This window comes from Liolophura sinensis, unplaced genomic scaffold, assembly GCF_032854445.1.
Source record: "Liolophura sinensis isolate JHLJ2023 unplaced genomic scaffold, CUHK_Ljap_v2 scaffold_25, whole genome shotgun sequence".
NCBI lineage: Eukaryota > Metazoa > Mollusca > Polyplacophora > Chitonida > Chitonidae > Liolophura > Liolophura sinensis.
Window position 1 is genome coordinate 29532 of NW_027017964.1, and position 144179 is coordinate 173710.

The 144179-nt window shown below is 42.8% G+C and overlaps 11 protein-coding genes across 13 annotated transcripts; 2 read left to right on the plus strand and 9 right to left on the minus strand.

Moving 5' to 3' along the window:
* Nucleotides 1–6074: 6074 nt before the first annotated feature.
* LOC135481360 (retinitis pigmentosa 1-like 1 protein) lies at nt 6075–18624 on the minus strand. The gene is made up of 7 exons (XM_064761185.1): nt 18621–18624; nt 15744–15884; nt 13502–13654; nt 11414–11557; nt 8070–8222; nt 6205–7539; nt 6075–6079 (listed from the first exon to the last, which is right to left on the minus strand). Exons 1-7 carry the CDS (start codon nt 18622–18624, stop codon nt 6075–6077), a joined length of 1935 nt encoding a protein of 644 aa, XP_064617255.1.
* Nucleotides 18625–29160: 10536 nt separating this feature from the next.
* On the minus strand, nt 29161–31188 carry LOC135481361 (uncharacterized). Its single transcript, XM_064761186.1, has one exon. The coding sequence runs from the start codon at nt 31186–31188 to the stop codon at nt 29161–29163; it is 2028 nt and encodes a 675-aa protein (XP_064617256.1).
* Nucleotides 31189–45256: 14068 nt separating this feature from the next.
* On the minus strand, nt 45257–46678 carry LOC135481362 (uncharacterized). Its single transcript, XM_064761187.1, has one exon. It carries the CDS (start codon nt 46676–46678, stop codon nt 45257–45259), a length of 1422 nt encoding a protein of 473 aa, XP_064617257.1.
* A 30-nt stretch (nt 46679–46708) lies between these two features.
* LOC135481363 (uncharacterized) lies at nt 46709–47182 on the minus strand. Its single transcript, XM_064761188.1, has one exon. The coding sequence runs from the start codon at nt 47180–47182 to the stop codon at nt 46709–46711; it is 474 nt and encodes a 157-aa protein (XP_064617258.1).
* Nucleotides 47183–47345: 163 nt separating this feature from the next.
* Nucleotides 47346–48683, minus strand: LOC135481364 (uncharacterized). Its single transcript, XM_064761190.1, has one exon. The coding sequence runs from the start codon at nt 48681–48683 to the stop codon at nt 47346–47348; it is 1338 nt and encodes a 445-aa protein (XP_064617260.1).
* Nucleotides 48684–50057: 1374 nt separating this feature from the next.
* Nucleotides 50058–54721, minus strand: LOC135481359 (uncharacterized). Its single transcript, XM_064761184.1, has 4 exons — nt 54594–54721; nt 53295–53688; nt 52471–52599; nt 50058–50524 (listed from the first exon to the last, which is right to left on the minus strand). The coding sequence occupies exons 2-4, from the start codon at nt 53686–53688 to the stop codon at nt 50301–50303; spliced, it is 747 nt and encodes a 248-aa protein (XP_064617254.1). The 5' UTR covers nt 54594–54721; the 3' UTR covers nt 50058–50300.
* Nucleotides 54722–57369: 2648 nt separating this feature from the next.
* Nucleotides 57370–75996, minus strand: LOC135481358 (probable serine carboxypeptidase CPVL). Of its 3 annotated transcripts, none has more exons than XM_064761180.1 (13): nt 75934–75996; nt 75162–75343; nt 74673–74791; nt 74263–74377; nt 73409–73467; nt 70661–70740; nt 68926–68992; nt 66110–66232; nt 63996–64127; nt 61952–62050; nt 60915–61088; nt 59879–60061; nt 57370–59221 (listed from the first exon to the last, which is right to left on the minus strand). In XM_064761180.1, exons 2-13 carry the CDS (start codon nt 75334–75336, stop codon nt 59120–59122), a joined length of 1428 nt encoding a protein of 475 aa, XP_064617250.1. In that variant the 5' UTR covers nt 75337–75343; nt 75934–75996; the 3' UTR covers nt 57370–59119. The 3 variants fall into 3 exon arrangements, with proteins under 3 accessions (XP_064617250.1, XP_064617253.1, XP_064617252.1); XM_064761183.1 differs by lacking the exon at nt 61952–62050 and adding an exon at nt 62114–62200; XM_064761182.1 differs by having other exon boundaries at nt 75938–75950.
* Nucleotides 75997–87531: 11535 nt separating this feature from the next.
* On the plus strand, nt 87532–108392 carry LOC135481366 (tRNA-dihydrouridine(47) synthase [NAD(P)(+)]-like). Its single transcript, XM_064761191.1, is given in 16 exon segments — nt 87532–87573; nt 95845–96079; nt 96082–96326; nt 96328–96492; nt 96798–96840; nt 97383–97426; nt 97428–97535; nt 100975–101044; nt 101047–101090; nt 101306–101422; nt 101424–101483; nt 102536–102632; nt 104520–104598; nt 105127–105315; nt 106895–107023; nt 108291–108392. Coding segments are annotated over 16 exon segments (1740 nt in total). The 3' UTR covers nt 108364–108392.
* Nucleotides 108393–109113: 721 nt separating this feature from the next.
* On the minus strand, nt 109114–111964 carry LOC135481367 (uncharacterized). Its single transcript, XM_064761192.1, has 2 exons — nt 111952–111964; nt 109114–110747 (listed from the first exon to the last, which is right to left on the minus strand). Exons 1-2 carry the CDS (start codon nt 111962–111964, stop codon nt 109114–109116), a joined length of 1647 nt encoding a protein of 548 aa, XP_064617262.1.
* Nucleotides 111965–112637: 673 nt separating this feature from the next.
* LOC135481357 (ras-related protein Rab-18A-like) lies at nt 112638–121638 on the minus strand. The gene is made up of 7 exons (XM_064761179.1): nt 121488–121638; nt 120363–120418; nt 120132–120193; nt 118430–118502; nt 117675–117793; nt 116580–116705; nt 112638–116230 (listed from the first exon to the last, which is right to left on the minus strand). The coding sequence occupies exons 1-7, from the start codon at nt 121556–121558 to the stop codon at nt 116126–116128; spliced, it is 612 nt and encodes a 203-aa protein (XP_064617249.1). The 5' UTR covers nt 121559–121638; the 3' UTR covers nt 112638–116125.
* Nucleotides 121639–132560: 10922 nt separating this feature from the next.
* LOC135481368 (uncharacterized) lies at nt 132561–133308 on the plus strand. Its single transcript, XM_064761193.1, has 2 exons — nt 132561–133250; nt 133291–133308. Exons 1-2 carry the CDS (start codon nt 132561–132563, stop codon nt 133306–133308), a joined length of 708 nt encoding a protein of 235 aa, XP_064617263.1.
* Nucleotides 133309–144179: the final 10871 nt, after the last annotated feature.

Sequence of the window (144179 nt, forward strand, 5' to 3'; positions counted from 1 at the left end):
TAAAATAACCTTTTTAAAAATTCATATTTAAGTACAGTAATATAAATGAAAATATATGACGAAGTAAGTATAAAGGCCTTCATGTATACAGCGGCGTATGTCGGGTGTACATGTACATGTGTGTGGGCCCTACACTTTAAAAAGGATGATGGAGCATCCGTGCAGGCCAAGGTGATTAGCGTGCCAGCGCGGCGCAATTACCCATGTAGAACCAATGTGTTCGCTGTGAATTCAAGTTCAGCTCATACTGGGATCCTCTCCCACCATATATAGGAAGGTCTCTCAGTAACCTGTTTACGGTCGTGAGTTTCTCCCAGGCTTTGGCCCGTTTCCTCCCAACATATAATGCTGGCTGCCGTAGTATAAGTAAAATATTCATGAGTACTGCGTAAAACACCATCCAAATAAATAAATAAATAAATAAAGTATGAACAAAAATAAGTAGGGCTATTTACTCCATAAAATAAACATTGTGATGAATTCAAGCTTATTTCTTATGTCACTAAGTAAAATATTGTATTTCCATTCCATATATTATTCATTAAAGTAACAACCTAAAGAGTGATGCGAATTACCTCAATCAGATTATATGATAGGCCTACACATGCACTCAGCCGATATTTCAGTGCTTTAGATATGCCGCTTTTACGTTGGCTTTAATTTTCGTAATTACTGTATGTCTACCTTTCAACAGGATTAAGGTAAGTTTCTTTTTCCCAAGCATAGGATTATTTATTGATTTAATTGTGATTTTAACATTATGTGTATAAATTATTGGATGTAGGCGATGAGCCTGAATATATTATAGAGAGCTGTGTGAATGTAAAGATTACTGAAATAACGCTTTGCGTAAACACCTGATGACAGAGTACATAAAAGAACTGTGAGAAGGTACCGTAGTCATTTTGTAAATACCTGGTGACCGAGTACATAAAAGAACTGTGAGAAGGTACCGTAGTCATTTCGTAAACGCCTGATGACAGAGTGCATAAAAGAACTGTGAGAAGGTACCGTAGTCATTTCGTAAAGGCCTGATGACAGAGTACATAAAAGAACTGTGAGAAGGTACCGTAGTCATTTCGTAAACGCCTGATGACAGAGTCCATAAAAGAACTGTGAGAAGATACCGTAGTCATTTCGTAAACGCCTGATGACAGAGTGCATAAAAGAACTGTGAGAAGGTACCGTAGTCATTTCGTAAACGCCTGATGACAGAGTACATAAAAGAACTGTGAGAAGGTACCGTAGTCATTTCGTAAACGCCTGATGACAGAGTACATAAAAGAACTGTGAGAAGGTACCGTAGTCATTTCGTAAACGCCTGATGACAGAGTACATAAAAGAACTGTGAGAAGGTACCGTAGTCATTTCGTAAACGCCTGATGACAGAGTACATAAAAGAACTGTGAGAAGGTACCGTAGTCATTTCGTAAACGCCTGATGACAGAGTACATAAAAGAACTGTGAGAAGGTACCGTAGTCATTTCGTAAACGCCTGATGACAGAGTACATAAAAGAACTGTGAGAAGGTACCGTAGTCATTTCGTAAACGCCTGATGACAGAGTGCATAAAAGAACTGTGAGAAGGTACCGTAGTCATTTCGTAAACGCCGGATGACAGAGTACATAAAAGAACTGTGAGAAGGTACCGTAGTCATTCAATAACCGAATAATATTTACCGTACCTTAAGCACCATATGACAAAATAGTGTATATTACCTCAGCGCTCCTATATTATTAAACGATCTGTTCATTCTTTAGCGGCTTGTAACAGATAGAAACTTCTTGGGAATATATGTAGTCCTTAGTAATTGGACACGTCATTATAAAATGAAGCTTTTTTTTCAGAAACACCGCAGTGTTCGATTCTCCCAAGGGATCTTCTTAAATCTCCCTGAGTGAACGGTTAATCTAGCTGTAGCAACTCGTACCCTTGATATGTCTCGTACATACTAACTTTAACTTAAACACAAAATAGGTAAAGTGTAATTCAGTTCGCAAATCGGTTTTCTAAATCTCAGTAATCTTTATATCGAATACTTTCATTCAAATATCCTATAAGTTTCTGAGTGCAAGTGTCCTTGATTCATCCAAAGAGGACTCAGACTCAAGCTATAAAACTTTGACAAACGGTTAATTGTGATTAACATCAGCAGAATTTTGAACGATGTTGAGGTTATCAAAGCTCTATCCAATTATTTCTCAGCAAAAACACAGAAAGGTAAAAAAAGCATCCGCCAGCTAAGGCGAAAACCTCTTCCGCAGTTTAAACCAGTCGTGAGAAATTCAGCAGTACAAGATGCCCTTGAAGATCTTCGTCATAAATATGTTATCGTCCCACCTGACAAAGTACCAAATAATATAATTTCTTGAAAGATATATTAAATTTCATTACAAATCGTTTGTATTTTCAAAGAATATTTTAGCTACACAAGGCCGTCGGAGTTAATGGGTAGAGAATTATTTGGAAAAGCACCAAAATTCTAAGTGTGGTTTATGTTGTACACAAGACACGTTCTTACCAAGAATTGGCACAAAAGCAGTTATTTTCTTAGGTGGGTTTTTAAAATTATTTTTAGCCCTTTATAACTTTATCTGGAATAATTCTACGATAGTTCATCACAGTTCATGATTTCACAGGAAACCGGAAAGAGACCAAAGACACCCATGGCACCAGGGACAAGAAAAACCTCCTGTATGGTGGGGGAAACATGATAGAGGTCAGAGACAACCATGGCACCAAGAACATGACAAACTTCCTGTCAACCATGGCACCAGGGACGTGACAAACCTCCTGTATGGTAAGGGGAAACCGGACAGAGATCACAGACACCCATGGCACCAGGGACATGACAAACCTCCTGTATGGTGGGGGGAAACCGGACAAAGGTCATGACCATGACACAAGGGACATGACAAACCTCCTGTAGGGTAAGAGAAACTGGACAGAGGTCACAGACACCCATGGCCCTGGGGGCTGTTAACCCTTGTGTAGGGTAACAGAAGCCAGACAGAGGTCACAGACACCCATGGCACCAGGGACGTGACAAACCTCCTGTATGGTGGGGAGCCCGAACATAAAGAAAACTGAGATGATATAAACTTGTGGGCAAAAATCAAAGCTTTGAGAACAGAATGTTCTCCAAAGGCTGATTATGAGAGAGTAATTTTCATTTATTGAGCCAGCATATACAACATCAAAAGCAAGAAGAAATAAAACACAAAATTTTATAAAGATATCGGCTATATTAAAAATATATGAGTAAAGTATCTATTAACACTATTTATCATGTTTATTGTAGAAAACAGCTAAATAGAGAAAAATTAACTGTCCCACATTGATTTTAAACAAAAGCTTAATGTGAAGATCAGATAATGACGTGAAGACCACTTCTATTTATTTATGTGCTTGCCTTGAAATGGAAATCACATCCATCATTCTACTGTCTTGTCCACAGATGACAACCATCTTCTCTGGTATAAAACCAGATGTTGTATGTGAATAAGGCTACTTTTCACCACTTAGTCTTGGTCAAGGTTTTCAACACATTTGAAACTGAACACAGTTTCCAGCACCAGAGGCTATAGGCTCGATTTGTTTTCATAGTCATTTATAGATGGCCGTAAGTGGGAAGGTCAGTCACCAACCTGCAGGTCGTGGGTTTCCCCCGGGCTCTGCCCAGTTTCCTCCCACCATAATGCTGACCGCCGTCATATAAGTGAAATATTCTTGAGTACGGCATAAAATACCAATCAAATAAATAAATAAATAAATCATTTACAGAAATAGTCATATAAGAATAAAAAAAAAAATCAAACATTTGGACCAATATAATACAGTATAGCAGCCTTTATATTCACAACTCCATGCATAATATCCCTGTTTTAGCAGGCTCTAGTATGAGATAAATCAAGGATGATAGAAAGGAAAGTTTGGTGACAATTTTACTGAAAAAGCTTCTCTTTGCAATACCACTTACAGGAGTGTGCAATTCTAATTTGATTACACTAAGCTGCCGATTCGATATTCATCTTCATAAAGGCTGTTTGCACATACACACAAAGAAACAAAATGGGTGTCTTAAATGTTAGGAACAAACGTATCAAGTGTAAAGCAAAATGGTACATCTATCTAACCTGATGATGAGGATCAAGAGTGCATTATTTTCAAAGTTTCTATTCCAATAATTCCTGCCAAAATCAACCTCTTTTATCTACATTAGCACTAGCACACAATACAGAGCAAAACACCATTTATTTTTTAGGATAATTGCTTCCAAATTTCAACATGGCATCTGTCAGTCTTCATTTTCATATTAAAGCCTGACTATTAAAACACAAATCCCCAACTAATTAGCCAATAAACTCATACCTTGAGTATAGTCCCATACCACAGTATAGTCCCGGATAAACAATTCTTCCCAATTATATATTCACCGCTTGCTATGGCAGTGCATCCATGATGGGATTTGATGAGACCATGCTGTGACAATGTCCAAAAATAAAATGTAATTTAAAAAAAAAATTTTAAAAATAAAAATAAATGTAATTTACAGTGAGAAATTGATTAACTGTTCTCTTTTTCCATTTCATCAAAATCCCAACAACTGACTAATTTTGATTGTTTATAACATTGTGTGACTGCCTTTGTTGTCACCTCACACCTTGAGCATCTTTGATTGTACTCTCATATTTGAATTTACCTACTCAACTGCAATAGTTTTTAGTCTTGCCACAACCATGACAAGAAAGGATTTATGTGGGTGGCATCTAAAACCCTCATCTGGGTACAACCCTGATCTTCTACTCTGATAACATCTGCAGTTTATCCACAATGAGCACCATCAACAGAATCATTACAGCTTTCAGCATCACCATCATCAACTTCACCATTATCACAGCCTGTCCCAGCATCAACCATAGCACCGTCATTAGCAGTTACATCATCATTATAACTTGCATCTTAATGAATGCTGGCACCATCATGAACCCTGGCACCTTAATCACCCTGGGCACCATCATTATCCCAGGCAGCATCATCACCCTGGGCACCATCATCATCCCAGGCAGCATCATCACCATGGGCACCATCATGAACCCTGGCACCTTAATCACCCTGGGCACCATCATCATCCCAGGCAGCATCATCACCCTGGGCACCATCATGAACCCTGGCACCTTAATCACCCTGGGCACCATCATTATCCCAGGCAGCATCATCACCCTGGGCACCATCATTATCCCAGGCAGCATCATCACCCTGGGCACCATCATCATCCCAGGCAGCATCATCACCCTGGGCACCATCATGAACCCTGGCACCTTAATCACCCTGGGCACCATCATTATCCCAGGCAGCATCATCACCCTGGGCACCATCATTATCCCAGACAGCATCATCACCCTGGGCACCATCATCATCCCAGGCAGCATCATCACCCTTGGCACCATCATAATCCCAGGCAGCATCATCACCCTGGGCACCATCATGAACCCTGGCACCTTAATCACCCTGGGCACCATCATCATCCCAGGCAGCATCATCACCCTGGGCACTATCATGAACCCTGGCACCTTAATCACCCTGGGCACCACCATGAGCCCTGGCACCTTAATCACCCTGGGCACCATCATTATCCCAGGCAGCATCATCACCCTTGGCACCATCATTATCCCAGGCGCCATCCTCACCATGGGCACCATCCTCACCCTGGGCACCAGGCTCACCCTGGGAACGATCCTCACCCTGGGCATCATCATCACCCTGGGAACGATCCTCACCCTGGGCACCATCATGAACCCTGGCACCTTCATCATCTCTGGCACGATCCTCACCGTGGGCACCATCATCACCCTGGGCACCATCATCACCCTGGGCACCTTCATTACCACTGCTATCCTCGTCATCAGCACTACAATCAGCAGCACTGTCTTCATCCTCACTACATGCACCGTCATCATTGCCACTGTACCTGCCGGTAACCCTTGTGCCTCCCACTACATCTTCACTCTGAATGACTCCTGTCTCATCTGTGGTGTCCACTGACTCTGAACATGAGTCATATAGTCCTATTTTAGGCTGATACACATACAGTTCACGCCTTACCCCAAACCCACGACTATCCTGGCTCTTATCTTCTGAGGACAAAGATTCCGCACTTGAAGTCAGATTTCCTGAAGCCTCTTTAGGTAAGTTTCCATTACCTTTGTGATCTTGACTGGACAAATTGTTAAGTATGGTAGATCTAGACGCAGAACTGTGTGTGGATTGGAAATTGAAAGCAGTGGTAGCTTCACAGTCTGCAGTGGTGGAAGTTTGTGCATCTCTTGGTGATAAACCTGAGGCAGCGGTATTTGTAACTTCAGAGCTGGCATTAGTAGAAGTTTGTGCATCTCCTGGTGGTAAACTGGAAGCAGTAGTCTCTACAAGGTCACCACTGGGAGGCAAAGGTAGGGCAGTACCTACAAGTCCATTTCTGCTGGCATTAGAACTGTGCCCAGTGGCTGTACACATCCCAATTCTTTCAGACTCTTCTTGTATGTTCCTGAAACCTAATTCCTCTTCAGCACGTCGGTCCTCCTGGAGTCTTTGGGCCTCCACATCAGGACACTTCTCTGCCTGAAATCCTTCTGGATCCTCCACAGAGGGAATTGGTAATGCTTTTGTCTCACTGTGACACGATGCTGATATGTCTTCTTGCAGCCTTTCTGCTTCCAGGCCAGGACCTTTCTCAGCTTGATGACCATGAGTGTCGCTTTCTGCTTGGACACTGCTCTTCTCTGCCCTTACAGATGCCCCTCCTGAGGGCAATGGGTTGGATTCCTGACCACTGATAGGACTTTGTGCAGAGATATCCTCCCTAAAGTATTCAGCATCAATCCCTGGACTTTTCTCAGCTTGATGACCATGAGTGTCGCTTTCTGCTTGGACACTGCTCTTCTCTGCCCTTACAGATGCCCCTCCTGAGGGCAATGGCTTGGATTCCTGACCACTGATAGGACTTTGTGCAGAGATATCCTCCCTAATGTATTCAGCATCAATCCCTGGACTTTTCTCAGCCTGTTGTCCATCAGTGTCACTCTGTGCTTGGACACCTCTAGGTAAGCTGCCTTGGCCTTCACTAGATTGACTGTGGTCACCACGACTGCTCAACTCAGGGTTCGTGCAAACTACTCTGTGAAGAGGAAAACTCTCAATTTGACTACTCGGCCGCTGGTCTCGTGCAGCAGATCCAGTGGGTCTACTAGCTCTGCTCCCCCTTTGCCATGTTTGCTCTGAACTGCTAGGAGTATCCTCTGTTTTCAAACAACTAGCCATTGCATTATTTGGTCGTAATGGAGGCTGCAAAACATTGATGATTCGATCTGGCGTCTGACTGCATGGTGTTTCATCTTGGTCACTGCCAGGCTGCTGAGAACTTCCATCTGTTTCCAGTGATTGGCCTGGATTTACCTGAAATTCTTCAGGTGGCTGATCGAATACTGGAGTTTCTGGCTTGTTTATAATTTTGGGCTCCTCATCAATTCCACCAACAGCCCCTGTAAAATAATTTAAACAAATTTACATAGTTATTTATTTATTTGATTGATATTTAACACTGCAGCCTAGAATATTTCATTTATATGATGGCAGCCAGCATTATGGGGGGGGGGAGGGCAAGAAGCCACGCTGAGCCTAGGCAAAACCCATGACCATTTGCAAGTTGCCGCAGACCTTGCCCTGTATGGTTGCAGTAAGATTGCCAGCTCTTCACTAGGCACAAAAGGTCCCAGAATTATCAACATAAACACAAAATTTGTATGCACTGAAAGTAAATGTGAAAAGACACTCCTTAAGGTTATGGCTAAGTGTAAAGAAATCTGTGAAAACATGCTTACAAATATGGATTTCTTTCAGAGACATAGATAATGATTTGATTTGATTTGTATTTTAAAAATTGAGATTATAACAAAGTTATGCACTGTTACAACATTTACTATTTACATTTGAATCTGGAACATACATATCTGACATACATATATTCAGTTTTATTTGCACAAACATTTTGAACAGGTGTAACATAACCTACCCGGTGAGCTAGGAGGATTCCATCCCACAACACTGCAAACTTCACCGTACACCTCGTCACTAGCGATGTCCTTAACCATTTCCATAAAACTCCCCAAGGTCCATCCATAACTTACCAGCAGGTTAAAAAATTCTCTGAAGGGATTCTTGCTTGCTGAAATAACATGAAAAGTAACACTGACCAATCAAAGCACTGTGCACTATACACTCAATACAAAATGGAATTTAAAAGGCATGTAATAAATAGATGCAGTTTTCATACAGGGAAGGGTAGATCTCGAATTTAGAGTATTTACAAGTTGGAAAACATTAAACATGGAAATATACTTTCATCTTGGCTTATTGCATGGATGGATGGACAGGAAACAACTCCACAAGGTTGCTGATAATTGGTAGGGTTCTTCCTCGATCATGACAAAGTGTGAGTGAGCAGGTATAGGTTTGGAGGACTGTTCAACTATTAAACGTATAGAAGCAGGCTTTCCTTTTATAAATGACCAAGAGTCTGTACTTTGGTAGAAAAAGGACATAAACCTGACAGCTGACTTTCCACGAACAGGGAGGCATCATCCTCTTTAAATAAATTTAGGTAAATTTAAATTGGGAAATGATGAATTTTGATGGAAAATACTGTATATGTAAACACAGTTTGAGCAGTGAACCTCAACTACAAAAATGATCAAATCCTGATTAATCTGGGTTCCTAAACATCTCTGGGACATGTGAAGCTTTGCAATGTCACCTTCATTTCCAGATGTAGGACCATTATACACGTATGTTCTGTGTCCTAAAAATGTATGAAGTATAACAGTGACATGCCCAGAACTCACACATTCCCATCTGTATCACATTGACATGACCAGATGTGCCACATTCCCATCTGTATAACAGTGACGTGCCCAAAACTGCCACATTCCCATCTGTATAACAGTGACGTTCGCAGAACTGCCACATTCCCATCTGTATAACAGTGACATGACCAGAACTGCCACATTTCCATCTGTAAAACAGTGACATGACAAGAACTGCTACATTCCCATCTGCACAACAGTGACATGCGCAGAATTGCCACATTCCCATCTGTATCACAGTGACGTGCCCAGAACTGCTACATTCCCATTTGTATAACAGTGACATGCCCAGAATTGTCACATTCCCATCTCTATAACAGTTACGTGCCCAAAACTGCCACATTTCCATCTGTACAACAGTAACATGACCAGAACTGCCACATTCCCATCTGTATAACAGTGACGTGCAGAACTGCCACATTCCCATCTGTATAACAGTGACGTGTCCAGAACTGCCACATTTCCATTTGTATAACAGTGACATGCAGAATTGCCACATTTCCATTTGTATAACAGTGACATGCCCAGAACTGCCACATTCCCATCTGTATAACAGTGACATGACCAGAACTGCTACATTTCCATCTGTATAACAGTGACGTGCAGAACTGCCACATTTCCATTTGTATAACAGTGACATGCCCAGAACTGCCACATTCCCATCTGTATAACAGTGACATGACCAGAACTGCCACATTTCCATCTGTATAACAGTGACGTGCAGAACTGCCACATTTCCATTTGTATAACAGTGACATGCCCAGAATTGCCACATTCCCATCTGTATAACAGTGACATGACCAGAACTGCTACATTCCCATCCGTGTAACAGTGACGTGACCAGAACTGCCACATTCCCATCTGTATAACAGTGACATGCGAAGAACTGCCACATTTCCATCTGCATAACAGTGACATGACCAGAACTGCCACATTCCCATCTGTATAACAGTGACGTGCCCAGAACTGCCACATTCCTATCTGCATAACAGTGATGTGCCCAGAACTGCCACATTCCCATCTGTATAACAGTGACGTACCCAGAACTGCCACATTCCCATCTGTATAACAGCTATGTACCCAGAACTGCCACATTCCTATCTGTATAACAGTGATGTGCCCAGGACTGCCACAATCCAATCTGTATAGCAGTGACGTGCCCAGAACTGCCACATTCCCATCTGTATAACAGTGACGTACCCAGAACTGCCACATTCCCATCCGCATAACAGTGACATGCCCAGAACTGCCACATTCCCATCCGTATAACAGTGACATGCACAGAACTGCCACATTCCCATCTGTATAACAGTGACATGCCCAGAACTGCCACATTCCCATCTGTAGAACAGTGACGTGACCAGAAGTGCCACATTCCCATCTGTATAACAGTGACATGACCAGAACTGCCACATTCCCATCTGTATAACAGTGACATGCCCAGAAGTGCCACATTCCCATCTGTATAACAGTGACGTGCAGAACTCCCACATTCCCATCTGTACAACAGTAACATGCACAGAACTGTCACATTCCCATCTGCATAACAGTGACATGCCCAGAACTGTCACATTCCCATCTGCATAACAGTGACATGTCCAGAACTGTCACATTCCCATCTGTATAACAGTGACATGAGCAGAACTGCCACATTCCCATCTGTATAACAGGGACATGCCCAGAACTGTCACATTCCCATCTGTATAACAGTGACATGCGCAGAATTGCCACTTCCCATCCGTATAACAGCTACGTGCCCAGAACTGCCACAATCCCACCTGTATAACAGTGATGTGCCCAGAGCTGCCACATTCCCATCTGTATAACATTGATGTACCCAGAACTGCCACATTCCCATCTGTATAACAGTGACGTGTCCAGAACTGCCACATTCCCATCTGTATAACAGTGATGTGCCCAGAACTGCCACATTCCCATCTGTATAACAGCTACGTGCCCAGAACTGCCACAATCTCATCTGTATAACAGTGATGTGCCCAGAACTGCCACATTCCCATCTGTATAACAGTGACGTACCCAGAACTGCCACATTCCCATCTGTATAACAGCTACGTGCCCAGAACTGCCACATTCCCATCTGTATAACAGTGATGTGCCCAGAACTGCCACATTCCCATCTGTATAATAGTGACGTGCCCAGAACTGCCACATTCCCATCTGTAAAACAGTGATGTGCCCAGAACTGCCACATTTCCATCTGTATAACACTGATGTGTGCAGAACCGCCACATTCCCATCTGTTTTTATGTACTAATCATCTTAACAGTATTCTGAAAAGTTTCGCATGATGCAATATCATGATGTGGCATGTCATTTTCAGTAAATACATGAACGTTGCCTCAACATTTCCATGGATGCCTTACACACAGCGCTCGGAAAGTCTCAGGGTGTATAGTTACCAAAAAAAGTGTTTTGAATTACAGATTGCACGGTACATACACATCACAAGGTTAGAAGTGGCCGGGTTATTTACCATTTATCTTTACACTATCATCGTAGGTAATGTCATCAGGCAAAACATCATCCCACTCTTTGCCCTTCATCATTATGCGCTCTTCCCAGATCTTTTGAAGACGTCTAATCTGTCCCATGCGCAAGTCTTTTAACCTCGTCATTCCTATTTGATCACAAAAAGGTAATAATTGAAAGTGACCAGCTTGAAACAGAACTGAGCTGAATTTTATCTATATTTCACTTATTTATCGGATTCGAATTTTGTGCCATACTCAAGAATATTTCACTTATACGACAAAAGCCAGCATTATTGTGGGAGGAAACTGGGCAGAGGTGGCGAGAAAGCCAGGCCATCTGCATGTTGCTGCCAGGCCTTTCCATGTTTGACCGGAGAGGAAGCCAGCACGAGCTAGCCTTGAACTCAACAACCATATTGGTGGGAAGCTCCTGGGTCATCGTGCTGTGCCTCGGCCACAGAGGCCCAAATCTATAGTTTATGTCATGTATGTAAGCCTTTACATATTTATGTAAGTTATTCTACTGAATCGGATGAAAATAGTTAGTTGATGTGCCTGTACAAACAAGTCTTTCTAAAAATGACTTAATCAGACATTTTACATACATTAAATAGTGGCTGACACTAAAAATGTACGTCCCTACATCTTAACGAAGTACACACATACCTGTATAGGAGTAAGTCATTGTAATGCGTGTGTGTACTTGAGGTGTAAGTTATTGTAAATTGTGTGTACTTGAGGTGTAAGTCATTGTAATGTGGGTGCATTTGAGGTGTAAGTCATTGTAATGTGTGTGTACTTGAGGTGTAAGACACTGTAATGTGTGTGTACTTGAGGTGTAAGTCACTGTAATGTGTGTGTATTTGAGGTGTAAGTCATTGTAATGTGGGTGTACTTGAGGTGTAAATCACTGTAATGTGTTTGTACTTGAGGTGTAAGTCATTCTACTGTGTGTGTACTTGAGGTGTAAGTCACTGTACTGTGGGTGCACTTGAGGTGTAAGTCACTGTAATGGGTGTGTAATTGAGGTGTAAGTCATTGCAATGTGGGTATGCATGAGGTGCAAGTCATTGTAAGGTGTGTGAGGTGTAAGTCATTGTAATGTTGGTATATGCAAGGTCTACGTCATTGTAATGTGGGTACTTGAGGTGTAAGTCATTGAAATGTGGTGTACTTGACATGTAAGGCATTGTAATGTGTGTGTGTACTTAAGGTGCAAGTCTTTGGAATGTGTGTACTTGAGGTGTAAGTAATTGCAATGTGGGTGTACAGGAGGTGTAAGGCATTCTAATGTGTGTGTACTTGAAGTGTAAGTCATTACAATGTGGGTATACTTGAGGTGCTGGTTATTGTAATGTGGTGTAGTTGAGGTGCGAGTCATCGCACTGTGGGTGTACTTGAGGTGTAAGCCATTGCAAAGTAGGTGCACTTGAGGTGTAGGTCAATGTAATATGGGTGTGTGTACTTCAGATGTAGGTCATTGCCAAGTAGGTGTACTTGAGGTGTAGGTCAATGTAATGTGGGTGTGTGCCTTTGAGGTGTAGGTTACTGCAAAGTAAGTGTACTTGGGGTGTAGTTTATTGCAAAGTAAGTGATCTAGAGGTGTATGATATCTGTATAATGTACTATGTCCATGAGATACAACATGCCTACACCTCAAGTACAACTACATTACAATGACCAGCACCTCAATTGCACCTACATTACAATACCCTACAGCTCATGTACACCTACATTACAAAGACCAGCACCTCAACTGCACCTGCATTACAATACCCTACACCTCATGTAGATCTGCATTACAATGCCCTATGCCTCAAGTGTGCCTACATTACAACAACATAACCCCCTGTACATCTGCATAACAATCACCTACACCTCAAGCACACCTACACCTCAAGCACACCTACACCTCAAGCACACCTACACCTCAACTACCATGGCAATCGCAATCAACTTTCAGTACTCTTCAAGTACACTTACAATACCACGACCTGCACCTCATACTAGCTCCTGCAAAACTCCATCACAGTGATCTACAAGTAATTAGACAAGCATAAACACTGTATATAATCTGTATAGAGACTAACCTGAAGCACTGTTGTCTACTAAGGACACATCTTGTGAAGAGGTTATATCTGGAGCACTCATGCGACTCTGTGACACCTTCATGGGGTTAACATTTGAGGTCATCTGTGGTGTACTATGTGGCCTCTTCCTGTAGTTATCTTTCCCTACATCCCCTGTAACCATGGCAACACACAACATATGACACTAATAACTACAATATTTCATTTATAAGAGGTTTATAAAACACTGCCGATTCACATTTAGTCAAAATCGTTGAAGAATAAATACGGACACTGGAATCAATTCCACAAAGTCATTTCTAAAGTCAAAATTGAAAATGCGATCTTACAGCTTATTTTTTGGCTTTAGAAATTAAAATTTTGTCCACTTTATCTATGTTTCCTTAGATGCGAGGCAAATGCGTCTATATTTCAACTTCCAGTACCCAAAACTGAGCATTGTGAAGAGGTTTTTAAATTTTGACTAAAGTCACAAACAACTTTGCAGAATCAGCCCTAGAGAAGTGCTCAAAGGGACGCTCTGTGCAGACTGAAAACATAAATTTTCTGATTTAGTAACACCTAAGCACACCTATCTTAAAATGACATGCACCTCAAGTACAATGACATTTACCTATAGTGCATTTACACTGCAATGGCCTACACCTCAATTCCCCTGCATCACCAAGTACATTACAATAGCAACACCTCAAGTACACATACATTACAATGGCCTACACCTCAACCATGCCTGCTTAACAATAGTCTACACCTGAAGTACATCTACAAGCCAATGACCTACACATCAAGTACACCTACATTACAATACACCTTTCAATTACAATGACATATATGCCTCCTCTACACTATAATCACCTACATCTCAAGTAAACCTACATTACAATAACCTACATCTCAAGCACACCTACATTACAATACACCTTTAAAATACAATGACATACACCACACCTACACTACAATCACCTACATCTCAAGTAAACCTACATTACAATGGCCTACATCTCAAGAAAACATTCAATGCAATGACCTACACCTCAAGTGCACCTACATTATGATCACCTACACCTCAAGTGCACCTACATTACAATCACCTACACCTCAAGTGCACCTATATTACAATGACCTACACCTCATGTTTGTTGTCATATGACTGAAAAATTGTTCAGTACAATGTTAAACTATAAGCACACTTATATTACACTGACATACACGTCAAGTACACCTAAATTACAATGACCTACACCTCAAGCACACCTACATTATAATGACCTACACCTCAAGTACACTTATATTACAATGACCTATATTCAACTACATCTGTATTACAATAACCTACATTCAACTACACCTATATTGCAATGACTTACAGTTCAAGTACACTTGCATTACACTACACCTCAAGTACACATACATTACAATGACCTACATCTCAAGTACACCTACATTACAATGACCTACATCTCAAGCACACCTACATTACAATGACCTACATCTCAAGTGCACCCACATTACAATGAGGGGCCTCCGTGGCTCAGTCGGTTAGCGCGCTAGCGCAGCGTAGTGACCCAGAAGCCTCTCACCAATGCGGTCGCTGTGAGTTCAAGACCAGCTCATGCTGGCTTCCTCTCCGGCCGTACGTGGAAAGGTCTGCCAGCAACCTGCGGATGGTCGTGGGTTTCCGCCGGGCTCTGCCCGGTTTCCACCCACCATAATAATCGTATAAGTGAAATATTCTTGAGTACGGCGTAAAACACCAATCAAAAAAAAAAAAAACATTACAATGACCTCCACCTCAAGTATACTTACATTACAATTAATGACCTACACCTTAAGTGCACCTGCACTAGAATGACCTACATCTCAAGTACTATTGCAATCCCAATCAACTCTGAGTACTCCTCAAGTACACTTACAATACCATGGCCTGCACCTCACACTGGCTCCTACAAAACTCCATCAGTGACCTACAAGTAATTATACATTACACTCGTGCTACACCTCAGCTACACACCCTTCTGGAAAGATACTTCAAAATTATCAGTCTGACAGTGTTATTAATCTGTGATCAAAGGATCAGTCACTTGAAGAAATTGTTACATTGTAACTATGCAGTACTGTAACTGTAACTATGGGGAATCATAACTACCGGTATGCAAACAGTTATGTCACTGTAACTACACTGTACAAGCAAAACTGTCACAGACAAGCATAAACACTGTATGTAATCTGTATACAGACTAACCTGAAGCACTGTTGTCTACTAAGGACACATCTTGTGAGGAGGTTATATTTGGAGCACTCATGGAGTGACTTTGTGACGACTTCATGGGGTTAACATTTGGGGTCATCTGTGGTGCAATCTTGCTGTAGATCCCTACATCCCCTGTAACCATGGCAACACACAACATATGACACTGATCACTACAATATTCAGTTTATAAGAGGTTTATAAAACACTGCTGATTCACATTTAGTCAAAATCATTGGACACTGAAACCAATTCCACAAAGCCATTTCTAAAGTCAAAATTTAAAACGCGATCTTACAGCTTATTTTTCGGCTTTAGAAATTAAAATTTTGTTCACTTCATCTATGTTTTCTTAAGGCAAATGTGTCTATACTTCAACTTCCAGTGCCCAAAACTGGGCACTGTGAAGAGGTTTTTAAATTTTGATTTAAGTCAAAAACAGGTTTGCAGAATCAGACGTAGTGAAGTGCTCAAAGGGAAGCTCTGTGCACATTGAAAACTTAAATTTTCTGATTTAGTATTTCATCATTTGTTTTCACATGGACGTGGCATTGTTACACCTTTTTGTTGCCTATGTACATTTTCTGTAATTAGAGGAAGTCATTCATTTTGATTATGTTTAGTTTTACATAGTAGTTCCCCTTGTTTCTGCCAGAAGTAAAATCTCAATGGCATTCATGGTCATCAATCCTTTGTGTTGACTAAATGGTACAGTTCGATAGATAAATTAATGACATTAACTGAAATTATGCACAGATGTTTTTTACGCAGTGGTGCAAAGAATATTTGGGCCAAGAGGTAAGCTATGATAACATTATTTGAATGTGGTATTCAGTAACTGAACCCTTACTAGACACCGAATATCTAACTCGCTAGACGTTCTTGTTTAAAATAAGTTGTCTGTAAGGTCGCCCAGCGTGTGGCTATCAATGGAAGTTGCCAATGATGTGATGTTTGTTCTAGACATATACATAACGTTTTATTTATTGGCGGAGCTTTCAGGTTTCTTGTTGTATACTGATTTGAGTGCTGTAACACCATACCACCACTTCTTGTATTGGAAATGACGTTGGTTATAGCCACTTTATCGCAGCCGTTCACTGCGTGCTGTGAACAGTGTCCAGACGGTGTGAGAAGCCACATTACACATATTAGCCAGCAATTTAGCAATATGTAATATGACGTTGGCGTCTTTTACTGGTACAGGTTTTATCCTATAGTTTGAATTAGGTTATTGTCAGAAATAGGGACACCGTGTAATGCGAAACTATAGTAGCTGTTAGCTAAGTTACAAGCTGTATGTCGATAGTAACAATGGTTTTGTTAGGATAACTGTTTACATACAAGAAGAGGTATTTTGTGGTATGTTTTTGTGTTATCTCAGTTATCAGTAATCACTGCTCATGCATTTCTTTGTACTGTTAAATGTATTACTTTGTGTTCTATGTACCAGTAGTTAGTAGTATGTTGTGCTAACATGTATAATTTCACCCAATTTGAATGTGTTATAACTCGCTTAAGATAATAGCTGGTAAACCGCACTGTTTAACCGCCTTGGTACGACATACATGTCTTACGTAAATTGAACGCAGAATTCATCCAACTATTTGGTGGCACTAGTTCTGCTGTGGTTGTTTAATTGCGCATTCATATACTTGTTACACACCCAATGACAGTGAAACAATGACAGAATTGCTACGGTACGGTACTATATGAAGTCTTTGTTTCTGTTGTCAGGGGTGCTACTGTGTTTAATAACACATACCTCTGGCTAATCATCATTGTACGGTAAAATACAGCTGCATGAAACAAACTTTACAAGTGTTCGTGAATTCCATCCTCAAGTTAGTGATCACATCCTACATGTACCTTCTGGCAGTTTTTATAAAGAGCTTCTCCAGTTCAAATATGTGTACGTTTTAAAGGCAGGATTGATTAATAAGGATCCACAGTAGTATGAATGACTTCATAAATTGTAAAAAAAGAACTGCACTGTATTCATTAAAACAGTTGTTGTAAGTCTGGGATGATAGTATGGAAACAAAAGTCTTCTGTCGTTTCCAATTTGCCAGGTACGTGTGACGTCAAAAGAGAACACCTGACGTCACCCATTGCTGATGTTTCAACTTTATCCACAAATGACGCCATACTTTTAAACACAGATGACTGCTTTTAAATACAATTGTATCTGTCTGATTCGTTGTCAGAAGAATTTTACAGTAAATGAAGATGATTTCATATAGCATCACTCTTCCTGATATGGGTTAAATCGTGTTATTCTTTATTAATCCTATTGAGCCCTGGTGTTAGCTCTGCTCTGTAGGACATCCTTCATGTCATTTTAATATTTCCCCCTCATTTATCTTGGGATTGAAGTGGCACTTCATAAACAACTTGTCACGATATTTTGTCCTTGTTCACCTATCTGACTAGCAGTATTCAATGTCAGTTCAATATGCATGGACACCTAGGCCAGTACGTGACACGTATTACACCAGCACACCTTAATGGAGGAAGACATATCTAGGCTATTTATTTATTTACCTGTATTTATTTGATTGGAGTATTTCCCTCATACAGTGGCAACCAGCATTATGGTGGGAGGAAACCGAGCAGAGTGCTTGGTAACAAAAACCTAGCACACTAATCACTATGCCATGGAGGTCCCCTGATGAGTTTTATTTTAAAGGTTTATGTGTAGGCCTACCTACATACAGACTAGAACCAGGCTTATTTACATGTGCAAAATATCATCTGAACAGAGAGAGAAATCTTAATAGTTTCTGCTGAAGAAATGCTTGGTGACTCTGGTCACTATAACCAGCCTGATTAACCATAAGTTACACAAATGTAAATATATAAAGTACTTACCCATAGAGGTATTTTGGCCAGGTGAGAAGTGTTGGGGAATAGCAGAGCACTGTGTGTTGTCAATGCAAGAATTCGAGTGCCTTAATGAAGATCCAGTATGAAAAGCTTCGGCAGAGTTATTTGCCCCTGATCCTGCAACTCCTGCAACAATGTATTGACACATCTACATTTGACTGGAGTTTTACACCATCTCAGGAATGTTTCACTTTAATATACGACAGTGGTCAGCATTATGGTGGGAGAAAACGATGGGCAGAGCCCGAGGGAAACCCACAACCATCCGCAGGTTGCTGGCAAAACCTCCCAATAAAACTCACAAAAGAGATGATATAATAATATGTAGATATATACTTGTGTTTCCATGGTGATGTATGTGTATGCAATTAAATGTAGGTCTACTGAGATTTCAGTCATACAGGATGATGGTTTTCATATAAAAACTTAGATACTCTATCCAGTTAGTTTACTGGGTAAAACTGTTCCTTGAAAAATACATCACGTGTCCCTACAGAAAACTCTTTCAATATATGTAGATAACAGTAGAATCATCATTAGGAATTACACTTTCTGAATATAGCAGAGAATTCTAGTGCTGAAAATTGGCTGAGACATACACTGTATGCTGCATGGTTTTGAACCGTTGACCTCAGAGTCAGGCACAAAATTGTCAACCATACATGTCAACTGTTTAGACCACTTGACCAACAGGCTGCCCAGAAAAATAGAAGGAAGTAGATGTATGTAGACTTTACGGCTAACATGCATTACCCCCCTGATGATCAGAAATGAGACAGCTCCCTCAGTTCAATTCAAATGACATCAAAACCAGTCTGATATATTCACCTGAGAGAAATGTGTCATTTCTGATCATCAGAGAGTTAATTAATGCAGCTTCGTCATCAAGTCTACCTGTCAACTACTATTTTTCACATAGTTGAAAAACCAGCTGTAAATTTCAGTGTCACTTAACTGGTTATTCACAGGCATTGCTTGTGGCTACTTGTTTACCTGACCATGACTCATGATCTGACTCAAGAACTTTTCACTTAAACAATATTGGCCAGTTCAAAGAGGAAACTGAAACGTCTGGAATAAACCACCAACCTTTGGCAAGTTTAAACTGGTGAACTTTCTCATGTGTCACTCAAGTCGTTTAATTATATTGGTGAAAGGCTAGCAGTTTATGGCACAACTTCATGTATGACCACACAAGAGAGTGCTGTTCATTGCACTCATTTCTCTGGTCACATAGTGACCGAAAAAGAGTGACCCACCATACTGCTTTTAAAGATGTCATTTAAGTAGAAAGGCTCTACGATATTTATTTCTTTCTTTGGTTTCTGTTTCACATCATACTCAGGAATTTTTCATTTACAATGTACACAATGGTGGTTGTGTTTCATGATAGAGAAAACCACAGACCTTTGGCAAGTAACTGAGAAACTTTCCCACAGATTGTGATGATTGCAGATATGCACACCATACTGATGGAAGACAAGTGGCCATTCATGAGCCTTAGATTGCCCAAACTTGTGTTGATCACGTTCACGCACGTCCTTGTTAATTATTACCTTGCTGTGAAAGCTGGTTCAAATGTGACTGTGGTTTTGGTGGGTCATCCAGCTCTTGCTGCTCTCTGTGGTTACCCTGGTTACCAGGATTGTCACTGTTATTAAAAATATTCTCATAGTCCTTCTTAAATCTTTGAGGAACACGATCATAAATTTGTTTTGCTAAAATTTGTCCATCGCAATCATACACCGCTTTCACGAACTTTATAAAGGCATCCGGGTACAATCGTAACAGCACGTTCACCAGTTCTCGTGCCCCTTCAATGTCACCTTCTTGTTTACATCTTCGTTCAATACGCTGGCTATCCTCAATAGGAATTGCGTCCCTCATCTGAGATAGAATTTGCATGGGCGCAATTTTGCGCTGAATTTCAGCCTGCATGTCACGCAGTATACGTTCATGATAATGTAGCCCATCACGAGCCATCTTCATCTGAAAAATGACAAAATAATTTTATCAACTGACTCCTGATCCAATGATGACTAATGAACCTAGTGACGACAGCGATGACTGAGCTACAAATTGATGGCTGAACTACATAGTGATGGCTGAACTACGTAGTGACGACAGCGATGAATGAGCTACAAATTAATGGCTGAACTACATAGTGATGGCTGAACTACGTAGTGACAACAGCGATGAATGAGCTACAAATTAATGGCTGAACTACATAGTGATGGCTGAACTATGTAGTCATGACAGCGATGACTGAGCTACAAATTAATAGCTGAACTATATAGTGATGGCTGAACTACATAGTGATGACAGCGATGACTGACCTACAAATTAATGGCTGAACTACATAGTGATGACTGAACTACATAGTGATGACAAAACTACATGTGATGACTGAAGTACAGAGTGATGTCTGAATTACAGTAATGACTGAACTACATAGTGATGACATTGATGACTAAGCTACAAATTATTGGCTAAACTACATAGTGATGTCTGAACTACACAGTGATGACAAAACTACATGTAGTTGTGACTGAAGTAAAGAGTGATGACTGAATTACAGAGTGATGACTGAGCTTCATAGAACTGTAAAATGACTGCATGGACTATAAACTGATGACTGAACTAAATAATCATTGGCGGTTGAAATATGTAAAATGAGGGCTGAAAAACACCGTGATTACTGGCCTATATAATGGTACTTGGACTACATAGTCATGACTGGCCTATATAATGGTAATTGGACTACATGGTTATGACTGGCCTATATAATAGTAACTGGACTACATAGTGATGACTGGCCTATATAATGATAATTGGATGATTGAACAACATAATGATGACAAACCTACAATGTGACTGTAAGGACAGGCCTGCATAAAGAAGACTGAACTACACACATGTAGTTATGACTTAGGCCTGTATGTAACCACATAATGCTGATGTCTACACTATATACTTTTGTGAAATACACACATGTAGTTATGAATTAGGTCTGTAACCACATATTGCTGATGTCTACACTACATACAGTGATGACTGAACTACAAATGTAGTTATGACTCAGGCCTATATATAACAACATAATGCTGATGTCTACACTACATACAATGATGACTAAACTACACACAAGTAGTTACGACGTAGGCCTGTATGTAACCACATAATGCTGATGTCTACACTACATACAGTAATGACTAAACTACACACATGTAGTTATGACTTAAGCCTATATGTAACCACATAATGCTGATGCCTACACTACATACAGTGATGACTAAACTACACACATGTAGTTATGACTTAAGCCTATATGTAACCACATAATGCTGATGTCTACACTACATACAGTGATGACTGAACTACAAATGTAGTTATGACTTAGGCCTATATGTAACCATATAAGGCTGATGTCTACACTACATACAGTGATGACTGAACTACAGACATGTAGTTATGACTTAGGCCTGTATGTAATCACATAATGCTGATGTCTACACTACATACAGTGATGACTGAACTACACACATGTAGTTATGACTTAAGCCTATATGTAACCACATAATGCTGATGTCTACACTACATACAGTGATGACTGAACTACACACATGTAGTTATGACTTAGGCCTGTATGTAACCACATAATGCTGATGTCTACACTACATACAGTGATGACTGAACTACACACATGTAGTTATGACTTAGGCCTGTATGTAACCACATAATGCTGATGTCTACTCTACATACAGTGATGACTGAACTACACACATGTAGTTATGACTTAAGCCTATATGTAACCACATAATGCTGATGTCTACACTACATACAGTGATGACTGAACTACACACATGTAGTTATGACTTAGGCCTGTATGTAACCACATAATGCTGATGTCTACACTACATACAGTGAGACTGAACTACACACATGTAGTTATGACTTAGGCCTGTATGTAACCATATAATGCTGATGTCTACACTACATACAGTGATGACTGAACTACACACATGTAGTTATGACTTAGGCCTGTATGTAATCACATAATGCTGATGTCTACTCTACATACAGTGATGACTGAACTACACACATGTAGTTATGACTTAAGCCTATATGTAACCACATAATGCTGATGTCTACACTACATACAGTGATGACTGAACTACACACATGTAGTTATGACTTAGGCCTGTATGTAACCACATAATGCTGATGTCTACACTACATACAGTGATGACTGAACTACACACATGTAGTTATGACTTAGGCCTGTATGTAACCACATAATGCTGATGTCTACTCTACATACAGTGATGACTGAACTACACACATGTAGTTATGACTTAAGCCTATATGTAACCACATAATGCTGATGTCTACACTACATACAGTGATGACTGAACTACACACATGGAGTTATGACTTAGGCCTGTACGTAACCACATAATGCTGATGTCTACACTACATACAGTGAGACTGAACTACACACATGTAGTTATGACTTAGGCCTGTATGTAACCATATAATGCTGATGTCTACACTACATACAGTACATGTAGCTGGTACATGTAGCTGGTACATGTAGCTGGTACATGTAGCTGGTACAAGTAGCTGGTACATGTAGCTGGTACATGTAGCTGGTACAAGTAGCTGGTACATGTAGCTGGTACATGTAGCTGGTACAAGTAGCTGGTACATGTAGCTGGTACATGTAGCTGGTACATGTAGCTGGAAACCACCTTCTAATGAACCTTGCTGTGGTTCTCGTCTAGTCTATATATTTCATTTTTCTGGTGCTTTATATTTAATAAGAATACATGTAGTCTACAAACCACTAAAACCTTAAAATATTTCCAACATCCGCCATGTTTTGAATTCTGCCTTCCGCCAGTCCCCGCAAGGTATGTGCTAAGTTCAACTTGCTCGATTCAGATGTTTAAAAGACTGGTATTACTGTGAAAAAATGACTTGCTGGGTTCGAGATGTGATGTTTAGTGGAAATGTCTGTGTGGTGCTAAATAAGACAGATGCTGGGTGTAGTCCTACTTGATACCTCCTTTGCTCTGATATTTTGACGTCACTATACAATATTTGGGTGCGTACATTTACTGTTTATGGAATAGTGCCAGAATTCCGCCACCTCGCACCTCTTGCACCTATCGTTTGTCTTCTACAAAAGCACAAATCTCCACAAATATAAGTTCTAACCTTTCGGCAGCCACGCATTTATTCCTCAGCAGCCAATCGGTCTTGAGGGTTATCGCTGATTCCCCCCACATTACATGTGGGTGACTATCATCGCGTCACAGCTATATCATTGCACCCGTTTTCACAGTTTTACCTTCTCGTGGTAGGGTGATTCGTTCATCTGCCTGATTAGAATTCTGACAAATACATGTTCAGTGCTCAATTTACGCAGCCTTCTGGTAGGTTATACCGTGACTATATAAGAATCTGGTGGTTCCAACAATTATTGTGACAGTTTACCAGTAACTTACGTATTTTACTTATTGTTATACTTACTCACTAGGAAAAAGATGGCGAATACGATCGCGAGAGTCTCACATGTAAATGATGTAGATGTCTGGGTAGACGTACATCGTGTGCTAATCAGTTAGTATAGAGTACATCGCAGATTACATTTCCAGAAACAAACCTCATACTTTCCAAGCGGCGCTCGCGTATCTTTGACAGAAGTCACCAGTTGTGAAAAATGTCTTTACTTCCGATGAGTTGCGCAAGTCAGCTGTCAAAACATGGTGACGTAAATCCTCGGCCCAAGTTACTTTCGTTTTCGATCACGTTAATATGTGTGGAAGAGTTGTCTCCCCTGATCTCCATCTGATAATAAATTTGACTTTTTGGGATTATTTTTATTATTTTTTTTTTTCTTTTATTATTTTTTTTAGGTCAGTTCTACATTTCAACAAATCCTGTGCGTCAAGACTCTATAAATGTACAAGAACTACATTATAAGACATCATATCGGAAGTGTTGTCACTTCTGTGCGCAGTCTTACACCAGCTCAGTAGCTACCGGTATGTAGGCCTATACGGTGTCTGGCCGACCTCACCGTGTTTTCTCAATCTAAACACCCATTAACTGTCGGCTTTTACATGTAAAAAAACACTAGGACTATGTAGGGCTGTAGTGTGCACATACATGCTGGGGTATAACAACTTTGTGGGTCGGGTCGTGGCCGAGTGGTTACAAGGTGCTTCATTTTCAAGATTAAAAAAGCTAAAATATGAAATAAAATCCATCAGACATCAACTGAAACGTAGATTGTTTAAAGAGTGTTAAAGACTTTCAGTTTCGTGAATTAAGGGCATGCAGTGTTCGTACATGTGAGTCCAGCTCATGCTGGCTTCCTCTCCGGCCGTAAGTGGGAAGGTCTTCCAGCAACCTGCGGATGGTCGTTGGTTTCCCCTCGGTTCTGCCCGGTTTCCTCCCACCAATCAAATATATATAAAAAGAATATAAACAAATTATGTAAGTCTACTCACAAATATGTGTTTATGTTGCATTGTTTCAAGTTTAACCCTTAAGGTACGTATCTGCCTGCTACCCGTGAATTATCCTGCCGCCCATCTTGACGAAAGACGACCAATAAATATAATCATACTTACTATAACAACAATTATTTACCTATTACTGAATGATGAATCCAAAAGTCCATACAGCATTAAACATTAAATTATTTCAAATTATATACCTCCAATCTTTCATTACCTCATGCGAATGTTTCCATTGTCTTACATATTCACACTTCTACAACCTAACTTGAGTATTGTATATCTTCTTTTTCTATATATTTTTGTCATATATCCACCAGAACATGTCGGTATAGTTGTATGGTAAATTTTTCACTAATATTTTTTTTTCAAGAATATTTCACTAATACGACGTCGGCCAGCATTATGATGGAAGGAACCCGGAAGTACCTGAGGGAAACCCACGACTATCCGCAGGTCGCTGGAAGACCTTCCCCACGAACGACTGGAGAGGAAGCCAGAATGAGCTCGGCCACCTACACCTTATAAGCCATTGCCTTACTGTGTTTTTTTTCTTCAATAAATGTACGTCTAAAGCAATTCTATGGCAGGCATACTGATGGGAGAACAATATTTCAGTAAAAAAAAAGCTATTCCAACATTTATTGTCGTGTTTAGAGTTGGAAAAACGTTGGTGGGACGTTGGTTCAAACCCATTCTGAGAGAGGGTATATTTTCTTCATTCCCTAATTGATTCCATAGTTCTCGGCGTCTTGATGAGAAGACGTCACTTTCTTGTGCGAAGTTCTTATAAATGTAATTCGCAGCCTTCCACAACAGTCAAATAAACAACAGTCAAATAAATAAACAGATGAGCAAATATATAAACAAAATAAATAAATGAGCAAATAAACAAAAGGAACAAATAAACAAACAAACAAAATGAAATATCAATGCACTTGTATGCTTCTGTATTTTCCCATGCAGCCTAGTTGTCTATATAGAAAGTTGAGCAGCAACGCTTACTGTCCACGAAGCTCTGTCTTCTTCAGACAGACAGCCAGAGGCAAGTTTTAAGCAATTTCCGGTAACTAAAATTATTTTGATTTTTAAGAACCTTTTTTCTCAGTGAAGCAGATCCCCCTTCCCTCTCCCCCTATGCAGTTTCTCCCCGTACGTATACAAAACTGGACATTGATGAGTATGGGAGCTTCAAACCTAACCGTTTTTGCATATAGTTTATTTAGCTGTGTGCATAGAATATGAAAAATACAGAATACATGTACATAAACCACCAAAATACAGAGTACATGTACATAAACCACCAAAATACAGAATACATGCACATAAACCACTAAAATACAGAATACATGTACATAAACCACCAAAATACAGAATACATGTACATAAACCACCAAAATACAGAATACCTGTACATAAACCACCAAAATACAGAGTACATGTACATAAACCACTAAAATACAGAATACATGTACATAAACCACTAAAATACAGAGTACATGTACATAAACCACCAAAATACAGAATACATGTACATAAACCACTAAAATACAGAATACATGTACATAAACCACTAAAATACAGAATACATGTACATAAACCACCAAAATACAGAATGCATGCACATAAACCACTAAAATACAGAATACATGTACATAAACCACCAAAATACAGAATACATGTACATAAACCACTAAAATACAGAATACATGTACATAAACCACTAAAATACAGAGTACATGTACATAAACCACCAAAATACAGAATACATGTACATAAACCACCAAAATACAGAATACATGTACATAAACCACTAAAATACAGAATACATGTACATAAACCACCAAAATACAGAATGCATGCACATAAACCACTAAAATACAGAATACATGTACATAAACCACCAAAATACAGAATACATGTACATAAACCACTAAAATACAGAATACATGTACATAAACCACTAAAATACAGAATACCTGTACATAAACCACCAAAATACAGAGTACATATACATAAACCACTAAAATACAGAATACATGTACATAAACCACCAAAATACAGAATACATGTACATAAACCACTAAAATACAGAATACCTGTACATAAACCACCAAAATGCAGAGTACATGTACATAAACCACTAAAATACAGAATACATGTACATAAACCACTAAAATACAGAATACATGTACATAAACCACTAAAATACAGAGTACATGTACATAACCACTAAAATACAGAATACATGTACATAAACCACTAAAATACAGAATACCTGTACATAAACCACCAAAATACAGAATACATATACATAAACCACCAAAATGCAGAATACATGTACATAAACCACTAAAATAAGAAAAAATGGTAATATTCGTGGGAGGCGATCATGTATTAACGAACTACGCCTTGCAATGACTGACTGATTGATTGGTTGATTTATTACATTGGTGTCTCGTGGTGCACTCAACAATATTTCATTTATACGACGGCAGCCAACATTATATGATGGGAGGAAACCAAGGAGAGGCCAGGCGAAGCCGACGATCATCCGTGGTGAGGCCGGGGGAAGAGTAAACTGCAAGACCGTAGCTATAGCTTGGAGAAATATGTGAATCCAGATATTCAGTGTGTTGCAACTTACGCATCGGTATACTTACCTCTATGTAACTGTGAGTAATTGATGACTTTTGCTTCTTTTGTTTATTGGAAGAACTCCTGGCACCGTCTAGTCATATATAGTCTGACAGGTGCGCTCTTTGTATCACAAAAAGGGGGACTGGTTTGTTGTCTCTCTCCTCGTGTGGACGCGTGTATAGAATGCTATCTAGAAGTCAAACGTGGGTTAAATGTCGGCTGCGTATTAAGTTGAGGCAACTTGTTACATCGCACATTTGTATATACAGGTATGTATGCTAGGAGGTTAACGTCGTACTTAACAATTTTTCAGTCATATGACGACGAGACGTCATTATTTATTTATTTGATTGGTGTTTTACGACGTAATCAAGAATATTTCATACCGGTACGACAACGCCCAGCATTTTGGCGAGAGAAAATCTATCCAGGGGAAACCCACGACCATCAGCAGGTAGCTGAAAGACTTTCCCAGGAACGATCGGAAAGGAAGCCAGCATGAACTGGACTTGAACTCACAGCCAGTCATTACGGCTCGCTGGCAAGCTAACCGCCTCTGCCATGGAGGCCCCCGAAGAGTCAGTGGGTATGTGTACATATACTGTGCCTCCTTGTTGCAGGGTGAGTCCATGCCCATCAGTGCTGGGCGCCAAGCGAAGCAACAAGAAGTACCATTTTTAAAGTTTTTGGTATGACCCGACCCGAGTTTGATCCGGGACTCTCCCGACTTTGAGTCGGACGCTCTACTCATTTGTATAAGATTGAATAATCAAGTAAATGCAGTCATGCATGGGTTTCCCCGGGCTCTATCCGGTTTCCTCCCACCATAATGCTGGCCGACGTCGTATGTGTGAAATATTCCTGATTGCAGCATTTATTTAAGATGTAATTAAATATAACATCATAATGATGCCAAATTTTCCCCTGATACGATGGTTGTCTCTTTTGGGCATTGTTGCCTCAGTTACGGTATTATTCTAAATGTTCAATAAATGGTTAAATAGTAGCAAATTACATAAATTAATTAATTTATTTGATTAGTGTTTAAAGCCGTACCCCTCGAATCCCCTCGAATAAAGCCGATCGGAAAACTAAATATTTTGAATGGATTTACCTCCATTCATAATCAATAAAAATATATTAAAGCTGTTTTGTCGGATAAACCTTATATGCCGGTACCTCATTTATTAACTTTCACTCACTTTAGAGTCTTACAACCCCCGTGTTATATAGGTACAATTTACATCTTACATCAGGCGAGTAGCAGATCAAGAGGCATCAAGGTGATGAAATATTTACTTGTGGCTTAGCGTGCTATTGACGTCAGCTAAAAATACCGACCCCGGACCTCACGTGGGTCACATTATGACACATGATTCCTCATCCCAATCATCATTCTGACCACCACTGTCATCATACATGTAATTATCCTCATCATCATCATACATGTAATTATCCTCATCATCATAATACATGTAATGATCATCCTCACTATGCCAATAATCATCCTCACCATCACCATCTTCATAATCATTCACATTCTCACCAACATCACTGTCATCATAATTATCCTCATCATCATCATACATGTAATGATCATCCTCACTATGCCAATAATCATCCTCACTATCACTATCTTCATAATCATTCACATTCTCACCAACATCACTGTCATCATAATAATAGAAGCGGATGTCATCAGCGTGATCATAATTTCCTTTATAATGATCATAATCACCGTTCTGCGCATCATAACTTTCATTGCCACGACCATAATGACAATGTTCGCCATACCTCCCGTCATCGTCTTCAGCATCAACATCATAATAGCCATAAACATCATAATGATTAATATCACCATCATCATCATCATCATCGCTATTACCAACATTATCTTCACAAACAAAGTAATAGTGATAATAATAATCATCATCATCGATAATGATATCACTATCCTTATCAATATCGCCATCATCTAAATAATTTACTGCACCATAATAATGATCATTATCGCCATCATCATCAGGAGCAGCACAATTATAGTCATCATTCAGAACAGCATTATGGTTATTGTCGACGGTATCACGTTCTATATTAGCTCGAGGGGATGTTGAGACAGGCAGGTGACTGTCTGTAACAGACAGACATGATCCATTGATATCAACAGCTTCCTCGGCAGAACTCTTTGTGTTTGTAAGCCGCACACTGGTGTCGATTTTGGGAATATTCCTGAATACAGTGCTAGGATCGTCTGTATTTGGTAACCTCAAATTAATGACTCCTGTTCTAACATGTCCTCGATTTCTGTGAAAAATGGATGAGTTTTCGTCAGCGTTCTTAATTCCACCATTTTCTACTCTTCCCCAGTCTACACGAAATCTCTGGAGCTCAACAGCAGGACCTTTCTCTGTCTGAAATTTCTTCTCATCCTCCACTGGTGGAGTTGCTGATTGTGCTGTTTCGCGGCTTGTACTTCCACGCGAGGCTGCCTCGCGGCTTGTACTTCCACACGGGGCTGCCTCGTGGCTTGTATTTCCACACGAGGCTGTTTGGCGGCTTGTACTTCCAAACGGGGCTTTTTCGCGGCTTGTACTTCCACACGAAGCCCTCTCGCAGCTTGTACTTTCACACCAGGCTGTCTCGGGGCTTATACTTCCACACGAGGCTGCCTCGCGGATTGTATTTCCACACGAGGCTGTTTGGCGGCTTGTACTTCCAAACGGGGCTGCCTCGCAGCTTGTACTTTCACACCTGGATGCCTCGAGGCTTGTACCTTCACATAACGCTGCCTCGCGGTTTGTACTTCTACGCGAGGCTGTTTCGCGGCTTGTACTTCCACACGAGGCTGTCTCGGAGCTTGTACTTCCACGCGAGGCTGTCTCGGGACTTGTACTTCCACACGAGGCTGTTTCGCGGCCTGTACTTCCACACGGGGCTGTCTCGCGGCTTGTACTTCCACGCGAGGCTGCCTCGCGGCTTGTACTTCCACACAAGGCTGCCTCGCGGCTTGTACTTCCACACGAGGCTGCCTTGCGGCTTGTATTTCCACACGAGGCTGCCTCGCGGCTTGCACTTCCACACGAGGCTGTTTCACGGCTTGTACTTCCAAACGGGGCTCTTTCGCGGCTTGTACTTCCACACGAGGCTGTCTCGCAGCTTATGCTTCCATACGAGGCTGTCTCGCAGCTTATATTTCCATATGAGACTGCCTCACGGTTTGTACTTGCACACGAGGCTGAAAGGTCTTCTCTGAACATTCCTGCTTCCAAGGAGGGGTCTTTCACTTCGTGACCTTGAGTCTCAGTTTCTGGTTGGACACCGGGCCGCTCTGCCGACAGATGTCCATCAACAGCTCGCGCTGAAAGGTGAATCCTGGCATGTTCCATGACCGTGATCTGCAAATGATTTGTGATGGAGAATTTCTTAACAATTTTTTCACCATGTTTTTAATTTTGCAATTTCTTGCAGTTATGTTAGCTTAAAGAAAGTGTTTATTTACTGATGATTTGGCCGACTTTTTTAAATTTTGAAAAGTAATACCTGTGACTTTTCTTTCTATTTAAATTCTGTTTCTTGGGAAGCTATTCGAGCAGCCATTTGTGTCAGTGAAGACTCGTTTTCAACAAACATCGAGCAATATATTCTTTTCTTTCTTAAAATTATATCCACATGGAACTATCTGTTCCATTAATGCAGAAAGTCGTTATTTTTGGGCAATGTCTTGTGTCAAGGAGATGAAAATGTGATCGAGGCTAGAGAAGGTGGAAATGGAAAATATTCCCGGGATTGTAGCTGAGAGTCAAAGTCAATCGTATTCTAGGTCTCCTTTGGAATGAATGAATGAATGATTATAGCTTAACATTTAAGCCGCAATATTTCAGCCATAATGTGGCAAGAATATGTTCAAATCAGGGGGCAGTGAGTGGATTTTGATCTTACGCTGAAAACATCCGAAAAGAAACAAAAAGACAGACATGTTCAAAACCAGTTAAAGAGAACTAACTTTAGTTAACACTCATCTCATCTGGATAAAGCTTCAGTTACTACATGGTACATATCGCTAGTACTACATCTCTTAGAATGTACATATAAAACAGGAGTATTTTTGTCTGCTTACAAAAAGAGTTGAATTTCTGGAAAGTATTAAATGTCAGCCTACAAATCTGGTCATTTGTATAAGAGATACATGTAGTTGTACCTCAAACACCCAACCGAGCTTATATTACCGTCCGCGCTGGCGCAGCGTAATGACCCAGGAACCTCTCACCAATGTGGCTGCTGTGAGTTCAGGTCATTCTGCTACTAACTTAAGCAATTGACGGCATATCGGAAGTGTTGTCACCAAATTACCAAGCCAAGCTTAAATTCCTGCCAGATATCTAATTTAGTGTGTAATGTAGATATGACACTGCTACACGTTCTGCTTGAAACAATTTGAAAATACGTAGGCGATATGTTAAAGATAACTCTTATAATCTGATCAGAATTAAGAACCGCCTTTACCAAAACGTGCTCACAGCGTATGGAACTCCTTGTCAACGGCAGTAATCACGGATCCTCGCACAAAATTGCAGTATGGATCTCCTAGCCAGAGATGGTATTCACGCATCCATGCACTAAACTGCTGTTTGGAACTCCTTGTCAGAGGTTGTTATCACGGATGCACGCACTAAACTGTTTGAATCTCCTTGTCAGCGGCGGTAATCACTGATCCACCCACTAAACTGTTGAATGGAACTACTTGTCAGAAGCGGTAATCGCGGATCCACGCGCTAAACAGCTGTATGGAACTCCTTGTCAGAGGTCGTAATCACGGATCCACGCACTACACTGTATGGAACTCCTTGTCAGAGGTCGTAATCACGGATCCACGCACTAAACTGTTGTATAGAACTTCTTGTCAGAAGCGGTAATCGCGGATCACTAAACTGCTGAATGAAACTCCTTGTCAGAGGTCGTAATCACGGATCCACGCACTGCACTGTATGGAATTCCTTGCCAGAGGTCGTACTCCTGGATCCACGCACTAAACTGCTGTACACAACTCCTTGTCCGACGCGGTAATCGCGGATCCGCGCTCTAAACTGTTGTATAGAACTCCTTGCCAGAGATCGTAAATCACAGATCCACGCACTAAACTGCTGTAAAACAAGGTTAGACAAGCATTTATCATTGTATAGATTTTCACCGGTACAAGTCCACAACATGTTCAATACCATCTCTCAAATGAAGTGTAATTTTGTCTGCATCGCCCTGCAATAGGCCATAAGTCTATAAAACAGTATGCACCTGTATATTTGTAGCCTACATATGTGTGTTTGAGTGAGTATACTATGTATGGAAGTATTTATTTATTTATTTCACTGACGTTTTACGCAGTACTCAAGAATATTTCACATGTACCACAGCGGCCAGAATTATTGTGGGAGGAGCCGGGCAGAGAACAGGGGAAACAGACGACCATCCACAGGTTAGTATAGAATGGATGAATGAATGATTATTATGAATTGCCACATTGGCTATATTTCAGTCATATCATGCCAAGAACATGTTAAAAAAACAGGAGGCAGTAAATAGGTTTCGATATAATGAACATCAAAAATAAAAATAAAAACTAACATGTTTAAAACCTACTGAAAAGAACTAAACCTTAGTTAATACTCGAAAACCAAAACATGCATTATAATCTATAATATAGACAATCGTGAATGTGTATTTATAATTTGTATCTGTGTCTGATATAAAAGAACTATATTTTAGGACATAATCGGGAGCAATGGTGTCAGATAAATCAAATATAGTGTTAACTAGTACTCAGTGCAGCATCAAACATATCTTAGTTGACTGTGTAGGCTTTGCTCATAGATTCGGCAAAGATTCTACACAGTCCAGTCAACCAGGATATGTTTGGTACTGTATTGAGCATCACACCCAACATACTCGGGGGCACTGCTCCCGTCAAGTCTAATCAGGTTAGTACGGCTGCATATATGTTCATATATGTGCGTGTGAGTAAACCTAGAGATGTGGGTAGGTAAAGAGGAGCACGTCAACAACATCATCATGACGGGCACTCCACCATTATAGAGGTATTGTTATAGACACCGTTACGGACCAGTAGATATAAAATCACATAGCTAGGTATAAAATTTCACATATGTGATATTCGACGACGTTTCGTTTACTATAAACACAGCTGTCTTATTTATAGGCAAAATTAGAGACCAGACTCTTGCGAAATAAACTGCATAGCTCCACTATTTTATGCCTTTCTTTAAACCTATATGTTTACACACACCGTGTAAACATACTACGAAGACATGCATAAACCTGTAGCCGAATGGGCCTTTAATGCTTCTCAACAGTAGGGAAAGTAAATAAGCTTATAAAATAAAACCTTTCTAGGGGAGCAGATTCAGCTAAGGCTGAGACCAGATACCAGAGCCCAGTCTCACGAAACTCCCAAAGCCTTTGCTTAAGCAACATAGTACTATAATTATGTAGTGTTTGGCTTACGTTCTTTCGAGAATAACTCCTTGTAGGACTATAGCAAAAAAACTACTCACCTAAGCAATTTACGGATATTAAGTATGTTCAACCCTCATGTTATCAATGCAGTATAAATTCACATCAAAAAAGTACAAACTTACCGATCACTTCGAAGTCAGCTCCTCCACTACATATAAGGACTACCAATAGCATAGCGGCACACCATTTCTGATGTTGGTTCTAAAAACCCTACTGTTAATCCAAAAGGGTAACCTTGTAGAAGTCACAAACCCTGCTACATTCGTCACTGCCTGAAATAACATGCGGCCCTTTATGAAGAGTCGATGCATGCACAAGCTATTTTCACTTTCACTATCACAAAATAGTGGTTTTCCTTTGATCTGTGTCAGCAAATTCACAAGATCTTAACTGATAGATTTGGAACACAGGCTATCGTATCAGGCAGAGGCCACTTTGACAAAACGTCTTAAATCATATTTCTCGTAACTTTTTTCAAAAAGACGTTGTCATAGTGGCATAAGGTGGTGTTGATTCAGATGTCACAGACCCGAGGCTCTTGTCACGTGTGACTTTCTGTACTGGGACAGGAACAGACAAAGACAAGTTAATGGAATGGCAGAACTTTATTTATCAGCTGTTCAGGATAGAACGACCATCGACTGAAATGCGAATAGAGGTTTCTAAGTATCCACCATCTTATTCATCAGTAAAAACACCAATGTTAGAAAAACGGGAACAAATAGGTTAGTATTAACTGTGCCCTACATCCCTCAGACAGTTGCTTTTATATCTGACGAAATCTATACGTCGAAACTGACACTAGTATACCAGCCGTCAATCAAAATTGACGTTCCGGGTCAATAATCTCATGGTCAGTTTCCAAAACGACGGTTGACATAAAGGAAGAAAGTATATCAGGTACGAGAGTAACCCAGAGGTTCGACACTTGGTAGGAAATGCCTGAACTTACCTGAAATGATCGGTTATTACAAGTATACTGTAGTAAACTCGCTTAAAAGTTTACAAAGACAAATACTAAAGACAAATCAATTTCATGGGTTTCACAAGGAAAGTAATTGTATTTTCTGCAGTATGTAATTACGTGATACACTCCTTCTTGATTTTGGTATAAGTTAACTCCGAGGCCTTCGCCGCTGGCGTCGAGATGGAGAGGTCTATAACTGGCGTAAAGCATGGTGGCCGGGGATGCCAGCCGCAAGATCAAAGCATCTAAAACAGACCTATGTCCTGGATCCCGGAACGACTTTGAGCTCCTTCCGGATTTTCCAGGCTTTCCTGCAAGTAGATCATTAAGAGGTAATAACCAGAGAATCCAAGGAAATGAGTTTTCTCAGATTTTTGGGCTTCAGCTACCGCTTTAAGATTTTTGTTATGGTCACATTAAATATCCCGCTCCGACAAAATGGGTTCCAAATACCCGACTTCAATTTGGACTGAATCACTCTTAGAAGGCTTTAGCTTCGAATCAGGCTGATGCAAGAGGACCAAAGCGTTTTCCAGTGTTTCTAAATGTCCTTCACATGCCTTTGAGAAAACAATGGTATTGCCACAAAAAAAAAAACAATGATATTGTCAATATATACCAAAACAATGGTATTGTCAATATATACCAAAACAATGATATTGTCAATATATACCAAACAATGATATTGTCAGTATATACCAAAGAAATGTTATTGTCAATATATACCAGAACAATGATATTGTCAATATGTAGCAAGGCAATGATATTGTCAATATATACCACACACCCATGCACAACACATTTTCCAAAAAGCCCCTGAAAGATACCCAGGGGTTAATTAGTGAACCTTTTAGAGCCTCCAACAGGCAGTCCACGGTCATCTCGATGTAAGGTAATAGTAAACTCAGTTCAGGCCTTGAGATGTTAAACCAATATCCAAAGTTAAATTTCCAAAGACACATTTTATTGATAAAATTAGCAAGATAATCTGTAAACAATATACTAGTGTATCGTTTTAACGGAAGGTAGTTGCCCAAAAGTGGAAGTAGTCAGCAGTTTTCAGTTTTGCTAGGAGGGCATAAGGCTTAGGAGCCTCAAATTATTCTGGAGTGCAGTTTGTGATAGTCGGTACAGAACCTCTAAGTATGCTTTTTTGACCAAGAATACCTCCAAGGAGAATGGGGTCTTCGACTCTATTATGGTAGCTATGTCTAGCATTTCTTGTTGGTGTTGTCTTACCTGTTTAACACCTACGGGGAATAGGGGTACTCCTATGCGCTTTTTGTAAGGCGTCTCATCACGCAAGTTAGACCGCTTATTGGCCTAATGGTTAGAGCGTCCGCCTCGAAGTCGGGAGAGCCGGGATCAAACCCGGATCGGGTCATACCAAAGACTTCAAAATGCTACTCGTTGATGCCTCTCTTGGCGCCAGCACTGAGGGGTTAGAACAAGTAAACAGTACTGGTTGGCCCGGTGTCAGTGTGATGTGACTGGACTGGGTGTCTACTTCATGCCCGCCATCTTTGGCATCATACTTCAGTGACGGCAGCACTGAGACAGCATGGTTTCGCCCTGTCATGCAAAAGAAGACGCAGTATGTACACACGTCTAATGACTCCTGGTCGTCATATGACTGAAAAATTGTTAAGTCATATGACTTTGTGTCTTTGGAAAACCCAAAGCATTCATTCATCGCGCAAGTCGACATCGTAGGTCACTGTTGGTGTGCGGCCTGAATCTTAATGCACTCCTGGGAAAAGACACCAGTGATTAACATTACTGCAATTGTTTTCTAATTCTCGTTAAGCCCTTCTCTTACTCTGCTTAAGCCATGGTGCAAGGGGGACATAAACTGCGACTATTCATGCATTTACATGAATAACTATAGCCCGAAGGTTAAAAGAGAATACCATGCTGCCTTCCTCTATGGTCGTACGTAGGAAGGTCTGCCTGCAACCTGCATATGCTTGTGTGTTTCCCGCGAATGCTTCCCAGTTTCTTCTAACCATAATGCTGGCTGCCGTGGTTTAAGTGAAGTATTATTCAATATAGCGTAAACACCAATCTTATAGATAAACAAATTAAAACAGAATAAAGCCCCAAATGAGGTACACTGACAACAGGCCAGATTTCATCGGTTAAGTGTGACCATATGCCAAACTACCACGCTGTTGTCCGTGCTCTGGTTTTACTCATCATGCTCTTGTTTTATTCTTGGAAAGTGAAGAAAACGAAGATGGTACCGGTCTAATACGGTGTGTATTATGTAAGTGTCCGCTCCGATCTACACCCACCTTGCTAGAAAATTGTGAACATACAACGTTCGACCTGGAGGCCTGGTGGTATTTATATAAGGAAATGACGCTAAAACATAACGATGTTTCCAGTTCTAGTTCGACTTTCTTCGAAGGTTTACATATGGCCATGTATGTCGAATGGGTAAGAATGTCCACTTGTCAACCTTCGCTGATGGTGGTTGTCTCCCATGATAGTTTATGAAAGGTGAATCTATGCGTCGAAACAGATATTCATATACCAGCCGTCAACCAAGATGAACATTCCAGATACAGATCTGCGTTCATACATCCTCTACCCAGGTATGAGAACTGGAATGCATTCCAGATACCGATCTGCGTTCATACATCCTCTACACAGGTATGAGAACTGGAATGCATTCCAGATACCGATCTGCGTTCATACATCCTCTACACAGGTATGAGAACTGGAATGCATTCCAGATACCGATCTGCGTTCATACATCCTCTACACAGGTATGAGAACTGGAATGCATTCCAGATACCGATCTGCGTTCATACATCCTCTACACAGGTATGAGAACTGGAATGCATTCCAGATACCGATCTGCGTTCATACATCCTCTACACAGGTATGAGAACTGGAATGCATTCCAGATACAGATCTGCGTTCATACATCCTCTACACAGGTATGAGAACTGGAATGCATTCCAGATACCGATCTGCGTTCATACATCCTCTACACAGGTATGAGAACTGGAATGCATTCCAGATACCGATCTGCGTTCATACATCCTCTACACAGGTATGAGAACTGGAATACACCAGTCCCTTGGTCTGGCTGGGATAGTTCCCCCTGGAGGAAGCGTATCATCTCTTCAATAGCATTAATAAGCAAAGTTTTGGCCAAGGGTGGTTGATACGGTAGCGTATTCTTCGCCATATATGGGATTCTGGCGTCACTTTCACAAAGCGGCGTACAACATTTTGATCGCACATTTGTCGTACGATATTTCGTACGTCACTGTTAAAGTATTGTCTCCTATGTGCGATATCGTATAAGTACGACGTCTTTGTGAAAGTGTCCCCTGTATCCGGATTTGCTAAGGAAATTCTCTCTTAGCTAATGGCACTCACGTGCCATTTTCTTGTACTGCTTTTAAAACAGACTGCAAACCGCGGTTACATGATCACTTGCTTACCTGCAAAACCTGACCCCGACGGGTACTGGTGTGGTGGTGAAACGTTGTATGCCGACAGTTACAGACGCATCTTTCTCCAGGGATGGAACTTGCTATCGCTGACCAGGGGAATGTATGCCGAATGTACTAATTATAATAATGGTTTTCAACACACACGGCACTTCTATTTAGCAATGGCCTCATTCATCAGAACATAGATATGTATGTATATGTTTGGGGTTTAACGTCGTACTTAACAGTTTCTTTTCCCAGGAGCCTCTCACCAATGCGGTCGCTATGAATTCAAATCTAGCTTATGCTGGCTTCCTCTCCGGCTGTCCGCGGAAAGGTCTGCCAGCAAGCCGCAGATGGTCGTGCGTTTCCCCCGGCCTCTGCTCGGTTTCCTCCAACCATAATGCTGGTCGTCGTCGTACCAGTGAAATATTCTTAAGAACGGCGTAAAACACCAATCAAATAAATAAATAAATAAATGAATAAATAAATAACAACTTTTCAGTCATATGACGACGAGGAGTCATGGGGTGTGTGGAGGAGGGCTGTGATCTTCGAGATTTCCGTTTCGTGCACGGGCGTGAACTCCAAAATTTGGCAGAGAGATGGTCGAGATCCCGCAAACTATGAATTCAGACCTTGAACTTGATTTACAACAATCTTAGCTCTTGTAACAGGGCCACTCAGCACCGTCAGCCCTATCGGAGCGCTTCCACTCCAGCATTTCCTCGCCACATGTCGGACACGGGACTGTGCAGGCTAGCAGCTCATGCAGTCGGCGCTATGAAAGATACCTGACCAGACGAATAGCTACTTATTGCGTCATGCTTTTTATACTGTGGGTGTACGCCGACAGATCTCTTGTACCCTCGGTCGCAATAAACACATGTTGTTCGTCGCCGTGCAACTTGTTCCCAGTGTTCTAATAAACAATTCCATCTTTGGTGCAAGTCCCATGTTTCATGTCAACTCTGTACCACCATTTGGACTAAATTTGACTCTAAGTCAATGACAAACTGTTTCACATACAGTGTATGATCACAATTTCCACCACAGTTCAATCTTTCAGAAAGAACGTATTCCATTGTCAAGCAGGAATAGTGGAAGGAAACATTGAAAAGAGGAGGAATAATGCGAGGAAATATTCAGAAGAGGAGGGGTAATGCGGGGAAACATTCAGAAATAGAGGAGTAATGTGAGGAAACATTCAGAAGAGGAGGAATAATGCGGGGAAACATTCAGAAGAGGAGGAATAATGCAGGGAAACATTCGGAAATAGAGGAATAATGTGAGGAAACATTCAGAAGAAAGACTGATGCATCATAACTTCTGTAGTTCCCCCGAACGTTGCAAAGGAACTGTGAGAGAGTGACAGATATCCTTGTGTATAAGAAGCCTAGGTCATGGGCTATACATCTGTGCTGTCTTTACGCACGTGTGACATTTCAGTACAACTCCCGGCAATAATTCACAGGCTAAGCTCTTTTTCTTTCGGGTGGCGAGGACGGAGTTTTATTTAATTCATACACATACATTGCCGAAAGCTTTCCAGTAATTACAGAAATACAAGTATAAAAAATATTGCTGTTCCACTTGTGTCGTTATTATCATTATTATTACGTGAATAAGACAGACGTCAGGCAATGCATTCTGATTCGATATACGGCTTTATTTTTAGTTCACTATCATAAATAAAGGGAGATTTACATTTATACATATATACAATATCTGATATTATAGGTTGTTAGTCGTTAGGACTATGAGAAGAAAAACACCCTTTCTCTATCTTAGTTTGCCGTGCTGCTTTAGTTGTCCATTACATGTGCCCAAATTATCATCCCCCGGGCTCTGCCCGGTTTCCTCCCACCATAATGCTGACCGCCGTCATATAAGTGAAATATTCTTGAGTACGGCGTAAAACACCAATCAAATAAATAAATAACCAAATTATCATCTGGTCATGGTGCTCTGATTGTCCATTACAGGGCACCAAATCATCATCTGGTCATGGTGCTCTGATTTCCCATTACAGGGCACCAAATCATCATCTGGCCATGGTGCTCTGATTGTCCATTACAGGACACCAAATCATCATTTGGCCATGGTGCTCTGATTGTCCATTACAGGGCCCCAAATCATCATCTGGTCATGGTGCTCTAATTGTTCATTACAGGGCACCAAATCATCATCTGGTCATGGTCCCGGTTTTCACCCACCATAATGCTGGCCGCCGTCGTATAAGTGAAATATTCTTGAGTATGGCGTAAAACACCAATCCCCCAAAAAAATCATCTGGTCATGGTGCTCTAATGTCCATTACAGGACCCCAAATTATCATCTGGTCATGGTGCTCTAATTGTCCATTACAGGGCACCAAATCATCATCTGGTCATGGTGCTCTAATTGTCCATCACAGGGCACCAAATCATCATCTGGTCATGGTGCTCTAATTGTCCATTACAGGACACCAAATCATCATCTGGTCATGGTGCTCTAATTGTCCATTACAGGACCCCAAATCATCATCCAGTCATGGTGCTCTAATTGTCCATTACAGGACACCAAATTATCTTCTGGCTATGGTGCTCTAATTGTCCATTACAGGACACCAAATTATCTTCTGGCTATGGTGCTCCAATTGTCCATTACAGGACACCAAATTATCTTCTGGCTATGTTGTTTTCGCTGTCACCAAATCACAGTCAGTTCTTGCAATAAGATATGTACAGACATGTGTAAATAATAAAAGGTTTGTAATATAGATATGCATATGCATGTATATGAAAATAAAGAAATCTTTTATAAATGAAATACATCTTGGAGAATAGCAAAGTATGTCAGATCATACATTTTTATAGGTATTACAAATGGAGTAGGCCTACAGATCACAGGATAATATACTGGGTAATAATATACACTTGGAATAATTTGTCAAAATACTAAAACAGCATGTCCGGAGAATGTCCACACTCTGAGACAGTTTGGGGATACAATAGCTATCAGACAATTCTGAACATTGTAAGCCATCGTAAAAGTACCGTTACGATATGTCAACCATGACACGTGGACAGATGGACAACTGAAAATGATGCTAACCCCAACCTCTCCCTCGGATGGCGAGAGAACAAGAAGGAACAGCCAACGTTAATACCAAAATGATAATCATTTCTAGTCATGATCACCATTACTATTATCAACACCATCATTATTATCATTACCATCAACATTATCATGACTGCTATCATTATCATCATAACCATCATCAGTCTTTATAGCCATCGTAATAACGATGATCACTGCCATAAAGTGTTCCATGTCCTAAGGATTTTTTCATCAATAATCAAAATTCCAGGCCATCATTATCAGCAGTCATCAGAACTTTCATAGTGATCGCACTCGTCATAATCATCAATATCAAGAGTATCCTCGAGATGATCATGTTCGTCATAATTGTCATCATCAACAGTATCCTCGAGATGATTATGTTCGTCAAAAATTTCATTATCAACAGTATCCTCGTCATGATCATGTTCGTCATAATTGTCATCATCAACAGTATCCTCATCATGATCATGTTCGTCATAATTGTCATCATCAACAGTATCCTCGTCATGATCATGTTCGTCATAATTGTCATCATCAACAGTATCCTCGTCATGATCATGTTCGTCATAATTGTCATCATCAACAGTATCCTCATCATGATCATGTTCGTCATAATTGTCATCATCAACAGTATCCTCGTCATGATCATGTTCGTCATAATTGTCATCACCAACAGTATCCTCATCATGATCATGTTCGTCATAATTGTCATCATCAACAGTATCCTCGTCATGATCATGTTCGTCATAATTGTCATCATCTACAGTATCCTCGTCATGATCATGTTCGTTATAGCCATCATTATCAAGAGTGTCCTCGACATGATCATGCTCGCGGCTTGTACTTCCACACGACGCTGCATCACTGCTTCCACACGGGGCGGAGATGCCTTCTCGATTCCATTCTGCTTCCTTGCCGGGACATTTCTTAGCTTGATCACCATGGATTTGACTTCTTGGGTGGACTCTGTTCTCCTCTGTCCTTCCAAAACGGCCTCGTTTCAAGACACAGCCGTTCAATGGGCAATGAAGTGACCTCACTGTCCGTGCTTTGTGTGGAAATATCAGACTTACTCCCAGCTCGATGACCTGTGCAGCCACTTTCCATCAGGATATTTTTATTTTTCAAGACTTTGCTCGTCACTGGTTTTATTGTTCTCGAACTGAAGCACACAGAAGGAAGGCAGACATTTTACCTGATCCGTTTCTTGTACATGAGGTTTGCAAAGCTCTAAAGTTTCGGGTTTGTTCTTGTAGATATCATCTCTACCAACAGCCCCTGTAAAATAGTTTAAAAAGAAATTCATACATTTTGTGATTTGATCGAAAGGCCTAAATTTTATGTTGTGAAATTGAGAATATTTTATAAATACATGTACAAACACGACACCAAAATACCTCATAAGTTAAGTCACCTCAAGACACTGCTGTGTCAAGAAAAATCGTGTCCAAAACAAACATTTTTCTGACTGATTCCAAATTCTGATTAGAAAAATCATTTGTTTTTCTTCCTTTAATAAGCTTTCACCATAAAGGACTAGGGCTCTGGAACAGAACTTAATTCCAGCGTTAATTGGCTCGGTGTCCACTGACATAGTTCACCGTTACCTTAACGTTGATAACAAAACCAAAACCATGCTTTCTTTAGTTTTGCTTACAAATGTTACCATTCATGGTCCGATTGCTTGAACAGTGGGAAAAAAACCCTAGATGAAGTCAGTTCACAAGAGGTTGGATTTCACCGGTAATACGTATGACCATCTGCCAACTGTCACATTGTCTTCACTTCTCTGGCCATGATGTTCTAACTGTCCATTACATGACACCAAATCATCATATGGCCATGGTGCTCTAATTGTCCGTTACATGACACCAGATCATCATCTGGCCATGGTGTTCTATTTGTCCATTATAGGGCACCAATTCATCATCTGACCATGGTGCTCTAATTGTCCATTACAGGGCATCAAATCATCTTCTAGCCATGGTGCTCTAATTGTCAATTACAGGGCATCAAATCATCATATGGACATGGTGCTTTAATTGTCCATTTAAGGGCACCAAATCATCATCTATCCATCATCATCTGGCCATGGTGCTCTAACTTTCCATTACAGGGCATCAAATCATCATATGGCCATGGTGTTTTAATTAGACATTACAGAACATCAAATCATCATCTGGCCATGGTGCTCTAATTGTCCATTACAGGACACCAAATCATCATCTGGCCATGGTGCTCTAATTGTCCATTACAGGACATCAAATCATCCTCTGGCCATGGTGCTCTAATTGTCCATTACAGGACATCAAATCATCCTCTGGCCATGGTGCTCTAATTGTCCATTACAGGACACCAAATCATCATCTGGCCATGGTGCTCTAATTGTCCATTACAGGACACCAAATCACCATCTGGCCTTGATGCTCTAATTGTCCATTACAGAACATCAAATCATCATCTGGCCATGGTGCGCTAATTGTCCATTACAGGGCATCAAATCATCATCTGGCCATGGTGCTCTAATCGTCCATTACAGGACACCAAACCATCATCTGACCATGGTGATCTAATTGTCCATTACAGGGCATCAAATCATCATCTGGTCATGGTGCTCTAATTGCCCATTACAGAACACCAAATCATAAAACTTTAAATAAACTACATTCACAAGAGGTCGGATTTCACGGGTGACATGTATGGCCATTTGCTGTCATACTGTCACACTGTCGTAACTTCTCTGACTTTACCCCCTTAGCTGTAGTTTTTTTATGGCATCATTGTTCACTGAATTGCTGGAATTTCTCATGACATCTATATGAAATTGGGGATAGCGTTTACCAATTGCTGGAATTTCTCATCACATCTAAATGAAATTGTTGATTACCCACTGCGCACCACTTTTTGCAGACCTGAAGACCTATTTGTTGTCATATGAATACAATTTGGAAACCAGGGGCCAGAAGTTTGTAAGCATCTTTTCAGAACGATGGGCTTGGGGCTGTTAAACATCAATGTTTATTACCTCATTCCTTCGGGAACCAGGGGCTAGGAGCTGGTATGAATGTTTGTGGAACCATGGGCTACTGGCTGGTACTCATCAATGTTTATTACCTCATTACTTCGGGAACCTGGTGCCAGGGGCTCACTGGTCTATCTAGTGTCAGCATATAGTGGCTAGATGGGGCGTCATACAGAGATTGGCCATGGAGCAGGCTGACTGGTTGGTCCAGTGTCAGCATATAGTGGCTCGGTGGGGCATCACACAGAGATCGGGCATGGAGCAGGCTGACTGGTCGGTCCAGTGTCAGCATACAGTGGCTGGGTGGGGTGTCATACAGAGAAGGGGCATGGAGCAGGCTGACTGGTCAGTCCAGTGTCAGGATACAGTGGCTGGGTGGGGCATCATACAGAGATCGGGCATGGAGCAGGTTTGACTGGTGGGTCCAGTGTCAGCATACAGTGGCTGGGTGGGGCGTCATACAGAGATTGGCCATGGAACAGGCTGTCTGGTGGGTCCAGTGTCAGCATACAGTGGATGGGTGGGGCGTCATACAGAGACTGGCAATGGAGCAGGCTGACTGGTGGGTCCAGTGTCAGCATACAGTGGCTGGGTGGGGCGTCATACAGAGATTGGCCATGGAGTAGGCTGTCTGGTGGGTCCAGTGTCAGCATACAGTGGCTGGGTGTGGCGTCATACAGAGACTGCCCATGGAGCAGGCTGACTGGTCGGTCCAGTGTCAGCATACAGTGGCTGGGTGGGGCGTCACACAGAGACTGGCAATGGAGCAGGCTGACTGGTGGGTCCAGTGTCAGCATACAGTGGCTGGGTGTGGCTTCATACAGAAATGGGCCATGGAGCAAGCTGACTGGTGGGTCCAGTGTCAGCATACAGTGGCTGGGTGGGGCGTCATACAGAGACTGGCAATGGAGCAGGCTGACTGGTCGGTCCAGTGCCAGCATACAGTGGCTGGGTGGGGCGTCATACAGAGATTGGCCATGGAGTAGGCTGTCTGGTGGGTCCAGTGTCAGCATACAGTGGCTGGGTGTGGCGTCATACAGAGACTGCCCATGGAGCAGGCTGACTGGTGGGTCCAGTGTCGGCATACAGTGGCTGGGTGGGGCATCATACAGAGATTGGGCATGGAGCAGGCTGACTGGTCGATCCAGTGTCAGCATACAGTGGCTGGGTGGGGTGTCATACAGAGATTGGCCATGGAACAGGCTGACTGGTCGGTCCAGTGTCAGGATACAGTGACTTGGGGGGGCGTCATACAGAGACTGCCCATGGAGCAGGCTGACTGGTCGGTCCAGTGTCAGCATACAGTGGCTGGGTGGGGCGTCATACAGAGATCGGGCATGGAGTAGGCTGACTCGTGGGTCCAGTGTCAGCATACAGTGGCTGGGTTGGGCGTCATACAGAGATTGGCCATGGAGCAGGCTGACTGGTCGGTCCAGTGTCAAGATACAGTGGCTGGGTGGGGTGTCATACAGAGATGGACCATGGAACAGGCTGACTGGTGGGTCCAGTGTCAGCATACAGTGGCTGGGTGGGGCGTCATACAGAGATTGGCCATGGAGCAGGCTGACTGGTGGGTCCAGTGTCAGCATACAGTGGCTGGGTGGGGCGTCATACAGAGATCGGGCATGGAGCAGGTTGACTGGTGGCTCCAGTGTCAGCATACAGTGGCTGGGTGGGGCATCATACAGAGATTGGCAATGGAGCAGGCTGACTGGTGGGTCCAGTGTCAGCACACAGTGGCTGGGTGGGGCTTCATACAGAGATCGGGCATGGAGCAGGCTGACTGGTCGGTCCAGTGTCAGCATACAGTGGCCGGGTTGAGCATCAGACAGAGATTAGCAATGGAGCAGGCTGACTGGTGGGTCCACTGTCAGCATACAGTGGCTGGGTGAGGTGTGATACAGAGATGGGCCATGGAGCAGGTTGACTGGTCGGTCCAGTCTCAGCATACAGTGGCTGGGTGGGGTGTCATACAGAGATCGGGCATGGAGCAGGCTGACTGGTCTGTCCAGTCTCAACATATAGTGGCTCGGTGGCGCGTTATACAGAGATGGACCATGGAACAGGCTGACTGGTGGGTCCAGTGTCAGCATACAATGGCTGGGTGAGGCGTCATACAGAGATTGGCCATGGAGTAGGCAGTCTGGTGGGTCCAGTGTCAGCATACAGTGGCTGGGTGGGGCGTCATACAGAGATGGACCATGGAACAGGCTGACTGGTGGGTCCAGTGTCAGCATACAGTGACCAGGTGAGGCGTTATACAGAGATGGACCATGGAACAGGCTGACTGGTGGGTCCAGTGTCGGCATACAGTGGCTGGGTGGGGCGTCATACAGAGACTGGCCATGGAGCAGGCTGACTGGTCAGTCCGGTGGCAGCATACAGTGGCTGGGTGGGGCGTCATACAGAGATGGACCATGGAACAGGTTGACTGGTGGGTCAAGTGTCAGCATACAGTGGCTGGGTGGGGTGTCATACAGATGGGCCATGGAGCAGGCTGACTGGTCGGTCCAGTGTCAGCATACAGTGGCTGGGTGGGGTGTCATACAGAGATCGGGCATGGAGCAGGCTGACTGGTGGGTCCAGTGTCAGCATACAGTGGCTGGGTGGGGTGTCATACAGAGATTGGCCATGGAGCAGGCTGACTGGTGGGTTCAGTGTCAGCATACAGTGGCTGGGTGGGGCGTCATACAGAGATTGGCCATGGAGCAGGCTGACTGGTGGGTTCAGTGTCAGGATACAGTGGCTGGGTGGGGCGTCATACAGAGATTGGCCATGGAGCAGGCTGACTGGTTGGTCCAGTGTCAGGATACAGTGGTCAGGTGGGGCATCATACAGAGATGGACCATGGAGCAGGCTGACTGGTGGGTTCAGTGTCAGCATACAGTGGCTGGGTGGGGCGTCATACAGAGATTGGCCATGGAGCAGGCTGACTGGTGGGTCTAGTGTCAGCATACAGTGGTCAGGTGGGGCATCATACAGAGATGGACCATGGAGCAGGCTGACTGGTGGGTCCAGTGTCAGCATACAGTGGCTGGGTGGGGCGTTATACAGAGATTGGCCATGGAGCAGGCTGACTGGTGGGTTCAGTGTCAGCATACAGTGGTCAGGTGGGGCGTCATACAGAGACTGGCCATGGAGCAGGCTGACTGGTTGGGCCAGTGTCAGGATACAGTGGTCAGGTGGGGCATCATACAGAGATGGACCATGGAGCAGGCTGACTGGTGGGTCCAGTGTCAGCATACAGTGGCTGGGTGGGGCGTCATACAGAGATTGGCCATGGAGCAGGCTGACTGGTGGGTTCAGTGTCAGGATACAGTGGCTGGGTGGGGCGTCATACAGAGACTGGCCATGGAGCAGGCTGACTGGTTGGTCCAGTGTCAGGATACAGTGGTCAGGTGGGGCATCATACAGAGATGGACCATGGAGCAGGCTGACTGGTGGGTCCAGTGTCAGCATACAGTGGCTGGGTGGGGCGTCATACAGAGATTGGCCATGGAGCAGGCTGACTGGTGGGTTCAGTGTCAGGATACAGTGGCTGGGTGGGGGGTAATACAGAGACTGGCCATGGAGCAGGCTGACTGGTTGGGCCAGTGTCAGGATACAGTGGTCAGGTGGGGCATCATACAGAGATGGACCATGGAGCAGGCTGACTGGTGGGTCCAGTGTCAGCATACAGTGGCTGGGTGGGGCATCATACAGAGACTGGCCATGGAGCAGGCTGACTGGTGGGTCTAGTGTCAGCATACAGTGGTCAGGTGGGGCATCATACAGAGATGGACCATGGAGCAGGGTGACTGGTTGGTCCATTGTCAGCATACAGTGGCTGGGTGGGGTGTCATACAGAGATCGGCCATGGAGCAGGCTGACTGGTGGGTCCAGTGTCAGGATACAGTGGTCAGGTGGGGCGTCATACAGAGATCGGCCATGGAGTCGGCTTACTGGTCAGTCCAGTGTCAGGATACAGTGGTCAGGTGGGGCGTCATACAGAGATCGGCCATGGAGTCGGCTTACTGGTCAGTCCAGTGTCAGCATGGCCGGGTGGGGCGTCACACAGAGATTGGCCATGGAGCAGGCTGACTGGTTGGTCCAGTGTCAGCATATAGTGGCTCGGTGGGGCATCACACAGAGATCGGGCATGGAGCAGGCTGACTGGTCGGTCCAGTGTCAGCATACAGTGGCTGGGTGGGGTGTCATACAGAGAAGGGGCATGGAGCAGGCTGACTGGTCAGTCCAGTGTCAGGATACAGTGGCTGGGTGGGGCGTCATACAGAGATTGGCCATGGAGCAGGCTGACTGGTTGGTCCAGTGTCAGGATACAGTGGTCAGGTGAGGCGTCATACAGAGACTGGCCATGGAGCAGGCTGACTGGTGGGTCCAGTGTCAGGATACAGTGGTCAGGTGGGGCATCATACAGAGACTGGCCATGGAGCAGGGTGACTGGTTGGTCCAGTGTCAGGATACAGTGGTCAGGTGGGGCATCATACAGAGACTGGCCATGGAGCAGGCTGACTGGTTGGTCCATTGTCAGGATACAGTGGTCAGGTGGGGCATCATACAGAGATTGGCCATGGAGCAGGCTGACTGGTTGGTCCAGTGTCAGCATACGGTGGTCAGGTGGGGCGTCATACAGAGATGGACCATGGAACAGGCTGACTGGTTGGTCCATTGTCAGGATACAGTGGTCAGGTGGGGCATCATACAGAGATTGGCCATGGAGCAGGCTGACTGGTGGGTCCAGTGTCAGGATACAGTGGCTGGGTGGGGCGCCATGGAGCAGGCTGACTGGTCAGTCCATTGTCAGCATACAGTGGTCAGGTGGGGCGTCATACAGAGACTGGCCATGGAGCAGGCTGACTGGTTGGGCCAGTGTCAGGATACAGTGGTCAGGTGGGGCGTCATACAGAGATGGACCATGGAGCAGGCTGACTGGTCAGTCCATTGTCAGGATACAGTGGTCAGGTGGGGCATCATACAGAGATGGACCATGGAGCAGGCTGACTGGTTGGTCCAGTGTCAGGATACAGTGGTCAGGTGGGGCGTCACACAGAGACTGGCCATGGAGCAGGCTGACTGGTTGGGCCAGTGTCAGCATACAGTGGTTGGGTGGGGCATCATACAGAGACTGGCCATGGAGCAGGGTGACTGGTTGGTCCAGTGTCAGGATACAGTGGTCAGGTGGGGCGTCATACAGAGACTGGCCATGGAGCAGGCTGACTGGTGGGTCCATTGTCAGGATACAGTGGTCATTTGGGGCAACTTTAGAAGGAGTTACGTTGATAATATCTCACTTCATTAAATTCCAAACCTCATATTTAAATGAGGATACCCCACGGACGGATGTACTGACAGAGAGACATTCTGAAAAACTTTATAAGCCCGTATTACATACGGTGGGGGATAAGAAATCAGCATCTGGCCAGTTGTTTACCAGCTACACAGATAGTACAGGGTCTTGTGAGAACAAAATAATGCTGAGACAATCCATCTGGGATTACCTTTGCAAGGGAGATAACTCCAGTCGGCTGTGTGGCAAACTTTACTGTAGACCTCATCACTCAGCTTATTCTTCATGTGTTCCACAAACCTTTGTTCAGTCCAACCGTCTCTCACAAGCATGCTTAACAACTCTCTGGACGGACTCCTGCTCTCTGAAAAACATGGTACATGTATTTGATGAATTTCAGAACGCCGAAAGACATGTCATTCATACTTTGTAAATACTTGTAAGGTATGCATGTATTGGTACAAATGTACTACATTACAACAGTATTGAAAATTGCTTTCCCTTCACTCAAAAAATTAATCTGTTAATTTCAACAGAATGTCTGTTGTCTGAGTGATGCTAGAATGCATTCTGTTATTATAACACAATATTCTGTCATATTCAACATAATATCCTGTTAGTCTATTTGAATCTTAATGTTGAATTAACAGAATATGTCTATGTTATATTTAGTAGAACAATCTGCTGCCACAACAAATTACATTCTTGCATCACTCAAACAACAGACATTCTGTTAAATTTAACAAATTAATTTAACGAGCGTCCGGTGTGTAAGACGACATGTATTTGTTACAGGATGTCACTGCTATAGCAAATTTGTGACTGTTTAGCAACACCGCACTGTTAGTACCACCAGAGTGTTAGCACCACCACATTGTTAGTACCACCGCACTGTTAGTACCACCACACTTTTAGTACCACCGCACTGTTGGTACCACCGCACTGTTAGTACCACTTCACTGCTACCACCACACTGTTAGTACCACCGCACTGTTAGTACCACTGCACTGTTAGTACCACTGCACTGTTAGTACCACTGCACTGTTAATACCACTGCACTGTTAGTACCACCGCACTGTTAGTACCACCGCACTGTTGGTACTACTGCACTGTTAGTACCACTTCACTGCTACCACCACACTGTTAGTACCACCGCACTGTTAGTACCACCGTACTGTTAGTACCACCGCACTGTTAGTACCACTTTACTGCTACCACCACACTGTTAGTACCACCGCACTGTTAGTACCACTGCACTGTTAGTAGCACTGCACTGTTAATACCACTGCACCGTTAGTACCACTGCATTGTTAGTACCACCGCACTGTTAGTACCACTGCACTTTTAGTACCACCGCACTGTTGGTACCACCGCACTGTTAGTACCACTTCACTGCTACCACCACACTGTTAGTACCACCGCACTGTTAGTACCACCGCACTGTTAGTACCACCCCACTGTTAGTACCACTGCACTGTTAATACCACTGCACTGTTAGTACCACCGCACTGTTAGTACCACCACACTGTTAATACCACTGCACTGTTAGTACCAAATTTACATGTGACTCACTAGCAAACCGCGCACTCCCTAGGTCTTCCACACATTACGAGTGAAAAAACAGGGCCTACATATCGACTGGTTTGTTAGGTACCATACTTGATGAAGATGTCAGTAGGAAATAGGTCATATAATAAATTAACATTGCTTAGTGGCAACATTAATTAAGGTGTTTTTAGCTTTTGTCGGGATTTATCCGCCGCCGCCGTCATGTCCACCGCGTTTTGTTTTGAGAAATACTCCAGTACCTCGATCAAGGCCCTCTGTGACCTATACACATGAATGGGAATTGGTTTCATGCAGGTCACTCTGAGGTCAAAGATCAAGGTCACTAACAGGTCAGGCACGTGTTCTGCACCAAGATACCGAGTAAACCATTATTTCCAGTTATCATCTAGACTACATAAGGATATGAACTGAATGATTTTGAGCGATGGTCTGATTGGTTTGATGTTTTCTCTCCTTCCCCTCATGCCTAGTGAATATCCTCATTCCATGTGTGTGACATAGACCTGGGGAAATTGTTTCATGCATGCCATACTGAGGTGACCGATTCAACTGACCAACTTTTGTAACATACGAATAATAGTTAAACAACATGCCTATGCGAATAAAAAGCTGCTTTACTATAAATAATAATTTACAAACACACTTGCTAGCTGTATCAAAACTTATAGGAAAAAACAGACCACTAAAGTTTATGAAAATGGCGCTCTGTAAACAAATCCCAGCCTCAGGAGAGTACGATACCTTTCATTCTGTTGACTTCACTCAGGGGTTTTTCATCAGGTACAAGTTCTTCCCATTCTCCATTTTCATCCAAGATTTTGCTCAGCGTTTTAACCTTTCCGCTGGGTAGTTCTTCTAACATTTTCATTCCTGATTTATAAAACAAGCTCAAATGTGAATAAAGCTTCACCACTAATATTCCAGTGTTCCAATGCAAACATACTCAACAAACAAATATAGACAATGTCTAGGATAGAGTACATGTATGGATTAGAGAGACAATCAAACAGATCCTGTTATACACAATATCTATTAGGAGTTGACTTGTTAAAATGGGAAAACGAAATTGAGGATCAACAATTAAAGACTCAATTATTTTAATATTTGATTTTTTTAACTGGTGTTTTGAGCCGTACTCAAGAATATTTCACTTGTGACAGTGACGAGCTGAGCATGATGGTGGGAGGGAACCAGGTCAAAGTTGCTGACAGACCATCAAATTGTAACAAAATTAAGAAGTGCTTGAAATGAAAGACATTAATTACAACAATTTTACAACAGCTGCAAGAACACACAGGCGCTTTGAACAAACTCAACGCAGTACCACGGCCTATACTAATGTCTCCGCATTTTTCTTTCCCAAGTAAATGACCTAACATCCTTCTCAAAAAGCATTCTGTCGCTCTCCGTCCATTATCCGGCATGACAATGGTTTCTGAATAACTATGACGTTACCCAAGCTTAACAAGACCTGGATTCGAATACGCGGCCCCGCAGGTCGAGGGCCTTATAATTGAATTGAGTGAACAATTATGTTTTTCCTGTGAATTTAAATTCTATCTCACCAGAACTGCTATATTGATGGCTCCCACAGTTGTTGCCATCCCCTTCCTCTTGGAAAATGTGATCAAATTTCTTCTTATACTCGTCTGGAACACGGCGGTACAATTCTCCTGCCAATAATTTACCACTGTCTCCAGCTCCCGTCAATTTCACTGCTTCTACAAACTTCACAAACGCATCCGAGAACAATCTATGCAGGACATCCATTAACTCTCGAGCACCTTCGATTTCACACCCTGTGTTGCACTTTTGTGTGATTCTCTGTTTATCCTCCACTGATATTAGACTCCCCATGTGATCTAGAATTGACTTGGGCGCAATCTTCGGCAGAATCTCTGCTTTCACCTCCTCTATTATCCTCTCGTGAAAACGACTGTCGGTGAGTGTCACTGCCATCTGCAAATGTATGTACAAATTAAGGTAGGCCTAATTCAAATTTATTTCTCAAGAGGGAAAAATTTACCAATACCACTCACTTTATACAATACTGATTTTCTGTTACTTGATTGTCCACCTGAATAGCTGCCCAGTGGATCGTACATTACCAAAGTGCCATGTCTGGATTAAAGGGATTCCCTTGACCATATATGTAGAAGTCTCCGAATAAGGAGGAAACCGGGCAGAGCCCGGAGGAAACCCACGACCATCCACAGGTTGCTGCCAGACCTCACGTACGGTAGGAGAGGAAGCCAGCATGTGCTGGACTTGAACTCACTGCGAGCGAGAGGCTCCTGGATCATTGCGCCGTCACCACGTTAATGCCCATAGCATACAACATTTACATAAAATAGAAAATGAACCTGGTTATTAAATGGGTTTCTGCCGGGCTCTGCCCAGTTTCCTTCCACCATAATGTTGTCCGCTGTCATATAAGTAAAATATTCTTGCGTATGACGTAAAACACCAATCAAGTAAATAAATATCAGAACTCTAAATTTTAAACCTAATGGCACTGACTAGGACACAAAACAAGTTCCCCTTGCAGATGTACATCCCTCTGGGGCACCCTACCCATATCTTTGAAAACTTCTGACAACTGCAGTGTCAAATCAATCATACAGCGTTTACGTCTCATGTCAGTTATATTTCTTCAGCTGTTTCATTGAAAAGCACACGTGGGGCGCTGTACATAAACACATGGGTGTTAAGTAAAAGTACTTCAGTAAAGTGTATTTACTGGAAAGAAATATGAAACTCATCTATCGTCGGTAGTTCACACAACAGTAAACAGCGCTGATAGTAAGGTAGGCCTATTACTGTCACAAAAGTGTTTTAGTAGATGTTGATGTTGTAATTCTTACTTATGGTTTGTAGAATAACGATCCATGTAAATGTACCGCATACACACACGCGCACACCTTCAGGCTAACAGCAAAATGATGTGATGTTGTTGATAATGCCAAAAAATTGATCACTTCCTTGATTCAAGTCAGGGTTACGTCACAGGCACCAGTTAGTTTCACTTTCAATGTGGGGAATTCCCAGCAAGTTGTTGACCCCGATCTGCTTCAAAGAAATATACATGTATTCGGTATGCGGAAAAAAGAAAAGAAAAGAAAAAAAAATTGGTGCATGTTTTCTCTGTTGTGTTATGCTACACTTGTTGAATCATTTCTACACAACTGCAGAACACACACCTACATCTAAATCTTCCGGTTTTTTTCAACCACTCAATGCTCGTTGAGGTACGTGTACATGATATCGGTTTACCAGCTCTTCATCTTAACAACAGTTAATATGTGAAACATTTTAAAGCTCTGAATATCATTTTTTCTTCGATCCTGGAAGTAAATTCCATAACCATTTCTTAAAATCATAACAAAATATTTACTTTTTACCGCTTAAAAGCCTGCTTGAATAAAATTTTAAAAGTTTAAAAATATAGTGTAAATAGCACAACTTACTGCCTACCCCATATGTATCAGCCTATAGCTAATATAACTTCTGATACTGATACATAATTTGGTAACATTACAATGGTGTCTCCTTGTAACAGACTGTTAACAATACCCACATATTTAACAATAATGCTGCCTCACTGGAATACTATTCTAAAGGCACCAGGCTACATGTTCACCGTTAACTGAAATATTGTCTTGGGGGCATCTTCTTTTTTCAATTTTCCAAAAATTTCCTTACAGATCAAAAAATGATAAAATATTATAAAATGGTATAATAACAAGTGATTGGAGTTGGTTTGGGAAGAGCTAGCCTATACGTCACACTGCTACAGTGAGTGAGTGCTTGGGGTTTAACGTAGTTCCACACAGCTACAGTGTTGCTGTTAAAACTCGACTGTAATATTATAGGTTACATAGATATCATAACATGACACTTGCTCTGTTGGTTTTAAGTCGTGCTCACCGATTTTTTGTTCAAGGAGTCTGTCGGTGTGCTTGAAATGTACTGTGTTTTCTTGTGGCAGGGCAAGTTCATGCCGCCAAAGTGCTGCCGTCACTGAAGTATCATCCAGTAGACACCAACACGACAGTCCTTCCCAGTCACATTATCCTGACACCGGGCCAACCAATCATTTTTCCTGCTTCTAACCTCTCATGTCCACAAGCACCAAGCAAAGCTGCAATGAGTACCATCTTTAAAACCATACCCTGCATTAACCATTAGGCCATTGAGCGAGTGAGTGCTTGGGGTTTAACGTCGTACTTAACAATTTTTCAGCCATGTGACGACAAAGGACTCCTAAGGGTGCATGTACCTGTAATCTGCCTCCTTGTTGCAGGAAGGATTTAGACTGCTCTTTTATCTAGTGCTATTTCACTGAGACGCCTTACCGATGACAAATAAGCCGGCCCGTCTAGGCCATTATACTGATGTGGGTCAACCAGTCGTTGCACTATCCCCTTCATGCTGAACACCAAGCGAGGTAGTTACAACTTCCTCTTTTAAAGTCTTAGGTGTGATTGACCCTGGATCTACCGCTCCCGAAGCTGACGCTCGACCAACTGTGCTATCAGGTCATTAGGCCATCAAAGTTTTGTACATATATTAAGCTATCCTAGAATTTGAAGGTTGCGTTATATTTCTCATCTTTAAACAATTATCTGGATAATGGATCACTTCCATAGAATCTGAACGACACTAGGACCAAGGTATGTGTAAGTCAGAGCAATAAATGTAGAAGTCATCCAGAGTTAAAAGCAGACCTACAACTACTGATGACATCAAAAATTGAAGACAAATTTTCCATTTGTGGTCTTGACATTTCATCACAAAACTCCAACCAGCCAAAAAAAAAAAAAAGAAAACAAGGAACAAACAGGACAATTAAAAACAATCTGTGAAAGTGAAATTTATTTCCGCATATGTTCAAGAGAGACTGTTTGATCAGCCAACATGTACACTATGGAAACAAAAAAACAACACCTTGATTTTGCACAAACTGGGTGATAATTTGTGTGCATGAGGGATCTAGCCTACATGTATACATACGTTTTGAAATCCATGAATTCAGTTGTGCAAAGTTAATTTTTTTTGTTTCCAGATTTATTTTTTCAGGACAATAACATGTAAGTACCATCTTGTCTGAAACTGAATGGTAGCTGTGGAATAAACATCACAGTTTTCATGCTGATCAATTGGTGCTATGCTGCTACAAGCAGTGGAGGCCGTGACCCAAAAACACAGCACAAAAAGCAAAAATGCTTCAAAAAATCAGGTGGGGAAGAAAGAAAATAATTCATAAAGGTTGTGGACATAAAGGACATAAAGACCGTGGACATATAGGTTGTGGACTTAAAGGTTGTGGACATATAGGCTGTGGACATATAGGCTGTGGACATATAGGCTGTGGACTTAAAGGTTGTGGACATAAAGGTTGTGGACATATAGGCTGTGGGCATATAGGCTGTGGACTTAAAGGTTGTGGACATAAAGGTTGTGGACATATAGGCTGTGGACATAAAGGTTGTGGACATATAGGCTGTGGACATAAAGGTTGTGGACTTAAAGGTTGTGGACATATAGGCTGTGGACATATAGGCTGTGGACATAAAGGTTGTGGACTTAAAGGTTGTGGACATATAGGCTGTGGGCATATAGGCTGTGGACTTAAAGGTTGTGGACATAAAGGTTGTGGACATAAAGACCGTGGACATATAGGCTGTGGACATAAAGGTTGTGGACTTAAAGGTTGTGGACATATAGGCTGTGGGCATATAGGCTGTGGACTTAAAGGTTGTGGACATAAAGGTTGTGGACATATAGGCTGTGGACATAAAGGTTGTGGACATATAGGCTGTGGACATAAAGGTTGTGGACTTAAAGGTTGTGGACATATAGGCTGTGGATATATAGGCTGTGGACATAAAGGTTGTGGACTTAAAGGTTGTGGACACATAGGCTGTGGGCATATAGGCTGTGGACTTAAAGGTTGTGGACATAAAGGTTGTGGACATATAGGCTGTGGACATAAAGGTTGTGGACATATAGGCTGTGGACATAAAGGTTGTGGACATAAAGGTTGTGGACATATAGGCTGTGGACATAAAGGTTGTGGACATATAGGCTGTGGACATATAGGCTGTGGACATATAGGCTGTGGACTTAAAGGTTGTGGACATATAGGCTGTGGACATATAGGCTGTGGACTTAAAGGTTGTGGACATATAGGCTGTGGACATATAGGCTGTGGACTTAAAGGTTGTGGACATATAGGCTGTGGACATATAGGTTGTGGACATATAGGCTGTGGACATAAAGGTTGTGGACATATAGACAGTGGACATAAAGTGTAAGTAGTACTGATAAAATGTTAAAAAACACTAGCGGAAATGGAAATGTTGCAGAGGCAATATCAGGAGTTGTAGCACAGGGAAATGATTTAGTGGAGAAATAAGGTGGGATGAAAGGAATGTGGTGCAGGGAAATGGTTTGGTGGAGAAATAAGGTAGGATGAAAGGAATGTGGTGCAGGGAAATGGTTTGGTGGAGAAATAAGGTAGGATGAAAGGAATGTGGTGCAGGGAAATGGCTTGGTGGAGAAATAAGGTGGGATTAAAGGAATGTGGTGCAGGGAAATGGCTTGGTGGAGAAATAAGGTGGGATTAAAGGAATGTGGTGCAGGGAAATGGCTTGGTGGAGAAATAAGGTGGGATGAAAGGAATGTGGTGCATGTAAGCTAGAGACACCTAAAATAATTTTTTTGAATAATATTTGATTTTGTGTGGAGAGTTCAGTGAGTTGAAATGCACGAAATATTTCTCTGTGTTTTTTTTTACTTTAATTTGATAGAGCAATTCCACTCTTGATGTTGTGCATCCCCCAAAAAACAACGGAGCACCGTACATCACCTTGCACTTAACAGTCATCAAATATCATGAAATATCAAAATACAATGTATGTCTCCAGGTTTCTCACCACATGAAAAACATTTTTACAGCTTAAATGCAGTATTTGAACAAACTTTTACACTTTCTATGAGCAAAAGTTCATGTAACATGAATAACAATTATTTTGGTTCTTGAAATCCTGCTGTTTTTCTTGATCTATCTATATTTACCCATACAGTTTTCAAACAGAGCATTGGTAAATTTATGTGCACTCCTGTTTTGTACTGAACATTTTGAATACTTACTGATTACCATTTACAAACATAAATGTAAATGTACATCACTGTTTGTTTACTTTTTAAAAACTATCTTTCTTTTAAAATAACTGATATTTACTCAATAAACATTTACAAAAAATATTCCAATATACAACATAACCACTGTTATTAAAAATATCAAAATCTGTGACAATATTCTTTTAAGCTCTAAAATTAATTCATTATTGAATTCATGGTATGATAATTAAAACACAACAACAAATTATCCTGTGAATGGTTTTCCAGAAATAAACCTGTCAATCATATCAAAGCCGCGTTCTGGTTGGTCGTGAGGAAGGATATGTCCTGCACCCCGGACGATCACCTGTGGGGATGAAAGAGGGAGTCTTATGTCAGACACTTAATATATGTTTAGTTATCTATTTTCTTGCTTGGTGTTTCATGCCATATTCAAGAATATCTCAGTTATACCATGGCCATCAGCATTATGTTGGGAGGAAACTCGGCAGAAATCCCGCTGGTAACTCAGAACCAACTGCAGGTTGGTGACAGATCTTCCCACGTACGGCTGGAGAGGAAGCCAACATGAGCTGGACTTGAACTCACAGCGACTGCATAGGCTCCTGTGTCATTGCGCTGCACTGGGGTGCTAACCACTGGGGCCCCACTTAATATATGCCCACGCGTTCTAATATAATACAAGTATACAAAAACACATGTCTGTTCTTGTGAAGTTCACTCTTGACAATTATTTATGCTAAACTCAACCAGAAGTCCATACCTTAAACTGTCCTGGATTGGCTGATTACAAAGGTACGAAATGATGGACAACATGGTGCAATTTTCAAACTGTATATGAAGTTGAATGAAGTGGCACTTTTTTGTGCTATTTTCATTCCACCGATTCAATGGCTCGCTTTGTATATGAAGTTGCAGCTTTTCCACATTTAGACGTTCATACAACACTGATTAGTTACAACGAATGTTACCTTATCTCATGTAAACAAAGTTTTCACTTTACCTGGTAGAAATCCCCGACTTGTCTCACGAAGCCCGCCACTTCAGTATCAGACTTGTTGATCTTCCACACAGTCTTCTTGGCCTTCAGGTACTGCTGCTGACCACTCCACTGGACAGTGGGCAGGAAGGCCTCGGTCAGTGGAATGGCAATGATGATGTCTAACTGACCGTTGTAGATCATCACCTAAAAACATCCATAAGTAAAAGGCGAAATGGTTTCCTGATATTCATAAAAAGTCTCTGGTTAGTTTGAATTTTGGTGTACAATTTCTGTCCTTTTCTGTCTATTAAATCCCTTTTTTTAAAAGTGCTTTTGTTTTCAGCTCCTTGGCAGAATTTGAAAACTTCAGTTAATTTTCTGCTAAATGCTTTACATGTACATTACTTTTTCTGTCGTATATCTTTAGGCTGCAAATATTAAACTGTCAGACTAACACTTAAATTTCATTCAATATTTAATCCTTAGGTTCTTGAAAGTGTCGAAGGCCAAAACTAAACAAGGAACCAATTTGGTAAAACCAGGTGCAGGTACACCGAACTGATCCATGTACATTTATTTGATTTCCTCCCACCAAAATGCTGGCCCTGGTCAAATAAGGGAAATACTCTTTAACAGTACGGTTTAAAACACCAATGAAATAAATATAAGTAAGACATCAAACCCCAAGCATTCATTCATTCATTCAAATAAATAAACAATTAGAAAAATGTATACATATATTTCTTTCATTCACAGCAAGGTTGAGAACATTGAGAACAGTACATGTAGCCTGGGCAGACCCAAAATTACCCCGTCAGAATTTGGCCAAAAATTTAGTTCATGACGAACTCTCTAATTCTGCCTGATTCTGTCATTTATTATAAGGAGGTTAACATACTACCTGAAAAATGGGAGACTCAGCACTAGGAATGACATTTCATGACCTTTTTGTTAGCCTCTAAAATTACACTTTTTTGGTAAACACTGTGTTTATTTATTTCAATCACAAAGAAAGGTTGGGAAAACAGAGTAGCCTGGCCTGGCCTGAATTACCCACTTTGTAATTGTCCATCAAAACAGCCAGCCAGGGTTTGGTGGACTGAAGGAAATCCGTCAGCAGATGCATTTCCACTTTATCTCCGGCGTTGTAAGGAAGATCACCCACATGGATCGCTTTTCTCACCTCTGGCTTAGCCAAAAGGTTGCCATAGTAACCGTAGTCTGCTGGTTCCTGGTGGTGACAAAGATGTTTGTTTTATTGTTTTGACGAGTGGTTTACAAATTGTTTTCTTCACCCATGCATATGATAGCCAACTGGATCAACCCTCCCAAACACTAAATCCATTTCCTTGTAAAACCATTATTTTTATACAAGGAAATGATGCTCTCTGGGTAAAAGAAGGCTACCTGACTTACCAACAAATAAATGATTACATTATTACACCTTGTCACCAATATTATAGCCATGTTGTGGCGACCTGATTTATAAAAAAAGTTATGAAAATCTGATTTCTGATGTTTTGTGCAAATGTTACAGGTGGAGGAGAGCATAGTGCCCAGGGAAACCTAGACCTTTGTTGTTAAAGTTGCATGACAAACTGACCTGCACATCACATCTGGTGGGAGACAAGTGTCTTTCAACCAAGAAAATGTCCACACAAACATCACTGACTATCAACACAGACCCACAAGCACAAAAACTGATTGAATGGAGCCAGGCAGGGTGGGGGGGGGGGGGGGGAGATGGGAATCGGGGAACAGTATACAGGCAGATAAGCGGGTGAACAGACAGGGTGATTCCAATATACCCCACCCTATCTTTTTTGAGGGCGTATAATGAAGGAGAAAGAAAACAAAAAAGGCGGGGATGTCACAAAAGAATCCTGCTTAGCTAATAATACTCACAAGTATAAAGAAAGCCAAATCTAGGTGTTAATTAGAAAGTATTATGTTAATTAAAAAGTAATATCTGAATGTTAAGAAAGGAAAATCTACGTGATAATTAGAAAGTACATGTAGTGTGATAAATTTAAAGTAATATCTGACTGTTAAGAAAGCAATATCTAGGTGTTAATTAGAAAGAATGTGTAATACCTGAGTGCGAAGGAAGTTATAATAATCAGTGCACCCTGTGACATTGACGAAAAAAGCTGGGCCTTTAGTGACATCCCCATTGAGCAAGGCATCAAAAATCTGTAAAACATGCGAGTGAGTAAATCAGATTAATGAGTTTGTTGCTAATTACATAAAACATACCTGGCTCCTGAGGAAGTTGTACCTATCTCTATATCCAGAGTGTAGGTAAAAGAAATCATTATCCGAAAATATCAGACTTTGTAACACCTGTGATTAGAAATATACATTTATTTTTATTTACCAACTTGATCACTGTCACAAGAAGCTAACTCTAATTCTAATCTGGTATACAGCGCTGATACTGATGGAGAACATGAGCTAAAGCTTTGAAGGGGTAGATTACAACATAGATACATCACTGGTTATTTTTATTTCTACTGATTTACCTGTATTTGATTAGAATAAAAGAATGCTGGATTTATACACCAACTAAGGTGGCCAGGTTTTGTGGGTGAAGAAAACCAGGGTGCCTGGAGTATACCACCAACCAGTCTAACACACCTGTTGATCTAAAGCTCAAGCCAAACCAGCAACAAGTTGTCAAAATATGGACCAAGCAAAATACTGTTCATTTAAAATACTGTTCATTAGAGGTCCACGCTGGTAGTGCTTCTCGACATCTATTGTTTTTGTTTGAATTATTATTATTATTCCACTGATTTTGTAATCGCACTACAGTCTAGACCGTTTGACAGACTGACTTGAAACTTTGCAGAAAACTTGCCCTATACCTGAAGTTATCAGTCCTGCCATTCCTTTTCATTTCTATGTCACATGGTTTGGCGGCCATATTGGTTTTTGTACCAAATTGTTTAAGCATCTTCTTCTCAATAACCACTCAACGGGTTGTTATGAAATCTGATATTCATGTAGACTCATCCTAACATCAAAAAGTTTCAGAAAATCGATGACTTCTCTCCTCTGGAAGCTCACCATTGGTCGAACTTGAGACATCACGACTAATTTTGAAATCCAACAAAGTTTTTTACATAATTTGGTGTATTTTCGGCCACTGAATCCAAATCTGCTTTTAGTATAAATTTGTAAATTTGTAACTATTTGAGACATAGTCAAAAACTAAATTTAGTTACATAATTTCAATGACCTGTACCTCAAGAACGATGAGAGCTAGAAATATGAAACTTGCACCAAATTGTCGCCCAAGACATTTCCACAGCATGGATTTGAGCTATATTCAATAGTTTTCCTTTTTAAATGGTGCCAAAGTGTCTTCATTAATACATGTTAACCCTAGCGCTTTAACATTGAGTAAGACAACACCTGGACATATACATGATCTGTTTCTGCTACACTGTCCATGATCATCTCCCAAAGGGGTTGTACACTTAGATACAGCTATAATGTCACCTGTGTGAAATTGTACAATGAGAACAGTGACAGCAAACGGCCTGCTCCACAGCCGAAACTGCTTTGCAGTTCTAGTTTAACACTGAAATTCTTCGACTTTTTTGCATGTGTGCAAGGTGTATATACAAGTATATTCTGAAGGCATTATTTTGTGTAAACTGTGTAGATAAAATTACACTTTTTGTGAAGCCCTAAAACTGGCCAATCAAACCAATGTACTTTTGTCTCCACGATCAACTTAAAAACGTGCATACTGTAACTTGCACACAAAGTTGTTCTTTCATATGCTAAAAGATTGAGGAATTTTTGTAACATCTCTCCAACAAATGCAGGTTTCTGAAAAGTCGTGCGTTCTGACTCTTCATTTCGTGAATGGCCAATGTTATAAAACAGCAGGTCAAAACTTTGATCAACCTGACACGACACACTCTTGTCGAATAAAAAAAAATATCAGACACATGTAATTCTTTCCGCTCACACGTGGGAAAGTCTGTCAACACCCGTGAATAGTTGTGTGTTTCCCCGTCTTACATGTAATGTTAGCTGCAGTAATATAAGTGAAATATTCTTGAGTACAGCTCAAAAAACCAATCAAATCAATCAATAAATAAATGATAAACAAGCATGCAATTACCTTGAATGCATCAAGCCATTTCCCCTGGTTGATGAGAGCGACAGTTTGATCCGTGCCGTTTTGGAAGTAATCCCTCTCACTCTCGTCAAGGACCCCGATGTTGTACATAAAATCTGCATATTTGGGGATCATCTGCCAATAGAAATTCGCATGATTAGAACTTTACAGAATACACGAATCACATGATTAGAACTTTACAGAATACACGTACTGTTAGCATGCTTGCACGAGGTTTACTCATGCAGACTTGGAGAGCATTTATTCTCTCTATAGACTAACAAGATTCTTTTTGTGAAGCCTTAAAATTTACAAAACGAACCAAGGGAGTTCTGTCATGCGTTAAAATTTTATTTATTAAATTACGAACTTCAGCATTTTTTCAGAACAAATTACTTACATAACAGTATATTTTGGTTAGATCAACAGAGCCAGGCTGTTAGGAGATCAGACACCTAGACCTAGCTCCAGACAGAACGTATGTATCAACTACTCTATGTTAGACCTAGCTCCAGACAGAACCTGTGTATCAACTACTCTATGTTAGAACTAGCTCCAGACAGAACCTGTGGATCAACTACTCTATGCTAGACCTAGCTCCAGACAGAACCTGTGGATCAACTACTCTATGCTAGAACTAGCTCCAGACAGAACCTGTGGATCAACTACTCCATGCTAGACCTAGCTCCAGACAGAATCCTAGGATCAACTACTCCATGCTAGACCTAGCTCCAGACAGAACCTGTGGATCAACTACTCTATGCTAGACCTAGCTCCAGACAGAACGTGTATATCAACTACTCTATGCTAGACCTAGCTCCAGACAGAACGTGTATATCAACTACTCTATGCTAGACCTAGCTCCAGACAGAACCTGTATATCAACTACTCCATGCTAGACCTAGCTCCAGACAGAACGTGTATATCAACTACTCCATGCTATACCTAGCTCCAGACAGACCTGTGTATCAACTACTCTATGCTAGACCTAGTTCCAGACAGAACCTGTTTATCAACTACTCTATGCTAGAACTAGCTCCAGACAGAACCTGTGTATCAACTACTCTATGCTAGACCTAGCTCCAGACAGAAACTGTGTATCAACTACTCCATACTAGAACTAGCTCCAGATCAACTACTCTATGCTAGAACTAGCTCCAGACAGAACCTGTGTATCAACTACTCTATGCTAGACCTAGCTCCAGACAGAAACTGTGTATCAACTACTCCATACTAGAACTAGCTCCAGACACAACCTGTGGATCAACTACTCTATGCTAGACCTAGCTCCAGACAGAACCTGTGTATCAACTACTCTATGACTATCCATTCAATCACTGCTCTTGGCCATCACTGTGTAACAGCTTGATCATCACTGTAACAGCTTGATCATCACTGTAACAGCTTGATCATCATTGTAAGAAGTCAGTAATCACTCTAACAACTTGGTTATTGCTCTAACAACTTGGTCATCGCTCTAACAACTTTGTCATCACTCCAACATCTTAGTCATCGCTCTAACACCTTGGTCTTCACTCTAACAACTTGGTCATCGCTGTAACAACTTGGTAATTGCTCTGACAACAATTCATCTCTCTAACAACTTGGTCATCGCTGTAACAACTTTGTCATCACTTCAACAACTTAGTCATTGCTCTAACAACTTGGTCATCACTCTAACAACTTGGTCATCGCTGTAACAACTTGGTAATTGCTCTGACAACAATTCATCTCTCTAACAACTTGGTCATCGCTGTAACAACTTTGTCATCACTCCAACAACTTAGTCATCTCTCTAACAACTTGGTCATCACTCAAACAACTTGGTCATCAGTCTAACAACTTGGTAATTGCTCTAACAACAATTCATCTCTCTAACAGCTTGATCATCATTGTAACAACTTGGTCATCACTCCAACAACTTGGTCATCGCTCTAACAACTTAGTCATCGCTCTAACAACTTGGTCATCGCTCTAACAACTTGGTCATCACTCTAACAACCTGGTTATCACTCTAACACCTTGATCATCATTGTAACACCTTGGTCATCGCTCTAACAACTTGGTCATCCTTTAACAACATGGACATCATGCCAACAACTGCGATGTGTACTCACAGTAACTGGGTCGATCAATCCGTCCCCAATGGCCAGCCCCTTCAGGTTTATCTTGACCTTAGCTCCAGGGTTGTTCATGTGGATTGTGTAAGAGATGGCAGGTACGTATTTCCCAGCATAGGACTGAAACATATCATCACTGCAAACTTGTATATACTTCACTTATCTGATACGATTGGACTTGATTTATTCAACAGAATATCAGATTTATTTATTTTTTTGATCAGTGTTTTACGCCATACTCAAGAATAACATACAACGCCAGCCAGCATTATGGTGGGAGGAAACCGGGCACTGCCCAGGTGCAACCCACGACCATCTCCAGGCTGCTGACAGACCTTCCCACTTATGGCCGGAGAGGAAGCCAACGTGAGCTGGACTTGAACTCACAGCAACTGCATTGGTGAGAGGCTCCTGTGTCAGTATGTTACGCTAGCGCGCTAACCAACTGAGCCACGGAGTTTTTTTTAAGTGCGAGATATTAGTTTTGCAGCATTTATATGTGGGTATATAATAAGACATTTCATTTTTAAAATATCTAAACAGAGTTTATTACACGTGAGCCAGTGATGTAATTTGCATAGTTCGTTAGTCGTGATGCAGATTAGGTTTTGAGGGTGTTTATCAGATAATGTGGGGCTGGTATCGTCAGCAAATAATATTATGTCAAGAAGACTATGTTATGTTATGTTATGTTATGTTATGTTTCCGATGTTATTAATGTACAGCAAAAACAACAATGGTCCCAAAATGGATCCTTGCGGAATGCCGCAATTCACATAGCTTGGGGTAGAGAGAGAGTCCTTGTATCTGACATAAGGTTTTCTCCAGGATAAGTAACGGCTAAACCACTTGTTGATAGTTCCTCAAAACCCATAATGATCTAACTTAAGTAATGTATGATGACGAACATTTCCAATGCTTCTGTGAGAACCCAAAAATATCACGATGCTAAATCTATGTGTTTCCCTAACAGTTATTAATTTTTCATAGAGAACTGCTAAGACGGTCAAATGATTTTGTCTTAAACCACATGGGTTATTGTATAATATATTATTATTAGATAAAAAATTACTCATTCTGATGCTACTGATCATTCTGTAAGTTAATTACATGTCATAAGGGTTCACTAATCAATTCGACAACCTGTTTAATTACAGATATTCTAACAACTTCATAACTGGCCATGCTATTTTTTTAATTTGGAGACAATGGACTTTATTTCCTCTATACTGCAGTCGGTTAGAATAAATTCTGATTGACAATTGGATTTTAAAAATCTAATAAAACTTCACTGGGCACCTTCGAGGTAGACTTAATGTTGTTGTTGAATGAGTTAAATTTATTTTCAGAGTATTTCCTTTTCACTAACCATAAGGTATGGCGTCCTTTATCACTGTATATTCGATATTGATGAGATATTAACGAATCATTAGCATTATAGTGTTTAGGGTTTGTTCTTCTGTCCAATGAAATGAAGGATTGCTGAAAATACCATGGTTTAATAATACTTAGTTTTTTCGAAGTCTTGGTCATGATTGAGAAACATTTTTTAAAAATAGTATTAAATTCAGATGAAAAAATATCTGAAGCTATATTAGTATCATAACCATTTAATAGATGGTCCTAATTTTTATTCAATAATTTGTGCTCAGTCACTCTTTTGCACGTTAATGTATTTGCAAAAACTGAACTGAGCTTGTTTTGCACTGCTAAAACATATGGTTTTATTTATGTGAAAAATCGGGAAATGATCACTTATGCCCGATAAAAGTACACTGGACATAAAATTGTCTTAATGCAAGTTTTGAAAAATACTGTCGATAAGGGGAGGTGGTTTTAGGTGATGTGACACTTGTCAGTTTTGTGAGCTTTTGGGAAAAAATAATTGGTTTCAAGTATGTTTAAGAAATTTTGAGATGAGAGATACCAATCAATATTGAACAGGTTGATATTAAAATCACCCAAAATGATACATTTTTTCCTCTCGGGTTTCAGGATTTGAAACATATTTGATAATTTTTCATTAAATAAATTGGCGCTTTTACCGGGTGGCCTGTATATTGCCCCTATTATACAACTAGCTCTTGTATTAGTTTGTAAATCAATGAACACAGACTCAATAGTTCCATCATCCTCCAAATGGGATAGGTCATCGCCTACTGAGCTCTCAAATTTGTTACAAGCATTCATAACATGACCACCACTGTGATCTCATGATATGATAGCCAGCTATGTCATCGAGGTTTTCAGTGCTAACATTTAGCCAGCTCTCAGAGACTGCTACGACAGAGAAGTGGAATCGTAAGTTGTTCAGAGTTCTGACAATCTCTGTAAAATGTTGAGGCAAACTTCTGGTACTGAAATGAATAAATAGTAGTAATTCTGTGTCTGAGATATGATTGTCCTCAGTTTCAGAGTTAAATGAGTTTTCAATGTAATAAGTGTTGCTCCTGACGTGAATTGTCGGGAAGGTATGCAGATGAGTCAATGTCATTTGGATTAAACGGGCATGTGTATCTTGTGAAATGTTAAAAGATTTGTTTATTTATTTATTTATTTGATTGTTGCTTTACGCCATAATCAAGAATATTTCACTTATATGATGGCGGCCAGCATTATGGTGGGCAGGCCATGTCGGACTGAACTTTATCATCACTGTGAAGTTATACATTTATTTCTAGGATTTAATAGTTATTTAACGACATACTCAAGAATTTCTACACACAAGAAGTGGTAGGTTCACTTCTGCAGATACATTACACCTAAGAGATTGTACATCATATGTTATAACACTGGTTCATGTCAATACTTACCTCCCCAGTGACATAAAAATCATTTGCCTGGTACTCATTGTAAATTTGAAAAAACTGAGTCAGGGCACTGAAATAAGAGAAACGATACAGTAATCTTCACACCAAATGGGTACATCAATTTCAACATCCCTAGCAAGAGAGAGTTAAGCAAATTTTCTTCCGTATTTCCACACCATATCAGTAGACATCAGATTATTTAAATGAATCATCAGTGTACATGTACGTGTCAATATTCCCAGAAATTGGGTAGAGGAATATTTAATGCCTTAAACCTCATCCCCTGCTCCACATGACAGTGTCACACCCAGCAGTGGATAACAAATCACACCCACCAGTCACACCCAGCAGTGGAAAACAAGTCATACCCACCAGTCACACCCAGCAGTGGATAACAAGTCACACCCACCAGACACACCCAGCAATGGATAACAAGTCGCACCCACCAGTCACACCCAGCAATGGATAACAAGTCACACCCACCAGTCACACCCAGCAGTGGATAACAAATCACACCCACCAGTCACACCCAGCAGTGGATAACAAGTCACATCCACCAGTCACACCCAGCAGTGGATAACAAATCACACCCACCAGTCACACCCAGCAGTGGATAACAAGTCACACCCACCAGTCACACCCAGCAGTGGATAATAAGTCACACCCACCAGTCACACCCAGCAGTGGATAACAAGTCACACCCAGCAGTGGATAACAAGTCACACCCACCAGTCACACCCAGCAGTGGATAACAAGTCACAGCGTGTCAATATTCCCAGAAATTGGGTAGAGGAATATTTAATGCCTTAAATCTCATCCCCTGCTCCACATGACAGTGTCACACCCAGCAATGGATAACAAGTCACACCCACCAGTCACACCCAGCAGTGGATAACAAGTCACACCCACCAGTCACACCCAGCAGTGGATAACAAGTCACACCCACCAGTCACACCCAGCAGTGGATAACAAGTCACAGCCACCAGTCACACCCAGCAGTGGATAACAAGTCACACCCAGCAGTGGATAACAAGTCACACCCACCAGTCACACCCAGCAGTGGATAACAAGTCACAGCCACCAGTCACACCCAGCAGTGGATAACAAGTCACACCCAGCAGTGGATAACAAGTCACACCCAGCAGTGGATAACAAGTCACACCCAGCAATGGATAACAAGTCATACCCACCAGTCACATCCAGCAGTGGATAACAAGTCACACCCAGCAGTGGATAACAAGTCACACCCACCAGTGGATAACAAGTCACACCCACCAGTGGATAACAAGTCACAGCCACCAGTCACACCCAGCAGTGGATAACAAGTCACAGCCACCAGTCACACCCAGCAGTGGATAACAAATCAAACCCAGCAGTGGATAACAAGTCACACCCACCAGTGGATAACAAGTCACACCCACCAGTCACACCCAGCAGTGGATAACAAGTCACACCCAGCAGTGGATAACAAGTCACACCCAGCAGTGGATAACAAGTCACACCCAGCAGTGGATAACAAGTCACACCCAGCAGTGGATAACAAGTCACACCCACCAGTCACACCCAGCAGTGGATAACAAGTCACACCCACCAGACACACCCATCAGTGGGTGACCCGTCACACCCACCAGACACACCCAGCAGTGGGTGACCAGTCACACCCAGCAGTGGATAACAAGTCACACCCACCAGACACGCCCATCAGTGGGTGACCAGTCACACCCTCTATCACACTCACCTGTACAGGTCTCTGCCCACCTCCTCCTCATTTGTGGCGTAACCCGCATCATTGTCAGTAAAACTGAATCCTGTGCCAGCCTGGAAAGGGAAATAACTCTATATTATAAAAGAACCTATGCAATGTACTGATATATTGCTCGACTATATTCACTATTGTAAGAGACAAACCCATTGATCTTAAAAAAACATGTCAAGAACTATGAAAAACAAGAGGTTTCTGCAGCATGGGTAGATGCACATGAGGTACAAGTCTGGTGAAAACTGGTCAAGAGATATTAAGTTTTCAAGCCTCTTACACAATTTTATTTCACTGAATTTAATCACTTTGAAATCAGGGGCCAAAGTCAATGAAAACAATTCTCCCATGGCCTATTGTGGTATAAGTTGTTTAAATCTGGTGAAAAACGATAAAGTATTTACAAGAATATGGACAGATGGACATGCAGGTTTATAGCTAATAGCCACACAAACTAACCATACAGGGACTACAGAATGAGAAGTTTGTAATACAATACGGTGTAATTACAGGGTTATCTATACAGGGACTACAGAATGAGAAGTTTGTAATACAATACGGTGTACTTACACAGTTATCTATACAGGGACTACAGAATGAGATGTTTGTAATACAATATGGTGTACTTACAGGGTTATCTATACAGGGACTACAGAATGAGATGTTTGTAATACAATATGGTGTACTTACAGGGTTATCTATACAGGGACTACAGAATGAGAAGTTTGTAATACAATACGGTGTACTTACAGGGTTATCTATACAGGGACTACAGAATGAGAAGTTTGTAATACAATACGGTGTACTTACACAGTTATCTATACAGGGACTACAGAATGAGATGTTTGTAATACAATATGGTGTACTTACAGGGTTATCTATACAGGGACTACAGAATGAGATGTTTGTAATACAATATGGTGTACTTACAGGGTTATCTATACAGGGACTACAGAATGAGAAGTTTGTAATACAATACTGTGTACTTACAGGGTTATCTATACAGGGACTACAGAATGAGAAGTTTGTAATACAATACGGTATACTTACAGGGTTATCTATACAGGGACTACAGAATGAGATGTTTGTAATACAATACGGTATACTTACAGGGTTATCTATACAGGGACTACAGAATGGGAAGTTTGTAATACAATACAGTGTACTCACAGGGTTATCTACACAGGGACTACAGAATGAGAAGTTTGTAATACAACAGGGTGTACTTACACAGTTATCTATACAGGGACTACAGAATGAGAAGTTTGTAATACAATACAGTGTACTTACACAGTTATCTATACAGGGACTACAGAATGAGAAGTTTGTAATACAATACAGTGTACTTACACAGTTATCTATACAGGGACTACAGAATGAGAAGTTTGTAATACAATATGGTGTACTTACAAGGTTATCTATACAGGGACTACAGAATGAGAAGTTTGTAATACAATACGGTGTACTTACAGGGTTATCTATACAGGGACTACAGAATGAGAAGTTTGTAATACAATACAGTGTACTTACAGGGTTATCTATACAGGGACTACAGAATGAGAAGTTTGTAATACAATATGGTGTACTCACAGGGTTATCTATACAGGGACTACAGAATGAGAAGTTTGTAATACAATACGGTGTACTTACACAGCTATCTATACAGGGACTACAGAATGAGAAGTTTGTAATACAATACGGTATACTTACAGGGTTATCTATACAGGGACTACAGAATGAGAAGTTTGTAATACAATACGGTGTACTTACAGGGTTATCTATACAGGGACTACAGAATGAGAAGTTTGTAATACAATACGGTGTACTCACAGGGTTATCTATACAGGGACTACAGAATGAGATGTTTGTAATACAATATGGTGTACTTACAGGGTTATCTATACAGGGACTACAGAATGAGAAGTTTGTAATACAATACGGTGTACTTACAGGGTTATCTATACAGGGACTACAGAATGAGAGGTTTGTAATACAATACGGTGTACTTACAGGGTTATCTATACAGGGACTACAGAATGAGAAGTTTGTAATACAATACGGTGTACTCACAGGGTTATCTATACAGGGACTACAGAATGAGAAGTTTGTAATACAATACGGTGTACTTACACAGTTATCTATACAGGGACTACAGAATGAGAAGTTTGTAATACAATATGGTGTACTCACAGGGTTATCTATACAGGGACTACAGAATGAGAAGTTTGTAATACAATATGGTGTACTTACAGGGTTATCTATACAGGGACTACAGAATGAGAAGTTTGTAATACAACAGGGTGTACTTACAGGGTTATCTATACAGGGACTACAGAATGAGAAGTTTGTAATACAATACGGTGTACTTACAGGGTTATCTATACAGGGACTACAGAATGAGAAGCTTGTAATACAATATGGTGTACTTACACAGTTATCTATACAGGGACTACAGAATGAGAAGTTTGTAATACAATACGGTGTACTTACAGGGTTATCTATACAGGGACTACAGAATGAGAAGTTTGTAATACAATACGGTGTACTTACAGGGTTATCTATACAGGGACTACAGAATGAGAAGTTTGTAATACAATACGGTGTACTTACAGGGTTATCTATACAGGGACTACAGAATGAGAAGTTTGTAATACAATACGGTGTACTTACACAGTTATCTATACAGGGACTACAGAATGAGAAGTTTGTAATACAACAGGGTGTACTTACAGGGTTATCTATATACAGCATGGAGTACTTGCTGTTCCAGGTTATATTTCTTGGATGTACTGAAATCAAAAACAACCTGAATTCAAGTCATTGTCATTTACTTTGCAAACATATATTCTGCATTGCTTTCAGGTGAACATCAAATGATATTTTCCCATTTATTTAAGGGGAAACAATACTCTGTTATGGTCTATGACAAAGATAAACATAGTGTAACATAAACATAACATCCAGAAGGCTCTACGCCTGTATTGGTCATGGGCCATACTTAAGTATATTGCTTTCCATTACATTTTCTTTTTTCTACAAACTTTTTCACAATGTAGTGTGTGTGGCTGCAGCCTGTTTTTACAGAAAAAGCAAGCGTCTTACAAAGAGTGACAAACAATCTGAGCACTTCATACAACCAAGGGCTGTGAGTTCAAGTCCACTCATGGTATGGCAACAACCTGCGAATGGTCATGTGTTTCTCCCTTGCTCTGCCCAGTTTCCTCCCACCATAATGCTGGCCGTTGTCGTATAAGTGAAATATTCTTGAGTATGGTGTAAAACACCAGTCAAATAAATAAATAAATAAATAAATAAACAACCAAGGACTGGATATCTCAATGTATCAGTAAAGAGTAATAAAAACCCTCACAATACACCAATGTGTACATGTGTCTGTAAGTCATACCTTACTACATGCCCACTTTAAACTAAACAAACTGGAAGCAATTTCACTTCTGGCAAGCCTATACTATGAACCCATTAACAATCTTTTTTTTTCATAAGAATTATGGTAAAATTAATTCTTTAAGCTCAAGTTCAAAAACTCCTGGCATTGTTAAGCGCCCCAGTCAACACGTGCTCACAATTTGTATCTGCATCAACGAAAAAAGGTCCATGTTCCACAAACAGTCCAAATAGTGAGGATCCACCGGGTCCACCTTGTAACCATAGCAACACTGGGGCATTCATGGGGTCCTTCTAGAAAAGAAAAGTTTTGAAAATTTCTGTAAGTCACTTCACAAAAGGCTAAGCAAAATAGTTTCAGTTTTTATTTCAGTAATATGCAGCATATTTTGTAAACTTTTGCAAAATTTTCAACACAAAGAAGTACAATCATATGCATGTAATTAATTGTTAGCTGGCACAGCCCACACCCACCCCACACACCCCTTCCCACTGCCTATACAAAATTAAAAAACTCCCAACTCCCCCAAAACTTGAACATGTTAATTCTGACTATTACAAATTCATACAGTATGAAAATAATACTTACCTGGGCAGGAAAAAACCAGAAGAAAAGGTTACTGTTGTAGGTTTTGTTGACAGTCAAGTAACCAGAGTAACTTTTGACATTGGTACCATTCAGTGGTCCGACCAGACTAAGCTGGCGAGCTGTGATAGAAAAAGTATTTTATCACAGAAGATATAAATACAGGATTTTTCATAGTGACTAGATGTCCGATTTCTTACTTCTGAAAAAAAATTTAATTTCGTGAAAAGAACAAAAACATTTAGGAAAAAGATATGAAAGTTGAAATGCTCTTTTTCCCGAACAGGGAGGTCATCTACAGAAACAATTTTCCCCATGAGGGATTAAAATGACGGTACCATAACCGGGTTCTGGGAGAAAACCATGTTAATGTGGAAAGGCCAGTAGCTGTTCTTCATATGTTAAAACTTATTTTTGTTTCTTTCTGTTTGATCCAGCTTCACATTTTAGTAAAAATTCTCAGCACTAAAGGACTTTGTTTTCTTTTCATACCCAAATCAATCTGGCCTTTTTCCAGATACGGAGTCAAGAACAGCGGCTTCCCGGGGTCAACTCCGTTTTTCAACATTGGAGGGAATTTCTCAGGGAACATTGCCCGGAAAGCATTTCTTCCTTCTGTAATCATTCCCAAACATAGGCAGAGTGCAATTGTACTGTACAGCCCCATCTTTGTGCTGAAAAGAAAGAAAAAGTAAACTTACTTAACAACACATACATTTTACTCATGCTAGCCGGACTGTATGGTTTAAATTCACATATAACCATTAGGTTTTCTTTGATCAATCGTTAATCAGTGAAATTCTCCGTTGACATGATGGTTACATTGTAACTTCTGTTTCTGAGAGGTGTGGCTGGAAGACTGACAAGTCATAATGGTTACACTGTAACTTCGGTTTCTGAGAAATGTGGCTGGATGACTAATGAGCCGTAGGCCTACGTAAGCCTTTATACACGCTACTTTTACCATCTAGACGTAAATTAATCCACATTCTGGTAAATTTTCATGAATCAAGAAGAACGATAAGACAGATATTGGGATGAAAGAAAGAAAACTCTCTCACTTTTGAGCAACATGTACATGTAAATGTGCCACCGCACCTTTAGTTTCTACCGGTAAAATTTTGAAAACGAAAGGAAGAAATTCCTTTAACGAAAAAAAAAATATCATGCATGCAAGATTTTGCACATGGGTATTCTGTCAAATTAAATGACTTGACTTTTTTGTCAATGATAAGAGAGAAAATCAAAGTATCACACAACTTACATACGTTTTCAGGATTTCCGAACTGTTTCTCTGCAGGTAAAACACCTACCTCGAGGGTAGTCACATGACAGTCACGTGCAAATGTGGACTCATACCGAGTAGCACTGGGCAGCCGCCATCCATGAGGAGAACGTGGACGAGGAGAACGGACATCCATGAGCAGAACGGAACAAGTAACTTGTTCGTTTACGAATAATTGGGCAAGGTACGAGACTATAGGCCTGTATATTTATATAGGCCTATAGCCGAGCAGATAAATTCTCAACACTTTAAACCCCTTATTATCCGAAAACACAGACATTACTGTAACCCTGAAGACCTTCTCTAATGTGTCATTGTTAATTAGTAACCTAATAGTCCTCCATCACTAACTTGAAGAAAAAATATTAAAGATCCACGAGGAGGACCTTGCCTAGTTCACCTCCCCATAGGTATAAAGTATAACATCCACGAGGAGGACGGTGGCTAATTTACCTTCCTACTGGCATAAGATACAACATCGACGAGAAGGACAGTGGCTAATTTACCTTCCTCCAGGTAAAAGGTACAACATCCACGAGGAGGACGGTGGCTAATTTACCCTCATATAGGTATAAAGTACAACATCCACGAGGAGGACGGTTGCTAGTTTACCTTCCTATAGGTATCAGGTAGAACCTCCACGAGGAGGACGGTGGCTACTTTACCTTACTGCAGGTATCAGGTACAACATCCACGAGAAGGACGGTGGCTAACTTACCTCCATGTAAGCATGAGGTACAACATCCATGAGGAGGACGGTGGCTAATTTACCCTCATATAGGTATAAAGTACAACATCCACGAGGAGGACGGTGGCTAATTTACCTTCCTATAGCCATAAAGTACAACATCCACGAGGAGGACGGTGGCTAATTTACCTTCCTGCAGGTATAAGGTACAACATCCATGAGCAGGACGGTGACCAGTTTACCTTCCTGCAGGTATCAGGTACAACATCTACAAAGAACACGGAGGCTAATTTACCTTACTATAGGTATAAAGTACAACATCCATGAGGAGGACGGTGGCCAGTTTACCTTCCTGCAGGTATTAGGTACAACATCCACAAAGAGGACGGTGGCTAATTTACCTTTCCTCAGGTGTAAAGTACAACATCCACGAAGGGAACGTTGGCTAGTTTACCTTTCTGGAGGTGTCAGGTATAACATCCACGAGGAGGGCTGTGCCTAATTTACCTTCCTACTGGTATAAAGTATAACATCCATGAGGAGGACGGTGGCTAACTTACCTCCATGTAGGCATGAGGTACAACATCCACGCGGAGGACGGTGGCTAATTTGCTTTCCCATAGGTATAAGGTACAACATCTACGAGGAGGACGGTGGCTAATTTACCTTTATATAGGTATAAAGTACAACATCCATAAGGAGGATGATGACTAATTTACCTACATGTAGGTATAAGGTAAAACATCCACGAGGAGGACGGTGGCTAACTTACCTCCATGTAAGCATGAGGTACAACATCCACGAGGAGGACGGTGGCTAATTTACCTTCCTATAGGTATAAAGTACAACATCCACGAGGAGGACGGTGGCTAATTTACCTTCCTTTAGCCATAAAGTACAACATCCACGAGGAGGACGGTGGCTAATTTAACTTCCTGCAGGTATAAAGTACAACATCCACGAGGAGGACGGTGGCTAATTTACCTTCATGTAGGTATAAAATACAACATCCACGAGGAGGACGGTGGCTTATTTACCTTCCTACATGTATAAAATTCAACATCCACGAGGAGGACGGTGACCAGTTTACCTTCCTATAGGTATAGAGTACAACATCCACGAGGAGGACGGTGACTAGTTTACCTTTCTATAGGTATAAACTTCAACATCCACGAGAAAGACGGTGACTAGTTTACCTTCCTACTGGTATAAAGTACAACATCCACGAGGAGGACGGTGGCTAGTTTACCTTTCTGGAGGTGTCAGGTACAACATCCACGAGGAGGACGGTGCCTAATTTACCTTCCTACTGGTATAAAGTACAACATCCATAAGGAGGACGGTGGCTAATTTACCTCCATGTGGGTATAAGGTACAACATCCACGAGGAGGACGGTGGCTAATTTACCTTCCTATAGGTATAAAGTACAACATCCACGAGGAGGACGGTGGCTAATTTGCCTTCCTACATGTATAAAATTCAACATCCACGAGGAGGACGGTGACCAGTTTACCTTCCTATAGGTATAGAGTACAACATCCACGAGGAGGACGGTGACTAGTTTACCTTTCTATAGGTATAAACTTCAACATCCACGAGAAAGACGGTGACTAGTTTACCTTCCTACTGGTATAAAGTACAACATCCACGAGGAGGACGGTGGCTAGTTTACCTTTCTGGAGGTGTCAGGTACAACATCCACGAGGAGGACGGTGCCTAATTTACCTTCCTACTGGTATAAAGTACAACATCCATAAGGAGGACGGTGGCTAATTTACCTCCATGTGGGTATAAGGTACAACATCCACGAGGAGGACGGTGGCTAATTTACCTTCCTATAGGTATAAAGTACAACATCCACGAGGAGGACGGTGGCTAATTTAACTTCCTGCAGGCATAAAGTACAACATCCACGAGGAGGACGGTGGCTAATTTACCTTCATGTAGGTATAAAATACAACATCCACGAGGAGGACGGTGGCTTATTTACCTTCCTACATGTATAAAATTCAACATCCACGAGGAGGACGGTGACCAGTTTACCTTCCTATAGGTATAGAGTACAACATCCACGAGGAGGACGGTGACTAGTTTACCTTTCTATAGGTATAAACTTCAACATCCACGAGAAAGACGGTGACTAGTTTACCTTCCTACTGGTATAAAGTACAACATCCACGAGGAGGACGGTGGCTAGTTTACCTTTCTGGAGGTGTCAGGTACAACATCCACGAGGAGGACGGTGCCTAATTTACCTTCCTACTGGTATAAAGTACAACATCCATAAGGAGGACGGTGGCTAATTTACCTCCATGTGGGTATAAGGTACAACATCCACGAGGAGGACGGTGGCTAACTTACCTCCATGTAAGCATGAGGTACAACATCCACGAGGAGGACGGTGGCTAATTTACCTTCATATAGGTATAAAGTACAAGGAGGAGGACGGTGGCTAATTTACCTTCCTATAGCCATAAAGTACAACATCCTCGAGGAGGACGGTGGCTGATTTACCGTCCTATAGGTATAAAGTACAACATCCATGAGAAGGACGGTGACTAGTTTACCTTTCTATAGGTATAAAGTTCAACATCCACGAGGAGGACGGTGACTAGTTTACCTTTCTACTGGTATAAAGTACAACATCCATGAGCAGGACGGTGGCTGATTTACCTTCCTACAGGTATAAAGTACAACATCCACGAGGAGGACGGTGGCTAGTTTACCTTCCTACTGGTATAAAGTACAACATCCACGAGGAGGACGGTGGCTAATTTACCTTCCTACATGTATAAAATTCAACATCCACGAGGAGGACGGTGACTAGTTTACCTTTCTATAGGTATAAACTTCAACATCCACGAGGAGGACGGTGACTAGTTTACCTTCCTACTGGTATAAAGTACAACATCCACGAGGAGGACGGTGGCTAGTTTACCTTTCTGGAGGTGTCAGGTACAACATCCACGAGGAGGACGGTGCCTAATTTACCTTCCTACTGGTATAAAGTACAACATCCATAAGGAGGACGGTGGCTAATTTACCTCCATGTAGGTATAAGGTACAACATCCACGAGGAGGACGGTGGCTAACTTACCTCCATGTAAGCATGAGGTACAACATCCATGAGGAGGACGTTGGCTAATTTACATTCCTACTGGTATAAAGTACAACATCCATGAGGAAGACGGTGGTTAAGTTGCTTTCCCATACGTATAAGGTACCACATCCACGAGGAGGACGGTGGAAAATTTATCTTCCTATAGTTATAAAGTACAACATCCACGAGAAGGAGAGTGGCTAATTAACCTTTCTACATGTATAAAATTCAACATCCACAAGGAGGACGGTGACCAGTTTACATTTCTATAGCTATAGAGTACAACATCCATGAGAATTACGGTGGCTGATTTACCTTCCTATAGGTATAAAGTTCAACCTTTATAGGTATAAAGTTTTCCATCCTTCAGGTATGCAGTACAACATTGATGATTACCAAATTAACTTCTAATAAAGATTTAACTGATTGATTGACACACACTTATGAGGACAATAGATAAGTTATATGTCGTTTTGGTACAGCTAAAATCTATATGCGGAGGACTGTTGCCTTGTTTATTTCTGAGAAATATATATAACATATAATGTATAAGTATGTATGTAAGGTGATGGATACCAGGGTTTGTTACATGTTTAGGAAACGTTTTTAAAACTAAGTGTTAGCCCGATTTGAATGGAAGCCCTATAAGTTATATAATAGCTCTTCGCCAGCCTGATGACACTTGTGTGGTAATTAACCATAGGTTGTTTATTGTTACTTAGAAATGTTATATGTTTTATGTACATGACTATTATTATTGCTTTATTCTGTGTACAGTAAACTTCTGACGCTTAATGTTGTAATCCCTTTTGATCTCTGCCTGTGCATAGCTGTTCACAGCGCTCTTGTTGTCAATTAACGTTCAATGGCCATTTAATTAGTATGTAAAAACTTGCAGAGATATAAAGCCTGGCGAATTGTTACGCTCAGTTCCTTGATAAGGACAAACAAGGTCTTTGCTGCTGTTGTATAGCCTTATTTATAACCCCAAAAATACACATATGTAGCTTGAGAAAATAATTTGTAAAGTGCGAAAAACATTGAATATTTAAGACAGCTTATTTTGCCAAAGATATCAAGTAAGTTTTTCAGAGTTTACTTCTTAACACACCCCACACATTATTTCCTCTTATGGCAGAGAAAGGTTCAAGCGTCTAAATTCTGTGTGTCTGACCTCTGACTTTCATGCATGACCGAGTTTATTTTGTTATACCGCAGAAGCTTACATCCACACATATCAGATTTCACTGGTGGACAAGTGATCGCCCGCTTTATTGCTCCGGAATTCTCTAAGTGAAAACATTTAACTTGAAACTAAATTTGGCGTCTCCATGCTATAGAGTTTTTATATGTGGCGCTACCATAAAGTTACTTGCTTTTTTTATGTATTTATTTATTTGATTACTGTTTAACGCCATATTCTCTTTAGGACACATGGTCTGTTTATTCACAACCTAACGTATATAACATCCTAGCCCAGCAAACCACGGTGGAATTTTTAGAAAGACAATATAGTCCTCAGACTTAAAAAGGAATTCAGATTATCTCCTTGTCAAGGAAATCTGTCAGCTATATCTTTCTCATACCCAGAATTGTTTTCTTTGACCTAAGCAAGATGCATTTATTACTACTATTATTAAGTTTTAGAAAATAAAATAATCAGAATCATAAAAATCCACACATCACAAAATATTTCTTAACAAATATGTGTACAGGCCAAAGAATGCAACAATACAGGTGTATGTAAATATACCGTCAATGTAATTATTTAACTCAATTTAACTCATTAAAATTTGCCTTTCCCTGGACGACAACCAAGCAGCTGAAGATCCATGTATAATACAATATGAATTGGGGACGGGCTTTTTGAAGAGCGCTTTGATTTTATTCATACAATGAATGAAATCCTCATGAAATGGCTGAAAAGGAAGTATGTCAAGCAAATACCATTTCATTTGTACTACTTAGCACATTGTGCCTACTATAGTGCTTGAAAGTCATATCTGCAGTGTCGTGACAACTTTTGTTATGGTTGAAGAATTTAAAATGTACTTTGGACCAATATCTTTATCTTAGAAATTAAGTAGGGCTATTTTATTTTGTTCATATGGACATGTTGTCTCACATGAATGATCTTGATGTCTCCTTATCCCAATTTACTTGGAATTCGACGGTGGAGAGTTATTTCCAGAAAAATTAACGAGTTCTATCATGTACGAGTTTGTTTATGTTTTTCGGACGCCAGAGCAATACAATATTTGGAAAAACTCGATGTTGATAGAGGTATAAATGATTTTCTAATTCGATTATAGGATAAAACATTTCCAGTTAAAGTTAAAAGCGTGGAGTTTCTAAGAACATTCAGTGTATAGGCCTGCTCTTTCTACACTTTTATACCTCCGTGCATCACTTGGCACAATGTCTAAACAAAACAAATTTATGGGTAACTTTCGTGTGTCTGGACCGTGGAAAGCTGAGGTGGCGGTGTGTTTGTAAACACAGTTTCCCATCGCATGTCTGCTGAAGTAATATTATCTCAGGCTGACTTGTTAGCTTTGCAGTTTGGCTAATGTAGTACATAGCTTTTATAAAAGCTTTCCACTTTTCCGACGAGTTTATTTCTGGACGCTGCAATGTAACAATGACAGCACACCGACCTGTCGTGATTCAATCTGTGGATGAATTGCTAAGTTGTGTAAAAAGTTGCAAGGATTGTTGCAAAGGAGACTATATTTCATTCCATTGTCCGTTATGTCCACCGTCAAAGTTCAAGCCAACAAGGAAGAAGAAAGTAGAGAACCATTTGAGAGCTGTACAGTGGAAAGCACGCGTTGAGGGACAAAACGATACGTAAAATTAAGCATCAATACGTTTTCATCTAAAATACTGTGTACATATATAGTTATCGTCTGCGGCTTTATATGATAGGCGAGCTTTTTGATTAACTTTTCATGTTAAAAAAATAGATACATTCCCTGTCAATGAGATGATATGTTCTTAAATTATTTTTCTACATCTTTTTTCGAAATGTATACTCCTAGTGGTCATCCAGACGTAAATGCAGATTTATCGGCTCTGTAGGTGACGCCAATTTAAAATATTCTTCCAGTGATGAGGCAGAGTAAAATAGGTATCAAAGCAAATCTAAACTTACAGATCTTATTTTCGTGATTGGCCCCGGCGATGGATGTAAAACAAAAAGATGCCATCAACTTCCGGTCGGACAAATGCAAGTGTCTAATTTGCAAGGGAAAAAATAACTAACACAAATAGATCAGATCATCTATACCTGCAATTGAACTTCTACTCAATGGCTTCATGTAAATAGTAGTTGCGTAGTGTTTGTTTACATATTCTCTCTATTAGACCAACAGATTAGTCATTTGGCGTGTATGTTTTAATACCACACAATGTAAAGAACGCTCCCGCTGCGCTAACCGTAACTTGAAAGCCAACAGATGTTTTTCTTACATAATGCATGAATGGTGGCAAAAATTTTTATGCCAATCACTGGAAAACTATTCATCTGAAATAATTTGATACGAGAGAAGAGCACAATTTGTCCTGTTGACCAACTTTCAACATTGCACCATTACTGCTTTTCTCATCGTGTCTCAAAAATCAGAATAAAGTGTGCCTAAAAGCGAAAACTTCTTTAGAACCAAAACAAAGCCACATTCGTGGTTAGCTCTTTATGCCTAATGCATGAACAGTAGGTAAATTGTGGCCAAACTTTTGAAGCTAGAACAAAGCTAGAACAAAAGCAAAGCCAGATTCATAATCTATTTATCAAATTACACTGTATATATTCACACAAAAAATCGGATCAGCTCTGCACGGGTTTAAACTTCTTTCCAAAGGCTTCACTGCGCGAGCAATCTAATTAGGCTTTAAGTCTGCGCTATATATTACAGTCCATGCACATAAGTCCATAAAACTGACCGCCATCACATGGGCTGTAAATCGAGCTGTTTTTGAGGCGTAAAAGACCATTGAAATAAATAACTAAATTATCACAATGTTCAAAAGACGTGTTTATTTTTGTAGGTAAAAGTGTCGTTCTTTGCCATCTAACTGAACACAGTTCTTCACGGCATTTCCACTGCACGTCATGTTCAAGGATAATTATTCGCAAAGAGAACTTCAAGCACCACGTTCAAACATGTGTTAATAGTCTTAACACGCCTGTTGCATCCAAATTAATCCCCTCTACCCGTACAGCGAAAAATTCTTATTCGTCGCGTGCAAAACACAGATCAGAAAACCATCAGAATAACGCAGTAGAGGCACAGGAAAGTGACGCGGTGACAAGTGACAAAGACCATTGCTATGCCACCCAGAGTATTAATCTGAAGACGACTTGTTCTAGATCATTGGATTCCCAGATTTCAACAAAGACGTCATCCCTTCGAGCAAGTTGTACACTATGTGGTAAAATTATAACAGTGAAATGGATGAAATCGCACTTGAAATCTCACCAGTCTCTACAGCATGATGTTAATGTCCACAATCATCACCATACTGTTGTAATCGATCTAGCCAAAGGAGTGTATTGTTCGTCCAAATCAAGAAGTGGTCCTCAGATCCCGATACATCTGCAGAAAAATACGCTCACAAATGCTCCGATCAGCATTTGTGAAAACAACTCATGTATTGAGTTGAAATCGGCGGCAAGAAGAGGTGGGAATAGTTCCTTTGAGTGTGATCACGTTCGTTCCGTTCCTTATGCCATTCCTGGAAAAGAAACGATTCTTAGACAAGACACGCTTGAATGCATGCGGAGTGAAAATTTCATCACCGAAAGTAGATACAATGAACTAAAGCAGTGCCAAGAAACAGCTGAAAGCTCAGGACGCCCATTTGTAGTACTCATTCCACCCCATCAGTCGACCTATTATCCTAGACATATTCATCTGTCTGTGTACACGGGGAAAAAAGGTTCTGGTGCAAACTACAACGGACTATAGTAACGTACGATAAACAAAGAAACACCACAATATGCAGGTGCACAAAAAGCATTCACACATGCCTCCATAAACTCATCTGCAAATGGTATTTAAAACAAGAGCTACCAACAAGAATCTTACACCGAATAGGTAAACGGGAGCCAAAGGCAAGTTCCACTGAGAAATAATAGCCAACATTTCCGATCATTACCAAGGAGTATACCAACGGATATCCTCTGGAAGTCAGGCAAATTATCAGAAATCACAAAAGAGACGGTATCCTCGAAATCACTCCAAGAGAAACATCATGTGTTCAATGCCAAGGACCACTCGATGTTCGTCTTGTTTCCAACAAGTCAGAAATAATACATTTACAACTAGTGGTAAAAGGTAAGGTCTCCAACTATCAAGAACTTTAGGTCACTGTGCTCAGAACAACTGAAGGAATGAATGGTTATGGACATGATATATCTACAATATTCTTGTCATACGGTATCCTGGCACAAGCTAGGTCCATATTCAGGACACCAAGGAGAACTGAACAATGAAAAAACCAGCTTGGCTTAATATTAAACATGACATTGTAATATATTCACTGTTAAATAATCATATTAAGCCTTTATGTCTGATCCTATATATCATACGCTCACGGCATCGCGAGCAAAGCTGTCCGATAATTGAAAAGATTATGTGGATATTTCGTCAAATATACATCAACGGTGGAAATGTTCTCATAAAAAAACACAAAAGCTTTTGGAGAGAGTGATATACGTAAATATGATGTAGTGTATTAATGATTCAGCATGGAATGGTTTAGCATGGCAGTTCTCATAGTTCCTTGATTTTCTATTTGGTTACATTTATCTGAAATTAGACCATGTCTGGATATCCTAATGGTTCGCCGTTATATAATTAATAATAGTTAATATAATTAAGTATAAAATTTTAGAATTATCAAACGCCTTCTCTGTCAGATATAACCGTATACAACAAGGTATGCAAACCATGCCAACTGTTGTATCAATATAAAGAATGGAACGAGAGCATTCATAACTTCAATGATGTCATATCCTTGGGCTTGATGTATGTCTTTTCATCAGAGCTGGACTACAGGTACTCTGAAGTATTTTATGTTTATTAATGATAAAATGTCAGATTTACTCTATTTTATTTATTTACTCTATTGAGCATGCAGCATGTAGATTTATACAGAAAATTTAACATCAACAAACCTTCCAGTTTAATGTTATCCCAAGTCAGGATATACTTACTAAAACTTCAGTTATCAATATTGAAGATAAAATTTTGACGTTTAATTGTTTTCAGAACCACTTTGCAATAGGGCGGTCTGTTGCCATGCTTCAAGAAATGATTGGAGAGAATGTTGATACCTACACTTTACATCAAGCATACCTACATTTCGAGGCATGTACTGACCACGATTACAGTTTCCATTGTGTCCTTTGTGGACATATGTATATGACAAGACATGTAATTGGATGATATACATTTCTGAATATTCTGAATCAGAAGATTAGATTTAATGACATGTATAAACGTGGTTGAAAAGCGCTCTAGATATCCAGCAATATTAACATTAACACCCCAACAGCAAAACCATAAATACATATTCGATTACCTACCCATACATGTCAACTTTCATGCCAAAGGCATAAATTTGAAAGTGTACTATTCTCAGGGAGCAGTTATTGCATTTTGTACATTTTGGCGCAATTTCTGTGGCTCTTTTACGGTTATCTGCATCCTTGTTTTTTATTCCGAGATATGTTCAAAAGAATTTTTGATGTCTGGAAAGGATTTTCAGATATGTGAAATACATGATCTATATATTAACACAAGACTGCTATTTAAGAAATCTAGAAATGAATTGTAGATATCTGAAAATTAATTCAAGATATCTGAATTAGGCCGAAATGGCTTGCCATAAGTAAGGGCAGATACTTTACACGTCATGAAGGTGGAGGTAGATGTATATATGTACCAACACGCAAATGAAGTACAAGTTATTCAATGATATACACCTGTTATGGGGAAAGTTTTGTGGTCACATGAAAATGCTACACACTCAACTATAAGTCAATAACGACGTCACTTTGTTATCTTTCAGTGTCTGGTTTGTCCATTCCGTCTGGCGAAGTTTCTGACACGGTGGATGCTAAGGCTTTCTGGTCTGCAGTTGAGAACAGCGTAAGAAACCCTGGCACTCGACCGGGTAAGATATCAATATGCTAAAAGTAGTCAAATTTTAATTATTGTTTTGGCAATTGACTACAAAATTTACTGCACAACTAGTGAAGCTCTACGTCTAAATTTAAAGACCTTTCACGATACAATCTTCCAGTCCGAAAATGTAGGACAGTGTGTATTTTCAACTGAAAGCAATGATTGATCTCGACCCTGTCCCACAAAGCAATCGTAGGCGAAGGTTATTGTAACTAACATGGCAGCCCATCTCTTTTACATGGGTTGTCATGGTAGTTATAATCAGCTTAGAATAAGGCTGCTTTGTGGAACAGGGCCGAAAGCAAACGTAGGCTAAGCTGATTGTAACTACCATAGCTACCTATCTCTTTAACATGAGTTGTCATGGTAGTTACAATCAACCTAGTTTACGACTGCTTTGTGGAACAGGGGCCAGGTGATTAGCAAATGAGGTTAACTACTAACAGCTTTAGAACAAAATACCATAACTCCGTCCTACGAGTTTTGGAGTCCTTGGATTGGCGAAAACTCTCGCAGTGGTGACTTGATTTACAACACGGAAATAAAGAAATGTTCTCAAAGTATAAACAAGGATAATGAAGACCCCGTGTCCGAACCGATGCCAGAAGAAACCATCATGAACATGTTAAAGGATGAAAAGGTATTTCCAGTGTAGGATGTAATAACAATTTACTGTATGCACTCAAGTGAAAAGAGAACGTTTAAGAGTTAAGGGTATTTGCACTTACTTCAAAGTGCATGTACTTATCTGGGGATATTTTATCTTATATTCTCTCAACGTTTATCTGTATAATGCAAATGCCTTTTTTCTCTGACATTAATTTTCGGTGATTTGCTTCGAAAATAAATTCGCTGGATTTAAATTTCGCGGATATATAGGGTGGAATAGTTTGAACACAGCTCAAACCAAAAAATTCTCATATCTTTTGACAGGTGTCGACAATCCGAAAAATGTGTCGTGAAGTGGGTGTTAAAGCAGAAGGGTCCTCTGTTGATATGATCAGGAGGTTGAGAGACATGTCGATTTCACGTGGGGAATTCGACAAGGCTTAGAGAAATTATTTGGATGCTCTGGTGAGAAGACGCAATACCGCCTAATTATTTCTTAACTTGGACGTGAATCGCATAAACTCAGTTAGATATGGCCAAGTATAAACATGGCAGGTTTCCTCACATGAGCATTTTTAGGTGATACAACATCAGTTAAACTGTCATTGTATTTATTAAATCGTTCTCTTTGGCTGTGACGCTTAAAATCACTCAGCCATCAAGAAGTTTATTATCCTTAAATACGTTCTTTATTCTTCTAGGAGGATGGGCGGTTGGTTGTTGCCATGACGGTGTTGTTTATGCCATTAAAAGCCTGCTGCGATCTGAAAGTTCAAGGGATTATCTCGACATTGAAAGATCTATGAAACATCGACCTAATATCACCATCTGCGACATAGCGTATCTACTGGCAAGACAGGCCAACAAAATAATTCCACATTTTTATTCCCCAAAAGAAGGAAGACTGGCACCTGATACAGATTTAAACATTGCAAGAGCCGAAAAAAAAGAGAGCTGGATTGCGGGGCCGAATTTCTGACAAATCCCATTTTTTCCCCCGACTGTGTCGAATCGAACAAAAACCCCGTCACAGGATCTGACGTACACTATGCGCTCATAGACTGGTCCCACCAAGAAAACTGTAAGAGCAGGCAAGAGATACTTCGACGGTGTTCCCTGCTACCTGAGCTTAGTGGAATCATTGACACCCAAGCGGTGGAGCAACTCTTCAGCTCTCTGAAACGGGACATCTATTATTTAAATAACATGTCCCCGGTCAAACATATTTTTCTTTTTCGACTCATTATACAGCTCAGAAACGTCAGATGAAACGGAGAACTCCTTCGTAAACAAACGACAAGATTTGGACAGGGATTGTTCTACAATCAATTTGGACAGGTCTGTCAGAAATATCTAACCGAAGTTGTGCAACCCACACTGACGGATGACACCATCCAGACGCCTGTTCGATCTGAAATTGTTGTCGACTGGGAGTATGAACATGGCGAGACGAATGAAGAGATCGCCAATACTTCTGAAAGTGGACGTGGGGAACCATCAGCCTGTGGATTAGCGGATACTAAAGTCCAAGAGAACATACTTTTGGGCTCCACTCTATCAGAGTTAAAGCACTTGTACACAAGCTAGTCCAGCTATCAGGAACCGAGCGAATTCAGAAGATTTTAAATGTGGATGGGTTTGTATTTACCTTGTATTTTATCTGTTTGTTTTTATTTTTTGGTATAATTAGATATGGCTATTTTGGTTCCAGTTATGCATGGAGTAGTATCGGAATGGCTTTCCAGCTTTCAAGTTATCTATATACAGACTGTTCAAATGTGTATAAACATTTGACAAGACTAAAGCCATAAAAAAGGAGGAAAGTAACTACGAATATTGCAGTCATCAAATAGTCATTTACATGTAGATGTGTGTTTAATTATTTATCATTATAATTTCATAATTTTGTTCCGCGCATGACTTGCTAAAAAGTGTGCAGGCATATATGTTTAATTAGTAGCAATCTATATACATTTCCAGATTTCAGTGTTTTACAAATGAATAGGAAGCCTTTAACAGGATTGCATTCTGTTCACATTTTTTCTTTGTAGGTACGAAGGGACAGTCAGGAGTAGGAGATGTAAGGAAGCTTTGGTTCGGGATGCAGTCGCACTGCTTGTATCCAACAAACTGCACATATCTTTACCAGAAGCAAGACGAAGATGCTGTCAAACTGAACATTCATCGTTTCACACGGCACTTAAAAAAAGTCAACAATTAAGAGCACACCGCTTAATCAGCAGTACTGAATCGTAACTGGCATGCTGTGTATGTAAATAATAGATGACTGATGAGTTGACAATGTATATTTTATATCATTGTTATCATTGTATCATGGCTATATGCCTTGTACATATAGCCTACACCTATAATGTATTTTCCATTCCACCGCCATACCATTCATTGCCTCACTTACACATGTATAGAATCTTAGAATGTACAAGAGAGTTAATACACTAATAAACTTGCCTAGGGTACTGCAGCATATGTATTAAAACACAACTTTTATCCTTACATCTCAGTAAAGCGTTCTTCAGTTTATAATAGTTTTTCTGTAAAGGTTTTTGCAAACCAGATGAATACAATGTTGTAACCAGTTTTAGGGAATGGAACTTGTTGAATTAGAGTTTCTGTTGGCAAACTCTCCATGGGGATGGGTTATGGCACTGCTCGAGGGCTCCTTAAAATACATATATTTAAACTAGAATGTGGTTCTTGACTTTTTTATTCAACTGTCCGGAATTGGTGGTCTATGGATTTCTCACATTCTGTGATTCGAGGATTATATTCTAAGGCTCTGTAAAAATTTTCTCATCTACGTACATGTAGAGAAAGGCAAAATCAGTTTGTCCTCGTTCGTGTTGGGCTTTTCCCATCTGCGGAGAAAAAGGATGGTAAATTAGTCACCGTCCTCCTCGTGGATTTTGTACCTGATACCTGTAGGAACGTCAATCAACCGCCGCCCTCCTTATGGATGTTGTACTTTATACCTATAGGAACATAAATTAGTCATCGTCCTCCTCATTGATGTTGTACTTTATACCTGCAGGAAGGTAAATTAGCCACCGTCCTCCTCATGGATTTTGTACTTTAAACTTATAGGAACTTAAATTAGTCACCGTCCTCCTCGTGGATGTTGTATCTTATACCTATAGGAAGATAAATTAGGCACCGTCCTCCTCGTGAATGTTGTACTTTATACCTGCAGGAAGTTAAATTAGCCACCGTCCTCCTCGTGGATGTTGTACTTTATACATATAGGGATGTAAATTAGCCACCGTCCTCCTTGTGGATGTTGTACTCTGTACCTGCAGGAAGGTAAATTAGCCACCGTCCTCCTCGTGGATGTTGTTCCTGATACCAGTAGAAAGGTAAATTAGCCACCGTCCTCCTCGTGGATGTTGTTCCTGATACCAGTAGAAAGGTAAATTAGCCACCGTCCTCCTCGTGGATGCTGTACTTCGTAGCTGGAGAAAGGTAAAGTAGCCGCCGTCCTCTTCGTGGATGTTGTACTTTATACCTATATGAAGGTAAATTAGCCACTGTCTTCCTCGTGGATGTTGAACTTTATACCTGCAGGAATGTAAATTAGCCACCGTCCTCCTCGTGGATGTTGTATTTTATACCTACAGGAAGTTAAATTAGCCACCGTCCTCCTCGTGGATTTGTACTTTATACCTGCAGAAAGGTAAATTAGCCACCGTCCTCCTCGTGGATGTTGTACTTTATACCCGCAGGAAGTTAAAGTAGCCACCGTCCTCCTCGTGGATGTTGTACTTCATACCTGGAGAAAGGTAAAGTAGCCGCCGTCCTCTTCGTGGATGTTGTACTTTATACCTATATGAAGGTAAATTAGCCACCGTCCTCCTCATGGATGTTGTACTTTATACCTGCAGGAATGTAAATTAGCCACCGTCCTCCTCGTGGATGTTGTACTTTATACCTGCAGGAATGTAAATTAGCCGCCGTCCTCTTCGTGGATGTTGTACTTTATACCTGCAGGAAGTTAAATTAACCATCGTCCTCCTCGTGGATGTTGTACATTATACCTGGAGAAAGGTAAATTAGCCGCCGTCCTCCTCGTGGATGTTGTACTTTATACCTGCAGGAAGTTAAATTAGCCACCGTCCTCCTCGTGGATGCTGTACTTTATACCTGGGGAAAGGTAGATTAACCACCGTCCTCCTCGTGGATGTTGTACTTCACACCTGGAGAAAGGTAAAGTAGCCGCCGTCCTCTTCGTGGATGTTGTACTTTATACCTATATGAAAGTAAATTAGCCACCGTCCTCCTCGTGGATGTTGTACTTTATACCTGCAGAAAGGTAAATTAGCCACCGTCCTCCTCGTGGATGTTGTACTCTATACCTGGAGAAAGGTAAATTAGCCACCGTCCTCCTCATGGATGTTGTACATTATACCTGGAGAAAGGTAAAATTAGCCACCGTCCTCCTCGTGGATGTTGTACTTTATACCTGCAGGAAGTTAAATTAGCCACCGTTCTCCTCGTGGATGTTGTACTTCATACCTGGAGAAAGGTAAATTAGCCACCGTCCTCCTCGTGGATGTTGTACTTCATACCTGGAGAAAGGTAAAGTAGCCGCCGTGGATGTTGTACTTTATACCTGGAGAAAGTTAAATTAGCCACCGTCCTCTTCGTGGATGTTGTACTTTATACCTGGAGAAAGTTAAATTAGCCACCGTCCTCCTCGTGAATGTTGTATTTTATACCTGCAGGAAGTTAAATAAGCCACCGTCCTCCTCAAGAATGTTGTATTTTATACCTACAGGAAGTTAAATTAGCCACCGTCCTCCTCGTGGATGTTGTACTTTATACCTGCAGAAAGGTAAATTAGCCACCGTCCTCCTCGTGGATGTTGTACTTTATACCCGCAGGAAGTTAAATTAACCACCGTCCTCCTCGAGGATGTTGTACTTTATACCTACAGGAAGTTAAATTAGCCACCGTCCTCCTCGTGGATGTTGTACATTATACCTGGAGAAAGGTAAATTAGCCACCGTCCTCCTCGTGGATGTTGTACTTTATACCTGCAGGAAGTTAAATTAGCCACCGTTCTCCTCGTTGATGCTGTACTTTATACCTGGAGAAAGGTAGATTAGCCACCGTCCTCCTCGTGGATGCTGTACTTCATAGCTGGAGAAAGGTAAAGTAGCCACCGTCCTCTCTTCGTGGATGTTGTACTTTATACCTATATGAAGGTAAATTAGACACCGTCCTCCGCGTGGATGTTGTACTTTATACCTGCAGGAATGTAAATTAGCCACCGTCCTCCTCGTGGATGTTGTATTTTATACCTACAGGAAGTTAAATTAGCCACCGTCCTCCTCGTGGATTTGTACTTTATACCTGCAGAAAGGTAAATTAGCCACCGTCCTCCTCGTGGATGTTGTACTTTATACCCGCAGGAAGTTAAAGTAGTCACCGTCCTCCTCGTGGATGTTGTACTTTATACCTGCAAGGAATGTAAATTAGCCGCCGTCCTCCTCGTGGATGTTGTACATTATACCTGGAGAAAGGTAAATTAGCCACCGTCCTCCTCCGTGGATGTTGTACTTTATACCTGGAGGAAGTAATTTAGCCACCTTCCTCCTCGTTGATGCTGTACTTTATACCTGGAGAAAGGTAGATTAGCCACCGTCCTCCTCGTGGATGCTGTACTTCATACCTGGAGAAAGGTAAAGTAGCCGCCGTCCTCTTCGTGGATGTTGTACTTTATACCTATATGAAGGTAAATTAGCCACCGTCCTCCTCATGGATGTTGTACTTTATACCTGCAGGAATGTAAATTAGCCACCGTCCTCGTCGTGGATGTTGTACTTTATACCTGCAGGAAGTTAAATTAGCCACCGTCTTCCTCGTGGATATTGTACTTATACCTGGAGAAAGTTAAATTAGCCACTGTCCTCCTTTATACCTGCTGAAAGTTAAATTAGCCACCGTCCTCCTCGTGAATGTTTTTTTTTTATACCTGCAGGAAGTTAAATAAGCCACCGTCCTCCTCGAGGATGTTGTACTTTATACCTACAGGAAGTTAAATTAGCCACCGTCCTCCTCGTGGATGTTGTATTTTATACCTGCAGGATGTTAAATAAGCCACCGTCCTCCTCGTGGATGTTGTATTTTATTCCTGCAGGAAATTAAATAAGCCACCATCCTCCTCGTGGATGTTGTATTTTATACCTGCAGGAAGTTAAATAAGTTAAATACCAAGTACCTGTATATTGTATAGTCATATAGGCCTATGAACCCCATGTCGGGAAAACGGGTCTGGAGAGGCCTTGGGCTGTTGTATCCTTATCATAGAGAATACCTTGTCTTATTCATTATCTGTCGTCGATAGTTTGATAATTTATACCGATAATTTATAACATACCTTGTCTTACTCATCATCTGTTGTCGATAGTTCGATAATTTGGGGAAGCACTGTAGTAAATAAAATTTAAATAATGGTGTCAGATATACAGTGATATAATCCGTATGTCTTTTTACTGAACACAAAGGTGTAACTATACCCCACTACTTTGCATTTCGCGCCATATGTATGGTCATGCGCACTGCAACGTCCTCCTGATGGATGTCCGTTCTCCTGGTGGATGTACTTCCGTTCCCCTGGTGGATGTAGGCTGACGAGTACTGTTGCTCATACCTTTGCCACTCTGCATATTATATATGAAATGTACGAGTCAACGTACTGCCACAAACACGTTGGTTTCAGTTTTGCGACATCATCATTCACCAAGCACGTTACCTCGTGATGGTAAGTGTAACTCGTGGTGGCTGGTATAACTAGTAAATTCTTCTGTGTCGGTAAAATAAATTTTAAGATCACAAGGATAGTGGTCATGTGCTGTATAGGTTGTTTCAGTAGTCCTGATTAGTCCAGACAACAAACCAAGAACCCACATGACACGGGACTGATACTCTCTCAATCTGTTCGACATGTTCGTGGTGTATGGTAGGAGCCCTGGGTGACCACTCTTGTAGCGGACGTTGTCTTCCAGGGATAATACAGTAGTGGCGACTGCCTAAATTTAGTAAAAATGACATTCTATAGCCGAGCTTTTAACTCGGATTAAAAGAAAAACACTGTTACAAGGTTACAATTTTAGCCAACGGTACCACATGGCCTGGAGGCGTTTACGCGTAAAACGAAACTTTATTGGATCATTATTTAAAAAGTTTCTGTGGCGAATGAAGGGGAGATGTTACGACGTGGATTTAAGCAACTAGACATAGGTGGAATGGTTATAGCGGTGGCCCATGCTACACCATCGTAACAAACTTGCTTGACTCTGACTGAGGTTGAGCTGCCATTAGTATGGTGTGTCCAAATATTTCTCAACCAAACAGTCATTGTACTCGGACTATCGTAGTCTGAGTGTTGACAGTCATATCTTTGGTTTACAAGGGCATTGCTACTGTTTCAAACATTTTAACATTGACACACTTTTTTTTCATACACGTTTTCTTTCTTTTCAGAAAAATAACTGAATTGCTTGTGGTACTTTGAAGTCATGGACCGAAAATAAGCCAGACAAGCAAAATGAAGCAGGTCTTGCCAAAATAAAAGAAGAGTACGTATTGGAAAAGATATATAAAAGAGTTTTTTTGTGAAGCTTGAATAAGTGATTTGCAGAAAAAGTTTTGACATCATAATGTCATTTTAAGACTGTTATTAACTTAATATGTGCTCCTGATAGTGTATTTTTTATGTTCAAAATTTTGGGTGAAGTACAGCAGTTCAAACCAGACCAGGAACAGGGAATTTTTGGATTCCCCAACCTGCTCTCACTGTTTGTACCTGACACAACAAATGGTTGATTTTGAGTACGCTTATGTTGCTATTTGTGCTGTCTCACATTTGTTGAAAACCACTTGTCTTCCACTAATATTGTGTGCGTGTGTAATTGAAAAATTTTTGAGGCCTTAAAAAAATCAAATAAATAAATAAATATGATGATGCTCTGAATGAATGAATGTTCAGATAAATATAGGTACCCCAAATTACCTAAACTTTCGCCCACAAAAGTGCTTTTTTACAGGCAAATAAATGTCACAAATGTTGTATTTGCTGCTAAAACGTACAATTTTCAAGTTGAATATCACCCCCATGTTCCAAGCAAACATCAAAACACTTCTTAACTCAGCAGAACTCTCAGAATTAAGAAAAATGGGCGAGTTAGTCATGGATGAAATATATGGTAATTTAAGGTGCATGTTACACTGAAACTTACGTCTATCCTTTGATCTAGTGTAAGCCTTGTTATGCCACTGTTTTCAGATTTTGCTAAAGGATTACAAACCGCAAATAGACGAGGAATACCTAGACCCAGTTGTGAAGGAGCAACTAAGCAAAGAAAGAGCAGCAGATGGAAATGATGAGGACGAACAACTGTCATCGCCACCTGCCAAGCGGAAAAAACTCAAGGGCAGGAACAAAAAGAGGCCAAAATCTGGGAAAAATGAAGGAATAAAACTGTGTAATGCTATCAAGGAAGGAAGGGAATGTAAGTTCGGGAGAAATGTACGTTTAGCCATGATGTGGTTGCTTACATGTCAGCAAAGCCGGCAGACATTGGAGAAAACTGCTATTTGTTCGAAAAATATGGAAAATGCCCGTACAGTGTCACCTGTCGATTTGCCTCAAATCATTTGAGTGAGGATTATAAGAATATCGTAAACGAGAATTTGCAGTCTCAGTTTGCGGATAAAAAACAAGTGCTGAACATCATACAGGGTGATCTGAAGTTTGCTTTGCAGCGGAAAAAAGTATGATTTCTCAGCTGCCAAAGCTGCTACGGAAGCCGCTGTAAAAATGACTAAGAGTAAACTGGAAGCTGGTGCACAGGGTAATTCAGAAAAGCTGACAACGCTTGGGTGTGTCACAGATGAAGGGGACATCAGACTGCGGGCAGCAGAAAGAAAAAAGGTGAAATTTAAAATTCAAGAACCCAAAGCCGTACCGATTGTGCTTGAAGGAAGAGTCACAAATCTTAAGATGATCAGAAATATTTTCAGTCTCACAATTGATGTCAGAACATTGTCATTTAATAGCCTTTTTGTGGTACACAAATTTTGGCTCATAAATTCAATCTCGGTGTATTTGGTTTAAAATTATTTGTTTGGTAACCTGAGAATGTTCAAAGTCATTTGTCTGGTATGATTTGGTTAAAAAAATTTCTTCTGAATACAGTCAGTATCAGTGTTCTTGAAAACTTTGTTACTTTCAGATAGATTTTTTCGGATAAGCTGTACTTGGCACCATTAACAACAGTAAGTAAATTTTAACAGCTATCTCAACTGAAAATGTAGTGGTTTTCAATGTTTAAAATAAATTTCTGCCACCAAAGCTAAGTTTTGGGCTCCCATTCTAAAGAGTACACAAGGGAAGTTACCTAAAAATGCCTTAATGCATCTGCCTCTCATTCAGATTTGTTGCACCAGAAAGACACCAGCAGAAAAGATGGCTTAAAGTATTTATTTATTTATTTGATTGGCGTTTTATGCCGTACTCAAGAATGTTTCACTTATACATAAGCGGCCAGCATTATGGTGGTAGGAAACTGGGCAAAGCCCGGGGAAAGCTGTGGCCATCTGCAGTTTGCTGGCAGACCTTTCCACATGAGCTTGACTTGAACTCACAGTGACTGAATTGATGGGAGGCTCCTGGGTCATTGCGCTGAGCTGACGTGCTAACGCACTCAGTATACACTGATTGTAATTTATGGGATTATTTATAAAGCTCATGGATTAGTACTACAAATGTGATCATGAACTGTGGTGTTGTTTACTGCTGTTTTTGTGTCCTCCATGTTATAGGTGGGTAATCTCCTTTCCGGCGGATCTGTAAGGAGTACGGAGCCTGACGTAACCTGTGGGGAGATGGCTATGTGTGCAAACATTCTGCAGGGAAATGCTTCAGAGTGTGCTCTGCTCCGTAGACATCACACTGAAGATCTCTTCGGAATTCAGGTATATGTACATGTAATACCCACCTTTTCAGACCAGGGTGATGTCACTTGATCAGTTACTGTATAGTGATGTTGCTTTTACCGTGTAAATGATGTAGCTTTACTGTATAATTATGTCGCTTTACTATATGGTGATGTCACTTTACTGTATAATTGTCGCTTTACTATATGGTGATGTCACTTTACCATTTTGTGAGGACCGCTTTACCGTATGGTGATGTAGCTTTATCGTATAGTGATGTCGCTTTAACCCGTATAGTGATGTCGCTTTACCGTATGGTGATGCCGCTTTACTGTATAGTGATGTTGCTTTACTGGATGGTGATGTCGCTTTATTGTATAGCAATGTTGCATTACCGTATAGGGATGTAGCTTTACCGTATAATTATGTTGCTTTACTATATGGTGATGTCACTTTACCGTTTAGTGAGGCCGCTTTACTGTATGGTAATGTAGATTTACCGTACAGTGATGTAGCTTTATCGTATAGTGATGTCGCTTTACCGTATAGTGATGTCGCTTTACCTGGATGTGATGTAGCTTTATTGTATAGTGATGACGCTTTACTGGATGTGATGTAGCTTTATTGTATAGTGATGTCGCTTTACCGTATAGTGATGCAGCTTTATCGTGTAATGATGTCGCTTTATCATAGAGTGATGTAGCTTTACTGGATGTGATGTAGCTTTATTGTATAGTGATGTCGCTTTACTGGATGTGATGTAGCTTTATTGTATAGTGATGTCGCTTTACCGTATAGTGAAGTCGCTTTACTGGATGTGATGTAGCTTTATTGTATAGTGATTTCGCTTTACCGTATAATGATGTCGCTTTACCGTATAGTGAAGTCGCTTTACTGGATGTGATGTAGCTTTATTGTATAGTGATGTCGCTTTACCGTATAGTGATGCAGCTTTATCGTGTAATGATGTCGCTTTATCGTAGAGTGATGTAGCTTTACTGGATGTGATGTAGCTTTATTGTATAGTGATGTCGCTTTACTGGATGTGATGTAGCTTTATTGTATAGTGATGTCGCTTTAACCGTATAGTGATGTCGCTTTAACCGTATAGTGAAGTCGCTTTACTGGATGTGATGTAGCTTTATTGTATAGTGATGTCGCCTTTACCGTATAGTGATGTCGCTTTACCGTATTGTGAAGTCGCTTTACTGGGATGTGATGTAGCTTTATTGTATAGTGATGTCGCTTTACCGTATAGTGATGTCGCTTTACCGTATAGTGAAGTCGCTTTACTGGATGTGATGTCGCTTTACCGTATAATGATGTCGCTTTTCCGTATAGTAATGCAGCTTTATCGTGTAATAATGTCGCTTTAATCGTAGAGTGATGTCGCTTTTACCGTATGGGGATGTCGCTTTAACCGTATGATGATGTCGATTTACCCTATAGTGATGTCGCTTTACTGTATAGTGATGTGGCTTTACTGGATGTGATGTCGCTTTATCGTATAGTGATGTAGCTTTACCGTATAGTGATACCAATAGTATAGACTGTTTTGTAGCATACTTACATGTAAGTGATTATATTAATAGATAAACAGTATGTAACTCGCTTTATCTTATAGTTATGTCGCTTTATTGTATAGTGATGTCACTTTACCGTTTAGTGATAGCAATAGTATAGATGGTTTTATAGCATGCTTACATGTAAGTGATTATATTAATAGATAAATAGATTTAGATGATATACTATAATAGATTAATAGTATGTAACTCAGAGATCATAGACATTGATTTTTTGAACCGGTATTCGGTGGTAAAATTCAGTTAAAAACTGAATACTGGTGTTACAAAACTCATTTCTGTGTTTTCTGGTACAAATACTCAAATGTTGAGAGAAAAAACTCAGTTGCATTCGAAAATATACCTGTAGCGTTGAGCGGGTTTTCATGGCCAAGATGACAAAAAGAGCTGGGTTTGAGTAAGTGGACTCAAGGCGCGTTGCTCCCCCAACCACAGTGTTCAAAGACGAACGGCCATCAATGAAAAAAACTCAATTTTGAGTTTCAGGTTGTAAAAATCTGGACTTTTATGAATTCCTGTATCTATGCATACTGCATGAAGAAGTTTACTCATGTAAAAGTCACCAGTACTATGCACAGTTATATATATATATATTATCAGAAGTCCATTACCTAGAGGTATGCAACTTCCCTATAGGTAGTCTCCATGGCGCAGTGCACATGTTATGTCATCTGTAGAAGTTCGCGCCACCTGGTGGAGAGATATGTCAACCTCTTGGGTGGAAATGGTGAACTGAATCATAGGAAATCTAATGTAAATGACTTTTACAAGAACTGGCCGCACATTGAAACGGAAAAAATATTTAAAAACCTACGATTTTGCTAATCATTGCTGGTGTGGAGTTAAGAACCCAATGGCTATTTTTATATTTCCAGGCAACTCTAAAATAGTTTCTGTTAAAGACATTGACATCCTTGTACAAAACTCTTCGTTGTTGTAATTTTTTTTCAAGTCTTTTCAACACAGCAGTATGTGAAACATTTTTTCCCACCATTGATCAGCCATTTCTGAAATGTTTGCTGAGTAATAGAGAGAAAAAAAATACATGGCTGTGCAAATAAGTCATATAATGTGTTAGAGATCGAAGAAAAGTGTAAAGTGTCATAGAGACTACCTCTATGATAATGGACTTCTGATGTTATATATAGTATACCCTGAATGGCCATAAATTTCATCTATGACTTACTGGCCCATTTTTCCTGATTCTGAGAGTTTGTTAATTTTAGAAAGGTGTTTTCGATGTTTTGCTTGGAGGTTGCCTAAAATAATATTTTGTGACATTTATTTGCCTCTAAAAATGCACTTTTGCAGGAGAAATTTTAGGTAATTTGGGGTATTTATTTTAGGGATAAAACAGTTGAGGGCTATATTTCTGCCAGTGTGTTACTGTATTATTTTTCTTTATGCATAACATAAATTGTATGCAAAACATAAATAAAATGAAATCAAAGCAAACTATAAATTAAACATGATTAGATTGGTCATCTGCATTTTGTGTATGACTGTTAGAGTGTCATTTTGCCAAACTTCGTGGTATTCTTGTGGTAGTTTCATTTAAACGCTAATTTTGTTGCCATGTTAGAAGAAAGACAAGTAGCCCTGCCATAAAGGGGCGGGCCTGATTTTTGACTTGGATGTCAGAACAGCCCCTTTGCCTTAAACAACTTGTGCTGCGTACTGTGATGACAGTATGTCATAATAGTGGAAGACATCATGTGACCAGAATAATGGGGGAAGTGACAAACTCTAGGGAAAACAGTGAAACTTAACCAGTACTGAGTTTTGTAATATCTGCTGGAGGTTTGGCCTGTAAAGGGTAATCCTACACTTATCATGCATCTATTAAAATGCTTCACGGACGTACAAACTAAACAATTTCTACCTTTATTTGTCAGATATGTGGTGGGTTTACTGACACAATGACCCGGTGTGCACAGTTCCTGGGTGAGAATACAGAGGTGGACTTCTGGACATCAACTGTGGCTGTCCCCTGGACATGGTTTTTAAAAAGGTAAAAAAATGATGTATATTTCCTGTAATGAGATTCATGCTCATGTGACAAAAGTTGGCTTTTGATAAATCCCTTATGACAAAAATGTTGTAAAGTCAAAAAACCCCAAGAAACCAAACATGAAAACCAGCACTTAAGAAATCCGAGTTATGAGATCTTACTTACATGATGAATGTACCAATTTATATCCTTTAGCTCTTCTTTCTTGGTAACAGGGGGAAGGAAGTGCTCTCATAGGAAAAGCAAATCGATTGGAGGAGATCGTGACAGGCATGTCAGCTGTCACCAGTCTACCAATCACAGTGAAGATGAGGACAGGGATTCATGATGGAAAAACATTTGGCTCACAAGCTTATTTCACGACTGCGAGATGTTGGTGTGGCCATGGTAGCGGTATGTTCATATAGCTTTTTTCCCATCGACATATTTGGTATAACACGTATCTTGTGTTATGTCACCTGCACCGCTGTGTTATGTCACCTGCATGGCTGTGTTATGTCGCCTGCACGGTTGTGTTATGTCACCTGTACTGTTGTGTTATGTCACGTGCACGGCTGTGTCATGTCACCTGCACCTTTGTGTTATGTCACCTGCACGGCTGTGTCATGTCACCTGCACGGCTGTGTCATGTCACCTGCACGGCTGTGTCATGTCACCTGCACGGCTGTGTCATGTCACCTGCATGGCTGTGTTATGTCACCTGCACGGCTGTGTCATGTCACCTGCACGGGCTGTGTCATGTCACCTGCACGGCTGTGTTATGTCACCTGCACGGCTGTGTCATGTCACCTGCACGGCTGTGTTATGTCACCTGCATGGCTGTGTTATGTCACCTGCACCTTTGTGTCATGTCACCTGCACGGCTGTGTTATGTCACCTGCATGGTTGTGTTATGTCACCTGCATGGCTGTGTTATATCACCTGCATGGCTGTGTTATGTAACCTGCATGGCTGTGTCATGTCACCTGCACGGCTGTGTTATGTCACCTGCATGGTTGTGTTATGTCACCTGCACTGTTGTGTCATGTCACCTGCACGGCTGTGTTATGTCATCTGAACAGTTGCATCCTCAGTGGTTTCCTCCATCTCAGTGGTGTCCTCCATCCTCAGTGTTTTCCTCCATCCTCAATGGTGTCCTCCATCCTCAGTGTTTTCCTCCATCCTCAATGGTGTCCTTCATCCTCAGTGGTTTCCTCCATCCTCAATGGTGTCCTCCATCCTCAGTGTTTTCCTCCATTCTCAGTGGTTTTCTTCATTTATAAACCTTGTTGATCATCATCACATTTCATGGTGAAAATGTACCATGTAAATACTATAATTAACAAGTAATGATAAATTCGATTTGGGATTTGACTTTGGTGTGTTGTGTTGACCGTTTAAGTCTATCGATGTAGAATATCTGTGCTTTGAATGCTTTGATAAGTTGATGAGGTTTCTATCGTCAGGTTCACGGCAGATCACGTGAGATGCGGTATACAAAGTCTGCAGACTGGGACTATATCAAAATCTGCGCCGCGGCTGCTAAGCCTATGCCCATATTTGGTAAATATATCTACTTATTATCTCATACAGTAGAAGCTGAAGAGTACTTGTGGCAAACACCAGTAACCTCACCAGTGTCTTTATGAATCGTCTGATCAGTGTAAGTTGGTGGCTCACACTGGGCACTCCTTTTCCACCCATAAACTTGACCATTGCCTGAAAGTGAAAATTTTGTCATTTTACACCAATCAATCAATCAATCAATCAAATACAAATGAATGTTATGATTGTATGCATTCCTTCTAAATCGACTACTGTGATAGTCTGTACAAGAACACACACCTAATGTTGGGAATTAGCCAGGGATCTCGGCTGTGATCTTTTAATGTGAGATTAGGCATAGATCACAGCCAAGGAGTCATCCAGGTTAAAATAGTGGTATTTAAGAACAGAGACTCCACGCAAAAAAAAAATCTGTGCAAAATGAACCAATACATGCATTAACCAAGCAAAACTCAAATAAATTATGTTCACCAAGAGACATTCTCTGTTCCTCTGTCAATGTTTTCCACATTCTGTAGCCTTTAAGGCCAGTAAATCCAAGATAATTCACAGTTGTGACTTCTGCACAAATGCCGTGTCGACATCGTGACCTACTCAATCAAGTTGTTCCTCCTGAGCATGCATGGTGGCCCTTACACGACGTCACTATGTTTTGATTAGCTGGCTGTCAGTTTTGATAAACTGTCAAATGATGTCTGCAGTAAAGAAAGGTTGGTTGTCTTAAGCATCCGTTCCATTCAAAATTTCACAGAAAGGTCAACCGCTACCATGCATGCATGCCCCACTGACCAGATTTTAAAAACTTGCTAAATGTGAGCCTATTTTCGACTTTGGCTAAGATTTACAGGTGATGTAATGGCAAGTAGAAATTGTGGCAAAATGCGTGTAAATATTTTAGCTTTCAGAATTGCCATGCTTTATGTGTATTCAGGACGAATCTAAAGCATGTGCATCAGAATAGAACGAGGAGGTAGCTCTTTGTAAGCATTATACTGGAATCGGGTCCAGGTAGCTCTAGGGCTAAGGGTGGCTAAGGGTCTCCACGTATCAGTCTACAGAAGCCACCCATAGACCGAGGACTCGGGCTAGTTGGGAATAGTCAAGCGTTCAACAGAAATATTTAATACATGAAAGTTCAGGGTCCTTGTACGCTGAGTGAGCTAGCTAATAGCATTTACTTGATTTCTACATACCTGTAACTGCAGTCCAGCTCTTACTGACTTCCTCTCAGGCCGTACGTGGCAAGGTCTGTTAGCAACCTGCTTATGGTCGTGGGTTTTCCCCCCTGGCTCTGCCTGGTTCCCTCCCACCATCATGCTGACCACTGTCGTATAAGTAAAATATTATTATGTTATTGTGAAGTGTTTGTGTACGAGATGGAGTGGCATTGTACGAGTCCGTGTTGTGTTGAAAGTCCGTATTGGATGAGGCAGGTTTCCAACACAACCTGGATGAATACCATACCACTCCATGATGTATCAAACACTTCACAATGACTTATTTATTACTTAGCTGAACATGTCCCGGGGCTTGAACCTGGGGAAAAAGAAATTCTTGAAGATACGTATACAGATTCATCCGGCCTGGAAAAGTTCCTTTGATCTCCCTGCACTTTCTGTCTATCATTTGTATATTCCTGCGGAAGTATTTTGCGGAATTTTGGAAATCAAAGGATAATGACATTTTTTCCTCTGTCCACATTTCCTCATGACTGTTTCCAGAAAAACAGAGAGCAAACGTCACCACTGTGGTATTAGTGACATATTCAGGGGTATCGTGCTTTCTAACAAACAAATGGTGACATTTATGATTTTTTGGTTTTACAAACAGCAGTGATATTTCATCAATGAACAATTCAATTTAGAATGGAATTTTGTGTTACAGGAAATGGTGACATTTTATCATTTGAAGATGCTGACTTTCACAAAGAAGCATCAGGTGTAGATGGGGTCATGGTGGCAAGGTCAGTTGGAGCAAGCTGATAATCCGTAGTTCTCCTGCCTTTCTGGAGATAAAGGAAGCATTAGTTTGCAACTGTTGCTGTTGTGAATGGATGTTTATTGCTTATTGCTACTTCAACAATATTGCAACTGTATTGCAGCGAAGTTTAGTGGTGTGATTTGATTGTGAATGTAAGACTCAAAAACGTCCTGTTTAGTCTAGTTTGATCATTTAATGAAATGATCATCTCAGAATTTTTAAATTTCCTTTTTGATTAAGTCTTATTCCTGTTGCCTGATTCTCAGGGTTTTATTAGTGTTGAGATTCATGTTCTGAGGTTTGTTTCATAGGTGGGTGATTTCCTGCTGGAAAATTGCTTTTTATTTTTTGTTTTTTAAATTTAAGGTCAAATACTGTGATCTTTATCTTTCAACTAGCTCTACATCACTCAATACCTATCCTAACACTACGGTGGAGCTATACAGCGTTCTGTATGATTTTCTTCAGTGATGATCTATAGATAGTTTCATTCCCAATCGCTTTCCTCCAGGGGCGCGCTCATCAAGCCCTGGGTGTTCAAGGAGATCAAAGAGAGGTGCCACTGGGACATCTCATCCAACGAAAGGTTTGAGATGCTGAAGAGCTATGTGAATTATGGCCTGGAGCACTGGGGTTCGGATCAGCAGGGGGTAGAGAACACCCGCAGGTTCCTGCTGGAGTGGCTTTCATTTCTACACAGGTAATGATCGAGTCGATATACCTGAATCCTGTAAATATTTGTTTTATTGATTGGTGTTTTACGCCGTACTCAAGAATATGTCACTTATACGACAGTGGCCAGCATTATGGTGGGAGAAAACCAGACAGAGGTCTGGGGGAAACCCACGACCATCTGCAGGTTGCTGGCAGACCTTCCCACATATGGCTGAAGAGGATGCCAGCATGAGCCGAACTTGAACTCACTGCGACCGCCTTGTAAGACATGTATTTATGTAATATTGGGCCACACTGCGTTGTTTTATAAGGCCTAATATTGTCAAACGATAACCAGATTTATGAAACTGAAACACTGTATTTGTAAAACAGGGTCAAGCAACTCCAGTAGGGCAGTAAGCCCATTAGACAAGGGAGGTCACTCTCTAACCAATAGTGAAACCTTATATATTCTAGTGGCATTGTAAGGGTTTTTTGTAAAATGTGGTCAACCATGTGAATTAAAGCCGAGTAGTTAGTTCAGGACAAAAAGTAAAACCAAAATAGCCTGTCATCTTCAGGACACAATAAACTGGACCGAAGTTACTGAGGTTATATATTATGTAACAGAAGAAGAAAGTCTTTCCAATGTTCCCCAGAAATTCCCGTCAACTGTTTTTGAGCTTGGCATTCGTGCCCTAGATGTTGAGACTGGATTCAAAGAATCTGCAGAAGAATTGGGTGTTCCAGAAGATCTTTTGTGTCTTCCCAGCTTTGTCTGAGAAGGTTTGGAAGCTCTTCCTTAAGGGGGAGAGTTTTAATCAAGTGGACAAAAGATATATATATCCTAAATTTATTATTTATTTATTTATTTTACACTGTACTCAAGAATATTTCACTTATACGACAACAACCAGCAATATCGTGAGAATAAACTGGGCAGAGCCTGGGGGAAACCCACAACCATCCGCAGGTTGCTGTAAGGCCTTCCCATGTATTGCTTGAGAGGAAGCCAGCACGTTGCTGGACCAGAACTTACAGTAACAGCATTAGTGGGAGGCTCCTGGGTCATTGCGCCATTGTCTTGGAAGAAGAAAAAGACAAATTGAGTCAACCTAAGAAAGGTTACACCTGAGTTATCTTTCCCAGTTAGTAATGCATGGTTGACCCTAACACACTCATCTGATGCGGAGAGACATAATTTCTGCCTTTCCTGTGTGGCTTGTCTTATAAGCTACCAAGCCACATCCTTCTACACTCTTGGTGTGGTGCTTGTGAAAATGGCTGGACAACATTTGCATTTGAGTGGCTGAAGACAACTTCACCTTGGTAGATAGTGGGTCCTATGTCAAAGCATCTCCTCCTACCATGCCTACAGTTATAATTAGATTTTCATGAAGCATTGCCAGTATATGACAGAAGCCAAGTAAGCATTTGCTGTTTAGGTGGCACAAAATGAATTATTTCCTGAGTTACTGCCCTTGAGAAGTATGATCAAAACTTTTGGATAGTTAATGCATGTTGACTGACTGGATTTAAAGCATTTGGAATTACAAAGCAAGTACTAAAAATTGAAAATGATACTCTGTTTTTTTTTTTAGTTTTTCATGCCGGTGTTTTTTCAGGTACATACCTGTTGGTATTCTAGAAAGAGTGCCACAGAAGATCAACGAACGCCCTCCTCCATTTTGCTGCCGGAATGATCTGGAAACTCTGATGGCCAGTAGTTACTGTGGAGATTGGATCAAAATCAGGTACAGTGAAATACTTATTTATTTTTTCCTTGGTGTTTTTTTGACATACTCAAGACGTACTCAAGAATATTTCCTGTGTAGAATGGCAGTGAGCGATAGGTGAGAGGAAACCAAGCAGAGTCTGAGGGAAACCCGTGGCGTTGAAATATTCAGAGACATTTGATCTGAGGGATCAATGCACTCCACAAGGGTAAGATGTACATGAAGGTTGTTGATATATTTCGGACTCTGCTATCTCCTCTACCTGTAAACATGGGTGTGGTCAAATCCTTAAGTGCAAATAATTGAAGAACAACTTTAAACACCAGATACTTAAACTAGGAGGCAACCCAAGGATGCAAACCTCCGCCACAGCTAAAATGTACAAAAGGGGATGAGGAGTTCTAACAAGTGACAACACTCTGTAGGAAACTATTATTAAGTAAAAGAAAAACATGCATTTGTGTCCAGTATGTTGCAATCACGAAGTATTGTTTGAAAAATTATTGGGTATGTATTCAGATTTGGATCACCACCAAAGTTTAAGCGTGCTTGGCCAAAGGCCAGAAGAACTTCCCACCTTATGGCCAAAGGCCGGAGGAACTTCCCACCTTATGGCCCAAGGCCGGAAGAACTCCCCACCTTATGGCCCAAGGCCGCAAGAACTTTCCACCTTATGGCCCAAGGCTGGAAGAACACCCCACCTTATGGCCCAAGGCCGGAAGAACACCCCACCTTATGGCCCATGGCGGGAAGAACTCCCCACCTTATGGCCAAAGGCTGGAAGAACTCCCCACCTTATGGCCCAAGGCCAATCTGCCAAAACCAAAGTTCATCCTGTCCGTTATAAATACATTTATTTACTTATTGATTTATTTGTTTGACTATTGCATGTACAAAAAGTAAATGACCTAAAATTTAACCCACAAAAGTGGATTTTTTGGAGGCAAATAAATGTCACAAAATATAAATTTTGGTGCTGAAACGTACAGTTTTTCAGTAGGATATCATCCCATGATAAAATCAAATTAAATTTTTAAATTTTAAAATCAGTAGATCTCTCAGTCAGGAAAAGTCGATGAAATTTTGGCTGATTTAGACGTACATGTACATATAAATGCAATTGACAGGTACAGGTGTGTAAGTATCTGAGCATGTAAGAAGAAAAGCATCATTAGTCTGAAGCAACAGTGGAGCAACTACTGTGGGAAATGGCTCTAGGTTCTAACTTCCCCGTGTGTTGTTGTGATCACTCATTCATTCTGTTGTTCATGATTTGGTTTTACAGTGAGATGTTACTGGGACCTGTGCCTGATAACTTCACTTTTCTGCCAAAACACAAAGCCAATGCCTTCAAATGAGAAAATCAGATCTGATGACGACTTGATGAACTTTACGGTTTCTAGAATTTGGAAATGAAATGAAACATCTATGATGAAATATAAATCTGTCTTCGAGATTCATTCCTGATTATTATGAGTGTTGTCTTTCTGTGATAGGTATTATAAGCGCTCTTGTAAGTGTAACAGGATGATATAAATGTAAGCTGTGTCTACCTCTGGGCTGGAGGAAATTTCTCTCTGGTGTACCGGTAGAAACGTGGATTCGAAACCCAAAGGAAATTTGTTCAAACCTCAACAGTCAAATAAGGTATAGAAGGCAGATAAAAACTACAGGGTAAAGAATTCTGGTAATTTAGTTAAGTCAGAAAGAAAATTAACAATGCTTTGGACAGATATGTATGCATCATTGCGTGGATTAGACTATGGAACAATCTTACCTACTTGAACCCAGGACTTTTATATCGTCCTAGAATTTGCCAATGCGCATTTTTATGATAAAGCACGAAACCCTCCCTTGACCAACGAAGCTGTGTTTGAATGGGCTCTCACTTCTTCCGCAGAGCTGTGGCTTCACATGTAAGTCAGGAGGTTTGTCAGGTACGTCCAGAAGGGTGCTCTGCTGTGGCTCCATATGTAAGTCAGGAGGTTTGTCAGGTACGTCCAGAAGGGTGCTCTGCTGTGGCTTCATATGTAAGTCAGGAGGTTTGTCAGGTACGTGCAGAAGGGCGCTCTGCTGTGGCTTCACATGCAAGTCAGGAGGTGTGTCAGCTACATCCAGAAGGCGCTCTGCTGAGGCTTCACATGTAACTCGGGAGGTTTGTCAGCTACATCCAGAAGGGTGCACTGCTGTGGCTTCACATGTAAGTCAGGAGGTTTGTCAGGTACGTCCAGAAGGGTGCTCTGCTGTGGCTTTACATGTAAGTCAGGAGGTTTGTCAGGTACGTCCAGAAGGGCGCTCTGCTGTGGCTTCACATGTAACTCTGGAGGTTTGTCAGGTACGTCCAGAAGGGCGCTCTGCTGTGGCTTCACATGTAAGAAGGGAGGTTTGTCAGGTACGTCCAGAAGGGCGGTCTGCTGTGGCTTCACATGCAAGTCAGGAGGTTTGTCAGGTACGTCCAGAAGGGCGCTCTGCTGTGGCTTCACATGTAAGAAGGGAGGTTTGTTAGGTACGTCCAGAAGGGCGGTCTGCTGTGGCTTCACATGCAAGTCAGGAGGTTTGTCAGGTACGTTCAGAAGGGTGCTCTGCTGTGGCTTCACATGTAAGAAGGGAGGTTTGTCAGGTACGTCCAGAAGGGCGGTCTGCTGTGGCTTCACATGCAAGTCAGGAGGTTTGTCAGGTACGTTCAGAAGGGTGCTCTGCTGTGGCTTCACATGCAAGTCAGGTGGTTTGTCAGGTACGTTCAGAAGGGTGCTCTGCTGTGGCTTCACATGCAAGTCAGGAGGTTTGTCAGGTACGTTCAGAAGGGTGCTCTGCTGTGGCTTCACATGTAAGAAGGGAGGTTTGTCAGGTACGTCCAGAAGGGCGGTCTGCTGTGGCTTCACATGCAAGTCAGGAGGTTTGTCAGGTACGTTCAGAAGGGTGCTCTGCTGTGGCTTCACATGCAAGTCAGGTGGTTTGTCAGGTACGTTCAGAAGGGTGCTCTGCTGTGGCTTCACATGCAAGTCAGGTGGTTTGTCAGGTACGTTCAGAAGGGTGCTCTGCTGTGGCTTCACATGTAAGAAGGGAGGTTTGTCAGGTACGTCCAGAAGGGCGGTCTGCTGTGGCTTCACATGCAAGTCAGGAGGTTTGTCAGGTACGTTCAGAAGGGTGCTCTGCTGTGGCTTCACATGTAAGAAGGGAGGTTTGTCAGGTACGTCCAGAAGGGCGGTCTGCTGTGGCTTCACATGCAAGTCAGGAGGTTTGTCAGGTACGTTCAGAAGGGTGCTCTGCTGTGGCTTCACATGCAAGTCAGGAGGTTTGTCAGGTACGTCCAGAAGGGCGGTCTGCTGTGGCTTCACATGTAAGAAGGGAGGTTTGTCAGGTACGTCCAGAAGGGCGGTCTGCTGTGGCTTCACATGCAAGTCAGGAGGTTTGTCAGGTACATTCAGAAGGGTGCTCTGCTGTGGCTTCACATGCAAGTCAGGAGGTTTGTCAGGTACATCCAGAAGGGCGCTCTGCTGTGGCTTCACATGCAAGTTAGGAGGTTTGTCAGGTACGTCCAGAAGGGCGTTCTGCTGTGGCTTCATATGTAAGTAGGGAGGTTTGTCAGGTACGTCCAGAACGGCGCTCTGCTGTGGCTTCACATGTAAGTCAGGAGGTTTTTCAGCTACGTCCAGAAGGGCGCTCCGGGGTGGCTTCACATGCAAGTCAGGAGGTTTGTCAGTTACGTCCAGAAGGGTAGTGGTTTCCTTTATCCACTGCACTGTGTGACCATCACACACTGTATTAATGAAACATTCTGTAGCAGTGTTTAAGCATCAATCGAACTGAGAAACAAAGAGAATATCCCATGTTGCATGTTTAAATGATGCTTACTACATGAAATTTTGCGACACCAAATCCTTTATGAAGGAAACAACTGTATGAAATTTTTATGATTGGCCTCTGATTTGCCTCAAAACTCATTTATGGAGGAAAACTGTACGCAACTTAGTGACACTGGGCTCAGGAGAAGTTATTTATGGAGGAAAACTCTTGTGACACTGGGCCCAGGAAAAGTTATTTATGGAGGAAAACTCTTACGAAACTGGGCCCAGGAGAAGTTATTTATGGAGGAAAACTCTTGTGACACTGGGCCCAGGAGAAGTTATTTATGGAGGAAAACTCTTGTGACACTGGGCCCAGGAGAAGTTATTTATGGAGGAAAACTTGTGACACTGGGCCCAGGAGAAGTTATTTATGGAGGAAAACTCTTGTGCCACTGGGCCCAGGAGAAGTTATTTATAGAGGAAAACTCTTGTGACACTGGGCCCAGGAGAAGTTATTTATGGAGGAAACCTCTTGTGACACTGGGCCCAGGAGAAGTTATTTATGGAGGAAAACTCTTGTGCCACTGGGCCCAGGAGAAGTTATTTATAGAGGAAAACTCTTGTGACACTGGGCCCAGGAGAAGTTATTTATGGAGGAAACCTCTTGTGACACTGGGCCAAGGAGAAGTTATTTATGGAGGAAAACTCTTTGTGACACTGGGCTCAGACACACACACACACCTATATATATGAGCATGTGGAAGACTACAATATGACACAGTACTTTCTGACGCACAATTAAAACTCCTCATTTATTTCTCAGCACCGAATGGTAGATTCAATCATAAACAGGTGATATATTTACAGCATAAATAATCTATACATAAATGTGAGACTGTTTCATGCAGGCTGTGGGTATAGCTAGTTACGGAACAAATCACATCCAACACTCTTAAGTACTTTGTACATTGAGGCTCAAACCTGAATAGAAAAACTTGTGTAGATAATTGGGACAGAGCTGTGAGTGGTTCACCTCATGTCATTTACACTGCCCACTTGTGCACTGCTCAAGCAGCTCATTTTTAGACCTATTACAAAGAGCTAACATTGCCATAAGAACCTCTTCAGTGTTGCATGAAAACATATTTTATGTCAAACCTCTGAGACCCATTCACATAATTAAATACATGCAGCTTAAAATAAGTTCAAAATTTAAATTCAAAATTCAATTGCGGAAATGAGTCCCAAGGATAACACCACCACTATTTACTGAAGTAAAAATATTTAACGTATAATTTTGGATCCACCAGATTGGACACCTTTTTATACTATGCCACGTGCATCTATCGTGACTTGAACTTCTTGTATCATAGAATAAGACATGGTCTCCAGTTTTCAGTTCTGATTAAGAACCAAAATCCACATCATGGAGTGGGTTCGAAGTTCTGGATTATAATAGCAATGTAATCTTAAAAGGAAAGCAGTTTTGTACAGGTGTACATGTGTTACACTCCAGCATGTAGTGTGCATGAGGCACACTCCAGCATGTAGTGTACAGGAGGCACACTCCAGCATGTAGTGTGCATGAGGCACACTCCAGCATGTACACTCCAGCATGTAGTGTACAGGAGGTACACTCCAGCATGTAGTGTGCATGAGGTACACTCCAGCATGTAGTGTGCATGAGGCACACTCCAGCATGTAGTGTACAGGAGATACACTCCAGCATGTAGTGTGCATGAGGTACATTCCAGCATGTAGTGTGCATGATGCACACTCCAGCATGTAGTGTACAGGAGGCACACTCCAGCATGTAGTGTACAGGAGGCACACTCCAGCATGTACACTCCAACATGTAGTGTACAGGAGGTACACTCCAGCATGTAGTGTGCATGAGGCACACTTCAGCATGTAGTGTACAGGAGGCACACTCCAGCATGTAGTGTGCATGAGGCACACTCCAGCATGTAGTGTACAGGAGGCACACTCAAGCCTGTGTACACGAGGTGCACTCTAGCATGTCGTGTACCTCATGTACATACACTCCAGTATGTAGAGTACATGAGGCACACTCCAACATGTAGTGTACATGAGGCACACTCCAGCATATAGTGTACAAGAGGCACACTCCAGCATGTAGTGTACATGTGGCACACTCCAACATGTAGTGTACGAGGCACACTCCAGCATGTAGTGTACATGAGGCACAGCATGCAGTGTACATGTACTTAAGTTTATAGAAGATGGCAAGACGTTTAAATTATCCTCACTTGGATTTTCACAACTAAAAATCTCTAAAATGCATCGCTCTCTCAAAAATCGGCACAAAGACGTTCAAAAATAGGGCGTTCTTGCACAAAGCCCTTGTCATGTTACATGCAGTTAACTATCATGGCAAAGTTATGTCCTTACTTGTCACTATTTACTGACTGATTGATTGATTGAGTGGTTGGTGGTTGGTTGGTGTTTTACATCGCACTCAATTTTGCACTTATAGACGACAGCCAATTGTGTGGTCAAAAGAAACCGGGCGGACATGCTGAAATTCCTACATACGACCGGAGAGGAAGTCAGCATGAGCTGGACTAGAACTCTCAGCCACCACATTGGTGAGAGGCTCCGGAGTTATTGTGCTGCGCTAGTACTATACTGGTTGCTTACACGTAACATTACGCATGTAAGTGATCTCAGATTTCAATCTGTCAATCAACACAGAGGACTGGTTTTAACAATGCATCATTTTCAGTACGAAAGTAACAGGTTTTGTTGAAAAAACTAGCACATTGTGTCATAATACAAGCCGTACACAAATTAAAGCGGGATCATCACAAACATAGTCATTCAGAATACCCATTTGTGTTATCCTTTTAAACACAATGGTAACAACACAAACTGGAAATAAATACATAGGCCCTAAAATTCAGTATAAGTACCTTACGTGTAGTATGTCAAAACATTAGGACAGAAGATAACACACAAAAATAAGCTAAATACTACTGCACAAACCAGAACCAAATGTGCTTCCAAGTGCTGATCCACTTCAAGCAAATGTGACAAAAGCTACTGCACATGTACTCGTACATATCTATACATACATATCCAAGCTACACAGTAATGTTTTACATGTATATCTTATTGTATACATGTATATATATATATATATTGATATATATACCCTACCCCCCTTGAAGTCTCCACCTATATATTTGTAAACAGAGTAATCTTTATACAACATACTATTTACATTGGTTACAACTGGTGATTAATTCCTGGTCGTATAATTCCCTCTGGGTGTCTGTTCTAACGTAGGCCGAGAAGATACGTTACAGGTCACTCTGTCACCCTAAAAGGATCATGGACACAGCTGCCCTAATTCTTCAACCTTTTCCCACATCGAAGAGGACCTTTCACTACATATTTTTAGTTTGATTTTGAAAATAAAACTACAATGGCTTGTTTGGGCTTCACAAAAACGCATGATTTTTACCCATCTGCAGAGAATAATGCCTTCAAAATATGCTTCAATAAACATCTTGCAAATATGTGAAAAGGGCAAAGAATTACAGTGCATAACTTGTCTCAAGGTACATGTATGTGACGTTTGCTACTGGCCATGTGTGCAACCATGATTGGTCATGTGACTTCAGCTAGAAAAATGTTAATCTGATAATGGACCATGAAGTGAAAACTTCATACTGGCTCAAGTAAAAACCTTTACCCCTCACCAGCCCATACACGTACCTCTCTCTAAGCTTTAATTTCATACTGTCTATCTTTCCAGGCCACTTAAGCTGTGGACTTTTTTCAGATATTTACAATAGCGATCATACTTATTTGGGTTTGCCACACCTACAAAATTCTTTCAAATCAAAACTTTCATTTACTGCCGTGAGCCAACTACATCTATTTTGGGCTAGATGATTATGTAAGCAATCAACACTATACAAATGCATTAACTGATATCTGTAAAAAATAATTACATAAAACCAGTAGCTTAATTAATATGACACACTGTCTAATTTATTTACATACATGCAAATATATACTTATACTAACCACGGACCTAAATGACATAAGATGTGTAAGTTCACAATAAATACAAAGGATTGCATGAGAAGATCCCTAAAGATGTGGGCCCACCTCAACAAAACTTTGCAACTTTCCAAGTAAACGGTGCTTTAATCTGCAGACATGATCATCTACCAAAAACTTCCAGAGAAATCCGATCCACAAGTCCCAAGTTTTGTGAAAGTGGGTCCTGTAAAAGGAAAGCCTATCACATGTGAGTTGGACGCATGGGTTACTCAGTAACACTGACACAGCTTGAAGAGGTTGGAGCCCAATTTTTGTGCCTACTTTGCCACACTTTTCCACTATGCCAGTATGACAATATTTCACTTATAAACAGCAACCCCATTTCTAGCTGTACATAATGTAAGCACAGAACAAGATGTGACAAAATAGGATTGCATATCAGCTGATACATATAGGTACGTGTATTTATCTGCGGAAGTCTCCAGTTTTTGTTCTGGTCAAGTTTTGGTCTTTATTTTATGTTGTTGAAGGTTTCTTCTTTTTGTAATGATCCAAAACACTTCCCTTTCCTCAATTTTGTTGTAAAGTACATACTGTTTCGTTTACCGTTTATCATTTACAAAGACTTACTGGTTCTGTCTTATGTAGATATGTGAGTATGATGAGTCAAGTGACCTCAGCTGAACTGAACTTTCAGTTTAGTGGTCTTGAATGGTCCATGACGGTGAAAGAAAACAAAATATTAAGTCAGTAGAAAGACCACTCAAAATGTTATCCAAAATGTACCTGTCTTTTGGGTCCTCAGTATTATCAATATGACCCATAAATCCCACAACAGAACATTAGCAGAACTGTATCAGACTATAACTGAGTCAGGGTAAAGTACAGTGTAATGGTGCCTTGCGGTGTGTTGTCTTTAGTGGTCTACACGTAATCACTTCTGTTTTTGATTTCTTTCACTTCAAGACATATTTCTCTCACATCATGATGCTTGTACCTGATTCCAGCGGATGTGCAAATCATATTTCCAATGTTCAGGGGCCACTTTCACAAAGCGGTGAAGGAAGTTTTTTTGCCGTACATTTGTCGTACGATATTTTGTATGTCACTATTTACATACCGTTGTCCTATATGTGTGATATCATACAAGTATAACATCTTTGTGAAAGTGGCCCCTATTCCCGTAGCTTTTGGGAGACTCTTTGTAAAAAAACAGATCTGGGCAGATCTAGAGCAAGAGGTCAAAAGGTTGCAGGCCAAAGGTCAAACAGAGGTCACCTAAGGTTAGGGAATCTCCTCAAATGAAGCAGTATCCTGAACAGGATTGGTTGGCAGATCGTCCTGCGTTTCCTAAAGTCATGCCCTGTCTGTCTGTCTCCCACAAGCCTGGTGTCTGTATAATCTGGAATGAAAAGTCACCACTTGTCACTGGAATACACGATATCTGAATTGTAAGTATGTTACTGTAAGATAATACAAATTTAGTCTCATCATATTCAGTATATACTTATTCAGCTGACAGCTGATATTTTTACTTACATCACAAGAGACAGCATTATGAAGGGAGGAAACCAAGCAGAGGCCAGTGAAACTCTTGACCATCCGCAGCTTGCTGACAGGCCTTACCACGTATTTACTTATTGATTAGGATCCTAAGAAAACTGCAATTATTTGACCACTGTCACAAAACATATCTCATTCTTCATAATTTGACTCTCAACAAAATGTCAGGTTTGTAAGTTTTTACCCACCTTTTCTACAAGTTCTTCAAACGCACACTGAACACCTTCCCTTGTCTTAGCACTGGCCTCAATGAACAACATGTGGTGTTTTCTGGCAAACTTCAGACCGTCTTCCTTGGTTACTTCCCTTTTATCCTGTGATACACATAACAAAAGCACTGCTCACCTGTCTAACACTTCTCACCTGTCTAACACTTATCAACTTTCTAACAAGAGTGAGTACACGTATCCCTCCTATTAATGACGTAACATCAGTCTAAATAGCTCCTTCACTCAGGTTTCATGAAGTGTAACTGTTTACAGGTGTCACCAGCTTTCCGACGAATGCGCCCACTAAGGACCAATGTAACAACATGAATTCCATGTATCAATCAAAGGGGGTCTTCAGCAACCTGCGGATGGTCGTGGGTTTCCCCCCGGGCTCTGCCCGGTTTCCACCCACCATAATGCTGGCCGCCATCGTATAAGTGAAATATTCTTGAGTGCGGTTTAAAACACCAATCAAATAAATAAATAAATGAATCAAAGGGAGAGAAGCTCAACAAAGATTCTTGATGTTTACTTCTAGACCACTTAGAGTACACAGGGCATACATTTAACATACATGTAACTTATACAAAATTACCACAAACATTGCTTCTATTAAATTTAGAACCAAAAAGAACACCTTTGCATCTGACCTTTAAACTTGAGGATGAGACTGGAAATGGGGGCAATTCCTAAAAGCCAGTCTTGATTCTAATCAAAACGAAATGCTTACTACTTTTGGGTCACAAGAAGGAGTTAATACTGGACAGGGCTGAATTAAGTTCCCTTTGGACAACTGTATCACTACTGGAACACTGGGGACATAAATTACGCATTACACTGAAGTATACTATCTCAGCATAAATCAAAATTGGTATCGACCCCAGTGCTGTATCTGACGGTTTGCCTGCACAACAGCACAAAGCCTGGTTCAACGGTTGACCACAAAACTACCTGAGCAGGCACTATGACTAAAACACTTCATTCATCCAAGGCCTTAGTACATGCTTCATGTACCTGCACCTGTGTTCACCTGTAACAAATTCTCCCAGTGGGATTCAGCATGAACCAGCCTACCTTGTCAATTTTATTTCCCACCAACATTTTAATGATGTCATGTTTTGTTGAGAAGGTTTCCAGCTCATTCAACCACGCATCAAGTTTCTGGAAGGACTGTTTACTGCTGACATCATACACTGTAAAAAATAACGCCATCCTCGTTTACGATACTACCACTGACACTTTACAGTTCCACTTCATATCATTGCATAATTACATTTACTCTAATTTCATATATTCATATACCCTAATTCCTCAACCTTTTCACATAAGAAAGAACAACTTTCAGTGCAGTTTTTGCACATTTTATTTTAATTTTGGAGACAAAACTACATCGACTGAATTGGCCAATTTCAAAGCAACACAAATAGTATAGTTTTATCAGTCAACAAACAGTCAAAATGCCTTCAGAATATGCTTGAATAAACACCTTGCAAACATGCGAAAGGGTTGAAAAATTACAATTAGTAATTATTTCCTAAAATTTATTATTGCACTGAACATTACAGTATTTCAGTTGGAGGATCCCAGCTGACTGGCAAATACATCTCTACCTCATTACCACACTGCTTTGAGGGGACAGGATAACTAGGTTTCTGACCGTAAAGAATTCACCAAATTGGAAAGTTTTCTAGGTTGAACGTATGCGTATCATCATTTCTCTGCTTTTTTTTTCAAACTTGTTTAAGTACAAGTACACCTATGATACCTGGCAAATTTTGTCAATTTCAATGAGCATCAAGAGTTTCTGACATGTACATTCTGTAACTCACCCAAAATAACACCCTGTGCTCCTCTGTAGTAGCTAGGTGTGAGGGTTCTGAACCGCTCCTGACCAGCTGTGTCCTGCAAGCAAACAGTTCCATACATACACCTTGTTTTTCTGCTATTTTATCAGTATTTAATTTTGGAAAAAGTTTCAGAATTAGAGCAGAGCCTAGCGGAAGCTCATGATCCTCTGAAGGCTGCTGCAAGAGGTTCCCATGTGTGAGAAAGTTTCATAATCTTCACTGTGTAAAAACAAATCACACTGCATTACTTCCCCTGCCTGCTACTGTGAAGTACTTAATTTTCGTGTGGAACTAATTTTCGCAGATTTCGTGGTCAATAATTTACCATGAAATATAACTCCAGTGATAGAAATAATCAATACTGAATTATATACTACAGGTAGTAGTAATAATGAAGTGAAATCTTTGCCTTGGTGTGAGGAGTGGCATTAAGAAAGCCCGGCGGGCCAGCTAAATTTTTTTAACACCAGGGAAGGGAAATTATGGTTTAAATATATACAAACTCTGGTGCTAAGGTTTGGTGGGTATAAAACAAAGTGGGAGTTTATTTGTCTTTAGTTTGATCAATGTTCACTATGGCCGTAAAGTGAAAGAAAAGTAGATACCAGCACGTGCTGACTTCTAATGAAGTCATATCCTGAGGATTAGCGACACCACAGGAAACAAAGGGGGATTAAAGCCACCCATGATGATACCTACTTCACATGCTTGAATAACTTCAGCCATATTATATTTTGGAAAATTTTAAGATTTTAAGATCTGTTTTTCAGTATTTTCTTAAAAACCCGAAAATTAATTCCCTCGAACATATTTTTGGAGAAAATCTGCGAAAATAAATTCCAGCGAATAATAAGTACTTTACAGCATGTATTGAAAAAATATACTTTCATGACTCTTGTAATGAAGTCAAGGGCACAAAAGAATGAATGAATAATTATGACTTAACACTACTTTGGTAATATTGTGGCTAGGAACAAAGAATGAGTGAGTGCTTTGGGGTTAATGTCATACTTAAAAACTTTTTAGTCCACCACTCTCTGTGTCAACCAGTTGTCGCATTATCCTCTTTGATCTACCGCTCCCCGAAGCAGATGCTCTACCAACTAAGTGAGTTAGTGCTTGGGGTTTAACGTCGTACTCAACAAGTTTTCAGTCATATGACGACGAAGGAATCCTTAGGGTTTATGTAATGTGCCTCCTTGTAGCAGGACGGATTTCCACCGCTCTTTTATATAGTGCTGCTTGACTAAGACGATTTACTCAAGGCAAGTAAGCCGCCCCGCCCGAGCCATTATACTGATACGGGTCAATCAGTCGTTGCACTATCCCCTTCATGCTGAACGCCAAGCGAGGAAGTTACAACTTCCTCTTTTAAAGTCTTAGGTGTGACTCGATCAAAGATTGATCCTGGATCTACCGGTCCTGAAGCGGACCTCTACCAACTGAGATATCACAGCAGATAGGAACAAAGGAAATTTAACTTTTTTGTCAGAAATTGTCACAATACGTGACATTATTACAAAAAAAAATGATAATAAAAATTGTTCTGCAGCCCACACTAATTTTCAAATATCTTCTGAGGGAAACCAAGTATCAATGGCCCAATGTTATGAAAATTCATAACCCACCCCCTCCAAGAGAAAAAACAAAAAACAAACAACCCAGCCATTGTTACAAAACTTACCCATATAGCTAACTTTGCTCTGTTTCCATCCACGGTCAGTGTTTTCACTTTAAAATCCACACCTGTAACAAAATAGCAATAAACACTGCGAATTTCAGGTCTTTCATGTGAAATTTGCAAACTGCATCAATCATTTCACCTCTTAAAAAGAGATGTATAAAGAATGGAGGACTTTACATGTACTCTTCATGTGAAAACGAATATGCTGTTTTACGTGCACTAGTAACATACCTATTGTGGCTGCTTGGTCAGGATCAAAAGTATCATCTGTGAACCTCAGTAAAAGGCTACAAACAGAAACACATCAACAATCGGGTTTATTTTATTGATTTATTGATTGGTATTTAACCTTTTCGCATACTGTGATATGAAAGAATTAATTTCAGTGTAATTTATTCACTTTTTTCATTTGACTTTGGAGACAAAACTACACTGGTTGGAATAGCCAAATTAATTTCAAGGCTTCACAAAAAGAATACACAGGATAATCCCTTCAGAATATGGCTGCACAAGCACCATGCAAATATGTGAAAAGGTTAAAGAATTACCGTGATCAGAATATTTCCCAACCACCATAAATTTAGTGGAAGAGTAAAAATAAAATGGCTGAGGCATCAATCTCCATGAGCTGCCATTTTCCCAGTCGACCCAAAGCGAAGTGGTTTCAAGCCAATGTTTTGAAGCAGTGAAATCTTCAACATGTTCCTGGCACACACTGCCAATGTCACCTGCACCATGGTAAGGAGCATTTACTTGCAGTACCAGTCCAGAAAATTAAATGGAAATGAACATGGAGAGATGTAGTTTGCGACCAGGTATGTGTCCCAGGTTTGGCAGTTTCAAAATTATGATTATGGATTTCGGCATGACTTCAGGAAGATGAATAAAACACTTGTGTGCTAAAATGACTACTATTCACTTTTCATCAGCTATGTTGCTACTTACTGAATTGTGGATGTGTAAAAAGAATTCAAGTTCCTCGCCAAAATGTAAACATATGATAACAAAAGAAATTTGTTTATTTATTTATTTGATTGGTGCTTTACGCCGTACTCAAAAACATTTCACTTATACGACGGCCAGCATTATGATGGGAGGAAAACGGGAAACAAAAGAAATAAATATTTCTCAGAAAGTATTAAGTGTTGAGCTTATGAGTATATCAAAAGAAACTAAATACTCCCTTCCCTGCATACGTATGAAACATGAGCTTTTAATACAATTACTGTGGATGACATGTATCAAAAATGCCAAAAACTACGGGCCACTGACAGTGCCACAGTCATGTTGTTGTTGGGCAGATGTAATGGAAATACATGGCTTTTTCACTTGACATTGTTAGCATTCCGTACTGACCTTGATTTACCCACTCCACTTTCTCCAATAATTAAAATTTTTAGAGTTGTCAAAACCTCTGACTCATCCATGCTGAAATATTTCGCTGAAACAACGGACAGGAACTTTTTCTTTATCCAAATTTTGTCATCATCCAGCCACTTATCGAAATGATGAGTCGCAGTTGCCAGTGATATGTGAACGACGTCATCAATTTGTGCGAGGTGCCTATCCCTAATTCAAATGAAACGGGAGACTTGATTGGTCAATTTCAGAAGCTCTTCGGCAGACATTTGCAAATGTTCTGTAAAGGCGGGTGCTGCAAAAGACGTGAATTTGACCAGTGCGTATTTCAATGCACAGTTGTACTAGCACAGTCTGTGTGTAGATTTCACTTTGTATAGCAAGAACTGCGATGAGTATGTTTTTAAGCTGTCTTTGTGGATTTGTATGTTAAAAGCAATAACAAGTTTTTATTCATCAGTTTTCGTTTAGTTTTTGCAGGTGTTTCTGTTTGTCTTTGATTTTCTGACAGTTTATTTTTTTCTTATCTGTATTGTATTAGTCAATTGTTTCCCATACTACGTCGGATTTCCGTTTTGTCCAAAGTTATCCACAGTCGGATTACGCGCCTATTGTCAGAACAACAAAAACTTAGAAAATGTTCTTGTTTTATCATGTTTATCATTTAGGGCCTATGAACTTTCTAGATGATTACTAACATATTCCAGCCCTAGCCCTGATGGGCTGTCTCTTCATCCTGAAGGATAACGGCCCAGATGCCAACAATGGTACCTGTCATATAACTGTACCTGCATTACACGCTGTCTGTCACACATCAGTAATGAGCAGGTAAAAAGTGTCGGTTCTTTTTATTCTCATCTTGACCAGATCTGCTCTCTTACGATCGCTGGTAAATCTGACAGAGCCAAAAACTACATGGCCATTGTTGCTAGGCACCTATCACAACTGCCATGTTGATCTCGCAAGTTCTTGATAACTCACTTTACCTGGTGAGAAAATCATTTGGCTGCTCTCGAGTAAAGACGTAAAGAGCCGATGTTGACTGAAGTCAACCACAACAAACCCATGGATGGACCCTAGAGCCACGGAATGATTTTCTCGCGTGGTTATCGAGAACTTGGAAGATCAACATGGCGATTGTGTTAGGTGCCTAGCAACAATGGCTTTTGTAGATTTTGGCTCAGTTGGATTTACCAGTGATCGGAAGATGGGTCATCTGGCTGAGATGAGAATTTCGGTCAACTACTAATTTTTATCCACCCCAATATTGATGTGTGATGGACAGCATGTAAAGCAGGTACGGTTATATGACAGGTACATGTTCACTGTAGCATTGTTGTCATCAGGGCTGTTATCCTTTAGGATGAAAAGGCGGCCGATCAGATCTAATCCACTCAAAGTGGGACAGCCATGAGAATACGCATCATATGGTAGATAACTAAAAGTATGTGGACCTTCATGCGCATCTATTAACATTACAAACTTCAGTGTAGCAGCAGGGAGGGCGAATGTACCAGCCAGTGGGGGAGGCGTGGGGCACGTGAGCGCCCCCCACCATGCTGTCCTTGGCCGGACCCCCCCTGGCGCGCTCCCCGGGGGGGCAAGAGCGCCCCCACCATGCTCTCCTTGGCCGGACCCCCCCTGGCGCTCGCCCGGCCTACATGCACAATTACCCCAATTATTTGTGTACGCGAAACGCGCCCGGCCTACATGCACAATTACCCCAATTATTTGTGTACGCGAAACATTGCTTCCCGCGGGCCGGGCACGTACCAGGGCCCCCATGTTTTCGTATTAGAGAGATGCTGTAGATTAGGTATACTTAGGATTCAGATTATCGTAGCTCTGCAGCTCGGCCACTACCTGTTTAAACTCTACATCTGAAATAAGGCCATCTGACATTGCTGCGGACACCTGCGCGTGAATACTGTTTAGCTTGGCGTCAGCCAACAGCCGGATGTCGTTGTGTTTCTTAGCCTTCGCGCGGAGCCGCTTATTAATTAATTTTCCAGCTGCGCTAATGACGCCACACGCCAGCGCCGTTGCCTCCATTGCCAGCACCACGGGGGCGGCAAATACAGTAGACAGCAGCCCGACGCCAGCCACCCCCAAACCGAAAGAGGCCGCGAGCATTGCTGAATCCAAAGCCTCGGAGGCGCCAACTGCGCGCTGGTATTTTTTGTACAAGGCTCGCCTGAGGTCCCGCTCAGATTCCAACCGTTTCTGTATATCCGATATATACCGCAAACGGTGGGCGTGGCCCGTCTGCTCCATATGAGGTGCGGTTGGGGTAACATCTGTTGCGGAGCCAGAAGTGTTTGCCTCATCGTCCGCGATGGTTGGATACAGACCCATTATAAACCGAATTGTTGTTATGGCAAAGCATAAATTATGGCAAAGCATAAATTATATCTAAATCGTCCTCAAACGTGCTGACCCGAAGGCGGCGAAGCCGAACGCCGGACTCCAGATACAGAGTCCCTACGTCCATGCGGTCGGCTATCGTAACCTTTACATTATCGAGAGAGCTGTTAGCGATCGCTTTCTGCTGCGGTTGCGTTTTTACCATTATTCGGAGCTCCTTTCCATCGTGTTCGGACGGCCATCTGATTTTCAGCCCTGGGAGCAGAAATGTAGCGAGATCAGAGGCCACCCCTAGTTTTAGGTCCATGATAATGATGGACCCCTGGTTTATTTCTAACGCGGCTCGGAAATCTGTATTCGCGTTCAGGCGTACGTCGTTCTTCGCAGCGGCCAGTGTGAAGTGCCCTGCTGTTTCTAGAGCAACAAGACAGGTGTCGCTCGGCGTATACGACACGAATGTGAGCCCGGTGTTGAAAACCTTCTTGACCTCGGATTTAGTGGTTTGGACGGACATCGGCGTCACGAGCACATCGATAAGCCAATCGGGCTCGCGGGATCTGGCAAGGACAAATCGGTCATCACGGCGGACTAAGGAGAGTTTTTGATGCTCTATCGCCTCTGAAGGTGGCCTGCGCCCACCGATTGCAGCCGAGACGTCTTGAAGGGAATCAAACGTAGCGACAGCTTCTTGCCGCCCCACGTTAATCTTTTTTCGGCTGTAGAAGCCATTTTCGAACTGAAGGGCGTAAATCTTACCAGGTTGCCCGGGGAGCTCAAAATCCGTCGTGTCAGACAGGTCAGATAGTGACAGACATGTAGAACTGGGACCGGTCGAGTCAACCATTATTATGTCGTGATTTCTAGGGCCGCGCTTAGGTAACTGGTATCGAGACGCTTGCCGCTTATATCTAAAAGCGAGACCGTCAGCTTTGTCACGTATTCTCTACGCAAATTTTTGAACTGGGGGTTAGGGAAGGAAGCCGTCTTCCCGCAGTTGATCCCTTCGCCGGTCGCCGCGATGGCCCTAAGTAACGTTGAACCGCTACTGGTATCAGACGCGATCCTCACGTTTTCTGAGGTGCTCAGTTCGTCCAGATGCACAAATATTTCTTTGTGTGGAACCAAGTCGGGCCATTGATCAGCTTCCGTAGTGCCATTTCTGGGCATCAACCCGTCGGTGAATCCCAATATGGGGGCCAGCTCTTGCAGCATTAGGAAGGATTTGCCAGGGAGGCTTAGGGTTAGGCGGCCCGTAGCTTCGTTCATTTTCAGCGAAACGACAAGGGGGCGGAAGATTACCTTGTCCAGCGTACAAACATTATAGTAACCCCTCGGCACTTCAACCCGTTCGCCATCAAGCAGGAAGCCCACTCCTGGGTGAATATTCACCCAGGCAGGGTAGAATGTTATTTCGCGGAGGGCAATTTTTAGGCAGCCGTGACGGTTGTCAAGAGCCTGTGGCAGCTCCGAGGAGGAGCCGTTTTGAATATTAGTGAGAGTTACGAACATCTTGTATTCCTACGGTAATAGAATGAACAGAGAGGCGTTTACTTTTAATAGGGGGGCGACCTATAAGGCCGGGTCATTCTATGCTGTTCAAACCCACGCAGAACAGCTGACGCAAACAGACATTTACGCGCAGGAGGGCAAGGCCTTTCAGGCCCAGTTCGCGGATGTATTTTCGAAGTACCGCCTGCCCAAGGTAACCAGCTATTCCATCGTTCAGGCCTGGAACACCAACCCAATGCAGTTCTGGCAGAATCAGGTGAATTTCGCGGTCTGGTGCGCAACGACGGGCTGTGGAGTATCCGCCAAAGACCATCTTCTCGCCGCCGATCCGCGCATAAAGGCCTTGTACGCATTTCACGTCTACTATCAGGTCCGACGGGTTTTGGAGGAGATCAAAGCCCCGCTACCGCAAGACAGAGCATGGGACTGGCTAAATAATCCCTACGACCGGCGGGGTTATGAAAGGATCTGCGGAGAGTTTCGGGTGTCACCGCACACAGACTGGAGGCGAGGTGGGGGCGCCAATCACGGACTCGGGGTGGCATACAACTACTGGACGAACCGCGGCTACCACCCAATCGGTGACGGCAGTTTTGATCCGGGCAGGATGACGTTCCCGAAGACGTTCGGCAAGCTCCACGTCGATTACATTGAACAGGACAGCGTAGACGCCTGGGGGTCGTTTATTGTTGAAACATCCTCTGGATTCACGCAGCCTGGTGTGGAGCGCTTGAACGATTCCATCCGGACCTACGTATGGGCCATATTAGGCGCCCAAGCGCAAACGAGGACGCGTATTCTTGGGACGGGAACAGCATTCGATGCACAAAAGCAGTTCTTCGCCAATGTGGAAGACGCCATTGCCTCTCCAGTCGATCTCCCCTCAGCAATCAAACGGTACCAGGACGTTCTACAATACGCCGGCAGCGTGGTCGACTTTGTGTTCGGTATAGGCCTTTACATGGCTCCCAGCGACATGTTGCTGCGGATCGGCCAGATAGCCAACTACAATAACAAAATCGTCGTGGCCACAGAAGAACAGAAGCTAGGTTCTAACGAGGGTGTGAACGACATAGTGCCGCCCACTTTGCAGCCCGCAAAGCGGGCAGATAGGGGGATTGTAAAGCCGCAAGAGACTGTGCCGCACAGCCCTGTTGTTCCTGTTCCTGTTCTTGTTCCTTCGGAACAGGGACAACAGCAACAACAGCTCCGCGCGGCGGATTCATTTCCGTTAGCGCAATATAACCACGAAGCGGAAAAGACAGCCCTCGTGGTGGCCGGGGTGGCCATCGGTTTACTGCTGTTATGGCATTAACCAGTTCCGAACGGCTATGAGTAATAGGCCGCCTACTGCGACGACTAGGGCCCAGACATTGTCGGCCAACCACCCAGCCGTTTTTCCGAGAAGGTTCAAGAGCCAGGATACCAAGAGCCAGGATACGATACTGCCAATTATCCCTGGAATCGCTGCGGCCGCCTTCCCAGCCAGCTTGCCAAGGGCCCGTGGGAGGGACTGGAGATGCTTTTTCACCCACTCTTTGACACCGCGCCCGTCCTCTGGTTTAGGAGACGGCGTGCCCCCGCCACCAGACCCGCCGCTCAGCGCTAGCTTCAACGCAAGCGTTATTGTCGAGATCGCCATCCCAATAGCTGTGAGAATGGACACGATTGCTACCCCCTGCTCACGGAAGAGGGTACGAACTCTCTCGGCCAGTGTGGTGTCCTTGTGGAGGATGCGATCGATGGTCTCCCTAATGCGGCTTATTTGCGTTCGCAGGGCCTCGCCCGTTGCAGAGGCTGCTTCGAGCCGGGCCGCCCTTTCGTCCTCGAGGTTCCGTATTCGTTCGGCGATCCGACGCCGGGCGAAATCATCAACACCGTCGGTGTTGGCCTCTTCCAACTTCTGTTTCTGTTTAGCTAATTCTCTATCGATTGCCGACAGCTTGTCTAGGTTATTCGTGTGCTCTCCGCAAATGGTTTGCAGAGCCATGTCTAGCCCCCTGAGTTCCCGAAGGGGGAGCGGCGGATCGTTCATCGTTTCAAGAACACGCCCGACCTCACTATCCGTGAAGCTGGTTTCCACAGCTTCTATGGTCTCTGTCGCAGGCTGGTTTAAATCCTTCAGCTCCATGGTATCTGCCGCGGCGGCCGCGGCACCAATCTTATCGCTCGCCGTCTGCAGGGCTCTGACCGCTTCCGGAGGCAAGGTTGCCTTCCCTGGCTTCCAGCCTTTAAAGCCAAGCTCTTGGATCGCCGCGGAACCGCCGGCCTTGCTGTATAATGAGGAGAGCGCTAGTGGTTCCCCCGTCTTTAAGTTTATAAGCCTCAGGTCTGGAATGCGAAGAGCTGGAGACGCCCATCTACGAGCACAAACTTGTTGGAATGCCGCCCCCGTTCAGGGGTAAGCCCCATGTCCGCAAAGAAGTTGTAATAGTCATCCACGGCAGCCCGCGTCAACTCTCTTAGAAGACTTGATCGGTTGCTTGTTTCTGTCGCGGTATTGTTTACAATGTCATTGTGGCGCACGAACTGCATAGGTGGTGGTGGATCATCATCGTCCAGGATCTTCCGGGGGGTCCGGCCGGTCGTCATAATCGCCGATGTCGGCCATTGCCCGAATTAAACACTTGTTTCTATGTCTTTAACATAATAACTCTTTAACATAATAGCACTTTAACATAATAGCACCAATACCAATGAATTCGAACGCATACGGCCGCAGACTCAACCCCTTCAGAAGACTCCGAGAGCCGTTAGCGGCGAAGGGTGTGCGGCAGTCCGTGGTCGTCACAAACAATCCGAGCACAATCGACGCGAATCAGCAACTATTGGTCCGCTTCCCCAACCTCGGCGAGCATGACGTGATTGTTCCCGGCACCGTTCGCCTAGCCTTCACGATTGCGCTCAACTCGACGGACGCGAACGCCACCGTGGTCGGCAACCTCGGGCGCGCCATCGTAAAGAAGACCACGATCAAAGTCAGCGGAAAATGAAGTGATGTCCATCGATGACTCCGACGTATTTCATTGCTACGGCGATCTATGGCTGACCAGGAACGAGCGGCAGAATGCGGCCTACCAAGGCATCGGCAGCGACAACATGCTCAAACATCGCGTCGGGGCGGATGACGCGAATGATAATGCGGGAGACAATGCGATCGCTCGTGCCATGGGCAACCGGTTCTGCATCCCACTAGATTTCGAGATTTTGGAGAGCCACATGCCGTTCTACCAGAGCGCACTCTCCGACCGACTCGAGTACGAACTAACCTTCAACGATTACGGCCGGGTCGTGAAGGCATCGGGTGATGCCGCGCCGCTTACACCATCGACAATATCAGTCTGGAGTTCGATAAGATAACCGAACAGGAGCTGGCTAGGCAGATCCGCGGCAGTTCATCCATAACGTCACAATCTTCTATGATCGCGTCCTTCGCCACCGAAAATTGGCGAAGAACAAATCCGACACGCTGTGGAACATTAACCTTAACGTGCCGCGAGGTCGATGAAGGGAATCCTGATGCTGTTCGAGACGTCTTCAGCGGGGCATTGTGGAAGCGTCGGTCTGAATCCTTCTACAACCCGAAGATCACCAAAGTGGAGGTTACCGTTGAGGGTGTCCCCAATCAGCTATACAGCCAGGGAATGCTGGCATACCAACAGTGGGAAGAAGCCAGGAAATTCTTCGCCAGCTCACCCATTAGGAAGCGGGACCCGGAGGTGGCTAGGGTCGTAAAAGACTTGGGTCTGGCGGATGTGTCCTTGGAGGAGTTCCTGAGGTCGAAGTACGCTTTCTGGCTTGACCTTCGGACGAGTGACGACGACCCAGCTGCATGGTAGTGGGAGACGCGTGGTTAACACCAGCGAGGGAATCACATTGCAGATTACGAAAGAGGCAGAGGAGGATGGAGTATTGAAACGTGTATCTGTATGTGATTATGGACGCTCAGCTACACCTCGAGAATGGCCGGTTCGTCAGCGCCCTGTATTGATTTCCCAAGGAGGCCCACAGCGCGATCATCTGTGGGCAGACGGGGTGCGGAAAAACCGTCTTCGTTCTAGACCTGTTGGAGGGTCCTTTCCGCGGTGCCTTCCAACATATTGTGATCCTATGCCCCACTCTTCGGTATAACAAGGCCTACCAGCTACGGCCGTGGATACGGTCTGATCCAGAGGTCTACTGTTTAGACCCGGGCGAGCGGCTCCACGACTACCTTCGGGCGCTCCACCATCTTTTCGAGGGAGAGCCTACTTTGTACATCGTTGACGACTGCAGCGCGACGAAGGCGATGACGAAGAAAAAAGACATGCTTTCAGAGCTGGCCTTCTCGGGCCGTCATGCGAGCCAAAGCGTCTGGGTCCTTACTCAAAAGTACAACTCCGTCCTCAAAGACCTACGCGAGCAGACACGTTGGGTGGCTCTCTTCCACTGCAAGGAACCGGGACTCGTTTGGAGAGTGCCTCCGAGAGAATGACGTCATCCCGACCCCGGAAGAAAGGGCAGCGGTTCGACGGCTGCTCGCAGAGAAGAAGCATTCTAAGCTCCTGCTGAAGACGGATCAGCCAGTTGCTTATCAGGTGTTAAGCCAAACAGCTGTTGAGTAATCAGTACTTGTTCCGAAGGAACAATGACTGAAGCACTTGTGCATGCCGCGATACTGATTGCGCGACTATATTAGACAAAGGAGACTGTGTACGCATGCGATAGTTCGAATGAACAGAGTAAGGATGGAATGTGACGACCTGATTGACGAGCTGCTAGGCGATGCCGAGCCCCCCTACTGTTCCGAAGGAACGTGACAGCCATGTGCCGCCCGGTGGCCACGTGCCGCCGGTGATGCGCCAAACAGAGTGACACAGCATAGAGACAGATTGGCCGCACTTGCGTCTGGTGGCAGGGCCGAGCGGTATTTGGGGGAAGAACGTTACGGCTGAAGGCATCGACGCATGAGCGACGAAGACATCGAAAAGCTGTACTCTCGCTACGAGGCTCGACTGGGTGCTCAGATGACGCAGACGCTCGAAAAACCGCACTGCGATTCTATTCAGTGGTGGCCAGCACGGTTCTACCTATCCCACCCGAGAATCAACCAAAGCTTGTAGCAGACCTCGAGGCTGACCCGTTGTTGACCACACTCTATTAAGAGCGTCTCGCGATTTGTACCACCGTTTCGGTATGTACTTAGCCCGCTAACCATGGCGCTGACCACCGCAAAATATTGTTTGTTTTGGACACAAGTGCCCTCGAAATCCATCTTATCAGGATGAATCCAACGAGCGAGCGGGAGACGAGCCTGCTGCTGACGACGGCACGACAGCAAAGCCAATAGCTAAGCAATAGCTAAGCAATAGTTAAGCAATAGCTAAGAATAGCTAAGCAATAGCTAAGCAGTGTTAACCATGGCGCTGAGCATTTGAACAGGCGGTTTTTTCACGTATAGAGATGGATCCAACGAGCGAGCTGGAGATGAGCCCTTCTACGGGACAAGCGCCCCAAAGCGTGGCAGCCCCTTCTACGGGACAAGCGCCGCAAAGCGTGACAGCCCCTTCTACGGAACGCGTGAAGGATCCCAAAAGAGTCGCTGCGGGGCTAGCTAGCGCAGCAGCGAGAAAGGCGAAGTCGGAAAAAGTCTTAGAGGAACTTCGCAGAGCTAAAGCTGCTTTGCTTCCGCATTCCGTAGAATCGACACCCGAAGAGCCGAAGCGGGCTGAAAAGTCCAAAACCTCGGAAAAGCCGGAGCGGACTGAAAAGCCCAAAACATCGGAAATGCTCAGCTGGGCCCCCCTTGGCGCTGTTAGTCGTTGGGGTGGGTGTCCTGGTCCTGTCCCGGTTCCTTCGGAACCGGGACAGCAATAGCACGCGACACGAAGTGTCAGCAGCGTGCGAAGCCAGAATCTCGGAGCCACCAAATTTCCATTTGAAGGAGCGCCACCCTAACTATATGCTGTAGAAATATGTCTTCCCCCATCACTGATGGAAAAATGCTGGCCAACGCGGCCTACCACGCAGCTGTAGTCACCTTCCTGGCCGCTGGGTATGCTCGCCTGGGAAAAATGGCCTTGACAGCACCGATCCCAAAGCTGGACATGGTGACCGTCGATATCGCTTTAGCCCTCGTTTCCAAGGACATGTTAATTAAACAGGGGATACTCCCCCCTAATATTATCACGTAATGGCTTCCATCGCGATGATGATGGGCGGCGCTCTCGTAAACGCTCTGGCCTTCAGCGGGAGCAACTATGTCTTCTCGTTGCTACGGTGCTCCGGTGTTGACGAAGAGCGGAGACGACATGATCACGCGGTAGAACAGCTCCAAGCCGCTCAGGCAAAATGGGCCAGAAAACGAACTGAGCGCTTGGACTGGATCAACGATGAACTTCGCCGCCAGGGCCACGCCGTCCAAACGTTCAGGGACGTTGAGACCGCCATACGCGAATATGCCCGAGTCACGGGCAAAACACTTACACGCGATGCTCGCGATGCCCTGCTGGGCCCAGAGCCAAAGCTCTCCGATTTCTACGTACCATCCGAGGGTCAAAAAAATCGCGAAATTACCTTTGTCGTCCTAGGAATGTGTGTGGTTGGCGGCGTTAGCTATTCCATAGCAAGACTCACTAAGTAATCCGAAATGACCGTGTTTCATCGCCGAAAGGCGTTTGGGGCTCAATGCCGACACAACCTTAGTAGTGAGGTGGGTACAAATGTGCCCTTCGGGCACCCAGATGAACAAAAATTTTTTTTGATGCTCTCACATCAAATCGAAGCTATGGTACGATTTTTTGGGGTCTGACGCACATTCTCGGAAGCCGTTCTTCCGAACGAAATTTGCCGGGGCGTCTTTCAACTCAACGTGTAGCCGCTGTGGCGCAAAGGCTTTGTAGTTGTCTCCGCGGATATTATCCAGTTCCACAACCGAAGTTTCACCGAAGCGTGTGCTGATCGGCTTAACTCTGGCTATCTTATATATGCCGTCCGGGAGTTCGCGCCACTTCGTCGTCTCTCGCTTCTCGACTTCTGGCTTCTCGTCGAAGTCTTTATCACTCGGCCACTCTGCCATCTTGCTGCTGCTATGCTATGCTTACGTTTGCTTTGCTTGGCTTTGGGAGATACATACATGTTTCCGTGTCTTAAAATAGGAATTTGCCTACCTGGTACCCAGATATTAGAGCCTTGGGTCTGTACGGGCATGATACCATCATGTCCAAGTTGGCGGATATCTATTACTCCCCTAGGGGCTACTGGAAGGGACTGGCGGCGATCCCCAAGCTAGCCGCTGCTGCCAAAGTGTCAGAAGATACGGCTCGTGCATGGCTAAAGAAGCAAGCTATCTGGCAGATATACCTCCCCCGCCCGAAGCAATTACCGAGACCTCTGTTCGGCGTCGAAACACCGAATGAAGTTCATCAGGCCGATCTTCAGTTTCTGCCGCACGACCGACCGGGGAGAGGTCGTGAGCTGTACAAGTACGCGCTGACAGTGGTTGACGTCGCTTCGCGGTACAAGGAGGCTGAAGCTCTCGCTACGAAAGATTCAAAAGAGGTCGCGGATGCTTTGACCCGTATTTACAAGCGCGGCCCTCTTACATGGCCAAAGCTGTTTCAAGTCGACCCGGGGCGTGAATTCATGGGCGCTGTAAGCCTGTTGCTGGCCAAACACGGTGTATCGGTTAGACGTGGGCGGGTGGATGTGCACAGGGATCAAGGCATTGTAGAGCGTTTCAACCGCACTCTGGCTGAGCGGCTCTTTGGGCATCAGTATGCTCAGGAGCTGTGCCTTCCTCCCGGACACCAGTCCACTGAATGGGTCGCTCGGCTGCCCTCTGTTGTCGCAGCTCTCAATAATGAAGTAACCCGCCTCACCGACAAGAAGCCTAAGGATGCAATCAAGGTAAAGGTTGTAACACAAAAGCCCTCTTCGGTGGTTCCAGGTCGCCCCACAGGACTAGATGAGCGCAAAATCCCGTCAGGTATGGGCGTTCGCTACCTCTACCAGCCAGGCGAACTGGAAGGCGGCCGCCGTCGCGCGACAGACCCTGTATGGTCACTTGAGGTGTACCGGCTGGGGCGCTCTGTCACAAAGCCCAATGAGCCCGTGCTATATTATCTAGACGATACGTCGGATGGTCCGCAACGGGGCTTCGTCCGTGAAGAATTGCTTATAGTACCTCCTGATACTGAGCTTCCCCCTGATGGGGTCCTACAACGGCGTTAACGCTGCTGCGCCTCTTTTCCGGTTACACTCAAGGCAGGTGAGGCGGACGTTGTCACGGGTGTGGCCTCTGCTGTTATCTAGCCGGTCAACGGAGAATTGCTGCGTGTCTTTGGGCTGGTAGGCCCACAGGAGCTTGATGTCGCAAGCTGCGCAGAGATTGCCCTGAGCCTCTTTGAGCGCGAGGACGTGGTCGACCTTCAGGTTGAATCCATCTAGCCCTCTAGCTTGATCCTGACGCTTGTAGGCCACTAGCTTCCTCTGAATGGATTGCCGGGTCTGCTGCTCGGTGGGGGCGGGGACTCCGCTGTCCTCTTTTTTCGCCGGCGCCGGCGCATCACCGAACGAACCTTCCTCTGGGGGACTTGCTACCCTCTGGAGCTGGCTGAGATATTCTACCCGTGAGACGGCGAGGTAAGCCAGGTTGGACCGCTGGAGGTGGTCATCAACGATCCAGACCTTCTTTGGAGCGTGGAGCGTGAGACCCTGGGACGAGTGGACGGTCAATGCATATCCGAGGTGCAAATCTTCGGTGCGTATGGCCCTCCCTGCTGCCTCTATGGTGACGTCCACCACATCGTTGAGAACCAGCTTTTCTCTGATTTCTGTGCCTGGGATGGTGACCTCTATGTTTTGCTTCCGGCTGGCCTTGGGGTGGTACAGCAGGGGCACCGGAGTGTCCTTCCAGCAATCCTTGTGTCGTTGGAATAGGAGCTCCTGCGTTCGGTCACGTACCTTCTGCCTCGAGGTCAAGATAAGATCGCTTGGCTTCCAGACTTCACTAAACCTCTCCCATCCGAGGCATCCGGGTAGAGCTTTTCGCATCTCCTCGCACTGCTTCCGATCCGACTGTAGACGAATTGCTCGCTTGAGGGCCTTCAACGCCTCGTCTTTGGCTCGGTGATCGTGTTTGACCTCTTCATAGTAGTCTGCTGTCTGTACCAACCAGTTATGTGGCATTTCACCTGCAATCGGTGGCGGTTGGCCTTGATCGCCGCAACAGATAACTTGCACACTCCTATTTTCGAGCCAGTTCAGGAACGTCTCCAGAACAGATTGTGGCACAGTGCACACCTCGTCCCAGATGATAACGCGGGGGACGTATTTCTGGCTCATCCTTTCTGGGGTCCAGTCAGTCTGTCCACTCCAGCGGAAGAAGCTGTGATAAGTCTGGGCTTTGACCCCTCTGGCTCGCATCTCCTTGGCCAACCGGTGAGTCGGCGTGAAGACAAGGGGGTCTCTGCGACGGAAGAGCTCGATAGCGCGTGTCGTTTTTCCACTGCCACCACCACCATTAAGGTAACTCAACTGGTGGCGGGTTAGCGGGTCGGTGTAGCGAGGTGCGGTGGAGTCGGGTGTTTGGCATGTGCGCCGCAAGTACTCTGGTTTGGGTAGATAGGCTGCGTGTTCCTGCGGCATGTACATCTGTTCACCCTTATCGCGCCACTGGGCCGGGGCAACCACGGGAAAGTACGGCTCTCCTGGCAGGCATGCATAACAATTTTCATCTCCACAATCACAGAGCCTTTCCGCCACGTACGCATCAACGTCGTTCAGTTTATGCAGCGCCGCCTTCTGGATATAGATGCTGTCGGTGGCCACTCGGACAGCCTCCCCGGGGCTAAATCTTGAAAGCATGGTGATGAGGTTGATGTGGGCGTAGGCCAGCATGGAAGCCCGCAGATGGGCGTACTGAGGCTGTGAGCTGTCGTAGTACGCGAGGATGTGGCCAAGAGGGCACCTTTGAGGGGCACCCACAAGCGTACCATTTTGTCGGGTGTCACGCACAAGGAAGTCTAGCTCTCCCTGGTCGGTGACCAGCCTTCGCGTCATTCTTTTGCCATCGGCCCTGCTACCCTGCGTGAACTTGCCTATGACTGCACAGGCCTGGTCTCGGCTGTCGGGCATCCAGACGTCGGTCTGTTTCCCAAAGGCAAGGATTGCTTCGCGGATTTTGAGGGTTTTCAAGAGACCGGACTGTTCAAGGTATGCGAGCAGCGGTGTTGGTGCCCAGCCCTTCTCGGCGAAATGCTTCCCAAACCAGGCGGGGATAACTGAATGGCAGTTATCTGCGAACTCCCACTCGACGACCTCTGCAAAGCCGGTGCCAGTGTCTTTTGGGAGAGGACCATTGATGGCTACACGGGTCATGCGGTGGGTTGGGTGCCCGAAACGTTCGAAATACGCCTTGGCTTCGCCTTCTCCCTGGAAGGATGCTGGGTAACAGGCCTTCATGTCGATGCTCACAACCTCTCTCGTGTCGTAATCCATGGAGTTCCAGAGCCCTCTGTGGCCATGCTCAACACAGGCTTTCTGAACATCGTCGATGAAGCTGGCTGGGGTCGGTTTCCAGCCGTTGCGTTCTTTGGCTATGATGCTAGCCGCATGGTTCTCTCCGAAAGCCCGGTCGGCGAGTTCGGGGTAACCCAGGGCGCAGCAGATTTGTTGCAGTCGCTCGTGAACTTCCCGCGTCCTGTAGGTGCGGCCGTCCTGGAGAGCAAACTGATCGACACTTAGCTGTCTGTCTTGTCCGCCAAGCAGCCACACCGCCAGAGGCACATCCTGGGTAGCCTCACGGATTGCCTGCCAGACATCTCCCTCGTAGATGTGGACCTCTCGGCTTTGGGGGAAGTGGAGGTCTTTGGACCAGGCGTGGCCGTTGTGGCTGATGAGCTCTATTTTTCTCCTGATACCGTTGCCACCGAATTGGTACTTGCCGCTGTTGTAGATGTCCTCTCCGGCGATATCTCGTAAGATGATTGCCCTCTTGAGGATCTTTTCTAGGGTCGCCACATCACCAACTGTGGCACCGGTTTCATGAACTCTTTCTTCCATTCCTGTATCTTCCTTCGCCTTTCTTGTGTCAGTCTATGACCTCTCAGTGCGCCTTCGAAGTGCTCCACGACTCTTTGGGCTACGCAGTTAAAGTCACCATCCCTCAGTGGGGCTAAGTTTGCGGGGTCCGGATCCCGGACGGGGTAGAGGCCGAAAGCAACTGCAGTGACTGGATAGGCATTGTCATAGAACACTCTGTCAATCCCGGTCAGGACACCAGGCTCCGTCTGGCTTGTCACCTCGACGACACTCTGGCCTTTCTTCCTCTCAGTACGGATGGGGTCGAATTTGTCTTCGACGGCCCAGTCCCCTTCTGCCCGCTCTCGGAGGAATTTGACCCTCAGGATGAATTTATCGTCTTTGGGGAGAGCGGCCAGGAGCTGTGCTGCCCTCTCATCTGACATTTTTGCATCCAGAGATAGCCGACCAGCTCCAGCATACATACCATTAGTGATTTTTACGTCACCAATGTCAAGGGGGTCTTCTTCTTCCACTCTCCACGTGGAGAAGACCGCAGTGGCACCATCAACTTCAAACTCGTCCTTGGCGTCGTTAAGAATCTCAACCCACTCGCTAGTTGGGAGCTGTACCGGGTGAGGGACCCGGTGATCCAGGTCGATAAAGGGCTGTTTCTGTTCTGCAGTATACCGGTCGAGGATTCCAGGCCCTTCCCGTGCTATAGCAGATGCCAAGGTCTCTTTCCTTGATTTCGTGAGACCGCTGATATGGGGCTTGCTCTTTCGATTACTCAATTTCTGCTGTGGATGAAACCGTAAACGAGGATTTCGAGCGATGCCCGCTGCATACTTTCTCGCACGTAAAGCGGCGCCGACCTCGGCATCGAGCTGCGCTAGTTCACGACGACGTTGCCCTTTTTTGTGTGGGTTCTCGATATCGCTGCGAATAGCTGGAAGTCTCCCCGTCTTCCGCGCCCGCTTGATTCTCTTTATCCACTCGCGTGCACGGGCCCTGCCTATCGCATCGATAAGGCCGCCTTTCTTGAGCTTCGACCTGCCAGGAAGCCCGTAGTTCCTTGCTAAAGCTCGCAGTTCTTTGACTGTTGGCATCTCTTTGAAGTATGCCTAATCTACAGCATCTCTCTAATACGAAAACATGGGGGACCTGGTACGTGCCCCGGCCCGCGGGAAGCAATGTTTCGCGTACACAAATAATTGGGGTAATTATGCATGTAGGCCGGGCGCGTTTCGCGTACACAAATAATTGGGGTAATTGTGCATGTAGGCCGGGAGAGCGCCAGGGGGGGTCCGGCCAAGGAGAGCATGGTGGGGGCGCTCTTGCCCCCCCGGGGAGCGCGCCAGGGGGTCCGGCAAGGAGAGCATGGTGGGGGCGCTCTTGCCCCCCGGGGAGCGCGCCAGGGGGTCCGGCAAGGAGAGCATGGTGGGGGCGCTCTTGCCCCCCGGGGAGCGCGCCAGGGGGTCCGGCAAGGAGAGCATGGTGGGGGCGCTCTTGCCCCCCGGGGAGCGCGCCCGTGGGGACCGGCCAAGGAGAGCATGGTGGGGGGCGCTCACGTGCCCCACGCCTCCCCCACTGTCTGGTGCATTCGCCCCCCTGCTGCTCGGGTGCGTTTCGCGTACACAGATAATTGGGGTAATTGTGCATGTAGGCCGGGCGCGTTTCGCGTACACAGATAATTGGTGCATTCGCCCCCCTGCTGCTCGGGTGCGTTTCGCGTACACAAATAATTCGTGCATTCGCCCCCCTGCTGCTGTTGAGGCTTATGAGCCTTCATTATCACAGGTGTATCAAACCCAGTCCTCAACATATTACAAGGTTTACGACTACGACTATGCTTTCAATCAATCTTCTGTAGATAAGTTTAATAACTGTCCTAGCAAGATCCTTTCATTTGGCCTTGCGTTCGGAATGCGTCCTGCAACAAGGAGGCACATTACATGCACTTTAAGGATTCTTTCGTCGTCATATGACTGAAAAATTGTTAAGTACGACGTTAAACCCCAAGCACTCACTCACTCTTTGCGCCCCACCCCCCACCCGAGGGTCTGATGGCTATCGAAATTTCTTATTAGGTATACAACGAATACAATGAATAATCATGGGATCTCCCACGATGGAAACGACCAGCCAGCATATTTGGGCGAATTTAGTCGGTACGGTGCAAGACTTGCGAGGCTACAAAGAAGTCACCCACAGCATGTTTGAAGACGAACGCATCAACGCGGGCGACTGCTTGTGCTGAAGCTCTTCACCAACAACGTGTGCGCTTCGGTAGATCACGCCGAGCCAAACCGGCAGTATTATGAAAACCGGCTGCTGCCCGAGCTAATGAAGCAACAACCTTAACCCCCAGAACATCATTCGGAAAGAGCGTTTTTCAGCTCTTGCCGAGCTAGTTTTCGGCCGCGATCTATAAGCTGTTTTTTCGTGCTTTCATCGATCTCTACGGCTTTGAATGTCTTACGAGACTTAGCGCGTATCTCCTGCTTCAGATCAGTGTAGTTCTGGAGCTCCTGAACGACTTGCCTGTACTCTACGTCCAAAATAACACATCAGATAATGCGTAGATACCTGCGCACGGATGCTGTTAAGTTTGGCCTCAGCCAACAGCCGTATATCGTTATGTTTCTTGGCCTTTGCGTGAAGTCGGTGGCTAACGAATTTTACGCGGCATTTAAGACACCGCAAGCTATGGCCGCAGATTCCATAGCCAAGACAGCAGGGGCTAGAATTATTGTTGTGAGTAGTCCCACACCTGGAACCCCTAGTCCCAAACCGGCCGTGAGCATGGCCGAATCAAGGGCCTCGGCGGCTAAGACACCGCGCCGGTACTTTTTGTACAAGGCCCGGCGGAGATCTCGCTGAGATTCGCTGATATACTGCAGGCGATGGGCGTGCGCCACGCCCTCCGGGGGTTTTCAACCATCGGCGCGGTCGGGGATAAGAGGTGATCATCAGTAATTGTCGGGTCTTCATCCGAGATCGCCGGGTACAGTCGTCCCATATTGTCCTTCCTACGAATCAACAACGTCGGTAAGCTCTAAATCGTCATCGGGAATACTAACACGAAAGCGGCGAAGGCGTATATCGCACTCTAAATTGATTGCATCGAGATTTAAAACGCCCCCTATGACGACTCGTATATCCTCGAGAGAGCTCCGGATGATTGGTTCGCCCTGTATCAGTAATTTGATCATCAGTCTGAGATCCTTTGTATCGTGCTCCGCAGGGGTTATTTTTACCCCGGTAATCAAAGTGCAACGGCGTTGTTCGGCCGCGCCAAGTATGAGGTTGAAGATAAGTATAGATCCAGGGGATAGTAGTAGTGAGGGTTTAAAATCGGTTTGCGCGGCAAGACGCAAGGGATCTACACCAGGCGCCGCAGATAGTGTAAAGTAACCTCTTACACCCGAAGATATATGACAGGCGCTGGCTGGTACCTACGATATGAAAGAGGCTCCGGAGTTGAAAACTTTTTTCACCACGCCACTAGCGGGCTGGACCGTCATCGGGGTCACCCTCACATCTATCAACCAATCGGGGTCGCGAGCTCTGGCAAGAACAAAGCGGTCTTCAAAGCGAATTAAAGAGAGTTTTTGTTCTTCAATTACCTCAGACGGTGACCTGCGAACTTGCTCTACAGAGGATGAGACATCTTAAAGGGAATCAAACGTGGCAGGTTCTGCTTGCCCCGGAATCTTTTTTCGGATGTACTTGCCACTTTTAAACTCGAAGGCGTAGATTTTACCTTCCTGACCTTGAAGTTCGAACTTCAACACATCAGCCAAGTCGCTTAAAGAGAGGCAGGCAGACCTGGGACCGGCTGCGTCCACCACACTCATTGTACTTCTAGGATAGCACTAATCTTCCCCACATACATACACACGCCGTTTTTGCCTAAAAGTGATAAGTGCATGTGCGTTATATTGTCGCCGCGCAACGCTTTGTACTGTGGGTGGGGAAATGAAAACGTCTTCCCGCAGTTTATCCATTCACCAGTCACGTTGATGGTCTTAGGTAGTGTGCAACCGTCACCGTAATCTGAGGTTATTCTCAAGTTTTCTGAGGTGTTCAGTTCATCCAAATGCATGAAGGCTTCTATGTGTGTGAGCAATTTAGGTAGATTTTCACCCTCCATAATGCCCACTATGGGCGCAATCCCGTCGGAGAATCCTAAGATGGGGGCAAGCTCTTGGAGTATTATGAAGGTATTTTTAGGGGGGGTAAGGACTAAGCGGCCCGTGGCTTCATTTACTTCAAGAGAAACCCCACGCGGGTGGAATACAATCTTGTTCAGCATAGAGATGTTGTAGTCGCCCGTCGGCACTTCAACACGGTAACCATCAAGCAAGAAGCCCACTCCGGGGGGTGGGGGGATATTCACCAAGTTCGGGTAGAATTTTGCGTCGCGAAGGGCGATTTTAAGGCGGCCGTCGAAGTTGTTAAGGGGTTGATACAGCTTGTACTTCCCCCCCATTTTTAACGTTATTAAATGTGATAAACTTCGAAGCGGCAGGTTTCCCCGCAATTTTTTTGCGGATGTACTTACCACTTTGAAACTCGAAGGCGTAGATTTCACCATCCTCGCCTCCGAGTTCGAACTCCGACACATCTGCCAAGTCGCTTAAAGACATGCACACAGACCTGGTACCGGATGAGGCCTCCATACTCATTGTATTTTTAGGACACTAAGGTACCCAACATTAATATACTTACCGTTTTTATCTAAAAGTGCCACGCTCAAGTGCGTTGTATAATCGTCGCCCAAGGCTTTGTACTGTGGATTGGGAAATGAAACCGTCTTCCCGCAGTTTATCCCTTCACCAGTCACGGCGATGGCCTGAAGTAGTGTTGAACCGCCACCGAAATCTGAGGTTATTCTCACGTTTTCTGAGGTGCCTCAGTTCATCCAAATACACGAAGAATTCTTTGTGTGTAACCAAGTTAGGTAGATTTTCACCCTCCATAGGCCCCCCTATGGACGCAATCCCGTCGGAGAACCCTAAGATGGGGGCAAGCTCTTGGAGCGTTATGAAGGTATTTGTAGGGAGGGTAAGGACTAAGCGGCCCGTGGCTTCATTTAGTCCCAGAGAAATCCCATGCGGGCGGAATATATCCTTGTCCAGCATACAAACATTGTAGTTGCCCGCCGGCACTTCAACAAGTTTGCCCTCAAGCCCACTCCGGTTTGGATATTCACGCAGGCTGGGTAGAATGTTATCTCGCGAAGGGCGGTTTTTAAGGCGGCCGTCAAGGTTGTTAAGGGCATGAGGCAGCGTGTGTTGTGCCCCCTTTAGAATGTCAGACAATGTGATGAACATTTTAGCTACGATGAACACCGCGGCTTACAGGTTCAACAGAGAGGCCACTTACAAGGCCGGGGCATTTCATAGTATCCAAACCCACGCAGAGCAGCTCACGCAATTTGACATCTACATCGATGAAAAGAAGGCCTTTCCAGTCCAGTTCACAAATGTGTTGGCCAAGTACCGGCTGCTACAGATAACCAGCAATGACATTGTTCAGGTCTGGAACACCAGTCCTATGCAATTCTGGCAGAACCAAGTGAACTTCGCGGTCTGGTGCGCAACCACGGCCTGCGGCGTCTCTGTAAAAGACCATCTTCTCGCCCCCGACAAACAAATAAGGGCCCTGTACACGTTCCATGTGTATTACCAAGTTAGGCGGATCTTAGAAGAGATCCAGCCCCCCCCCCCCCCACACCCCCCCCCCCTGCCGCAAGACAGAGCGTGGGGGACATTCGAAAACCCCCCACGGCAAGAGGGCCTATGAGAGGATTTGTAGGGAATTCCGCGTAGATGCGTACACAGACTGGAGGCGCAGGGGGGTGAATCACGGCCTCGGAGTGGCATATTACTATATCACGAGAACGGGTTACAGCCCCGTTGGCGATGGGACCTTCGATCCGAGCAGGATGTCGTTCTCTAGAAAGCCTGCAGCGCTCCACGTCGACTACATCGAGCAGGACGCCGAGGAGGCTTGGGCGTCGTTCATTGCCGACAAATCCCAAGGATTCACACAGCCGGGCGTAGAGCGCCTAAACGATTCCATCCGGACATACGTGGGGGCTATTCTAGGCGCCCAAACGCAAACAAGGGTGCGTATTCTAGGCACGGGCACAGCCTTCGACGCGCAAAAACAGTTTGCCGCGAACGTTGAAGACGCTATTTCCTCTCCGATTGACCTTCCGTCTGCTATCAAACGCTACCAGGACGTGCTACAGTATGCCGGGAGCGCTATAGACTTTGTGTATGGCATAGGCCTATATATGTGACATAGGCCCCAGCGACATGCTTCTCCAGATCGGCCATGTGGCGAACTACAACAACAAAATCGTTGTGGCCACAGAGGACCAGAAGCTAGGCGCCAATGAGGGTGTGAACGCTAAAATACCGCCCACTTTGCACAAGCGCGCACCTTTCCACGGGATCGTTAAGCCACAAGAAAGCGTCCCACCACGTTCCCACGTTAAGCTGCAAGAAAGCGTCCCACCACCTTCCCTCGTTGAACCACAAGAAAGCGTCCCACCACCCACCGCAGGAATCAATCACGATGCGGAGAAGACAGCCATCGTCGTCGCTGGGGTTGGTATCGGCTTACTGCTGCTGTGGACTATTCCTTAAATAATTGCGAACAGCCACGAGCATTAGGCCACCTACTGCGATGACTAGAGCCCTGACATTATCCGCCAGCCACCCAGCTGCTTTCCCGAGAAGGTTCAGTAGGCAGGGCACGATGCTGCCAACAATACCCGGAATCGCACCGGCAGCCTTCCCAGCCAGCTTGCCAAGGGCGCGCGCCAGGGACTGGAGATGTTTTTTCACTCATTCTTTAAGACCACGCCCGTCGGGTGGAGGTGGTGTTGGCTGGATGCCCCCGCCGGACCCGCCAGTCAGCGCCAACTTTATCGCTAGCCCCAGTGTCAAGATCGCCATCCCAAATGCCGTGAGAATGGAGGCCACTGTTATTCCCTGCTCCCGGAAGAGGGTGCGGACGCGCTCGGCCAGAGTGGTATCCTTGTGTAGGATGCGATAGATCGTCTGCTTGATGCGGTGTATTTGCTTGCGCAGGGCTTCACCCGTTAAAGAGGCTGCTTCAAGCCGGGCCACCCTCTCGTCCTCGAGATTCCTTATCCGGTCTTGGATCTCGCTCCGCAAGGCTTTTTTATCATAAGGGACCTCTCCCAACTTCCGTTTTTGTTTTGCGATGTACTTATCGAGACTTGACAGCTTGGCGAGGTTATTCGCGTGTTCGCCTTCCGAGGCCTGCAGTGCCTTGTCAAGCCCCAGAAGTTCTCGCATGGGAAGAGGAGGGTCGTTTATCGTTTCAAGAGCCCGCCCGACCTCACTATCTGTCAAGCTTGTTTCCGGTAGTGTGTGGATAGCATCAGAGGTCTTTTTCGCTGGTTGGTTTAAATCCTCCAGCGGTATGGTTTCTGACTCGTCGGCCGCGGCACCGAGTTCTGAACTCGCTTTCCTCAGGGCTGCGACTGCTTTCGGATGCAACGTTGTCGGTTCACTTCTGTTCCAGTTTGTAAAGCCCAGCCCGTTTCGAATAGCAACACCCACCCCTTTTTGTGAGGCGACTGTTGTGAGTTTTTTCGGTCTACCTCTTAGTTTGTTGATGAGGTCCACCTCAGGGTAAGCCTGGAGTCGCACTATCCCTTCGCTAATCTCAAAATTCATGTAATGGCGTGTGAGACTTTTGGGGGTGAGTTTATACATCTCCTCCAAGTTGTTGTAATAATCATTAACGCCTTGCGCTAATACCCTTCCT

What these genes read in the sequence shown, in the direction of transcription:
- LOC135481358 (XM_064761180.1), bottom strand. Translation starts at nt 75,336, where the DNA reads ATGGGGCTGTACAGTACAATTGCACTCTGCCTATGTTTGGGAATGATT. An exon ending in GTGGGCAGAGACCTGTACAG is followed by an intron (nt 68,993 to 70,660) that starts GTGAGTGTGATA and finishes CTCTTATTTCAG; the next exon opens with TGCCCTGACTCAGTTTTTTC. An exon ending in ATTTTTATGTCACTGGGGAG is followed by an intron (nt 66,233 to 68,925) that starts GTAAGTATTGAC and finishes GATATGTTTCAG; the next exon opens with TCCTATGCTGGGAAATACGT.
- LOC135481363 (XM_064761188.1), bottom strand. Translation starts at nt 47,182, where the DNA reads ATGCCGACACTGGACCCACCAGTCAGCCTGTTCCATGGTCCATCTCTG.
- LOC135481357 (XM_064761179.1), bottom strand. Translation starts at nt 121,558, where the DNA reads ATGGATGAGTCAGAGGTTTTGACAACTCTAAAAATTTTAATTATTGGA. An exon ending in TGGGAAATAAAATTGACAAG is followed by an intron (nt 116,706 to 117,674) that starts GTAGGCTGGTTC and finishes TGTGTATCACAG; the next exon opens with GATAAAAGGGAAGTAACCAA. An exon ending in TTGAAGAACTTGTAGAAAAG is followed by an intron (nt 116,231 to 116,579) that starts GTGGGTAAAAAC and finishes TTTTCATTCCAG; the next exon opens with ATTATACAGACACCAGGCTT.
- LOC135481368 (XM_064761193.1), top strand. Translation starts at nt 132,561, where the DNA reads ATGTCCAAGTTGGCGGATATCTATTACTCCCCTAGGGGCTACTGGAAG.
- LOC135481364 (XM_064761190.1), bottom strand. Translation starts at nt 48,683, where the DNA reads ATGGACCAACCAGTCACCCTGCTCCATGGTCCATCTCTGTATGATGCC.
- LOC135481361 (XM_064761186.1), bottom strand. Translation starts at nt 31,188, where the DNA reads ATGGAACATGCCAGGATTCACCTTTCAGCGCGAGCTGTTGATGGACAT.
- LOC135481359 (XM_064761184.1), bottom strand. Translation starts at nt 53,688, where the DNA reads ATGGCAGTGACACTCACCGACAGTCGTTTTCACGAGAGGATAATAGAG. An exon ending in CCATCAATATAGCAGTTCTG is followed by an intron (nt 52,600 to 53,294) that starts GTGAGATAGAAT and finishes TTTATAAATCAG; the next exon opens with GAATGAAAATGTTAGAAGAA. An exon ending in TGAAGTCAACAGAATGAAAG is followed by an intron (nt 50,525 to 52,470) that starts GTATCGTACTCT and finishes CATGTTTTTCAG; the next exon opens with AGAGCAGGAGTCCGTCCAGA.
- LOC135481362 (XM_064761187.1), bottom strand. Translation starts at nt 46,678, where the DNA reads ATGCTGACACTGGACCGACCAGTCAGCCTGCTCCATGCCCGATCTCTG.
- LOC135481360 (XM_064761185.1), bottom strand. An exon ending in TGATAGTGTAAAGATAAATG is followed by an intron (nt 8,223 to 11,413) that starts GTAAATAACCCG and finishes ATGTTATTTCAG; the next exon opens with CAAGCAAGAATCCCTTCAGA. An exon ending in GAATCCTCCTAGCTCACCGG is followed by an intron (nt 7,540 to 8,069) that starts GTAGGTTATGTT and finishes ATTATTTTACAG; the next exon opens with GGGCTGTTGGTGGAATTGAT.